A 130,789-nucleotide genomic window follows, 5' to 3' on the forward strand; every position below is an offset into this window, starting at 1 on the left:
AATACAATGAATATCACTTCAGACAATTGATTATATACAAACTTTTTGATATATCTGATTATTTCCTTTGAATATATTCATCTGAAATTATTGAATCAAAAGTTAACATTTACTGCTGATTTTGTCTTGGTAATCTGTTTTAACTACACTCTTACCAGTAGTGTATGAGATTTATTATTTTCCTAAATCCTTGTCATGATAACTTGTTTTTTAAACTTTGTCAATTTGGTAGAAGGAAAATGCTATCATCTTTAACTTGCATTTTCATTACAAGTAGCTTGCAGTATTTTTATATTTCTTGATCATATGTATTTTTTCTTTGATAATTTAGAAGTTTGTGTCATTTGCCCTCTTTTCTGCCTGGCAGTCTGGTTTTTTGGCACTGAATTCTGTATGGATTAGATCCTTTTTGGATTTTGTTAAGTAACACTGCGCTGTTCAGATCTTATGAAGATGTTCCTCATATAGATTTTTTTTCTCTAATTTTGACTCTTGATAAATATAGGGTTATTACATTAAAATTTTCTCCACTAAAAGTATTTCTACAGTCATAAAGTTTGACAATCTAACTTTATATATTTTTTTAAAACAGAAAATCTGAAGGAACTGATGACTAGACACTTGAAGACAGAAATAAAAGAAAATAATGTGGTTCAAATATTTACCCCAGGAGTGTGCCTATCAAATAAATCAGTGGACCAGGAAAACACAGGTATGGCATTTCAGGGGCCATTTTACTGGGTGGATTGTATATATTAGTGAGATTAGTGGTTTTCAGGTTGTGTCCCTAGCTCCTTTGTTTCTTTGTAGGTACTACCTACAAACCTGTGGTAGGTGAGAAGACAAAACACTAGGCATGCGCTACCAGATTCCCTTTACCTGAGTCCATCATAACTGCTCTGCTTCTCTCTGTTAACTTCACATAGTTGGTTCTATAATGAATTTTTTTTTGTAAAAGAAAAAAGAGGGTCCTTCTGATAATTAGTGTTCTGAAATGACTGCTCTAGGAGGTTTTCCTTTCTTTGTGTTAAATTATTTTGTTATATCAAGTTCTACTGTAAATCACCAGAAAAACTTTCTGGAACTAGGAAGAGTTTCAATTCTAAAATAATAGAAATTTTAATCGGCATAATAAAATGTAGGTTCATGTTTATCTAATATAGCTATCTCAGATTATTCAGGCATAGATGATATAGCGAGTTCTGAACATTACCTATGTAACAATTAGCTTACTTTTAGCGTAATTCATATACACAATATATAAATGAAGCAAAAGTTATATACATAGATGTTAAATCTTAAGTTCTACAATGTTACTTGTTTGGGGGTATTTTGTTTCACCGTTAAAATGTCTTAATGGTCTGGAATTCAAGGGTTTGCATATTTCAACAGAATGGAAGGTAGGATTAGTCCATTTGTTATCCCACTAAACGTCTGCTATTTAAAAATGTTCATTACCTTTAAACCAAAGCCTAGATCCAGTAAAACCTAAAATAAAATGTGCCAAATGCTACTATAAATTTATTCCAAAGTACTATAGTTAAGCAATGTTAGATAGCTTCTTCCTTAGAACTTAATAGTCCTTTTGGCCATACTGAAGAGTTTTTGTCACTCACCCCAATTTCTAGGTTTTATATGCTGAGAGGTTTTTTACAGTCATATTTTGAAGCAAGTAAAAAAGTCAAGTGAAATGTGTGTAACCTGAATGTATGATCATTATGTACAAAATGCTGAGAATAGAGTTACATTTATCGTTAGTGTATCATTTACTCATTCGACAAACATTTATGGAATCTTGTCTTAGGACAAGACGTTTTAAGATATTAGAGTGTTAATTGGGGAAATAGTGGATTGAATAAATATATATGAGTGAATACTTTCAAAAATTTTTTACAGGGACTTCTTTTTAGATAGAATAAGATCTTTAGGATAGATGATAATGAAAATTATCATTATGATAAGAATATCTATCACTGATATACACACACACTAGACTTAGATCGACTTGCTAGTTTGTCAACATGAAATTATAGAAATAAACATTTTTATTTAGAAATGAGAAAACCTAGACACAAAAAGTTAATTAACCTGGCCACAAAGTGCTAGTAAGTGACAAATACAAGACACAGCCCAAAATGTCATCTTCAAGTCTATGCAGTGAACCATTACAGAATGGACAGTATTGATTGAAAATAAAATACAATATCTGAAAGGGAATGAACCTAATTTACACATAGAGACCGGTGTCCCAACCTGGCTTCAGATACTTGAAGACAAATTCCCCAAAGAATTTGAACCACTCTCATTGTGTGTGGACACAACTATTGTTCTAAGTCCAGTGACAATGAGGTATGAACTTCTGCTCTGGAGCAAAGAAACAAAGGAAAAACTACAAAAATCAAAAATAAGACAAAACAAAATTGAAGCTGGGCTGAGCATTTTATCTGTTAATTTTCATTGCAGTTAGAGTTGCAGTTACACTTTCCTGATATGATATAGCAGCTACATGGGTTCTGAAGTCCAAAGACAAAGTGAAACTTACGGATCTAAGTGTTCTGTTGAGTATGTTTATTGAATACTTTGTGCCAGACACTGTGCTAGAAAAACATTAACAAAATATTCCAGGAAGCCTCAAGGGATATACAGTTAGTGGTGTAAATTAGGCCTATTAGGAACAAATTTGAAGTCTGCCAAAGCCTGGTGTGGCAGAAATATTTACTGCTCACCAAACAGCTGTGTGCTTCAGAATATTTTCCAGACCCTTTGCAGGTATATTAGGCTTTGTTCTGGCCTACAAGCTGTAAGTAAAAATGACATGTATCACCTTTGCATCAAATTATATAATATAAGACCAGGTGTGTGACCCTCCACTTCCATCTTCCCCTGCTGTGGAGTTTTGTTATGGAGGAACATGTTGAGGTGACTATTTCACAAGGTCAGTATCTACCTGGAGAGCCAACCATCTTGCATCAAAATTTGCAGGAGTAAGAACTAAACCTTTGCCAAGGGAATAAGATGTAGAAGAAGTTAACTCATTGTGGCAGCATTGTGTAGTTCATCATAAATAATACACAGCTCTTTTTTTTTCTGCAAGGGCTATTGCTAAACAAACTCTTTCAAGCATATCAATAGTTAATTAACAGTGATGCTCCTGATGCACAGAGAAATAATTGAATGTCTTCAAATCAGATGTTTTGCCACTCCAGGGATTTCCTGTGTTTCCGTGAGGTCTTGTTCTGGAGATTTCCAGGTGTGGTACCACAGTGTGAAGCTCCTAATCATGGGGTCAAGAGGATCAACTTACAGAGAGATTTCAGGTCTTACATCATTCTGACAGATCTATATGTAATTTGGTACCTATTTGTGAGGGAGAGAATAAAACAGAGAAAAAGTTAAATTACATCCTCTAGATCAGCACTGTCCAAGAGAAATATTATATAAGCCACATTTGTAATTTTAAATATTCTAGTAGCTATATTAAAAAAAGGAAAAAAAATTGATTTTTAATAATGTACTTTATCTAGGCCAGTATATCCGTCAAATATCATTTTAACAGGTAGTCAGTATAAAAGGTTATTAATTTCCCTTGAAGTCTTTGAAATCTGATGTGCATTTTAATCTTAAAGCATATCTTAATTTAGACTGGTCACATTTCAAATGCTCAGTAACCACATGAGGCTGTATTTAACAGCACAGCTCTAGATTTAACTTAAATGTATTCCACGTTTATTAAATTTATGTTAGGCATTGTATTAGGCACACTCACAACATTGTTGAATTTATTCATTGTAATATTCTTTTGAGTTAACAAATGAATGCACTCACAGAGTCAGAAAATGATAGAGCTAAGATTCAAAACCATTCTCCCTCCTGCTTCTGGAGATGGGGTGATGCTCTAGGCAAGTAGATTGCAATGGAGAGTCCCGTGTCATCCAACTAAGAACAGTGAGGCCCCCCAATAAGGTAATGGCATTGGTGATGGAGGGAAGGATGAAGTTAATGAACATTAAAGCGGTATAGTCGGAACTACTCTACCTAATGACTGATTGCATACCGGATGGTGAGAATGGAGGGGCTTGTCGAGGGTGAGTTCCTACTTCTGACTGGAGAAACTGGATTGGCAATGATGCAGTTCAGAGAGAGAATGACATGTGACTTGTTAAGCTGAAGTTGAGATTTAGCAATTTTGGATCACTGGAATTGCTACTACAGTGCAAGGAACCTAACCCATTTTTTGTTTGTTTGTTTTAGCCATGACTAGGTTATATTTGGTCACAAATGCCACATGATAATGATTTAACACCTGCTAACAATTTAAGAAAAATAATATCTGCATAACAGAACTACACGTGGATTGGCAAGTCTTTAGTATTATTACAGAAAGAGGAACACCAACATCTAATTCAACAACCTCAGATTTACAGCACGTGGAAGCTTCTATGTGCTTCTTTATATCTTTTTAAAAGATACCCATTTAGCTTTGTCACCACACATGCAACAGTGACAATTTTTGTGGGGTTTCATAGTTATGTGCTTATCTTTGGACCCGGAAGAACAATTCCAAGTGATGCCACCTGGGCCTGAGCCATCTGCCTTGGCAGGGTCTATCAGATGGTGGTAGGCCATGTACTTTGGAAAATCTGATCTTAATAATGCAAAGCGACTCAGCTTTTTACTCTGATCAAATCACATCATTAACTGCATAATGCAGGTTACAAGAGGTGACTAAAAACAAAACTTGGAGGAATCCAAGCATCTCATAAGCAATTGACAGGGACTACTGGCCCACAGATGGTAACTTGTTATGAAAAAAAAAAAGTAACAGTTATCCTAGAAAGTCATAATTGAACTATTTTTATTTCTCTATATTTACTATAAATATTCTTAAAGCTGTTTGCAGTAAGTGGAGGTGTTATTGTATTCGATAATGGGTAAAATTTATTTAAATTGACTTTGAGTATGTCTTCACAGACACCTACTGAAACCAGCACATGTAGTCATCTTAAATAAGGTATGTGCAGAAATGCTGCTGCAGATTGCTACAGGTGCTCTAGATTAAAGAAAATAACTGTTAGGTTTCCCACTACTCATGCAGCCCGCTTTCGAGATCAGTAGTAAGATTTACTGTATTTTATCGTAAAGTATTCCAAGATTGTTTGGACTTTTTCAATCATGACTGTTTTCCTGTCCATTAGTTACTTATGCCCTCAAGAATTAGTCTTTAGAAATATGAAATTTGACAAAAGTGATAACTGCAATTCTGAGGTAATAAGGCAAGTTTCATGCAGAATGAATTTGCCAAGCAGTGGGTATCTTTTATAGCCACTCTGTGTTGAAGAGGTTTCAACTGGTACTCATACAGTCATGTAGTATGGAGAAAGCTTTACTTTGATCACAGGTCTCCGTGTTAGTAAAAACAAAAACTGTTAGCTGATGGTAGGAGGAATTGCCTCATCCTGAGCCCTTGGGCTCACAGCTGATATTCCTTCTGAGTTCTGGTTAGTGATTTATTCTACTGGGATTCCCTTGTACTTTGAAGTGCTCTAGGATGCAGTTAGCCCAATACTTTTCTTTAATCCCCCTCAGTCACTGAAAGCTGTTGAAAACCAGCTATTCCCTTCCCAAATACTAGTACCCCAACTTAGCAAAAATCATCCTTTAAAAATAAATAAAATTTAGAAAAACAATTGACTACATTGAGTATCAGGTTACAGATTTGTAAGCCAAGAAGGCAACAATTATTCAGAACCTCAAACATTCAGTAGCTTGCACATTTCTAGGCATTGACCACATCTGTACCTACATTTCACATTATGCACATGTGATTACTTGAAACTGTTTCTCAAATAGTATTTTGTTTTTATTACTTTTGTCAAAAATATAAATGCCATATATATGTTTAAACATAAACCTTTCTGATTACTTATTTTTAAAATTCCAGTTAAACTAAAACATGTTTTCTTTTCTTTTACCATTATTATAAGTGTACATGGCTTATGAATTACAAATATAGAATTATTTTCTGCATATTTAAGCTTATCTTATTTCTCTGCCTTTCCCCCTGTTAAATACTTTCTTCTGGTTTTCCCTTGACCTAATCTGTCCTTTGATCATCCTTCTAATTTCTTAGGTCAACTGAGGCATAAGCAGTTATTTGTCATTTAGTCATTTTCATTCTTGTTTTGATCCATTTTCGTATGTCTATTACCTTGTATAAAATTACTCCAGATCGTTTCTCAAAATCTTTTACAAATCTGAGCTGAATCAAAGTACTAATATTAAACTCTTAAAAATATTTTGTTATAAGACATCTTGAATTTGGCCTTCACTTTCCATTTTATTTGGTAAGCAAAAAATTTTCCCTTTATTCCTATAAACAAAGATGTTGATATCAAAGGCAGCTGGTCTTTCTTTGCCGAGTCTGAATTATATAAATTGTAGTGTGCAGTTAAATATTTTGGGGAAGCTATACCAACACAACTAAAACACAGAGGTTTTTAGTGATACAAATCATAAACCCAGGCTCACAATGAAAGAGATACTTTAAGAATAAAACATGCTACAAATTGATGAAGCATGAAAAATAAAAACACATAAGAAAAACCTACCATAGTGTCAAAATTACATTAGTCATGTTAAACTCTTCAAGTTGGAAAACTTAAAACAGAAGACTAAGGTTTTACCTAAAATTCCCCTCTTTAGTTTTGATTGAATTTTTCTTCCCCAAGATTTATGAACTTGTTCTAAATTCAATCTGCTTAAAAGTATAACATTGCTTTTTATGACATGGGAGAAGTGGTTTATTTCCCATAAAATATGGATAGAAATTTAATGCTTATGTGTTTGATGGTATAGAATATATAATGTAATAAATAGCATTTCATTATGGAACTGTCTTGCTTTAGTGTGCCTCTACATCTTATAGTTAGATATATAAAGGAGGCAATTTTCAACTATAAAAATTTAAGATTCATACTTTATCAATAAAAATAACATACAAGTTGAGTGCAAATGAAGATGTAGGAATTGAATGTAATTATTCCTCATATGCATCATTTTAAAGTAACTTTGTTGAATAATTCTGGATTTAAGACATGTGGACAAAAGGAAGTTCAGTTAGAAGTTTTTGAAATTTGAGAGGTAGTCATTGTCTTCCTAATTTGAACACCCCCGCAAAAAAAAAATATAATTAGAACTTCATGACATGTATGTGGAAAGCAACTGGAATTAGGGAAGATTGCATATATTTTGAATTTTTATTAAATCATAAATTTAATATTATCAGTCATAATCTATATTTCATGCTAGTTTTCAGCACATTATTTACTATATGGCACTTGAAGAAAACCACTAATTTCTAAAAGAAATCATAAATCTAAATGTAGGAAGAGATAGAAATTAGAAAAACAAAATATGCTGAATATTATTTTATACTTTTCAGAGTAATGAATAGGTATTCATATCTTCTAGTATATGTAGAAGGATAACAGATTTTATTGTGAAAGCACCAATTATTATGTAAAAATAGTAATTTATTTAAAAAATCAGTAAAATATATAGAATCACTAAATAACATGCAATAGCCAAATTTTTCCTTAAATTTTATAGTTCATAATTCCTGGAGAAAGGCAATTCTTAAGTTTTGTAAAATGGAGTGCATCATAAATCACATAAATTACCATTGAGTATTTAGCATCTTTTAATATATTTTCAATATTCTTTATTTCAAAAGAACTGACTTTATTTCTTGGAGAAGTGTAGCAGAAATAATATTTATATTCTCAACAAAACTTTCAGAGACAAATTCTGGTTTCAACATAATCTTCTGTACTTAAATTCATATATCATGACTATATGTTACCAAGGCAATTTTATCTAGCAGGTAAAATTCAAAATAAAGTTGTATAATATCTGTAGCTAAAGATCATTTTAATTTAAAATATTTTTATTCCCATCATATCTCATGTCACAAACTTACAGAAGAATGGCAACAAGAGAATCGTCATGAGTCTTAGAATTTAAACATAAATTTTTCAGGTTGCTTAATTTAAGTTCTTTTCCCCTTAAAATATTCTTAATTTAAAAATACCTCTGCCTTTACTATTGAATATCATTTCATTAAGCAGAAGGAATCATAGATATACACATTTATCAAGTTTAAAGAGCTTAGCGCATGTTTAAAATAATTTTGATCATGTTTTCTACAAAAGATGAGCAGCTTACATTTTTCATATATTCAGCCTCTTGTTATAATGTGCTACTTGATATCAAAATCTTGCATAAAATATTATTAATGAAACATTTTTCACAGAAATTCAAGTATATTGTAAATATGCGGTAAATACTATGCTATATATAGTTTAAAATGAATGCTATAGAAATTCTCTAATAAATTTGGTAATTTTTACCATTCTCCATGAAATTAGCCATTTGAGGTAAAAAGGCATCTTTCATCATTGGGTTTTATAGATGTAGACATTGATGTAGCTATTATAGAAAATGCTAGGGATTTTTCCTGTTATTATTGCATTTAAAAAAATTCTCTATGGCCTAGAAAATAAAAGTTAATATTTTATGTTTTTCCAAATATTCTAAGAAATGAAACTTTTGAAAAAAACTTTATGGAATAATTAGTATATATTTAGAAATTCAGAGAAAACAAACCAGTCATATTTAATTCTGGAATGCATCAAGACCTCCTTTTTTTACATTTTTTCCCTTTGAATCACACTTTTTCTCTTCCAAGTAACATTTTCCTTATATTATACTTTCTATTAGACATCAAGTTTCCTGATATATGTTTTGGGTCTACATTTAAAAAGACCTTTTCTGCTAGCTTTCTTTTAACTGTGTGCCTTTCAAAGAGACTCCTTTCTTTTCTAATCTTTTCTAATTTTTCTTTACCAGACTTTTAGCCCCACACTCAGCTGACTGACTGAGACAGGTTGTAGAGAAATTTCTGGACATGTTGTTAACATCTGACACAGTGAGAAAAAAAGCCAGCACAGTCACAAGGCAGGTTCAAGGAGAAGTGGCAGCTCCCGGAGAGGAAAACTTCTATGTGTTTGCTAGTTGCTGGTTACCTGCAACACACTGGTTAAATTCAAATCCATTCATTTCTCGTGTCTCTCCCTCTAAACCACTGTAATGCAAACCAAAAGGACCTTTATGGATGTTTTTTTATTGATGTGTGCAAATCAAGTGTATCTTTAATTAGTCTTGACTGACATTTTCCACAATACTTTTAGTAGACAGTATTATATAAATATTTCTGGTGACTTTATGGAGGTGGTTGCCTAAGTTTTCTTTGGATAAAGCCTTTAATGCTTTCACCCAGGATCCATAGAGGAGCTACCCGAGTTTGGGAAGTTTAGTGCTGCTCTTTGTACTTTAACTTTTAATATCAGAGCACATATTGAAACCATAAACACAATGAAAATTCAAAAAATATTCCGACTATATTAGAAGAATATATCGCCTCCTTTTTTATCCTTAAAGAGCCAAGGGCGTGGGGAGTGGCAGGAAGAAACATTCTTAAGATCTAAGCCCTGGACGCCATCCTGCGAGCGCTTAAAACCCTTAGAAGCGTGCAACGTGAAGAACACCCCCTTTCGAAATCTAAAACAATATTAGATTCCCAAAACATATCGGCAAAGAAAGCCTTACCGTCAAACGCTTGCAGCAGGTTCCAGCTCAGACCCAGACTGAAAAGTTGAGCAGCTGGTGAACAAAAGTTTTAGCTTTTTTTTTTTTTTTTTAAACGAAGTCTGCAAAACTAATTTCCCTCAAAATAGGGCTCAATTTCCGTTAAAGAAAGCAGCGCTTACAAATCTCAGAATTCCTGATCACCCCCACCCTACCCCACCTCTGAGCACTGGAAAACAATTCGAACTTTCACACGGATGTAAAGGTTTATTGCAAAGCCACTATTCTACAGGACAACTTAAAAGAAAAGGGAGATGGTCAGGCTGAAGCCTGAGGGACGGGGCTAGGGAAAAGGTTCTGCCTTGGTGACATTTCTCAAAGATTAATCAATACTTTTTCCTAATTCAAACCAGATGTCTGGCCCAGTTTGCTGTACCCATTAATCCCATTAACAACTTCAAAGACCTGGTCCCCGTCCTCTGGACACCTGAGACAATGAAAATAACAGGGCGACGCTGCTGGTGGCACATTTGGGGTCCCGGGCGGGATAGGTGAGCGCCGATATTCTCCTGATGCGACACGTCCCAGGAAGGACGCGACTGTTCCTGCAGCTCATTATGAGCGGGCGGCGTGCTTACCTTGTGTAAACGACTTGGCCCTCAGCAGACGGTGTCGTCCCTCAAACGTGTGACGGTATCAAAGCCCAGCCGCCGCTCGCATTAATTTACTGGTGGCAAGTTTTCTAATTCATTTTCTATGATGCAAGATTGTAACCAGGGAGACCCGAACTTTAAGGGATACCGAAGTGCAGTATTTTTTCAGTAAATGGAACCATGGCGGGGGGGCGGGAGGGGTGCGATTAGCTGATTTATCTTTGAGCAGAAGAGAGATGGGTTTCTGGAGGAAAACAAGGGGACATGGGCTGGCTCCTGAGGGAAAAGACTGGAAATGTGCGTGCAATATACACTTCACTTGTGACCGGGACGTAATCGCTTCGGAATACTCCCGATCCAGGAAAAGTTCTTGGTGGACAAGTGGCTAGGAAATGGAGTGGGACTAGGAAATCGGGAGGGAGGACGTTTGCGGAAAGCAGAGGAAAAGACCCCACCTGGCACCGCAGGTGAGGCTGCCAGACTCAGGACATCTGCAACTGTCACCGCCCCATGCTTTCTACCACCCCACCAGGTCTCGTTCCTTGCAGCACCGAAAATGGCCCTTTCTTTGCTCGTGGGTCACTTCCCTGCATCCTCGGATCTGACGTCCCAGCCCATTAACAACCCACCCACAGACACCGGCTGTAAAAAGCTAGGAGTGCCGCTGCGCCCAGGGCACGAGTTGATGTGAAGTTTGAGAAACTTATCTGAGCGCGCGCCAAACTAGCTCTGGTCTTTTCCCTTAATCTTAGTTCTCCTTTCGTGCTCCTCCACAGTTAGGCTCAGCCCAAGCTTTCCTGCAGGTGACAGTGCCCAAGGGGCACGGACAAGACACCTTTCATGAGAGCAGTGAGCAGGTCGGACCCTGGGTGCGGGGTTGGGGCTGGCGGGCGCTGCGGCGCGGCCTGGCCGACGGAGTGGGAAGGGGAGCCGCTGCCCGCCGGGGCTCGGGTTTAGGCGCCAGGCGCGCCGCTTGCAGTCCCGGCTGCTGGCAGGGGCGGGCGGGCGTGGGCGCGCTGCGTGCGTCCAGCCGGCGATAGGAAGTGGAACTGCGAGCGCATGGCGCGGACTGAGCCGGAGTTTTGGAGGGAGTTCGCATGTGGTCAGCACTGGGCTCCTAAGCCAGCCCCCAGCTCACGTTACACTCTATTTATAACCTCTCAGAACCGTTTCCCCTTGAAAGCAGTTCTCTGGGACCACCTTCTTTTGGCTTCAACCTCTCCTACTCTTAACATCTGAGTAGCTCGGAGGGAAGCTCCTCCAGGTCCGAGTGTTTATATGTAAAGGAGACTGGCCGCTAGGGCTCAGGACCGGGATTATCCGAGCTCTGCTGAAACGCGGGCGGCTATTGCTTTGGGAGGGGGAAAAGTCACACGGTTTCCAGGGAAAAGTAACAGAGGGTGGTGGCGTTTGGAACCGTCGTGAAGTCTTCTGCCTGGAACCCGAGACTTGCATGCTATGGAACACCCGCTCTTTGGCTGCCTGCGCAGCCCTCACGCCACCGCGCAAGGCTTGCACCCGTTCTCCCAGTCCTCTCTCGCCCTCCATGGAAGATCTGACCATATGTCCTATCCCGAGCTCTCCACTTCTTCCTCGTCTTGCATAATCGCGGGATACCCCAACGAGGAGGGCATGTTTGCCAGCCAGCATCACAGGGGGCACCACCACCACCACCACCATCACCACCACCACCACCAGCAGCAGCAGCACCAGGCTCTGCAAACCAACTGGCACCTCCCGCAGATGTCCTCCCCGCCAAGCGCGGCTCGGCACAGCCTCTGCCTCCAGCCGGACTCGGGAGGGCCCCCGGAGCTGGGAAGCAGCCCGCCGGTCCTGTGTTCCAACTCTTCCAGCTTGGGCTCCAGCACCCCGACCGGGGCCGCGTGCCCGCCAGGGGACTACGGCCGCCAGGCGCTGTCACCCGCGGAGGCGGAGAAGAGAAGTGGCGGCAAGAGAAAAAGCGATAGCTCAGGTAAGGGCGCGCCGGGCACCCTCGGCGAAAGGGGGCGGAGAGATGACTGGGAAGATTCTCGCACTAGAGTGAGGCGGCGGGCGTTATGGTACAGGTCTTTCCTCCCTGGCTCCTCGCCGCCAAGTTCGGCGAGGCTGCTTTGGTCCTTTTATTTTGGGGGCACGTGTTTCTCCAAGCGCAACACTCAGCCAACTGCGTTAAGCTCTCCAAGATTCAAACTAGTTTACCAGAGCGCTGAGAAAAAAGGACAAGTGACAAGTATGTGAAATCGATTGCGAAGCGTGACCTTCCATCTGAGCGATGGGGAGAGGATTGCACCCTGGGATGCAGCGTCCGCTGGCCGTGCGTGCGGGTGCCGTTCCTTGACTTTTCCATTGCAAGTTCCCGACTGAGTGGCTAGATTTTTCCCATCGTTAACTGGATTTCCAAATTATTGCACAATAGTTGGAACTTGCAATGGAACTTGGCAGAGCATATGAGAAAAAAGTTTTCGGTTTTTTTTTTTTTAAATTCTGATTTCAGAGTTCTTTAAATAGCACCCTATTCCAAATGGTAAAAATTTCCCTTTCTTGGGGAAGAAGGCAGTCTAGGAATTCAGAGGATTTTAAGGAATGTCAGAGAATTGTAACTAAATACATGCTCAGACCCTTGAAGAAAGACGATTCTTAACAGTAGTTGTATTTATGTGATGCTAACCAAAAAGAAAATCTAAGTTTTTAAAGTGGAAAGTAAAATTCTCCTCCAGGTGAGTATTATCGGAAACAAGTACTGGGAAACAAACAGCAACCCGGGTAGCGCTGGTACTGGAGGGTGTGCGCAGGAGGCGCAGACCTACGTGGGGATAACTTGAGCCGCCACGCAAAAGGGGAACCTTACTGAATGCGGATGCCTGAAGGCACAGGCTGCCAACTAAATTTTAGCAATCCAGAGAAACAAGTTTTTCAGGCAACTCATCAAAGCCCTGACCTATCTGTATCTTTATGAAATTGTTAAAAGATGCTTTATAATTAAGGAGGTTGTGAGTTTTCTTCTGTAGCTGTAGTGCAGCCTGCGTTCCGTCTTTTCGTAAGCTGTCGTTTGTTTAATATAACATTTACATATTTTCTTTCTTTGCGGAATTGGTTTAACAGTCCTGGAAGATAATTCCAGATATTGGTTTGAAAGATTGAAAAGTGTCTATCCTTTATAATGCTTTAGGTAAGATCCCACATGAATGACAATGAATGAGCCGCATATTTCATGTTCTTTTGCAGCAATGGTATCAGTTATTCTTAAGCGTTAGTATGGGATGGATTCTTCTATCACAAACTTAAAATCTGACTTTTACATTCCAAGGTCGGGTGAACTTCTAATGCCCCATCACAAATTAGTTTATATCCAAGAAAGTTGCCAGCAGTATCACTCATTTTAATGGTTTTTACTAACCATAAGTGAAACACTCTTCAGACAGAGAGTTAAAAGGTTAATCATAGCAAGGTTTCCATCTTCATTAGAAAAAAAAAAGTCAATCTTAAAATGAGATCATTTTATAGAGTTAGCATTTTATATCAATGTAACTTTTCTGGGATAAGAGGATCCGAGGTCAGTTTGGTCAACGGCACTTTAGCAATTACCAGAAGCTCTTACTGTTCATTTTACTTTCTGCAGTGAGAAACCTATGTGATGGATTGTTTCATATGCTTCTTCAACTGAACCAATGCACCTAAGTTTCATAGGGCAAATTGAATTTTCATATAGGCATGTGTTATTTTGGTTGAGGAGAAATAAGAGAAGTGGGATCTAAGAACTGGTTCCCTTCAATTATTTTAATAACAACTTTCTTAAGAATATTGGTTACATTAACAGTGCTACCCTCCTTTGGTGGGAAATAACCATATAGCCAAATACGTTTATTTTTTCATGTTGAAGCTGGTAATTAAAGTCCTGGAATAACAAACAAAAGTTTTCATCAGCTACATAAAGTATTAATAGATTACATCTTGAGTGGGAAATACAATTAGCCATCACCAAGGGTAGAATCACTGGGGAGTTAGAATGAACATTTTCTTTCATGGGATATTTTGAAAGAACTCTTGGCTATCTAAAAAGAAATATAACAATAGTTTCTGGTTAAATATCTGTATACTCTTTGAAAATAAAATTTAATTAGCCAAAGTCAATATTTTAGTTAATTAATATTTGTTAGGTCTTTAGCTAGATTTAAATTCAAGGTAGCTTTTTCCTGAAATGATATTGTATTTGGTCTTCTACAATTTATGTTCACAGTTATTTCATTTCATATTATTATAAAGGCATCTTAAGCTAGCAGAAACTAAAGCAAAGTACAAAGTCAGTGTAATTTTGGTATATTGTTAACACTTATATCTCTCATTACTTATAGCATAGTTTTAATGTTTCAGTATTTCCAAAAAATTATATTAAAGTAATTTCTGCACTCTTGAAATTTTAAAATTGTGTTAGACAAAACTCACATCATGTGTTATAGAGACCATTTATATTTTGTTAGGCAGTTTATAATTTCTGTGTATTTCTAGTTGAGAGTAAATATAATACATAAACCCAGGGCAAAGTTGGAACCAAAATTCTGTATCCTTGCATCTCATACCCAGATTGTATGAATATGTGTATGTGTGTATGACTGTGTGAAATTCTAATGGAATTTTAAGCCCTGGAAAATACTGGAAAACAACCCCAATATTTATCCATGGTACTGATGCTAAAACTATAATATGTAACATTTTCCAGTGTGCATTTACATGTGTTCCCCTTCCCAAACACACATGAACACACACATATACAAACTCAAGAAGTTTAAGGGTCTAGAAGCAAATATTTATGGACTTTAGGCTTCCACTATAGTTTACTGACAATTGAAAACAACGAAGTTTAATAGAAAATCACACTATTTTTTAATATGTGTTAAGCATATTTGTAACTTTGAAGCTGCTGTGCTTTCCAGCATTATTAGCAAAACCAACATCTGCCATGCCTTCAAAGGAACTCTTAAAAATCAAAACTTTACAACTGTACTTAAAACAATCTATACAAAACAGGTGATTCTGAAAAAATGTCTATAAATAGTGTGAATTACTTAGCTTCAGTTACTTTTGATTGTTCACCAAGCAATGTAGTAATAAGTAAGTAATAAGTATAATACTGCCTACTTTCAGTTAATATCACCAAAATAGATTAATCCATCTAACTTTAGTTTTTATGCAGGTAATATACAGTATAAATATGTAAGTATTTTATATTCAAAGTAACTAATTTTATAAAAAATCAAAATTGTATCAGAAAGGAAGGGAGTGATTCGGGGGTAGTGATTTTACAAGGTTTTGAATCATATTAGATTCTTGTAAAATAGTAAATATTTTATTATAGCTACAAGATCATAAAATACCTGTTGTCAAATTATGTCTGTCTGTATGTCTGGCTCTGCAGAATAATACACAAGTATTATGTTAATATGCTAGAAATTAAAATACAGAGTAATGTCGTACCTACCCTAACTCTAGAATTATATTACACTTTTTTCTTGATATTTCTATCGTCATGTTTTCTGAAAGAAAAAAAGTTACTTTATTATTCATCTCTGTGTTGCTGGATGATGACTTTTTAGCATTTGCTTTAGAATTTAAAATACAGTCTTTTGGATGTAGATGATTATAGGACAGTACTGAAGAAATTAAGGGCCTCGAATCTATGGAATTTAAAAAGTACCATTTTCAGTCTTTTTCTTGGAATGGTAGATTAATTTTAGGTGTGAACATTTTTAAATGATGACCTGAGATAAACTGCTAAGTACCATTGACCTACATGAGTGTTCTCAAATGATTACGCTCAAAAGTCAAGAGCAGCAACTCATTTAGAATCAAGGCACTTTATTGTGGAAAGTCAGCAATGGATGGAAGGAAGAATGCAAATAAATACTGAAATAGTTTCCATTTCTCCGTAAATATCTTTATTTATAGTTGATTTGAAAAGGAAAAGCATCAAATGTAATACATGACACTGCTAAAACTTTCATTTGGGTTAAAAAGCCTTTACCAAGTATTTAAAATTTTAATCTTTTTTACAGTAATTATCAATGGAAACCATTATGTTGGCACACAGTAAGCTGATCGCCACTAATAAACTGAAAAACATATTTTAAACATTACCTTGTTTGTCTGTGTTTGAAAACATAGACCCTTCATCACAGCGTTGGAATTTATAATAACATAATTTTTATTATAAGACCTAAACAGTCTTAAGAAATTAATTTTAAACAAAAATAAAATAACAGTAGGGACAACCCATCCCCTTAGAATCAGAGAAACTTGAGAGACTAATTCTATATTTAGTAGAAGAATTAACTTTTTTTTTAAAGAAATAACCTATGTGTGAATTAATAGCTGATTTATGTAAAAAGAAATCCCCACATATAAACCTATTACATGTATTTAGCCTAGTAATGGTGCCAGTTTTATCCATTTACTATATTAAAATATATATATATGCTGGGAAATTTCATTATTTACTGTATTAAAAATGGCAGCCAGAAACACACAAAAAATGTGATGGCTTTTTAGATTTTCATTTCAAATGAAAATAAACAATATAATACAATAATATATTTTAGTTTAAGGCTGTGTTATAATATATTTTAGTTTTAGACTGTGTTCACTTCAGTAACTTATTTTTAAAATTTCAGAGTGAGGTTTTTTTTCCCAAGAATTGCTATAATTATTACAAACATTTACGAGTGATAAATGATAAGGGTGAAAAGATATTAGCAAATAAAATACACACAGGAATTCCTTAACTAGTATTTGTTGACTTAAGAGTTGCGGATGATTTATCTCTCATTCTTTTTGTATTTTTGCCATGTTGTTTTTTATAATAATAAAAAATTTTGTGAGGAAAATATATTAGTGCGTGAAGTAAGACTATCAGGAGTAGAATTCTTTCCCACTTAATTGTAATCATAAAATAAGAAGGATTAATTATTGAGTGGCCAGCTAAATTACATTTCCTGGATTATTGTATTGGTGACTGATTTCAATGGTTTCATTAAAAAAAAAAAGATAAAACACTCACAACTTATTTCTCTCATGTGTTTTAGTCATTAATATGGTTTAGTTATCAATAATAAGCTTTTTGTAAAGTTTATAAAGAAAATCAAACACTAACATTTTTCCTATTTTTGTTATGATACCTTTATGATTATTTATTGGAATAGCTGTATCAAACTGAAACCCCCAAGTAGAGATGGAGTAACACAATAAAGAAAAATGAGTTACAACACTCTCTCATTCTCCACACTACTTCTAAATCATAGTCATCAGTGAGGTTCAAAATTCAACTGGAGGAAACCTTGTAGAATATTTTATTACTCTCGTGAAGTAAAACTTAAAATAGTAAAGGTCATTTTACATCCCAGGCTTCAATTTGCATTACCTATGTAGAGGCAGAAGTAACTTAACTTGGATCCCCTTTTCTCAAATGATTTTCTACTTACATTACAAAAATGTAAGGAATTTATTTTCCCTTTAAGGAATTGTGTTAGATAGTATTTTATGATACAAAGTAATAAATAATATATCTATTAATCCATTTGTATAAATTTCAGATGTTTTTTCATACTTCAGAGTAATATTTCTTTTTAAAACCTTTTGAAATACTTCTCACTAAATTAACTGAGAATTACTTGGTAAAAATTTACCTTCATTTGGAATTGATTGGGTCAATTATTAATATTCCTTTATATTTGGAATTTTAAATATACAATTAAAGTCCCCTTATCCATGAAACCTTTATTTATAATGTCACATTTTCCACAGCAATATAATATTTCTGAATTTAACGTGTTACTGCCTGCAAATTTGGTACTTTTTTGGTACCAAATTTGGTACTTTGGGTACTTTTTGGTACAAATTTGGAATATTGATTTTCATAGGGCTCTGAAATTATTTTATGATATGCTTTTTGATCTCTTCCATGTGCATATGAATAAGAAAAATCAGGTGAAATCTATATTAATAAGTACACATTTTTGGAAGGGGTTTGTATGGGGAAAATTCTTTCAAAAATAATTACTTTGCTCTCTATACTATATAGATTTAAAAATTAATAAATTTAATCTTCAGTTTATCTGATATTATACCTATGTTACTTTTCAAAGTTAGCATTTCCTTAAAAGTTTAATACTTCTAAAATATTTGTGTATTTTGGTGACTTAATTCTTACATCCTTGGAGTTTTTAGTTCTATTACAAATATAAGTTTAGTAGGTAATAACTCGTAGTAGCGAAAATGTTAGGGTTTTGTTTAAAGATTTAAATTCAGAAATCGTTGCTCTTCAAAATTTCATAGAATCAATTCGATTAGAATGTTTCAAATGTATTGGGCTGGGCAAAAAGTTCGTTTGGGTTTTTCCGTAAGATGTTACAGAAAAACCCAAATGAACTTTTTGGCCAAGCCAACATTTAAATATCCTAGTGTTTGTTTTCATAAGCCTTCTTTCTAAGATGTTATAGGTATGTTTCTTGAAGCTAGATAGGCTGTATTGGTTGAAATTGTGAATATAAGGTGTTTATTTTTTATAGTTTTTAATCCCTACTGTATTTTAATAGAAAGGTTAATGGTATAAAAAAACAGTGAAGGTGCTGAAGTAACTAGGACATGGCAGCTACACTTAAAGCACACTGTATACATATAGCTGATTCACTTTGTTATGCAGTAGAAACTAACACAACATTGTAAAGCAATGATACTCCAATAAAGGTATTAAAAAAATAAAATACAATAAACATTAAAAAATAATTATTTATATAAATGTATATATACACTAATAGAATTTCAAATTTAATTTCTTCATAACAGATCATCTGAACTAAATTATCCACATTAGAGACGATAATATGATGTTAAATGTTCTAGTTACAAAATAAAATATTAAGTTTGAAGCATATACGGCTGTGTGGAGAGTCCAACAGGCTGAAGCTGATAATCAGTGCTAGTCATAAAATCAAATCTGCCAACTCCCTGCAGTTTCTGTTTTCTTTTGTTTTTCTCTCCACACATTTCAAGAGATTTTATAATGCTGCAAGAAAAAAAATCCCAGTTATCTTACATGACTGTGGGCAAGAAAATGATTAAGATGAAGTCATCTCTCTCTCAGGCTCTGTGGAAACCTAGAGGAGAGTCCAGCTTGGTTGGTGGATGCCAGTAGAATTTTAAAGGCCTAGAGTTTTGCTCTTTGAAAATATAGCCTTAAAGCTTTGCCAGAAATAACACCCAAATAAAAACTTATTTTTGCAAATGATAGTTATTTGCAAGTGTAGTGGTGAAATATATTCGGTGTCTGTATAGGCGGCTTCTTACAACTTTCTGGACTGCACAGGAAACTTTTGGATGAGTATTCTTAGCCTCCTGAAAAACTAACAAACTAAACTGAGGTGTATGCTTATTAGTTTTAAAAAAATGTATAAAATGGCCAATGACTCTTATCAAATAAACAATGAATACCAAGTAAATTTCACAAAAGATTGATTTTATTTTGTTAGTTAAAATACACAGCTCAGGAAAATAGAATTGTGCCGTCAAAAACTTACTGGGAACTAAATTGATAAATAGTAGCTTCGATTTTGTAGGATGCCAGTAATTTAGCAAATGGCTTTCACATTTTAAGAACCATCCAAAGAGAGCTTTACTCCCAACTGGATACATTGACTTTTAAGTGATATCTCTCTTATTTAATATTTTCAAACGTAAAATGAGTTTTCAGTATTTTTAATGTCTTTAACAATGAAAATCTCCCCAACTACAGGCTACATTTACTTTGGGTTTTTTTTTTTCCTTATTTGTAGTATAAATGGGTCTGGATGCATTAAACTAGAGAATATCTACATGTAAACTACTAAGAAAGACTGAAATGACAGGAAAACCAGAGGTTAGGCACCCAAATTTAGGGGCCTGCTGCCACACACATTTCCAGGATTACTATCTTTTGAACATTTACCTTTAAAATACAGGGACTTGTGGAGGCCTTTTCTTCCAGAACTATTCTTTGTTCCTAGAAGTAGAGCACCCCATTTTTTCTTGGATACCCAGATGTTTGGGAAAATAAGAAGAAACAGCAATGCTATTTTTTAAATTTTTTGCGTTTTTAGTCAGTAGTTCATAGATCACAAAGGATTTATCTTATTTCTTTGTTATCCTATTAGACAAGAAAATAGGTGGCACACCCATAGCGATAACTGAAGAGAGGTTGATGGTGACTATTTAATGGTGGGCAGTGTGTCGGGAAGCAACAGGATGGGGCATCACTCAGGGTCTGCCCACAATTGGAAGACATTAGTGCCTGTAAACCTGACAAAATAGAGGGAGCTTTTACACGAATCTGGAATCCAGTAAGAGCAACAGGACAGAAGCCTTCCAGCAAAGTTGGGACTTCAGGTGGAAGATTGCAGCTAATCTCAAATATCATGCAGTAGCCTCTCTTCATGCCTTCCCATCTCCTTCTGTTGCCTCCCACTGCCCAGATATAATCAGAATATAGGGAAGCAGATCGCAGAGGTCTCGGTAGATAAAATCCATAGAAGTCAACCTAAGGGAATGCAGGCCATAGAAGAGAAATGTCAAGAGTTGATCTGGGAGAACACAACAGATCCTCTGTCTCTTCTAACTATGATTTAACTTCTCTGTAGTGTAGTTTCCTAAAAATTAAAGTGAGTCAGTAAACATAAAGTACTTAAAACAATGTCTGGCTCAGTAAGTGTTGTTATTTTTATCTTCTATCAATGTAGGTGCAATTATGTTGTGGGTATACACCATCTGGAAACAATCTCTGTCTTATGTTGCCTGTTTATTTGTATTTTACTGCTAATATTACTGTAGGAAATGTTGCTTGCCTGAGATTGCTATTTAAAATAATCTGCAACTGTCCCTAGAATTATGTCGCATGCCATTTTCCTGAAATGTAGGATGAGTTTTAGACCAAGCTGTGTAAGAGACTCAAGTTTCCTTCACTTAATAACCCTTAAGATTCCCATTCTTTACCCTTTTTGTTTGGACATCTCCTAACCTTTCTCAAATGTCTCCTACCACTTCTTCATCAAACACCTGTTTTCAAGAGGAATATACAAAGGGGTATTTAGTCAAGAGGGAACAGAACTTAAACCAAAGGGTTTTAAATATGATAATAAAATATCAGGTCTCTCTTGCCGTTGCTAACTAGGAAGTTGGACTTGACATTTTTCTGCTGTATTATAAAGTTCATTGCTGAGAGAATTTACATATTATAGCCCTTTGTTATTTTTGATGGTTCCATTTGGAGACCTCCATGAATGGTAAATATGCAAATGCTACAAAAAACTAAAAATGTATTATATCTCACATAAAATGCATAAAAACAGTTTTATAATGGTGATAAGTTGTTTTTTCAAAGGAAATGATTATTTATTTGTTTGTGTATTTATTTATATTTAATAAATTCCTGAAAATTATTGCTTAGGTCGAGGCAATAGAGAACAAAACCCACCCAAGTTGTAAGTCCTGGGTGATTGGCTAGTTTCATTCTATTCAGCTTACTCACCTCTCCTATGCCCACAGTTTAATGTGGTGAATTCAGAAATGTATTTCAGAGAATTTTTAGATTATTATATGTGATAGTCTGTGGCAGTTGCTTTTGAATAAATAGTAGAATCAAATACTATATTAAAATTCTAAATGTCAAGAGCTAACTCTTTCAAAGCTCTTAGACTGACAGCAATTTAATCCCTAAAATGAGAGAGTTTTAAAGGACTATTGATTACTTCTCTGCTAGATAATGGGAGGGCTGAGAGGTGGTAGGGACAGGGGTACAGGAAGAAAACAAAACATTACATGTTCAGTAATACACAGAAGTGACAAGAAAGAGCCAACTTCATCAACTATTTCGTTCCTCTTGGGTTTCAAGGGTAGGCTTCATTTGTCAGTTTTCTAAATGATTTATAATCGATAATGTTTCAACAGATGATTAGAATCAGAATTATCAAGACACTAGAAGAGACCCAAGGCATCACGCAGTTCAATTAATGTATTTTCTAGATGAGAGACTGCACCCAGAGAAGTTGAGTAATGTCTGTGCACTCAGCCAAGTAGTACCAACTGAACTTCCCTATCTTAACTTCAGCCTAGTGCCCTTAAAAGGAAAATCTCATATCATATTTTGAAACTTTAAGTTTTTAGTCTTCCCAATGAAAGTAAATTTCAGCTCATTTAAAATGTTGGCTACTGCTTTTGAGTGAATAAAAATTTGGCAAAATGCTTTACCTGAGTTTAAACTACTTCTCTCTAAATCTGAATTTATGATGACCTCGGTCATTTTTCATTCTTGTTTTATAAATATGAACACTGTTATTCTCTCTCAGCTTCAGTTTTCTGATGACGTAGTTCTTGCTATGGGTTACCATTGTGCCTGCATATTTTTGACACCTTGTACAATAAACCATAGCATTTTAAAGTTTAATATATGGTAATGTGCAGATGGACTTTGCTATATGATATCTATAAGTAATAGGTATTTATATAAAGGGTATCATATTTTGGGTAGCCATTTGTGAACTGAAGAATCTGTCTCCTGTTTTAAAATGTTTAATGCAATACTAGTAGATTTTATTTAATTGGGCTTTACCTATAACATATTTGCATTTTGAGTGCAATGTAATAAATAGCTACAAGTAGACACCAAGCAACTTCCCCTTGTCTCAAGTCTTTAACTCCATTTTAAAATAATTATTGATCTTATTTTTTAATTGAATACAATCTTTTTTTTGCCCAGAAGATACTAAAAAATGTTAATGATTGACCATTTTTTGCCTTTGCTAACCAGATGTGCCTTCCTTGTTTCTCCTCCTGTTCTGCTGACACCCATCTTCCCCATCATCTGTAAACACCAGACCCATGTGCTTCTCCCCAATACAGTGAACCACATAACCTCTGGAACACTCTAACACCTACCTCTCATGGTAATTCCAGGTCCTTAGTTCTTACTAGACCCTCAAAAACAAAATTGAACATAAAATATACAGTTGGTTTTTCCAAGAATTTTTTTCCTCTTTTGTCTTAACACAACTCTATTTCCAAAGTGATAAAAAATAATTCCTCTTCTACCTAGTTCATTTTAATTTACAGTCAAAATCCTTTCATGTTAATGGTCTCAATTGATGATTTTCCACTAGACTTAAATTCAAAGTCAGTCATGCCGCCTTTTCCTACACAGCTCAGGCCAAATCTATTCTATTGCGTATGATTCTATATTATTTTTCGTATTCCTACTTTGATGTTTCTTGCACTTAATTTTGTTCTCTCTCCAGGATTTCTGATGTAGCTCTCTCTTCCAAATATCTTTACTTCTGCTCATTCTTCCCTAATGAAATCCTACATTCTACATACAGTAATATTTCGACTTTGTCATTCCTCTTCTTGGAATTCTGCATTAAACTGAAAGTATTCTACACTGACAATATGAATGTTTAATTATAGGCTTTGATGCATATGCATGGAGTGGCTAATGGTCGTCAATGATATACCACTAGGTTTTACTTGTGCTGCTTTTTGTGTGCAATTACTTTTTGTTTAATATCATTTATATCTAATTGTATGTTATATATTACATATAATTAAATATATAATATAATCTCATACATATTACATATATAATCTGATAGATATATTTAGAGCAGTTTTTTTCTGGCAAAGTCATCTTTCATTTAGTCTTTGGAGTACAATGTGAAATGTTACTTTAAAACTGTGTTCTGATAATTCCTAATGTGGGTACCTAAATATATATAGTCATAATTGCATTCAAGAATTTTTCCCACAAGATTTTCTGCATCTTCCATTTGACAAGACATGCTACATATTACTTACTATCCAATTTCTTTTGCTAAAATTTAGGGATATATATTAATGGGATTCCATCTACAATATCCCAACTCAGTCATTAAAGGCTTTGTTGACCAGCTGGGCCAGTTTTGTTGATATTGATTTTGCTTTTTTTTTTTAACCAATATTTCCTCAATAAACTTGTTTATGTCTACCCCTTTTTAAAAAGTGTATTATTTTGAGAAAATTGTATAATCACATATAGTTGTAAGAAATAATACAGAGGGATCTCGATACCCTTTATTTAGTTTTCCCCAGTGTTAATAGTGTAATACAGTTATATAACCAGGAACTGACATTGATAAAATCCATTAATCTTATTCAGATTTCACTAGCTCTATTGCACTCTTGTGTGTATGTGTGTATGTGTGTGTGTATTTAGCTCTATGCTGCCTGCCAGATTTATTTTGGATTTTGATTCTGAAGCCTGTAATATCTTTTTCCAATATGTATTTATTATTTTCATTTATATACAGCTTGTGACACCTTCTCAGGTCAATACCACCCTAAGCTAATGACTGCATTTCTCTTACCACATTGATGTCTGTATTCTGCATAACAACACAGTTAAATTTGCTGTTTTATTTCACATCTCTAGTCTTTGATTTGAATTACATGTATTTCCAAAGAAAAAGTCTATCTTCTTTTTCTTTTAATGTGGTATCCAGCATTAGGATAGGTGCATAGAAGTGCTTGGTAAATCCCATTTGTAGCATAGAAAATGCTTCCCTAATGTTGAATGAATTGTTTGTATCAGGGGTTTTCTGAGACTCTTGGTTCCAGGATTCTAGTAGTTGGGCAAATTCAGAAGATTGTTGGTCAATCCATAAGGGAGTTTAATGAATATTGACTTAAGTAATTATCTGTATTTGTTTCTGAATGATTTTTATGGATGCTTTCTAAAGTGAAATTCCTTTGATTACATGGCATATATTTACCATTTGTGAATTAATTGAGACAAAAATAAATACTCATTTATTAGAAACTTTATTATAAATCAGCGAAAATCATCTACATTTTAAAAGGTAAGGTGCATATACTTTCAACAGTTTAGTGATTAAGTCCAGTTTCCCATTCACTAACATATAGAAATGTCTCATTCCATTATTTTGGGGTGAGGCGAGATTCTATGAAAATTCTGTGCAGTTATGCTGTGAATTGTTGAGCTTTTGCACATTACATACAACCAAGTAATCATAGTACTTAAAATGTCTGTCTAACAAAGCCAAAAAATTAAATTAAACTTGAAATTATCAGGCATTTGGGGAAAATGTGGAGTATTGATCAATCAGTATTGTAGTGTTGGATAGTGGCACAAATGGTGATTTGAAAAAGAAGATAGATAATTTTCAAATTTTTCAAGTAAGCTGAATTTTAAAAAAGAAATGAAAAATCCCTTTTCTGAGTGCCTTGATACAGTGATGCTGATTCAATCCATGATGCCTCAGCCTGTACCATTCTGCTTTAAATATGACTGGTTAACCAGATTCAAACAATGGTATGTGATTAGAGAATGTGGATCCAAGACACTGACAAGTGACCACATGTGAGGTGGTCTGGATAGTAAGGAAAGAGCAATGACAGTGAGAAGTGGGCAGGCTAAAAAAAGTCATCTCACTTGTGGTTTTGAGCTTAGTCACATATCACATGAACTGTCTCATGAAAAGAAAGTTTGTAGTAAGTCTACTTATGCAAGTAAGTTAGCATTTATTTCTGTAAAAGAGGTAAAATTAATCCGTATTGTAAAACATTTTGACAATTTTTAAAGAAACCTGTTGTCCATGACTCTGATACTGATTCTATTTTAACAATTCCTTCAGCTCATAAAGAAAAGTAACTTTCAGATTTTCCATGCTTCTGGACCTTTTCATTAACATGGTATCATGAGATTACTTTATTTAGACCAGTAACTCTGAACACTGATGTTACCTTGGAATGATTTGGGCACTCTTACAAAATTCTCGTGCCTCATAGAGTATGCTTAAGTTAATCTAGAGCAGAGCTGGAACTTTTTAAATTTTATAATGGAAAATTACATCATTAAAAGAATAGAGATAATAGTATAATGAACCCTCAGGTGCCCATGATGTTCAATATAGATCAACACGTGGCAAATCTTAACTCATTTATACCATTCCATTCCTCCCTTACCTTGTCCCAATTACTTTGAAACAAATCTCAGATTTCTTGTTATTTCATCTGAACACTGATACTTTTAAAAAGCTCTCAAGTGATTCTAATGTATAGCCAAGACAGAGAACTACCAATGGAATACTCTTGTTTCTAGGTTAAAAAGCTATGAGGGGCAGGGACTCTGTATTCTAAATCTTACCCTTTTCTGCCCATGGAGAGCAATGGTAGACATGGTCGCTCAATAAAATATTACACACTTCCTAGAAATGGCCATTTGTATATCTCTGTTTATCACCAATAATCATAATACTCTCCTATGCCGTGTAGTGTGGTAGCCGCTAGCCATATATGACTATTTAAATTTTAATTAATTAAAGTTAATTAAATTTAAAAACCAGTTCCTTTGTATCAGTAAACACATTCCGAATACTCACTAGCCACGTGTGGCTTATTGGCTAATGTATTGAACAGTGCAGATATAGAACATTTCAATCTGTTAGAAAGTCCACTTGAACAAGTGCTTCTAGACAAAAAGACAAACTTTCTGACTCTTTGGCTATTGAAAGAGTCATCAAGGATGGGAACCTTCTCAAGTAGAGAAAGAGATAATGAGAATTCAAATACCACACAAAGCCAAATTCAGTTAAAAGTATAGCTGTAAAAGTTGAAAAATATCTGAAATGAAAATGCAAGGAGCATTACTTTGCTAAAGGATTTCTTGGATAAATGCTTGCTTTACTCAACCACATGTTTACTAAAATAAAATACATTCATGGTTTTGAAAAGGCCAAAGTGTACCTTAAAATAATGGTTAATTAAACATAATGTGTAATGTGGGATTTGGGCACTTACCAAAATAAAAGCAAAATGAGAGATGTTAAATTGTTGAATTATAAATGCAGAATTAAAATGAAGTAAATCACAGCATAATGATGAATGTGAATGTAAAAAATAATAGAATTTTGGAAGTGGGAAGGCAAACAATGAAAGCATATTCAAAAATGTAAGGTCAACTAGGGAGATTCTTCCAGGCCTCTTGAGGAATAGGGAGGAGAACATTTTTCTGGGAACGGGTGGGGAACATGCCAGGAATTAAGCTAGATTTTCCAGGGGGAAAATATGAAAACTTAATAGAATCAGACAGTGGCAATTAATGACAAAGAATTATTAACTTTTAAAGCCTCTCAAAAGAGTTGGTCTTTTATAGTCCCTGGTATGAATTCCAGAATTGCAAGTCAGGTAGTTGACAAACAGAAGAGTGTATTAGAGAAGATTTTTAACTTTGGGGGAAGAAAATGAGGATAAAATATTCATCTTGGCATTAGCAAAGAGCAAATGCAAGGAAAAGTGAAGTATAGGGAGTCTCACATCTGTCCTGTGAACCATCTGGGCCTGTTTGGCCGCAGCCATACATTACACAATTAAGCTGCCAACCGCAGAGTTTTGAATATGTGGGAAGCAGGACTATTCATCAGTGGATTCATCTTTAATAGAGATTAATTGGTAACTAACTGATGATTGAACTGCTGGCGATTTATGGGAGAAAAGGCAATATTAATACTACATATTAAGCAACGAACTCACTGGATACTTTCATGTTAGAATTTATGAGTTGAGAGTGTATATTCATGTAGGAAAATGTAGGGAAAATGTTAATGATTGCGTTCAGACTATCTTAGGAACACACAAATAAAACAAACATATATATTATAGCACTGGGCCAAGCATACGTAAGTGTCCAGGCAACTCTCACTGTTTTTTGAGAGGTTTTGGAATAGAATCAGGGCAGACCAAATGTAATTTGTAATAAAGTGTTATTGGCAGTGTAGAAGAAGAGTAAAGAAAACATTTTAGTAGTTTTCAGTGAGCGAAATTTTGTATTGAAAATTTGCTCATAAGAGGTTGGTGGCCATTGGTGTGTAAATGTGTGAATGTGGTCATCTCTGTTACTAATGGCAATTGGATTTTTCCTTTAGATGAATAAATCTTAGTTTTTCCCAGTTAAAAAAATAGATGCTTTTTCCATGGACCCAGTAATAGAGATAAGGGGTTATATTTTTATGAAAACCAGATAGAAGAAAGAGTCTGCATTGGCAAAGCATCTCTATTTTAAAAAGAGCATTGCTAATTAAAGAAAGTTAGCTAAATGCAATAGAGTTGAATGGATGTTAGTACACAGTAGAAATAGGTGACTTCCAGATTGAATGGTTTTACCTTGACAACTCAGGTTGTGAAAAAGCCAAACTAAACCAATAGGAAATTTAAATATGTTATTCAAAGTGGGTGGAATAAAGAGGTTCCACAATTTAACTGTGTCCTGAAGAGGTGCTGAATGAGGGAGGGGCTGCTTCACACAAGAGTCACAAGCAGAACTATTATTAAGGGATGTTCTTCATGAGGTAGTTGTGCTATTCTCAGTTCAGCTATAAATACCCTCACATTTTCTCTACCCTTCTCCTAATATTAGAAACAAAAACTGAAACACAGAAAGTTCTCATTTTACATTTTCTGATAGAATTATACTTCTTTTTGAACCACATGTTAACCTTAGGAAGCAGCATTAGTATTTTAGATAAAGCTGAAATCTTACAAACAAGTAACTCAGAGAAAGACTATCTAGATAAATGGTAATTAGTATCAAATTGTAGCCTATCCTCCCCCTGCCCCCAGAAACACACAGGACACACACACCAATGCCATAGGTATTTCAGTAGCCTCACAATTCACAAACTCAGACATAACTCATTAAATGAGTACTCTGCGCGAGGGACTTGGTTCCATGATGTGGGTACACTGATACGAATAGAACACGTTGAGGTTTCTGGAGGGGTCCATAGCATAGTAGGGAAGGCAAAGATGGAAACAACTAAATGCAGCAATATAATAGAAGAAATAATAATGTAGCAAAGGTGATGAAAACATCCTGAGAAATCCAGGAAGGTTTCAGAAAGTGCATGACACCTCCCTCAATTCCTCTCATTTCTTACTTCTCCCTTCTGAAGCCATGAGTACCTAAAAATCTATTAAACTGTGGCCTGGATCAGATCACCCTTGGAGAAAAATATGAGTATCCTAGTTGAATATTGTAGATATGAAATGCAGAGTAGGTCTTGGGCTCCTGCGCTCCTGCACAAAATCATGCACAGGAGTCCCTCGGACACTCAAATCCATATCTTTAATCGTTATGATTTAAGCATTCATTTGTCTTATGCACCAAGGTTTGTGGGGCGGTAATTGATTGTACATAGCTAAACTTTGTAATTCAAAAATTTTATCCCCAGGTTATTATTTGCTAAAATCACAACGGAAGGTAAAAGATGCTAGCTGGTTAAATATATATGCTGTATTATACTTGGCATGATATTGATGTTATTTTTTTATTTTTATTTTTTTGCGGTACGCGGGCCTCTCACTGTTGTGGCCTCTCCCGTTGCGGAGCACAGGCTCCGCCGGACGTGCAGTCTCAGCGGCCATGGCTCACGGGCCCAGCCGCTCCGCAGCATGTGGGATCTTCCTGGACCGGGGCACGAACCCACGTCCCCTGCATCGGCAGGCAGACTCCCAACCACTGCGTCACCAGGGAAGCCCCTTGATGTTATCTTGATAAAGCAGGAGAGGATTAGGCCCATGGAGGACGTTGTGGAGTACATTTATAGGCATGACTGTGATGTTATTAGCTCTCCCATATTTCAAGGGCTGACTTTACTAGAATATTGTAAAACAAGTGAAATGACTTTTAGTCCTTCCTAGGTTTCCCTTCTTTAGTCTTCTTGGCATTTCTCTCCATCTTTATCTTGAGAGCTGTTAAGACTTTCCTGCAGACTATATTTAAGCACCTTCACAGAATGTTAGAACTGGAAGGGATTCTAGAATTTATCAAAACCACCCTGTCAGTCTTAAAGATGAGAAAATTGAGGCTCAGAGAGTGGCATCCCTAAAATAATGTATGCAGAGATGGGGCTAATAACTTCCAATTCAGTAACTTTCTCTTATTTCTGTAATCTGCTGTTTGAAAATTTCACCCCATTTATTTAATATTAAGATGTCAAATAGCTACACTCTTTCTTGCTCAACTGTTCACTTTCTACAGTAAGGGTATTGAAAGCATATAAATCTACTTTCCTAGACTAGCAATATTATCATTTCATTACCACTGTCCACTTGGTTTGAATGAATACTGAGTGTTAGTTAGCTGATTTCTTTTACTTGAATCTGGGAGGGATAGAATTTCCTTTGATGGGATCTCAGTGTCTGCCTTGCTTAACATTTACTTCCTGGTAAAACTGGTCATTCATTGAGGAATAATTTGGGCCATTCTGGAGTTGATGTCTATTCTTCATATTTACTCTGAAAATTTAAACATTAACATATATTTTATCAGTGATTAATATAAAAATTAAATCTATAGTGTTGTTGTACTTGAAATTACTTCATGATCTGGCATTTGAGGGTTCCCCAATATTGCAAGTGCTCTTTCTCAATTCCAGACATCTTACTTGAATTTTTTTGTTTCATCACTTTTTGCTTTTAATATTCCTTCAGTTATCTTCCAAAACATATTCAGTGTTACCAGTTCATCAGGGTACTTTTTTTTCCTCTTAGTTTAGGGTAGTAGTAGCTTTCTTTGCTCATTTTCTTTTCTCTAAGTTATTCTGGAAATGTATGTGGAAGAAGTTGTATCAGTTCACACATTTGACTATATTGAATCACATGGGTTTGATTTGCCAAAATGTATAACATTGTCTTGAACATTTAGAGTGTGCTTAGAAGAAAGTCTGAACTGTAAGAAAAGGTTTTTTTGTGGGTGATGTCCACTTAACTAATAAATCTGTCATCACTGACTGGTCTCCATTTCCTCGGAAATAAACAAATCACTATTAAGTTCTTTGAAGCAGGAGACTGCCAGGAAACACGAAAGTCACTTTTGCTTCATCCTCCAAGATAAAGTATTTAATAAGTGGAAATGAGATGCAACAGAAGGAGCCATGGGGTCTTCACACCTGCTAGAAAGTCCAGCAGATCTCCACAGAGCAGGAATTCAAACAAACCTCAGACCTTGACGTTCAGCAAAAGTGCAGAGACGAAGCCAAGAATAAACTTTGGAAGGCCCTTGGAAACTTCTTAAGTTGAAAGCCTGAATTATGGAAACCTAGGAAATTTGAAGAGGAAAGGCCAGGAATCTGGAGGCCTGTGGCCCCCAACTGAATGAGGCATATAGTTGTTTTATCTTTAGGGTATTTCATTTTCTACTTTAAATCAAATGGCAATTGATCCTTATATAAGAACATTTATTAGAAAAGCAGGGTCTTGGTTAAGGAGTAAACGTCAAGCATCCTTCACTGAGGGCTTTTTGTTTGTTTGTTTGCTTGCTTATTTAATTTCAGAGAATTCCAGACCTACCTATGTTTTATTTTTGTTTATCTCAGTCAAAATAAATGGGTTTCTTTAAAGTAAATGCACATGTATTCTAGCCAGAAATTCACTAGGGAAATACAAAGTCAAGTAAGAAGTAGAACAAAAAAAGAAGCCAAATGTTAAAGCTCCTAGAAAGACCAAAAAGCAAATAAGATACAAAGGAAATAAAAAAGAAAACTCAAGTGTATCTCCAAATTAAATTTAAAAGGGTGATACATTGCTATTTTCTTTAAATTTTGTGTTCATCCTTTATTTTTAATTAAGGAATTTATTTGTCTCAGTAACAGAGCAAATTTCTCTTCACCCATTTCCTTTACATGTAGTTCTTAGGTCTGTGAGCACAAGTTACTGTGACTGATATTTGTTTTAACATCATAATGCTGAAAAAAAAACAAAAGCAAAAGCAAAACACACGATCCAAATTACAATTTTTGTTTGAACTAAAAACTTTTTTCATCTCAAGGTTGATAAACCCCTTAACTCATGTGATAGACCGATACGTACATACATACATACATAGATTTCAAATAGATGATGTAGAAAGGACCAAGAGTGTAACTGGGGAGATCAAGACAGTAAGTTGTTTTGTGTCTGCCAATAGCCCAGTGACTGGAATAATGCCATTACTGTACTCAGGCTTCTCACTGCCTGCCTTATACTAATCTGTCACTACTTTAAGGATGCCTGCACTGTGCAATTATTTATAATGGTTCTGCCTTCAAGAAACTTGCACATTTACTTTTTCTTTTAAAAATAAATTTTAAAAATAAATCTGATGCTATGCCAGCAGATATTTTTTAAATGATTATAGAAATTTCTCTTGCTTGACATGAACAGATTTGGTGCCAAGATGAGAGTTCTTATTTCATTCCATCATTTTAAAATGGAATCTGGGGCTTCCCTGGTGGCGCAGTGGTTGAGTGTCCCCCTGCCAATGCAGGGGACGCGGGTTCGTGCCCCGGTCGGGGAGGATCCCACATGCCGCAAAGCGGCTGGGCCTGTGAGCCATGGCCGCTGAGCCTGCGCGTCCGGAGCCTGTGCCTCCGCAACGGGAGAGGCCACAACAGTGAGAGGCCCACCTACCGCAAAAAAAAAAAAAAATGGAATCTGTTTATCACCTTATCATCAATAAATTTATAATTATATTGGTTTTCAGAGATTCCTGGTACTTTTAAACAAAATACAGTTTGTAGCTACGAAAGAGTGTCATACCAGTATGCTCTGTGCAGCCTCAGTCATTGGGAACTGCAATAAGAAAGTTGATTTTCTATCCACAGATTTGGCTTTGGTTATTTACAGATGTGGAAATGACCACTGTGTTAGTATATTTGAGTCTTGAGTAATTTACATCTCTCAATTATTTGATAAAAAGGTATAGAGGCCTTTTAATTCTAGGGCAGTATTGATAATACCTTAGACTTTAACCTCCAGAACATGAAGAATTTATTGTCTGTTAGGCTATTACTTTCTAATTATGGGAAACATAGATTGGTTTAATGGAACTGTGTTTTTACATTTTCATATGTAGGGCATTAAATCATAAATCTCTTAGAATAGTTTCATTCTTTATAAATCTCAGGATGAAATACAAATAAATTACCAAAAATACTCAGTCACTGCACTGTGTGGATATTAAAGAGGATGTGGAAAAATGTTGAAGGAATGGGGGCCTGCTCCATTGTTCTAAGCCAAAAATATCAAAATTTGGCTTATAAGACTATGGAAACTAAAAGTCTGCTTATTCCTATAGGGGATTAATGCGTTACTCAACCTTGAAAATTTATATTGCCTGGCAACTACAAAATATGTTTAATTTCCAATCCTATCTTTATTCCTTTATTTTGAATCCAGTATCATTCTCAAGTTCGATCTGCTGACAGTTAAAATCTCTTCGGAATATTGTACAGCTGATATTCTCCTCACGCTACAGGAGCCATTTGATATATCCACTTTATTGATTATAGAGTTGGTTCAAGATTTCTTTCTATATCTGCTTAATTGCTTTTAGTTTAAGAAAATGGAGAACTGAAAAACACTAAAAGTCAAACCTTTCCCTAAAGAACAAGTATTATGTATTTCATTAATATGGCACCGTTCCTTGTAGACCTCAAAGTTGATAAATACAGAATTCTCTAAATAATAGTCTTTGGTTGATTTTATTTTTCATTTTCAAAGATAATCCAGAAGGCAAATAGCAGTAGTGGTGTTGATTTTCCACAACAGATTTCCTTAGTCAACACCAGGAAAGAGAATAAAGTTTAGTGGGGGGGGAGCAGTGAGTGGTCTTGTCCTTTTTAATTCCAGGGTGTAAGGATGGTCTTGCCTAAAATAAATATGAAATGGTTAACTGCGCAAAGTTCTAACTACCAAATTATGTTCTTTTACCCTATTGAACTTGACTCTTCCCATTGCATAATGCTATCTCGTATTATGTGATTAAATATAATTATGGTGGTAGTAGCACCTATATCTGCTACCCCAGCCAGTCATTATCTTTTACTGGAAAATTTGTCAATTAGCTCAAGTGGATAGAGTGCTAATAATGCCAAAACCACAAGCTCAGGTTTTGTGACATTAGCTTCTTTTAGAGAATGACTTTCTTTCGTGGCTATAGAGCACTGCCCTAATCATCACCAGCCATATAATAAATGCGTTCTCTGTTACACAGGGAACTGTGTGTGTTTGCTCAGCCATAAGTGGAAAACCCATTCAAGAAGGCCACTTGGAAACGGTTGATCATATTTTTAGGATGATTGATTTATCACCCCAACTTGTTCAGCCATTCAGTCATTTATAATATGCATATTGAGTGCCTCCTATTGGCAAAGTACTGTACTTCTAAAAAAAAAAAAATGTGTTATTGATTTAAAAAGCAAAAAGTGTCTAAAACTCAGGCCCCATACATTATGTAGATGCTATTTGACCAAGTCAATTTAATGAATGTGTTAATGTACTCATCAATTAAGAGCAGAATTGAAATAATTTGCATATTCTCTCAAATCATGCTAATTTGCTTGGCTCTAAGATCTCAGCTGTAAGTTTGATAAGGAAAGAAAATAAACCACTTACCAATAGGAAAGTTATTTATGTATTTAGCTATCAAAGGCTATCAATTTTACATTCTGAACAACTGTTTAATATTTCCCTTAATCTAATTTCTTAGTTTAGAAATGCTATTTTTCACCTGTGTCATTACAAGAATACCTCTCCAGTTTATCCCAATGCTTCCTTCCTCATTTTTTAAATACAAGTATGAACATTGATTTAAACATCCTTCAGTGACCACTGACTATGTGTCAGCACAGTGCTAGAACTTTAAAATGGGTTTGGTTGTTTTCGAGCTAGGGTGATTTAATCTCCAAGGTGACAGTTGGCAATATATAGAGACAGATACTTGTCACAACTTGAATGTAGCTGAAATGCTATTGGAGTCTACTGGTTGGTGGCCAAGGATCCTACTAAGCATCTTCCAATGCACAGGAGAGTGCCCACAACAAAGAATTATCTGGTCCAAAGGTCAGTAGTGCCTAAAATGAGAAATCCTTGGGGTGAGGGTGGGGAGGGAGGGATGGAGAGACTGTAAAGAATAAGGTCAGTTTCTTGCTCTGAAGGCACAACCATCTAATCCTACCCCAATTAAAGCCCTCAGATTAATAATATACTCTGTGTTGTTCACAGCCCACACTTTCTTACCCATGTTTTTTTCACCAATACTCTAGCATTCTTCATATGGGATCTTCAATCCCAGGAGAGCATTACTGTCCAAAGGCAAGGGCAGTTTGTGCTAATTTGTGTTTGTAAAACTTTGTTCTTGCTATTTCCTTTGTATGGAATACTCTTATTTCTACATCTACAGAAATTCCTCCCATTCTTTAAGCCCCACCCCAGACGTCACTTCCTCCTTAAAGTCATCCTTAACTCACCCTGGAAAAGGTATTTACTCCCTCCCTCTCAATAGTTTTGTAGCTTATTGTGCATACTTTATTTTTGAATGAGTCATCTGCATTAAAATTTTGTATTAACCTGTATCTCCTAACCTTGATAGCAGAGATTGAGCCTTTACCTCCAAGTTCATAGGACAGTGTCTGACACAGAGTTGCTATCTTAAGTATTTGATAAAAGAATAAAATAAATACCTGAATCAACTGTAGAAAGAGAATGAGGGACCTAAATTGCACAAAACTTTTAAATATAAATACACTTGATTCGCTTTACTCTCAAGTTTTAAAAATTCTGAGTTTAGACATTAGTCATCCTTTGACATCTAACAGACATAAATGTGAAATTTGCATTCCACACAGGAGAGTAAAAGCTCATTTCCTTTTCTTTTACTACTAATCCCTATACTTGAAAATAAGCACATGGAAATTGCTTGCAAAAAAGATGTAACTTAATGTTTTCTACACCACTCATATTTTAAAATAACATTGCATAGTTTATAAGTTTATACATTAAAAGTAAATTTGGGGGCTTCTTTTTCCAGAAAGATAGAATAAATGTACTTTTGTGGATTCCTTCCATTAAGTACCACTGAAAATACTGGACACTGTAGTAAGACAAACCTAAGATGATTCTGAAAGGTAGAGAAGGGAAGGCAGAATGGCTAGGGAATTTGACACGAGAAATGACATGGTGGTCAGGTCCCTGAGTTGGCTTTTGCCTTCTGTGTCCCAGACTTGGAGCTGAGGAAGACAGCAACCTCAAAACTCCAACAAACACAAAAAAAGCTCTGACAAAGGTCTGCTGTCTTTGGTCCAAAAAAGGGGTAGCCTCACAGAGCAAAATACTTCATTCAAGACAACAACTGCTCTACTCAAGCAAAACAACTTTTGCTCTATGAAAGCCCCTATTCAGAGGGTCAGGAATTAAAGAGGAGTTAACTATTGATGAATCTCACCAAGTTGGATAATCTCCAGAGAGTGATGGTGAGAAAAAAGTCAATCCCAAAGGTTATAAATATGTTGTATTATTCCATTTATATAACATACTTGAAAGGAAAATTTACAGAAATAGAACAGATTAGCAGTTGCTAGAAATAAAGGGATGGAGCCCAGGGAGCACTGGCCTATAAAACAGTAGTATGAGGGATCTTTATGGTGATGGAAATGTTCTGAATCTTGACTGTTTCAATGCCAACATCCTGACTGTGATATTGTGCTCTACTTTTGCAAGATTACCATTGGGTAAAACTCGTCAAAGAGTACTTGGAATTTCCCTGTGTTATTTATGGCTGCATGTGAATCAACAATCATCTCAAAATTTAAAAGTTAATTTAATAAAAAAATTATGATGGCTTAGTAGTTCTTTAGCATATCTTTATATAAAATAATATATATTTATTTAACTTTTTATATGGGCCATTATATAGTTTATACTCATAGTGTATATTTTCTCTTCCAAAGAGAAGGTGTTAGTGCTGCCTTTCAAATAGGAACTACTTCTTTTGGCTGAGAATAGAAGATCTGCTTACATGACTGATGTTTACAGAAGATGTCACAACATATGTTCCATGCTTTTATGCCACATACATTTTGTTGAAAATATTGTAAATTACTTAGAGTATTCAGGGAACATGAGTAATTACAAAGGAGTTTTACACTTAGTGAAAAGCTTCTATAGGGGTATCCTAAGAATACCCTGTTACAGCTAGTTCACCTACCATAGTTTCTTTTGAGCAGTAAAAAAAAAAAAGCATAACTGAATTTGAAAATGAATTTTCAGAAAAAGTCAAAAGAAAATGAATTAAATGCTGAGATGCCTCTATGTTCAAAGCAGTCGAAGAATAACACCCTATCATTATACCTAATAGTAAGTATCACACTATTAAACATGGTATTTTGCAAGCTGTTTAGATCCCTTTTTGGAAGAATATAAGGCTGAGAAGCCAATGAGTTTATCATTGAATGGGTTCTAGATCATTCCTTCTTCCCAGGATGTGTTTGTTAAGGTCCAGTGGCCTTATGTTGGTGCAGCAAAATTAGCTAGTAATCATGTCAGTTTATTAATAATGTGGTCCCCTACATAATTAAAGACCTTGAGAATTTTGAAACGATATGGCTTTGAAGTTTTCATATTGGGAAGGTTCAAGCCATTAAATGTTGCTCATGTGGTTTTTTCTCCTTATTTTGCATTTCTTTCATTCTTTGCATTTCTTTTGATATGGGTTCAAAATGAAGTACTTGGACAAGATTGTTGTGTTCAATGGCTAAATGCACAGACTCTGGAGGAAGAATCCTCAGGATTAAACCCTAGTTTTGGCCTTGCTGGCCACATGACCTTGCATGTGTTATTGGACCTCTCTGTGCCTCAGTTTCCTTATTCCTGAAATGAGGGATTGAGTCAATAAATGTAGGTTCTTAGAATACAGCCTGGTACATAATAAGCACAACTTAGGTGGTAGCCATTGCTATTATGTGAACATCAAGAACGCTGTAAAATTCAACTATATTCTTAAAGAATTTCTCTTTTTTAGTGATTAGAAATGGTATTGTATTGGAATTTTACCAGAGGCAATAGCTTACCATCTTTGACCATCAAGCTTATGCTAGAATTAATTGATTAGTTTTTGTTCAGTGCCTACCATGCACTACTGTTAGTGATGATACATTAAATCATCCCTGCTTTTATTTACTCTGGACAGGAGAATGAAGATTTCCATAGCAGTATAGAGGAAGTATATATCATATTTCATTTATAAATACCAAAATTAGACATTCAGAACGAATCTTTTATTTCCCCTGTTTTAAAACCATCAAAGGCTTTTTTAAAATATTTATTTATTTATTTATTTATTTATTTATTTATTTATCTTTTATTTTAGGCTGCATTGGGTCTTTGTTGCTGTGTGCAGGCTTTCTCTAGTTGCGGCGAGCCGGGGCTACTGTTGGTTGCTGTGCACGGGCTTCTCATTGGCGTGGCTTCTCTTGTTGCGGAGCATGGGCTCTAGGTGCGTGGGCTTCAGTAGTTGTGGCACTCGGGCTCAGTAGTCGTGGCTCACGGGCTTTAGAGTGCAGGCTCAGTAGTTGTGGCACACGGGCTTAGTTGCTCTGCAGCATGTGGGATCTTCCCAGAACAGAGATCGAACCTGTGTCCCCTGCATTGGCAGGCAGATTCTTAACCACTGCGCCACCAGGGAAGTCCCCATCAATGGCTTTTATTACGAGAAATCACTCAGCATGGAAATTAAAGGCTCTCACAGGCTGGCCCTGGTCTTAAACCACCTCTTTCCCCACATCCTCATTTCTAGCACTTTGAGGTAGTTAGTGTTCCTGGCATATTCAAGGTGCTCCATCTCAGTCCTCTGTTCACTCTGATTCTAATGCAATTCTGGGTTCCTCTTTTAGGCAAACTCTTCTCCATTTCCAAATTCTGGCTCACATTTGCCTTCTATGGGTTCTATCTTAACTAAAATCAAGCAAACTGAGTGCTTCTCTCTCTTTTCAAACCACTATGGAAATACCTCTACCCTACCCCCTTCATTGTATTGACTTATTTCTTTTCAGTCTAATTGATTTTATATTTCAAAATTTATAACTACAGGAAGGTACAATGAAGAGTATAATTGGCATCCATGGTTTTTTTTTCCCTCACTCTTTCCTTCTCTCCCTGCCTCTCTCTCTCTCTCTCTTTTTCTCCCTCTCTTTCTGCCCCCCACTCTCTCCTCTCTAATACTGTGAGCTCCTCAGGGGCAGGAAGAATTTTTTGCTCACCTCGTGTCCTCTGCTGTGCCCAGCACAATTATTGGCCCATAGGAAGCATTCAGTAATGCGATTCATTTTATGAATAATTGCACCCACAGGAGATGGAATTAGTTTAAAATGTTCTTGGGATAGAGTACTGAGACCAGCGTCATTTGAACATATGATACCTACCTTGATAAAATAAGAACATAGTTTCTTAGGCAGAGTAAAAGCAAATTCAAATGTCTAGTGTGAATCGGGCTGGTTATTGTGGTAATCTTAGCACGAAATGCTGAACCTGACTCAGGTGTTGTTTACCTTCGCAAAGGAAAATTACACAAAACATTGCGACTAATAGGTGGTGGGGGGATGAGAAAAAGTGGAAGGAATCAAAATGCTTTAAGGATTTTGAGCCTGGAATTGGGAAAACTGTTACGCCACTGATAGGGAGTTTGGAAAAGGTAGCTAGTTTAGTTTTGAGGAGGAAGACCCGAAATCTGTTGACTTGTAGGGGGTGGCAAGACAACCAAGAGGGAATGCCAGGAGGCAGTCAGAAGTGGGACTGAGAGAGCTCTCCTGACATCCACCCTACTTAGTTGTTGATCCCCAAAACCTTTGATCTGTAGTCCTGTCTGGTCACCAACTTTGAGAGTTTAGAATAAATTGTTTTGCAACACACACAAGTCCATCTTAGGCTTAATCTCTATAGTGTTGTCTAAATCTGAAAGTGTTCTGTTTTACTTTTCCGTGAGGTGTCAGGCTCTCTGCTGAACTAGAACCCTGCGCTGAATTTCAGATGGTTTGTCAGCAGCATGGTGTCCTGATCTACCCTTCCTTGTTCCGCGAGCCTGTACGCTGGGCACCTGTACCTTTGCCATATCCCCTTCCTTACCACTGTAATAGAACATTTTTTTTTCCCTTTGGTCAGAAATGTGTTACTTCCTTAGCCTGTCACTCAAGGCACCAGATGGCCTCAGCCTATTTTCTGGGGTGATTCTGTCATCTATTCCATGTGTACTGTATAATCTAGGTACTTGCTATTTTCTGCACTCACTAATTGGTTTCTAACCTTACTTTTTTTTTTTTTTTTGCGGTACGCGGGCCTCTCACCGTCGTGGCCTCTCCCGCTGCGGAGCACAGGCTCCGGACACGCAGGCTCAGCGGCCATGGCTCACGGGCCCAGCCGCTCTGCGGCATGTGGAATCTTCCCGGACCGGGGCACGAACCCGTGTCCCCTGCATCGGCAGGCGGACTCTCAGCCACTGCGCCACCAGGGAAGCCCCTCTAACCTTACTTTTTACTCTTACTTTCCCTGTTACCTGGAAAGGTATCTCTGCCATCTCCCATTGTAGAAGCACTGCCTTTTTTTAAGTACCATTATAAATGTAATTTTTTCATGAAACTTTTCATGATTCGTCAACTTCATGTGATTTTTTTTCTTCTTCTTTGATTATCCATGGGCGTTTGTATCTCTATTCCGGCACCAAGCCTGTTCTTCGAAGTTTTGAATTATTTTTGAACTTAAAAAATATCCCTTTTCCTGATATCTCCACCCAACACACACACACACACACACACACACACACACACACACACACACCACTCCTTCCCCCCCCACACTTTTTTTTAACTTAATGAAGTTACATGATATACGACTTACCAGTTTGTACGTATTCAATAAATATTAGTTGAGCAGAATTCATATGGTAATTGACACCTTGAAGATGGAGAACTGTTAAGATATGACAATTTGTAATGGAAGATAGTAGATTAAGATTAAGCATAGCCCTTTGGAGAATTCCCCATTTTGAGAGAAAAGAATATGGGGAACAGAGATGAGGAAGCCCAGACAGGGTGACTTGCTTTGGTTATTCAGGGAGTTGTGGAAGGCTCTCCCTAGAACGCAGGTCAACTGCGGCTTAGCTAGAGAACAACTCAATTTCATGGAAATAAGATATTATTAATCCTTTACAGAGTGAGACATTTCTGCTCCTATTTAATAGTTGTACTAGGAAGTGGGTGCCAGAGGAAAAGTGCATTCCCTGGCTAACTGGACTGCAACCTCATACCTCTTTACGTCCTCTGAATGATCAATTATGTTGCAAGGTTCTTAACAAAGGACCCTTGATTCAGATCCTGAAGCGCTAGGGTATTAATACTGCAGCACTTTCTTTGCATACTAGTTCAGTTAAATTTTTCTCAAAGCTGGTTCCTATTTCTGGCAGTAACTCTTCAGTTCTGGAACTTTAGTTCCAGCCAAAATAAACTGTTGTCTCAGGTCTGTACTTTTCCTGAAGCACCATGGCATTTTTATGGAATGCGGAGACAGTTTTATGTATGACTTTAATGGTAACAATAAAGGACCCAGATCCGCTTCTCTGGCCCACTATCCTTACCTCTCTAGTCCAGCAATGATTATACAGACTCCAGAAAGAGGGCCATCTTAAAACTTCCAAACGAAATCTATCATTTATTTACTGTGTGATGAGATATTCACTTTCCTGGTTTTATTTTTTTCCTCATCCACAGCAGCATCAAATTTTTTTTTATGTGTAGTTGGTTACATTTTTAAAGAGAAAAAAGAAGTCCCCTGCTACATGATTGTATGGTTCGAAATTGTCTTGTTATTCAATTAACTAATGCTATTTAAGTCAACTTTTAAAGTAGCTGTGCTTTATCTGTAAATCTTTATTATTCATGCTGTTAATGACAATTCAGAGAAGAAAATATTACATTAAATCTTGAAGACTTTTTAAATATGAAAGAGACAAAGCTTGCCTATTCTTGATATTTCTTCCAATATGTATTAATTTAATTAAAAAACACATGTCATAGGGATGAATTTGAATACTTTGGGAATATCTCTAGCATGATAGGATATTCAGCATTTTGAAGACCAGATTTTCCCACTTTAATGAGTGGATAAAGGAAGTCCTTCTGAGATTATTATGTTTCCATTATTTGAGTTTGTCTTGTGAACCCTCCAAAACATTGTTTGTAAATTGAGGCATTTAAAAATAAAAAGAGTTCTGAAGTCAAGTCTTTGTAAGAAGATGAGCTAATGCATACATGCTAATCCTAGAAAAAGCGATTGTTCTTTTCAAAGTTAATTAAATTTTAAAAGTCCTATTGTTTTGTTAATGGTCATCTTTTAAAATGAGAAATTATGTTCTACCAATTTCAGGAAAATTGCAATAATAAACATTCCAGGATTCGTAGTTGTTATTGGCTATTAAAAGCAATTATAAAGTTTAAATCTTGTAGCTTTGCCACTAGAATGTAATAACTGTTCACAGCAGCTTTAGTTTCATGTTCCATAAAATTGAGCTTCCTGTCTTTACATTTTAGAACCTAGATCATGATCCTTGAGATTTTGCTATGTTAATGCATACAATTGTTAAGGAAAGGAAATAGTGTAATATGAGAAGACAAAGAAATTGAACCATCAAAGTAGACTTTTGCATAATAAGCAGAATCTTGGTGCTTGTTGAACTTAGCTATAGAATTTACTAAAACATATCTTTGAGCCATATGTCTGAAAATGTCTTATCATTTTAATGTGGAAAGCACAGATACCTCGCCGAGATACTGTTATGATGAGTTCATGAGGCAAACCTGGATTATTGGTAAAAATGAGCAATGAAACTATTCTTCCAACATTCATTTTATGTATATTCAAGTATCACAGGTTTGTGGGAATTGCATGATGGTTTATTTTTCTCAACAGAAACCTTAATTCATATTTTTAGAGCATAATCATTATCAGAAAAGACCTTACTTAAGCTAATAAAAACTTTCTTCCTAGAGAACTATTGAAATACCTAAAATAAGAACTTTTTCTACTACTAGTCTTATTTGTGAACATTAGATAAATTTTAGCTTTAGCTGTGGGTTGTTTAACATAATAAATATATTTGTTATATTTTTTTCTTGGTGTGTATACCATTCTCTATAACACGGAGAATGTGTGGATAATACTGTATATAAATTGCATTTAGTGTGGCAAATATATTTTGAAATATACACATCACGTTCAATATAGTTCCTTGAGGATAATGAGCTATCATTAAAGAGAAAATACTTGTTAAAATCAATTATTATCTTAGAGAGGAAGAGTTAATACAGGTTCACTAAAGCATTACCAAACCACTAATCTGGATATTAATTTTATGTCAGTGTGATTTATTTAAGTGAAAAATGCTGGAGCTCTTCTCAAATTCGTGATGAAATATAATTATGAATTATGGAGCTTTCTCTTTTCATTATAAAAAACTTCTTAGGTTCCATGGAGTACTTTCTTTTAATAAGTCATTGCTTTATAGCTAACTAAATGCATGAAGAGCTCTGTTTGTAATATAATGAGCAATTAAATTATAATCACTTGAGTACAGTATTTCCAATATCCTAGATCTTTAATACCATGGATTTTACTGAGTTTGACATACTTCAAACTCAAGTTCAAAACTTTTCTATGTTGCAAAGATATTCTCTTCTTCAGTTGAGAAATAGTATATTCCAGAGTTGAAGGAAGGAAATGTATAGGTATTTGAAGGAGACAATAATAGAAAACCAGTATCACTTTATTTGATGTCTGGGGAGAAAAAAAATACAATTACATTGTAAAAATATATTTTCAAAGTGCTATAGAAACTTTGTCCCAGGTAAAATGTTCTATTTATATATGGGGACGTTTATAAAGTACTTTCATGTATATTATCTCATTTGTTCATTTAAGAAACCTGAGGCTGGCAGTAAACTGAGAACAAAAGGATTACAACTATTAAATAAATGAACAAGGTTTCACACCACTGAGGTTTTTACAAGCATGTTGCCATTTTCATTTCCATAGCTGTTGCCAGAAAACTTGGTGTTTTAGTGTAGATTAATTGACATTTCTTGTGTGGCTACTAACATGGAGCTTAATTATAAACACATTCTTTTTAATTTCCAATATTTCATAGTAAGTGCTCATTATGGAAGATTCCCTTTGATGCTGTAATTAAATATAAGCTTAAAAATAGGAAAATTTTCCCTTAGTACTGCCACAAGTACATACCCGTAAGCACACACTTAAATGTGTGTGAAACAAAATGCACATGCCACAAAAATACTCATACACATTTCTCAGAATGCTACGAGGCTTATGTATGTAGTAGTTTTCCATTTGTTTACTATTTGAAAGCCAACTCTTTCTATAGACTAGGTACTTTGTATAGTTTACTTACATTGTCTGGTACTTAAAATAGCATGATAACCAAGAGAGCATCTAAGAAATACTTTTATCTTTGTTGACAGTCCTGATAATTCAGGTACTCTGTTGTCTTCCAAACAATTATTCATCTTTTTCTTTGTTTCAATTTGCTAGTTCCTTAAGTAATTTCAACGTGGAAACATCTTCAAGAGAAAATAACACCAGTATCCATCTTAAGAGAAAAATATTATTGTAATGGTGGGAAATTTGGAGGTTTTTTCCACTCTTATTCGACTGTGTCTGTGCTTTTAGTTTCCAATACTTGGATATTAAAGGGTGATCTTTTTCTTCTTGACATTTTATTCTATGCTTTAGGTTTGCACAGCTATTATTTCATTTAAACAACAAAACACTCAGATGCAGTGATCATTGCTGGATACCCCAATAATCTATGATTAGCAACAGCTCCCTGTGTGTTGAACAGAATTAAAAAGAAATATTTTTCACTTACTTATAGAAACTTCTAACCTTTTCTTTGTTCACAGTGACATGAGCATAGCCTCTGTGATTTACCCATTTTGATGAATTGATTGTCAGATCAGCACAGCAGGAAGGGTTTTTAATGAATCATAGATAAATGTCATCAATTCTATAGATAAACTTTAGAATACTGCTCTGAATACTATTGTCTAATCATTGAGATCATTCCCAGGTTAGCTAATCATACCCTCTTAGCCTAATCTATCTTTCTTTTCTAGAAGGTTCTAACTATAGATTGTTATCCATGATGTTATGATAGTTTCTGAATCCCAGTATTCAGCTTTGTGAAATAGTAAGGTGTTACAGCAGTGTGCTAGGGCCAGTTAGTAGTGGCTCTAGAGAGCATTTCCCCCCACCTTCCAGCACAGAACTGGATAAAATTCATTTGTAGTCATTCAAAAAGAGGATTCAAATATTGCATGTGATTGAAAGTGTAAAAATCTAGAAGTGCTTTATATATGTACCAAAATTGCCTGAATTTGACTAAATGCCTATGTGACCAATGATGACTAAATAAAACAAAATATTTTAAATATTCAGAGTATAAATATATATGTACTCACACACATACAAACATATATACACTTTTTATTTTGGCTTACTTTGAAAATAAAAGACAATGACATTTAATTACACTCAGAAAAAATGTATGCTTTAATTTTGGCTACACTTTTTAGTAGCAAAGCTGTAAAAAGAAAGTATGAAAGAAATAAAATCATACAGACTTGCAACACCCATTTATTTTTTAAAAGGAAACATAATTAAACCTTGCTGATTGGCCAAAGAAATTATGAGCACAGCTGGGTCTTTTAACATGTGTGTTGGTAGAAAGAGCTAGAAAATATAATCACCTCCTTTTGAAATCAATATCATCTTTAAAAAAACAAATCAACATGTATTTAACTCAATGCTAGGTGAGAAATGACAACTAAGCAATTCAAATAAAATTAAAAGACTAATAAATGTGATTCAGTAACAATTTCAGTTAGTTAAATCTTACTCATGATACATTTTAAGTTTAATAATATTATTAATAATAGGTGTATATTATTGGATTCATAATACATCTTGGATATACACACTGTAAATTTGCTCATTTTCCCCTGTATAGCAATCATGTGTGGATTCTGTACATGCGGAATCTGAATTTCAAAAGACTTAAGACCACACAGGTTGTAAGTAACTACAGTGGACTTCTAACTGAGATTGGCTGGCTTCAAAGCTCCTGCTACTTTCTCTAAGTCATTCTTCCCTTCTAAATACATAAAAGTTGTAAATAATATGTAAAGCTGTAAAATGTATATAGCTTTAATTGTAACCACAATTCTGTTTAATCAAGGCAAAACTTTTTAAAATGTATACTATTCAGATTTTTTACCACCTATTGAAAATTATTGCAAGAGAGCAGAGGATACACTTTGCGTGCGTGCGCGTGTGTGTGTGTGTGTGTGTGTGTGTGTGTGTTGGAAAATTACATTTTAGAAATAAATTTTGTACTCCTTTTGTACAACACAGGTGTTGACCCACAGGTGTTAAGTAAAACATAATGTTGATACTTCAAGCCCCTTTCCCTCCACAGTGAAGTGGAATACTGAATGCTATTCAATACCTAACCTTCATTTCAAAAGGTACAGGCTGTGATCTGTGACATGTGAAAAAATTATTAAACTGTGAGTTTTGATGGAATGTCTTAGTTTGATGTAAAATTACAAGCCATGAATTGTCAGGAGGACCTAGATGAAAGCTTTACTTTGTCATAGACTTAACTCTGTACCATTTATATGTTATCTTGGTAGAGATTCAAAATAAGTGTAGATTTTTCAAATCTAATATAAAAGTAATTATGATCATTTTTATTTTTTACACTTCAGTGAAGAGCGAATTTCCTAGTGAAATTCTTACAGTGCTACATTCAAGTTAGTCTCAAAAATATTGTGAAGGCATAGATAATAATTGCATTTAAGTTCTTAAGTTTCTATGTAAGGGCAATTGCATTTAAGACTTCCAAAAAGTATTTTAGAAGCTCCCTATATAGTTAGCAATTCTTAAGGCTTTGCAGAACATTTTATGCTATATGTGGGATTAAAGGAAGGCTTCATGGTTAGCGTATGTTATATATGCAAATATACACATGTATCTTTCTAAAATTGCTCCCCCCCATGAAATGGACTAATAATGATATTATCCAAGTATTTCCCATAAAGTGCTCTTAACAAAAACACAGGTTATGCATGCCAAAACATCAAATTTTGACAATTAGACATCAGACTGTCAAGATAGTATACCCAAAATGATTATTTGTAATTATTTGTGGATTTATCTTAAGCGGCTTCCATCCCCAACTTGATTGTAAGCTACCTTAAGATAGGCACTATGTCATATTGATCCATTTCCTAGCACTTTACACAATAAATTATTCATGTTTGTGTCTAACACACAACACTCTCAACATAGAGTATTAGGCTATGGATGCCTGATTCAAAGATGGATTATAGCATAAACTGCTATGCAAATGCCACTTTATTATTGAGCCTCAGAGTTCAACAAGATTGTCAGATCACAACCTTTCTCCACAAACAGGCAGATCCCAGACTCAACCATCGTTCCTACCTTCTTTTGTCCAAGAAGTGTAACTCTAGAATCAGTCTTTCTGATCTCAACCTCTTCCCTCATCTCTCAGAATAATATATATGTACTAAATGGAGGCTTATCTTTTCCTCTTATTCATTGCAACCATTCTGGCTTCACTGGTCTCTGTCATCAACCACCTTTGCTTCCGTATTCTTTATCGCATAGCCCGGTAGTTCTTAACATTTTACCGTCAAAAATTCTTTTAAGTTATCATTTCATCTCTTCAGTCAGATCTTATGTTTCAGGTGTTTTTCAAAGTAAATTTCACTGCAGTTTTTCCCAACTCAAAATATATATAAGTAGTAAGTAGTAGTAATAATTATGAGGAGAAAGAGGATGGTATGACTTGTACAGTTTGAGAACCATCATCAACACTTTTGTCATTTTAATATTATTATGCTCAAACATTTACATCAGACTTTTTTATTTTGTAAAATTATTAAATCACAAGTTGATTTAATCATAGAGCACTGATTTTATTTTTATTGGTTTTTATTTTTTATAAAGCATGTACTGCTTAGTGAATGTAAACAGAATTCTATTTGTGGAGAGTACCTAAGTAATGTTCCATGAATGTAAGTCATAAATTTTTAGACTTCTCCCAATTGCAAAAAATGTCATGAAGAACCTAGGGGTAAGACGGGAATAAATACACAGACCTACTAGAGAATGGACTTGAGGATATGGGGAGGGGGAAGGGTAAGCTGGGACAAAGTGAGAGAGTGGCATGGACATATATATACTACCAAATGTAAAATAGATAGCTAGTGGGCAGCAGCCACATAGCACAGGGAGATCAGCTCGGTGCTTTGTGACCACCTATAGGGGTGGGATAGGGAGGTTGGGAGGGAGGGAGACGCAAGAGGGAAGAGATATGGGAACAGATGTATATGTATAACTGATTCACTTTGTTATAAAGCAGAAACACACTATTGTAAAGCAATTATACTCCAATAAAGATGTTAAAAAAAAAAAAAGCAGCTAAGAGCTCAAAAAAAAAAAAATCCCTTTTAGAAAACAATCACAAATTGACTTAATGCAGATTGGTCACCCTGAGCCTGTTCTCCTTCTTGCCAGTACAGCTGCAGCAGAGAAATGGATCACAAAGCATTGAATTCTACCAGCAGCAGTCAAAACGAAACCAGTTGCTGCTTGGTGCATGGGCCAGAATCCCGAGTTGGCTGGGATTTTCCAATTATTTTTATTGTATTACTTTTATCTATTAATTATGTTTATAACTTATCTTTTATTAGTGTGAAATTAAAGAAAAATCAATTTATGAGTCATTTGCTATTAATCTTCCCGTATAGTTATTTCTGACGTTAAAAAATACCTATGTGATTAACTTCTCAAACCCTCTATGTGAAGAAAGTTGTAAGTAGACTATATATGGGTTCATAATGCTGTTTAGTAAATACTTCTGATTTTATTTTTTTATCAATTTAAGAATGTTAGTTAAACATTTTGTATACTCTAATATCAAGGCAGAATATGACTCTTCTCTACCTAAAACCATATACCTGGCTGCTAGGATTCTTTGCAGGAGAATAAACACATGCAGGTAGGCACATACACACACACAAGCACACTATCTGACTCCAGGTTTGGTTAAATTTCATCAAATATCCCAATAAAACTTTCAGAGGAAACAAGAATTCATACATTGATCCCACTGGGCCTTGTAAAATGTCACCTCAACAGTTTCATTGGAAAAATCATAATTAAACCTTAAGCTTCATTTGTAGACTAGCCAAAAATAATACACAGATCCTTTTAGAGATTTGTGCATTTTTCAATGTAAAATAAAGCTCTGCTAGTTACTGTGTAAATTCTAAACTTCCTAGATTTTAGGTTGACTTCTGTTTTCAGAACAAAATTTTCATATGCTTAAAAAAAAAACTTTCTAACTCCCGATTCTATCAAATCTATCATTTTCAATTACTGAGGTCCTTAGAGCCTAGTCCTCCCCTAATAATGGCTAGAGCTTTCAGTTGATTACTAAGTGCCCACAGTATGCAAGTACTATGCTAAATAATTTACTTAATTTTATCTCCTTCACTTTAATTCTATGTTAAATATGCAGAAAAGGAAGTTTAATGGTTGAATATTCAGATAAGTGGCAGAGACTGTGGTCTTAAAATCTGCTCATTTGGCATTTTGGATAATAAAGATTCTGTTTGTGTAGCTTTCATAGCCATATTTAGTATCACAATTAAATAGTGATGTTTCTGAAATCCTTGTTCTTGAGAAGACACCATGCAATAGGTAAGGATATTTAAGGAGTTGGAAAAATGCTTTTATGTCTCTTTCTATAACTGAATGACACTTGAGGCCTATAAACATGACCTGATAGTATGTGATCTCTGATGAGCACTTTAGTCACTCTGAGTCTCTTTATTTCTTATCTATAAATGTAGCAGGTGGAACTAGATGATTTGTAAGAATCTGTTCAAGTTCTAAAATTCATGCATATTAAATCAAGATTTATTAATTAAACCAAGATTTACTAATTAAATGATATATATTTAATAAAATAATGGATTTATTATAGCTCTTACGTGATTTGACATATTGTAGAAACATAGCATTGACAAAAAAACTTCATGAGCAATTTTAATCTTCAGACAATCTAGTCATTGACTTGGAGGAGGTAAGGCTTGGCTGTGGAATAAAAGTGGTGGTATTTGCACATAAGACATTTACTTCTGAATCAAGTTGGTCATTCCTAGAAAGAGTTGTGTAACTTGGAGTTATTGATTTTTTTTTTTTAAAGAAGATGTTGGGGGTAGGAGTTTATTAATTAATTTATTTATTTTTGCTGTGTTGGGTCTTCATTTCTGTGTGAGGGCGTTCTCTAGTTGTGGCAAGCAGGGGCCACTCTTCATCGCGGTGCGCGGGCCTCCCACTATCATGGCCTCTGGTTGCGGAGCACAGGCTCCAGACGCACAGGCTCAGTAGTTGTGGCTCACAGGCCTAGTTGCTCCGTGGCATCTGGGGTCCTCCCAGACCAGAGCTCGAACCCATATCCCCTGCATTAGCAGGCAGATTCTCAACCACTGTGCCACCAGGGAAGCCCTGATGTTTTGTCTCAAATATTATCTGTACTCAGTGGTTCTCAACTGGGAGTAATTTTGCCCCTTGGGGGCACTGAAAACAATTGGAGACATTTTGAGTGTCACGACTGGGGTAGGGTTGCCAGATTTCACCAATATAAATACACAATTCCAAGTTAAATTTGAATTTTTGATCAAAGATCAATTTTTTTTTTTTTTTTTTTTTTTTTTGCTGTACGCAGACCTCTCACTGTTGTGGCCTCTCCGGTTGCGGAGCACAGGCTCCGGACGCACAGGCTCAGCGGCCATGGCTTATGGCCCCAGGGATCTTCCCAGACCGGGGCACGAACCCGTGTCCCCTGCATAGGCAGGTGGACTCTCAACCACTGCGCCACCAGGGAAGCCCCAAAGGTCAATATTTTTAATATAAGTATGTCCCAAGCAATATTTGGGGTATACTTAACTAAAATGCTGTTCATTGTCTATCTGGATTTTAAATTGAACTGGAAGTCCTGTGTAGTATCTGACAACACTGAAGTGGAGATGGGAGTTGCTGCAGGCATCTAGGGAGTAGAAGCCAGGGATGCTGCTAAATCTCTTACAATGCCCAGGACAGCCATCACCCATTTATCTTGAATATGCTCATATTTCACTGCATATAAATGTAATAAGAATTATCCAGTCCAAAATGTCAATAGTGCTGAGGGTGGGAATTATGAACTATGTGTAATCAGTTCCTTCACTTGGTATAACATTTAATCTCTTGGGTTTTAAATTTTATAATCGTGACACTGCTTTGGCACTTTTCTATCTGAATATGTCTGCATATTCAGATAGACTATGGACCTGTCTCCATCTGCCATCAATTATATGAAAGATGTGTGCTTTGAAAAGTTAATACAAAGCAATATTGAGTGATGCTTTCTCTTTTTTTAAGTTGAAGGTCATTCAAATTTTTATAACAGAAGAAAGCCCCTTAGGATTGTCACTGAAATCATAACTCATGACCACAGCATGGAAATCAAAGATCCAGAACAGATTCAGAATTAGGTGCTTAGCATTGGGAATATGAACATGAATAAGGCAAATTTCTTAATATTAAATTACCTAAAGTCTAGAATCCAGAGAAACAAAGCAGACATGAAGAAAAATGAAAAGCTCAGTAATTTATAAGAGTTACTGCTATAAAAATATATTAAAGTCACTTGCCAAAAAATATGTATGGTGAATTGCCAAAAAAGGCTGAGAACAATGGCATAAATGCAAGCCCTCACACTCTTAGAAGACGTAGACTTGTCTTCCAGTATATAAAAGAAAACTATGGAAGCTCTGCTCTTCCATGTCCAAGGGATTTATCAAGCTGTTAGCAGAATTGGTGCTGAATTTTCTAAGACCTCACTGCAAAAGCTATATGGTGCTGTCTGACGTCAAAAGGGATCTCAGTCCCTTTTGACCTGTTGACAGATGTAAATTAGAAATGTCACAATTCTTCTGGCCACTGCCAAGTGACGTAGATCCCTGACTTCTGAAAGAGTTTCTTTCCCTCCTCATTTCTCTCAGGGACACTGTAACACCATGTAACCCCATGCCGTTTGCTGACATAGAGCTGAATAGAAGATGAATGAGAAATGGATTGGAGGTTTTCATCCTCTTCATGTCCTTGACTATTGCTTATGTGTGTATTAAAATGTAAATATGAATGCCCGTATTCATCCCCAATTACTGAATAAATGAGAACAATAGTTGACATCAAATATTTATGTTCTAGTAGGGGAAGTAAAGGATCCATACTGTGGCAGAATGTGGTAAGCATTGTAAAAAGGAAACACGACCATTTCATGGGATCCCAGAGGAGGGGTGCACTTTTAAACTAATATAATCAGGGAAAATATAATGGAATGCTGTGTGTCAAAAGCTCTTCACTAGGGGTTCCTCGTCCCATTGGAGGTGGAAATGGTGATCCTTGTGAAAGCCTTCGCTATCAGGCACAATCCAAGCAGGTACATGTGCCTTGTTCTGTTGCATCCCCTTGTCCTGGGGATATAGCTAGAGGCACAAAGTCAATTCTGGGCTTCTGTAATGAGTTTCTGAGCCTAGAAGTGTGTAGCAAGATTGGAGACGTTGGGCCTCCCTGGTGGTGCAGTGGTTGAGAGTCCGCCTGCCGATGCAGGGGACATGGGTTCGTGCCCCGGTCCAGGAAGATCCCACATGCCGCGGAGCGGCTAGGCACGTGAGCCATGGCCGCTGAGCCTGCGCGTCCAGACCCTGTGCTCCGCAACAGGAGAGGCCGCAACAGTGAGAGGCCCACGTAACGCAAAAAAAAAAAAAAAGAATATTAGCAAACCAAATCTAAGGATACATTAATGTATTAACAATACATTAATATGATCAAGTGGAATTTTTCAAGGATGGTTTAACATTTGCACATCAATCAACGTGATAGGCCACATTGTCAAAATGAAAGATAAAAATCATATGTTCTCAATAGATGCAAAAAAAGCATTTGACAAAATTCAACTTCCATTTATGGTTAAAAAATAACCTCTCAGCAAAGTGGTATAAAGGAAATGCATCTCAGCATAATAAAGGCCATGTATGACAAAGCTACAGCTAATATTATACTCAATGGTAAAAGGCTGAAAACTTTTCCTCTAAGATCAGGAACAAGACAGGGATGTCCATTATTGCCACTTTTATTCAACATAGTATTGGAAGTCTAAGCCACAGCAATTAGGAAAGAAAAAGCAGTAAAAGACATAAATTGGAAAGAAAGAAGTAAAACCCGTCACTATTTGCAGATGACATAACACTATATATAGAAAACCCTAAATACGCCACCAAAAAAACTGTTAGAACTAATAAATGAATTCAGTAAAGTTGCAGGACACAAAATTAATATACAAAAATCTGTTGCATTTCTATACACTAGAAATGAACTATCAGAAAGATAACTCAAGAAAACAATCTCATTTACAATCACATCAAAAAGAAGAAAATATCAATACCTAGGAGTAAATTTAACCAAAGAGGTGAAAGACCTATACATTAAAAAATATAAGACATTGATGAAAGAAAGTGAAGAAGACACAAAAAATGGAAAGATATCCTGTACTCCTGGATTGGAAGAATTAATATTGTTAAAATGCCTGTATCTACTTTAAATTGGCTAAAATTCCTATAACTGCTATCATCTTAAAATTATAGAGAAGGGAGGAAGCAAAGAGAAGGACTTTGTTATAATATTTGGCAGTTTATCCTAGGAATGCAATGCAATGCCAAGGTAAGATTATTACCTACTGTGGGGAAACATCTATGTATAAGGTGTGGGTGACTTTAAGAGACCCAAATATTTTATTTTTATGTATATTCTGAGGTATTTGTTTTCAAATTATTTATATCCAGATTCATAGCAAGTTATTAAATTGGTACGAGTTTAAGAACAATCTTGTGCTATTATGTCTCTCTCTTTCGCTCTCATTTTAAAATGTGACCTAAAAATACATAGATTTTATAAAGTATCTCAAGTCTTCATACTCTTTTCCCCTGTGTAATTACATCATGTGGTATGATTCTGTAATGTTACCAATTATAATATTTGCTTATGTAGGTAGCTACTACTAAGTACTGACACAGTCATGTACACTGAATTTTGATTTTTCTCACTTTAAGAATTAGTTGTATAAAATTATGCCCAAGTGTATTGGGAAAAAGTCAAATCTAAAAAAGTCAAAATCTAAAAAGTCAAAACTAAAATTTACTCTGACATAATAGTAACTATTCTATTACATATAAGTTTTAGCTATACACAGTTAATCTTTCAATATCTCCCACCAAGTAAGAACCTAAATGCCTTTAGCAGAAGTAAATAGGGTATCCTTTATAAATTATTTGTTCAAAACATACAATTGGCAACACAAATGTAATAAAAATAAATATATCTTCAGTTTCACTAATGTGAGATTTATCCGACTTATTTCATTCCTGAAAGCATACTAGACAATCCCATGAGTAATCAAGGAGACAGTGAAGAGGGAGGCTGGATGGTAAAAGAGTACATTCACCAATTGATAATCACTGGTCCAGCCCATAGAATGACTTTTGCATGTTGAATACAACTGTTACTATTACTACACTGTTACTAAAAATAGAAATTTCTTTTTTTTTTGTTCTTTGAAATTTGGGTTTGCTTTATAAGAGAAACTGTTATAGTAGCTCTACATTTTTCACATCAATGGTATAAGAAACAGTGGATATTTTCAATGCTAATTTCTATTCTAGATTTAGCATAGTAGTTTTCAATCCTTTTTTTCCCTTATATACCTCAGTGTATAATAGCCACATTCATTAGTAATAGTAGCTCACTATGATTGTGGTTCTCAAATCTGGAGAGTGGATCACCTAGAGGAGTTAAGAACCCCTGGGGAAGATTATTTACTCTGAAAAAAAAAAAATCTGGAAAGGCTGAAATGCCCACTCATTAAGAAGCTGGAGTAGCAAGTTGGATAAGTTTCCCATAAGGAAGGCAATTTCCCGTTTAAATGTGAAAATTACTAGCATCAATAGGATTATTCTATAAATTACCCTACATCTATCCACAATCTCTATGCCTATATAAATATAATTATTAGCTTCCTATATCTACTATTTGCAGAGCTTTGTTAATAATAACAGAATATCTCTCATTTTGAATAGCTTACAAAACGTTAATACAAGAAGTTGCAAAGCACTAGAATAGACTGTGGCTTAGTATTCATTTTTTTCTTCAGAATATGAAATAAGTATTCATTTTAGTCTAAGCTATGGAGACCTTCCTTTACATTTTGATATTTTACAGACATTGGTAAATTATGTTCTTCATTTAAACAAGTTAATAAGTTTACTCAGGGTAGCCAAAAATATACTCAATCATACTTTATTATTTCTCTTTTGCTAAAAGGTATTCTGTGCCACTAGTGAACAGACCAAGCCCTCACATTACTTTTTGTCAGTAAAACATTATTATCTTTTGGCATCCTCTTGCACTAGGGGAAATAAAAAGTCACATGTGGAGAAGTTCTAAATGCTAGACAGAAACGATCCTTAGAGGGCAATTTTTATCCTCCACGGAAGTATTGCAGACTTCTTCCATTAGCATAGTCCCAGGGAGCAAAAGGTTAGGGAACTGGGACTGCCAACTATACCTGAACACATAAGTCAACATTTCCTCCAAGCGGTGAGGGAGAGTGAGAGCGCACCCACATGTGCATTAAAGTATCTGAGACGAGAAACAACAATTGTACTATTTTACATTGCAATGTACTGTACAGATGGTGACATTTTGTTTGCGGTTGTAGGCAAGAAAGGAGGGCAGTTTCCAGACTCCCTCCTCAACACCTACCATTTGGCATAGGATATGGGAGGTTGAAGAAAACGGAGGGAGTTTTGCCTCAGTTGAAACAGCTGGGAAACAGATGGAAGCTAATGTGCAGTTTGCCAAAAGCCTCGTCCAAGGCTGTCACCCGTTTTCCACCAAAGAAAAGCTAGTCAGGTGATAGTAGTAGAAGCTTCAGGGTCAGCAAACGATGGACTTTGCAAAATACAGGGGAAGAAAGTCAAAAACTGTTTAAAATCCAAGATTATAGAAAATATAAGTCCAGAAATGCAATCCCAAGGAGCATGTTTTTCACAGGAAAGAAAAAGTGGGAGCATCATGGGTGGAAACCACAACAGAATCACAGACCCAAGGATAAAAGTGTCCACATAATTAATTGACATTGGTGCCACCTCAGCTACATTGACATTCTCTTTTAGGTAATGAAATCAAGAAGCACATACCCACTCTTTGTCACGTTAATTCCAATATAACTATTCCATTTGTGCTTATTGTAAGTGTGCACAATTCACATCATTTTAGTCACTGGGTTTCACTTTGTGAGCTACTTTGGTTTGGAATTCAGGCGCTTGGTAAGTTGCTTTTGGATATAAATGTTGAATTATAGCCAGACTTTTGTTCCAATTCAGTCACTGGATGTATAAACCTTCTCTTGTATATTTCTAGTTTCATTGGGCATGCGTATAGATCCACTGCATGTAACCCTTCTTCCAAGGACTGGCCCAAGTTTTGTATGTTTGTGTGTGTCTGTGGCATTTTTGAAGTACTGCTGAACACTGCGAAAGTTCAAAGAAATCGGTTTCAAAAATAAATACAACTTAATAGGACTTTCCTCAATGTGAATTTGTTCATTCATGCTTATATAAGGGAATGTGTTAACCATGAATCATTCCAATTGAATTGCTTATGAGAAAAAATGCCCTGGCTTTGCTTTCAGTTTCCAGAGTTGCATTACTGAAGGGAAAAGAGCATTGTCCCCACATAAAGAATAATCAGCCACAGATTTCAGACTAAACATGGCTCCAAACTGGCAAAAATATACTTTTGATTCACGTGAGAACATGAGTCCTTGTGAGAGGGACTTATCTGAATATTCTGGGCTGTGACTGAGTTTGCCTCTGCCAGTACAGCTGATGGAAAAGTTAAAAAAAAAAAAAAAAAAGAAAGAAATCAATCATTGGAAAGTTTTGTTCACATAATACCAGAATAGCAAAATGCACCAAAGATGTGGAGGTCGGCAAATCTGTGGCTTAAAAAAGTGGATAATGCACGTTCCGCTTAGAGCCAGGTAAGTTCACATGGTGTAAACACAGCCTAGCTGAGAACTCACACATCTAATCCGTAACTCATCTGGTCCCAGTGGCTTACAATTAGATACAGTCATCCTGTGTCTAACATATCACAAACCACTTTTTGCACTGGATAAAGCCCTGACTGCCCTGTCAAGGTGGGGAGGCAGTCAACATGGGGCTATGTGTCAAGCCCAGAAATGTGGTCTGTGAATTCTAAAGAATTTATGACAGTGCCAGTGCGCCAGTCAGTGAAACATGCCCTGTGATCCCTCACAGGAAATTAATGGCCAAGTATGCCAAAATTTTGATGCAAACCTATTGCCACTGCTGCTACTAGACCTAGAAAACTTTACATTTGGCCAGCGTAGATTCTGGTAAGAGTCAAATCAAAACTGTTTACATTAGAGCACCTTGTCTAGAGGATTTCCATTATGTAGACCCCTCTTGACTTTAGTTAGACTTCCCACAGCCAGAAAGGAAAAGAACACTAAAAAAACAACAATATTTTGTACATAGCATATTTAAGCATCATTGGATGAAGAAACAAATACTGCTTTAAAAGGTCCTTCATAAAGCTGTACCATACTATATTTGTCAATTAAAAAAATGTCACACTTCGTAATCTGATTGACCGTCATTTTTCCTATATCATTTCTCTCATTTGGCTTCATAGAAGAGTTCATTGTATCACTACCTGGTAAAAGCATCACTGCTTGTGTGTACAGGCTCAAAATTAATTAGAAAACTGAAATAATTTTTGAGAGAGTACAGACATGCCACTTTATCTTGATTATGTTGATATTTCACTGAGGTAAATTTGACATGAATTGTTAGATCTGGTATGATTATCTATTACTTTGTATATGTAGAATTTTTTTCCATTATAGGCACACGTTCTGTTCTTCAGTATGTTAAGAATGTCTTCTAACCTACGTCTCAGGGATATTATGAAGATAAGTTAAATAACTCTATGTTAATTATGTCTTGAACTCTTAGAAGAAAAGATGGCATGATATGCTTGCTGTAAATTATGATTTTTTCTACAGGACATTATAAGATTTGGTGTTTGGGTACCTAATTTTAGGTGTTGTGCATCTTATGTTTATCTCATATGTAGGGAAAAGACATTTAAAACTCTGTTCATATTTTGAGTTAAATGAACAAAATTGTATTTATAGATTACACATTGCGCTAAGTATTATTCAAAATAAAAAGAGAGCATTGCTATTGCCTTCAAGGAGACTGCACTTAAATTGAAATTAAAAAACCAATAAATACACACACACACACACACACACACACACACACACAGACTTACGTATGCTTACTCTGAGCTTGAACTGACTTTTATGGTCCAGTTGCTAGATATTTGAATTGCTCAGATAGTCACATACTGAGTCACCACTGTTTCTTAGGATCACTCTGTTTAGTCATACTTAGACCTCAAGAATTTATGTTGAGAAACTTATTAGAAGAAATTTTATATCTGAATAGTTTCAGATATAAAATTGTTTTCTAGAGGGGCTTTGTTTTTATCTTGTTATTATAACAGCATGTTAAGAGCAGTTAAGTTTTTTGTTCCTATTTCAAAAGAAGAAAACTAGGCACTTCCCCAATTAGGCTGTGAGTCACTTGGGGGCACACTGGGAAAAAAAAGAAATTTATCTCACCCTGTTGAGATAAGTCTTACTGTCTTTGGTCTCTGTCTATTTTTACCATGTCTAATGCTACCTGGAAAAGTAGTTACTCAGTAAATGTTTCTGGTATGAATGATATGATTGAACATGTTTAAATGAATGAACTAAATCTAATTCTCTCTTTTATTTTCAGACTCCCAGGAAGGAAATTACAAGTCAGAAGTCAATAGCAAACCCAGGAAGGAAAGGACAGCTTTTACCAAAGAGCAAATCAGAGAACTTGAAGCAGAATTTGCCCATCATAATTATCTGACCAGACTGAGGCGATATGAGATAGCAGTGAATCTGGATCTCACTGAAAGACAGGTAATGTCGGATATTGAGATTATATGATATTTTTAATTGCTTTGGGTCAACAATCTTCTCCCGCCATTTTTGAAATATCTAGATCTGTGGTTCTTAAATATCATTGGGAAGACAGATTTTCTCTTTCACGATGAAGTTTTTGCCCAGCAAAATGACAAAATTAAGAAAGAATAAGATAGTCATGTTTTATAGAAAACTGCATTTATTCAGTTTAAGGAATCATCCTTTGTTCTGTGATTGTACCTTTCTTATATTTTTTTATTTTAAAATATTATTTATTTTATATAATGATGGCATATGGAGAGGAATTTTATTTGCTTATATTTTAAAATCTCCTTATTTTGAATAATAGAAAGTTGGCAATCCCATGTTAGTTTCCTCTCTTGCTCAGGATAGGGTTTATGTTGCACATTAACCCCCAAACCTCAGTGACATAAGAAAAAAGTTCATTGTTTGTTCACTCTCCATACTAACTTTACAAGTCCAGCACTCCAAATAATCACTCAGGGACCCAATCTGACCCTCTGGCATCCTGACATGTGGTGTCCTTGGTAACCACAGGAGGTAAGAAAGAGTTGGAGGTTCATGCATTGACCTTTAAATGTTTTCACCTGGAAATGACCCATGTCACTTCCATTTACACTCTAATGTCCGGAAATAGTCAATAGTACCACTTAAATTCAAGGGAGCTGGGAAATTATGGGAGCAAGGCTACATAGATCATTGGTAAACATTTCTACCCCATTACTTCAAATATTTTTGAAATTGTATTGGTCTCAGAAATTCAAAATTCTGGTACCCACTCATTTAGAGAACACTTTGAAATTATTAGTGACCTGTGGGCACCAGTTAATAAGACCTAAATAATATTTTTAATTAATTACTTTTTAGATCCTTTCTTGTATTTTAATTGAATGGCAAATGATTTGCTCCAGTAGTGTTCCCAGAGCACTCCTTATATGGATTCTGATTTTCCCTAGGAGAATCTACCCTACTGATGGTTAATAGTTGCTAATCTTTAGGAAAACATTCCTGAAAGGCAAATGCAAACATCTTTATGGACAGTGCAGTTTTGATTGGCACTCTTAGGAGTAGAGTCTCATTTCCTCTTCCACTGTATGCACCTCCTCCAGGGATCCCACTGGAAGCAAAGAAATATCAACATGGTGTGGACAGATGAATACTGTCTTAGGAAAGCAAGTTATTTTATCCAACTTCTTCAATCATCTGCTTTCCTTCTGTTAATTTCTGTATTTCAGTTTTTAGTAGGATAATTCTGGGTAGTGAAAATATACAGAGGAACACTTTTATGTGGTTTTATTTATTGGCAGTTTATATTTTATTAAATATTACGACTAGTACCGAAGTTATGGAGCACAACATTTTCCTTCCCTTGAATTTCACATACAAAGTTCTCTCCATAAGTGTACAACATTTGGCATGCTGGAAAGCAGGATCCAAAATCTACATTGTCAGACATCTGTTTTTTTGCTTTTTTTTTTTTTTAACTGGAAACAGAAAAAAAGGAGGGTGGAATTATACATTAATGTTTTTGTATAGAGACAGTGAATTCTAGGAAATGAAAGTATATTTTAAATGATACATAAAGGAAATAAGAAACTAGGGTTTTCTTGTAATCTACAGAAATATGGGATGCATTACTGTGTTTAGTCTAGAGAAAAGTCAAGATCCGTGCTTTCTTTTCTGGGAATGTCCTATGGTTACCTGTCATTATCTGATCATAGAGCAGAGGTCTCACTTTTGGCTAAGAATAATGTCTTTTTAGGAGAAATTCTGTAAATTTGGTTTGGGAATTTTGAAGGTATTTTGGGTATTTCTTCTTTTTTCCTAACTGACTTGCCATTCTTGGAAAAGAATCAGAAGCCATTATGTGAAAAACTTATGTACATATATATACATACCCACACACACACTGTATACACACACATGCACAATTTTAATCTTTGTTTTTTAAAAAGGGTCCCTTTAAAATTTGTATCACGTAGCCTTTGCTGTGTAACAAGCCACTGAAAAGTCTTAATGGCTTTAAATAATAACCAACATTTAATTTGTTCAAAATTTTGAGGATCAAAGATTTTGACTGGGCTCAGTTGGCCTACTTCTGGCCTTACCTAGAGCCCTCATGGAACTGTAGTCAGCTGGTGGGTAACTAAGAATTGGTTGGTGTAGGCAGCCTCACCTGGGACATCTTGTCCCTGTTGCATATGTGGTTTCATCTTCTAATAGGCTCCCTGGGATTCACAAAGCATTCCCAGGAGTATTTAGAGGAAAAACGCCAATGTACAAGGGCTTTCAAAGCCTCTGCTTGCATCATATTTACTAATGTCCCATTGTCTAAAGTGAATCATATGACCAAGTTCGGTGTCATTGTAAGAGGGGACCGCCTATGGGAGTAGACCCATGGAAGGAAGGCAAAATTTTTTGGAGGTCATTAGGGAAACAATCTAACTATAGCTCCATAAAGGGAAAAAATAACAACAACAACAAACACTAAGAGTTAATTAGGTTTTCAAAGAATTGAAAATTTGGTATTGTGTAGAAGAGTTTTTTTATCCTATAAATCTCTATTAACGGTTTTGCAAGTTAATAAGAAAATATGATGGATGCATGTGGAACCTAAATTCCCAATCAAAATTATGTTTTTAGTTTTTGCTAGTCAGAAAAAAAATTTAATTGTTATGAGAAAAATCTGAACAAAAATCCTAGATTTGCCAATTGGAATTGGGTATTCTTAGGCAAGTAACAATCTCCCCAAGGCATAAAATGGAAATTAAAACTACCTTCTCTTTCTTCTACTCAGATTTATATGTCACAATGAATGTCAAAGAAATTTTAGCATAAACTATAAAACAAATCTATCACCCAGAGGGGGAAAACTTCTTTGCTATGCAAGGCATAGTGAGTTAATCCTTTTGTAACACAAATATTTGTTGAGCTAGACGATAGAAATAAAATCTTATTAAAATAAGCTGGACAAGTCTGGTAGAACTCATGGAAGAAGCAAAAATTGAACAAGTGTTCACTATTGTGATGAGTGTTGAATATCAAAAGAGAGGAATGACAGGGTCATCTGAGAGAATGTTTCTGGTTATGCCAAATGTTTATGTCTTTTTCCTCTATTTCAGTGCACATTCATTATCTTAAATTAAGAATCCGAAGGCTTTTTTTCTGGGCTGAATTTTACTATGCTAAATTCATCAGAAAAATATTGTATGCTGTCAATCAGTTTTGCTATTCTTAAAGGTCTGAAAGCATATTCCTCCAAGATGCCAGAGTGCTCATCCCAGTGAGATATTTTCAGTTTATTTTCTCATGGTTGGGCTTTAAAAATTATAAACATAGAGTTATAAACTGAACCCTTTGCACTCATCTTCTTTTAATTGAGATACAGCTATTCCATTACTTTGATTTTGCATTAATGTCATACATACTTACCTATGTAATCTATATCTTGACATATAAAATCTTAAATAACTCCCCTTTTATAGGATTTCCAAATGTAAAATATTCTAATTATAAGTGTACAGTTTTCCAGTTCCATTCTGCTGCAAGATTTTTTCCATACTTTAAAATAACATGAGATTTATTAAAGTAACTTAAATGTATACACCAAAGAATATTATATCTAACTCCATTTTGTTCAGTGTTTTCCTTAACTTTAATAGAATAATCTCCTAAAATTTTTTTTATTGATTTTTTAAAAGCCTTTCAAGATTCAAATATAGAAAAAGAACTTGTATGTTCTAACAATGTAAAGGGAAAAAACAAACAAATATTGAATCATTTCCATTAATAGCAGAATTGTTTCACAAGAAATAACTTTCTCCTAAATGAAAACTTACTTTATAACCGGAAACAGTTTTTAGATGTAATTTTATTTAGAAAATTTACATAATTGCCTTTAAAATATGTATATGTATAATTGATATGTTATTTGTAGATACTGCTCCCTTGTTTATATCACCCAATCAATATACTTGCCACAATGCTCTGATGGGCCACATACATGTGATTATAAATATTTGCAATAATGATTAGTTTTCCTTTTAGAGAAAAGTAAGGTACACTAAATCCTTAAATATCACTCGGGACTCAAATTTTCAAATCTGAAGAATAGTTCTGAAATCTCCAAAGAAATAGGACTTTTATGTTTGTGTCTCCCATAATGCAGTGCCTATACAGGTAGGGGAAGTCTGTAATCCCCTTTGAACTCCATCTGGCCAAAGAGGAAAAAGAAAGAAGGAGAAAAAGAGGCTTATCCTGCAAAGGAATTCCATGTTAGCACTTAGGTGTTAAAGAAAATTGATTTATGTTAAATAAAAATGAATACACTGGAACAAAGTTGAGCTTTAAATATTTTAATTATATAGTGTTTTTTTGTGGAATAGTTACCACTCTAGTAACCTTCCAGTTTCTAATTTACAGCCTCAAGTGTACAACATATTCTCATATACCCTTCTCAGTCAACATCTAATAATCCTCAGTTGGCAGAGCCACTTGGAATACTTTGAAGAGCCAGTCAGTCTAAAGACCCTCCTGTCCCAAGATTTTTTTTAAGTTTGACAAGCTTATTCTGGCTTTTTCATCCATCCAGATACACTTGGAAAAAGCTCATGCCAAATTTTTAATGTCTCACAATGGGAAGAAGAGGGAAGGCAGCTGCATAAAACTATGAGTGACAAAATGGACATATTTATAGAGTTAAGGCTGCCAAATATAGAAAGAATGGGAGATCCTTCCTTTTCACAAAATCATTTCACAGAGCTAATCAAAGGTGCAATGTTGCAGATTTGTAAGCTAAGATTACCAGGATAAACAGCCTGAATTCATGATACCTCTGCCAAGATAAATGGAAAATCCCACCTAGTTGTATCATATTACATTAGTGGGAATGAGAGGGATTATGTTTTGTTTGTTACTCATAAATCATTAAATGGCTCAATGCCAAGTATTTTCCAAATAGATGTCCATTTTTTGGATGACTGTGAAGGAGAATTTTTCCTGTGCCAAATAAACAGTGGTTTTGTGTTTTACTCAGAATTTTGCATAATCCCTCCCCTTTGCAGGTTTATTTCTATACATATCTATGAATACTTTCAGTTACTTAGGTAATAAATTATGTCTCCAAGATCAGACATATTGTCTATTCAAGGTAATCCAAGAATACCTGTGTAGCCAGTGATTTTAGATATTTCCTCATTTCTTTAGAGTAGTATTTAACAGTCACGTAGAGTAACGGTTAGATATTTCTTTTGCTTAAATCATGGTGTGCCTGCTAATTTGAGAGATTAAATATAATTTGACTCTGATGGGAAAAATGGGGTAGGATAGGGTGCACAATTTGATGGTGGAATATACAATGGAATCTTAGTTCAAAATAAAAAGAGATATTTCCTGAATAATGTTGTTTTTTTGGTTTTTTAAAGAAATGCATATCGACAATGTGTGGTGAGCTCTAAAAGCCACATTCAGAACTGCCTTAGGTTCCACAAAACAAAGGCTATGATGTAAAATTTAAGAATATCAATAATAAAGCAAAATCTATAAAGAGAAGATTAACAATTCCACCCTCCCCTAAATTAATTTTCAGAGATATTAGCTGTATAAAGTAGAAGGCTGAGAAATAAACAGTTGAACCCTAACCTTTTACCAATGTAAATATCCAAGTTTGAAATAATATAGAAAAAAATCAGAAAAATAAGACTCCACCCTTATTGAACCAGCCTTGAGAGTATGTAAGGAATCTATTTTTAAAAACGTTCTTAGGTAGATGAATAGAGAGATAGACATAGAGATATACAGATACATCGCTATCTACCTGTATGTATATACACACACATATAAAATGAGCCTTAATTTTAGGTATTTCCTCAATAAGGAAACAAGTAATTAACTTATATTTAATCAATAAATCGACAGTAACATTCTGAAACATATGCGTTGCAACACAGATCATCATTTAAACTGTAATGTTAAAGAAAAAATCTTCTGTAATGAAAGATTACTCCTTTTCCACAGTATCCTTGCGATCATGTAAGTTTTTTTCATGTAATTTAAAATGAATTCTAAAACTAAGAAGCTTCTGGAAATTTTGAGAAGCCGGTTCAAGTTTTATGTTGATATCTTCAACTTTAAAGAGATGTTCTGTTATCTAAAAATGTATATAGAGCATTGCATATGTTCTATGACATCTATAAAATAGTAAATACAGATCTAATAGTGGACAATTTCTAGAGAATTTGGCTATAAAAGACTTTCTACCAATTAACTCCCTATTTCCATGACTCCTCATGAAAACCTGAGACGTATTTAACTTAGGATGGATTTTAACTTCATTTCTCTTTATCACTTCTAATTCTTATGCTGAACAGTTTTTTTTCAATTTTTTGAAATTTTCCCAGTTATTGAAATTACTGAATACTTTTGTGGTCAGTGTATATTCATATGATAGTAATAATTGCCATTATAAGTTCTTAGAATAATTTTGGAGACAGTCCCAAAATCTAATAAAAGTGTGGTGAAAGTTCACATGTATTCTGATATTGAAATTAGTTGTCAAGAAATAATCTGAATATTTAATTAGATTGAATCATAAGAATTGCCAATATTCTGCTCTTATAAGAATGGTGAGTTTCTGTGTTTCAATCAAATATTTACATTTGATAGATTTCACTTAATTAGACAGTGGCTAGGATAAAGTTCATTTCTTAAAATTGTATATACTGATTGTGATATATTGCTAACTATTGTTAAACATTATCCCAGAGATTAGGCAAGATGTTGCGAGCAAAGGTCATCATTCTAGTTGATCTTAGTAGTTTAAACAAGATAAATACCAGCTGTGGGTCAGAATACACAATTTCCATGTATTCAAGAATTGCTATTCAGGAATTTGTTAACACAGCAATGGAGAAAAATGCCTTATTTAGTTTTGATATTTCCACACAGATTTGCTGAAGTCATTTACTCATGATATACTGAGCTAAACAATATTTCACTTAGAATAACTAAAAGATGTATCTGTTTTTTTTAAATCTTGTATAGAATTAGTGTAGTGAATTTTCACTGTAAATTAATATTAATAAAGTAGGTCATTTGAATTGAATTTCATCAGGTATGACAAAAGGTATAATTGTTAGCATTTACTACTACTATGACATTTCTAAAGGGTCAAATTTAAAAGTGGTCAGTCCTCTAAGAATTTTGCTCGTCATGTGAATGATTCCTCTGGCTGCATTTTTGTTAAGGAGAATATAATACATATGATTGGCTTGTAATTGTACCCATTGCATTACCATTTATAATGGAGAATTTCATTTGTTGCCTAGGAAAGAGTTTATTTCTTGTTCAACATGTTATTTGCCCACGGCTGCCAATGGCTAATGCGTATTCAGTTTGTTCAAAGACATGTGAAACAGTAAATGTTTTATGACTACATTTTTTTTTAGTGAGCCTGGTTCTCAAGCATTCTAAGTACAAAAAGAAAAAAAGAGACTTTGAAAATTATAGAGACCAGAAAATGATTTCCTGGTCTTAAACATTGTGTTAAAATAGAGGAGAAAGGTGAGTGGCAGTCCTCTACGCAGGGATTCAGGCTTTAGTCATGGAATATGTCCTAACCCCCTTCACCCCACAACACACACACACACACACACACACACACACACACACACACACACACACACACACACACACACCCCACATCCCAACCCCATGTTGCACTGCTATAGAAACAGCAGTCAACCGGTAGCTCCCACGTGCTTCTTGGAAATAGCCGAGGGATTCCTTCTGTTAATCAGATATAAATCTATTCAGACAGGAAGAGTAAAGAAGCTTTCTTTTCTTCCATTTTTCATCCTTACCTTATAGAGCATTCTTGGTTCTAATTCTTCAGTTTAACCGCTGACTTTGCCACAGAATTACTTGGGTAAGTCTTACTGGGATCCATTTATTGATACAGTAGGTTTACTAGATCAGCCACCATGATCAAATTTAATCACACCTGTGATAAAATTATGTTCACACAATTACTCCTTTGCATGTTTTCACATGTTAAAGATGTGAATAAATATTTGTTAGTGTTTACAGTATTTCAAGTGTTCACATACAAATAGAAACAGTTGAAATATTAAATCTACAAACTCCAGATGTTTAGAGACATCTAAGTATGTCACTGAAATATTTAGTTTTCATCCAGATGTTATGTGTTATGATTGCTTCTTCAAAAGACACATTTATGGTAGTCTATAAATATGGGTTATAGCATTTTATAGATTCTACTTGCTATCAACCAGTTTGCCTCTGGCCATTTTAGAAAATTGTATGACAATACAACTACATATTTCATTTGTGTTCTCCTGATATATTGTGAACCCTCAAGGACAGGTATTATGAACTTATACATAGAAGGCCATATGTGAATGCCTAAATAAATTAAAGAGATAAAATGAATGTTTAGCATATAGTAACAATGATTCTCAGTTACAGTATTTTTATTAAAGAGAAAAATTAGATTTCTAGATTCTGAAATATCATTTAAACAAATTAACTACAGTAAGATTCTCTTAGCTGCTTTCTTCAGTAACGAGAGTCAAGATGTGAATAAATGTTTTCCTATTTATTTAAATAGTAGTTTGATTATCCAGGCAATGTGAATACTAAATACTTGTAAACTAGGGGATTAAAAAGTGAGGCTTCGTAATAATCAGATGTTCTGAAAAGTAAGGTTTATAACTGAGCACTTTAAATATTTACTACTAATACTGCAGGCTATTATTTCCTTTGTTATTTTTTTATTTTGAAGATTTTGTTGAAAAATACTACCTTCATGCAGAAATATTAAGAGCCTATAAGTTTGGTTCATATTGCTTTGGTTTCATGAACAATGGTATTTTTTTATTACTCAGATTCTTGTGGGAGAAATAATTTATTTTTATCTGAATTATTAATCATACTATGTAACAAAACATACTTCATATGGAATTTTGCCCTAGATCCAATCTTAAAAAAAAGAAATACTAAAAAAAAAAAAAAAAAAAAAAAAAAACCGTTAACCAGCATTTCCAGAGAAATTGCCGATAGGAGATAAATTGACTTTAAGCCCAAATAAAATAATAAAAGTTCACAAAATTTATATATCATACTCCAAGATGGACAGATTTGTTTTAGTTGTAAGCAAAATATTTGATGATCCAATTTCCTAGCACCTAAGGTACCACCCTAGGTTACTAGAACAAAAAATTCAGAGACACACAGGATGCCAGTAACAACAAGAGCATGAGACTCCCAGAGGAAAGAAATCATTTGCTATAATAATTGTGTGGCAGCAAAACAGTGTGGGACATTGAATGTAGGCGTAGAGTTCATGCCATCTCATGGACCATTGAGGGAACCTCTTATTAGGGGATTAGCAATGACACCAACTACAACAACAAGCAGTTTAAGGATATTCTGTAAAAGATGAAGCTAATCTTTACTCACCTCAGTATATGCCAAAGGCCTCATATACAGTCAGTAAACTGCCCTTGAGGGCAGGAACTATTTCTTATTTATTTGTACACATTCCTCAATCTAACCCCTCTTACCTGTTACTAAACATTCAGTAATATTGAGTGTATGAATGAATGACTAGAGATTCCAAGTCACCAAGGAAACACAAGATTAGTTTTACTCTACTTAGTTTATAAGTGCAGATTATTATATGAAACACACTTGCAAATTTTAATCAAAATGATTTGCATATTTTAAAAATTGTCAAGCATTTGAATGATTATTCTTTAGCTATCTTACAAAAGTATTTTTTCAATCCAGCCAACGAAGCTGGATTATTAAGTGATAATAAATTAAACTATAAAGTTTCTTTATTTATAAAACCATGGAGTTATTATTCTAATGGCAATATTGACATAATCCGGAATTACTTTTATAGATTTGTTTTTAATACTGTGATGGTTGTAGAAAAACATATGCTTTTCCCCAAAATCTTCCTCTCCTTATTTCAGTTCATCCCAATATTTTATAGTGTATTTGAAAATACAACTGGACACACTGACTTTTGAAGTTCTCTACTCTTCCTTCCCATTTTTATATGGTGTACTCCTCATGCATCTGTTTCTGTGTTTTGTTCCATTACTAAATTCATGGAGTTCCTGTATCAAATATGTAGCTTGAAATAAGAAAATACCTCAAGGTATTTCAAGAAATACCTCAAGAAGATACCTAAAGGTATTAGAATTTTTAAATTTATTATATAATCATCAAATGCTCTCACATATACATGCATATATCTATATATCCATATATATGTATTGTTACATAGCTACTATTGAAAACTCTGAAGTATTTCATTTGTCTGTTTAAGAAAATGAAATGGCAAAATTTCACATGGTAGACATAGGAAACAACACAAAATAACCTATACTGTTTCTAAAATCAATACCATATTCTTACATTTTTCTCATTTAGAATTGCACATAACAGGTTTTATACTGGTATTATAGAATTAATGCACCCCTCCTCCCAGAAAAGGAAATAAGTATAGATTTAAAGAAATCTATTCCTCCCATTTTCTGCCAAGATTATTTTGGCTGGATATTTCACTCTTTAGTGACAATGATGATGATGTGTTTCTTCCATCTGGAATTGTCCATGGAGAAAATGTCCCTATGGAGAATCTTGAAAGGCTCATTATTCCAATATTACAAATATGAAAATTGAGGCAGAGAGAAGTATAATTTTCTCAAATTCACACAGAAACTCAGAAGTGAAGCCAGGAGTAGAGCTCAACTCATGTGGAAAAGATCTAATGAAACATGCAATGTCAAACTTGCAAAGGTAATTAAATTGAGTAGTATAATTACCCAAATTACAGTACAGGAAAATAGTGTCATATTTACAAACCTAATTATATTGAGTAGGAGAATTACCTGAATGATAGTAATCATATGGATGGAGTTCACATACTTTATATTCTTTACTTTTCTAACCTCAAGGCTTAAAAAGCAGGAGTTTGAAATATAATAGGAACAAAACCAAAAAAAAAAAAAAATCAATTTGGAGCCAAACAAACCGCCAGGTTTAAATTCTGGCACCACATTTTCGCATTTGTGTACTCTTAGACAAGTCACTTAACCTTTGAGTCTCAACTGCCTCATCTATAAAATAGGAATCATATAGAAAAAATTTTGAGTATTTGAAAAATGCATATATAGCACCTATCAGTATAGGGGCTTAGTGCCAAGTAGATATATGATTAAAAATCACAGCTTGTCATTTGGCTATTAAGTAATAATAATATAAGAACACCAGGGCTTCCCTGGTGGCGCAGTGCTTGAGAGTCCACCTGCCGATGCAGGGGACACGGGTTCGTGCCCCGGTCCGGGAAGATCCCACATGCCGCGGAGCAGCTGGGCCCGTGAGCCATGGGCGCTGAGCCTGCGCGTCCGGAGCTTGTGCTCCGCAACGGGAGAGGTCACAACAGTGAGAGGCCCGCGTACCGCAAAAAAAAAAAAAAAAAAAAAAAAACCCACCAATCAGCTTGTTTTTAATCAGTCTATTTTACTACATATTCTGCGTTTCTAAGCAATCTTTTCCTACATTTTCTTATTTTTGATTGTAAATGGATTAATATATGTATGGATAATGTATGATACAAGATTTTAATTATGGTCTGATAGAACAATGAAAATCCAGAGTTGAGAAATGACTTGGTTTAAATATTTTTTGGTGCCAGCAGCTGAGAAAACTGTACAAATTTTGATGGAGTATTGTGATTTGAAGACCACTAAAATAAGTACATCTTTAGAAATGTAATATGTTTCTCTTTACTTTCTCTTTAGCACTCTGCATTTACAGAAATTGAGATTGTTTCTAAAATGAAAATGGAGAATATTCAAAATATTCCTGGAGTAGAATAAAACAGAACTATCTCTGCCAGATATAAAGACTTACTATGAAATTATGATAAGACTGCGGTTTTGTCAAAAGGATATAACAAATGAGTGCATCAATAAAGCTATGTGTAAATGGAAACTTGATGTATAACAAAGTTGAAAACAATAATTTCTGGAAAAAGGGTGGACTATTCATTAAATGGTCTTGGAATAACTTATTATACATGTGGAATAAAGTAAATTTAGAAATTTTCTTTGCAGTATATGCTAAAATCAGTACGTCATGGATTGAGCACTTCAATTTGAAATGCAAGCCTTAAAACTTTTAGAAGGCAAAGAAGAATATCTTAATGGTCTCAGAAGAAAGAAGATTTTTAGAGACGACATGAAAAAGATAGCCATAAGAGAAACAATTGATAAATTTGAATATAATAAATTTTAGAGTTTCTGATCATCAAAAGATACTCTAAGGAAAGGAAATGGACACACTATAAATTGAGAGACTATAGTAACAGCCATATAACCACAAAGCATTAAATTAGCATTCAGAACATATTTTAAGAGTCCATAAGGAATGAAATTAAATCCAAAAACAACTCAGTGCAACCCAAAGATGTGGAGGCATTTCACAAAAGAAGAGATACAACTGGGCCATAAACACTTAAAGATGCTGTATTTTATAGTAATCAGGAAATGCAAACTAAGAACATGGTGCGATAACATTTATAGTCATTATATTGGAAAAAACTGACTGATAACTCCAAATATTGACAAAGATGTGGACTGATAAGAACTCTTACACCCCGGACTGCAGGTGGTTAAATTGATGAAGCTTTGGAAAATAATTTATCTGTATTATCATGTTAAATTCAACATTCATACACCCTGTGTATGATGGCAACTCCTGGATGTATACTCAGAGAAGTTCTATCACATGTTTAGCACAACACAAATGCAAGAATATTTATAACAGCATCATTTATAATGGAAAAAAACAAGTTTTTCAAGTGTCCATGAACAGGAGAATGGGTACACTGTGATATATTCACACAATGAAATCGTATACAGTCATGAAAAATGAATGAATGCAGTCCCTTGAATCAACATGGATAAGGCAAGAAGGCTATAGTTAAAAACATTCCATTTTGATAAATCTAAAAGACAGACGAAATTAGTACTCTTTAGGGTCACATGTAGTGAAAAAAGCTGTTGTCTCTGTTTATATCTTTGTTTCAAATAAGGGCTTGGGAATGATAAACACAAAAGTCAGGCTTGTGGTAACTTTGAGTGGGGTAGACAGAGAAATGCAATGTAAAAGGAATAGTTAGCCTAATAAGAATATACAGTGATGAGAAGTGCAGCAGGAAAGGAAGTGAGTTCCTCCTAAACAAGAAAATGAAATGATGCCATTGTTATTATGGTTGTGGTCATGGATGGTCATTTAATGCATGTCTCTACAAAGCTGATGAGACTACCATAATATACAATCTCAGTATTAGCAATTAACAAGTATCAGTGAAAATTTCGGATCTCGATCTTGTTTTGAGGAAATCATTGGAATCACATACATGTAAAGTAAAATAAAAGTACTAAGGGCAGAAAAAAAAGCATAGTTCAAAAGAAGATGGACTCACTCTGAGGTGGAATGGTCAAGTAAAGCTTTGGGAACGCAGCCGTGGACTGCAGTGGCACAGAATGACCTTCCAGATGTAGCTTCATCAGTAGCTCCCTGAGCATTTTTTAAATGGGCTCAGGAATTGACAGCCCGGGGCGGGAGGAGGGCTGTTGTTTGACCCAGACAATTATTAAATGTTAGTTCTAATTCACAGAAACTCTTTATAAAGCTAAATACCTTTGAACAGCCTAAAATGATAGAGTATTTTCCCATCTATTTTTTATACTGTATGTCATAAAATGTGAAATATAGTACTTGGTACCTTCTGAAAGTTTTAAAATTATTCTCATGAACATGGGACATGATTACATTCAATGTTGATTTATTTTCATATTCACTCTTTCATAGTGTGTATAAGTCTTTGAAAAGCTATTTTTTTCACTGATGACCAAAAAGGACGAAAAAAATGGTCCATTTAACTTTCTTTCGTGCTTTCTTTTGTTTGCTCCCTTTCTTCGTTAAAGGTGAAAGTCTGGTTCCAGAACAGGCGAATGAAGTGGAAGAGAGTAAAAGGAGGACAGCAAGGAGCTGCTGCTCGAGAAAAGGAACTGGTGAATGTGAAAAAAGGAACACTTCTCCCTTCAGAGCTTTCGGGAATCGGTGCAGCCACTCTCCAACAAACAGGGGACTCTCTAGCGAATGAAGACAGCCACGACAGTGACCACAGCTCAGAGCATGCACACTTATGATATACACGGAGGGGATCAGCTCCATTCTCAGGAAAGAAATGTTGTGATGGCAAGCCTTCTTCAAACATCGTTTACACAGAGAGATGACTAGGACCATGATTTTTAATATTATTAAATTCAGGCATCTCGAGTCTGTTTCTCATGATATATAGAGGGTTTACACTAAGTACCACTTATTAAAGATTCTTCTACAGTGAAGATGGAGGTGAACTTGCTTTGAATATTACAGATGTGTTGGTCGTGTGTATGACAGTGAGCAGCTTTGTGTTTGCTTTTGCTTGCACTGAAAATTAAATTGCTATCAAGAGCAAACTATGAGACATGTGCATTGAAGGTGCCTCCAGAGTGAAGATGCAGAAGGTGAATTTGCTCTGAACATTCCAGATGTCCGAGGTCATGTGTGTGACAGTGGGCAGGTATTTGCTCTTGCTTGCACTGACAGTTACACTACTATCAAGAATAAACCATGAGACATTTTATCCTGAACAGCCACAGTGCCTGAAATCACTCTTAAGTGGATTAAAAAATGTATTTTAACTCTGTATATATTACCCTTAAGTCATTTTACTGTCTTCACTAAGTTTAGCAATGCATTCGTATTAGCTGATGAAAATAGGCACTCACGATGACAACCAGAACCAGCTTCTTGTCTTTTTATACATTTTGTCATCCCAGAAACAATCAGCACATGCTTACTTATTTTTGAGTAGAGAAAAATACATTAGAGTCTGATAGGACATATTCTTGTACCACAGACAAAACAAATCTTATGTTGCATTTTCTATCAACTGCTGCTAATACATTATTGTAAAACTTACCTAGCTCCTCAATTCTTCCTATCTTCTAGCTTGGAAAAAAATTTAGGATCATAGGCAAATCAGTTACTTGCAGAAAGAGCTTTGTATGACAGACATTGTCTGATTTTATTTCTATAAAATGTTAGCTGTTGTGAATATGATTTAATTAACAAGAAAAAGGGTTCCCCTCCTGATTGGCCATGGTGTTAGACAAGTTGCAAAACAAAATTGATTCCTCAAGTTGGTAGAATGTAAAATTCTGAATGTTTTCAAATTAAATTCAGTAAAAACACATTATTTTTTCATATGTGATGTATTCATGCAGAACAACAATCTTTGTATTTTGTTTAAAAAGTGTTTAATAAATGATCCTTTGTAAATAATTTTGGTCTCCCTACAGTGATTTCCTAAATGTTTACAGGTTTTCATGATAATGCTGAAGTGCCAATTCGTCTGCACTTGTGTAAATCCAGATGATCATAATTAGTGAATCATCTACATTTTTTTTATTTCTGAACTTTTTTATTACTGAAAAAATCCTTGTGTAATAAAAAACCATCTGAGAATAGGCATGTGGTAAGCCATTTCCCTGATTTGAAGAATATGCCAAATAGATTTCTTTGTATGTTTTATGAAATCAAAGACAAAAGTAATATTATTCACCACAATGTGAGAAACAACACAGTCATACGTTTTTAAGGTTATGTATAAATAGAGATGAATTATCCAATGATTGTTTCTAAGTAAAAATATCCAGAGTTGTTGATGTGAAAATAAGCTAAATAAGCTAATCAGAATTCTTAGTCCTAGTGGACATTACCAATATAAGAAGTCAATCATTATGTTAATGTACTTTGTATCATGCATGATCGCACATACATTGGATATCTACATCCTACTTAATAACTTTATAACACTGTTTTTCTTGTGTCCCATATTTTAACCAAAAATATTTTGAAATATCCAGCAGTTCCCCCATCCCCTAATTAATTAGAAATAAAAATAAAGAACACTAATCCATAAGAATTTCCAAAAACCTCATTATTGGATTTCATTTGCTTTAGAATGGTGAGACTGACAAAAAAATAGATTTGGTTAATTTTAATTTGCTTAGTCTAGCATGATATATACAGAATATTCAAGAAATAGAATATTTAGATTGTTCATATCACATTTTTCCCTTTGTGTAATAAATTTTATCACGGCAGTTAGCAATATTTCAAATTAACTTTTGGGGGGAGGCAATTCAGATTAACATCTTCCAGGCATAAAACAGATACTCTTCTATCAATTACTTGAATGAATACAAAGTATATTTGTACTGATGACATCTACTTGGGTAGACTGACTTTCTGACTTTGGATTTCAATTCAAAACATCTTGACCGATTAGAGAAGTGGGAAGATAAAAATCCAATTGAGTTCTATAGGGACAAAGTGGAGAATATTTCATTTCAGCAGGAAAATAATCTCCAGTAATAAGAGGAAAGGACAGCTGAAAAGCAGCTAAAATGAGAGCTAAGGGCTGTGGCCAAATAGAAAGATATGAGAATTACCACTAAGCATGATAAATGAAGTAGGAAAAAGTGATTCTGAATAGATATGACATTTAGGAAATGTGAAGCATTTGTATTGTGGACCATCCCTTTATTAGAGAATCATAAGCTATTCTAAAATGATGTAATGAAATTTGACTCTGCAGAACGTTAAGAATCACTAGGCAGAATAGGTCACTGGCTGACCAAAAGGAGGCATCATTTTATTCACAGTGGATTAAAGTGATCCACCATATAAGATGCTGGAACACATTAGCAAAATGATGACACACTGACAGGTAAATAAGCAGGCTAGGTTAATTTTAATTGGAAGAACTTACTGTCTTTTTGGAGTATTTTTGTATTCTCTTATCTTAAAAGTGGTGCTTAAGTTTGCTAGACAGTGACTCAACATCCTTCTAGAATTAAAATCCCATAAGGAAACTTCAGATATTCTCACGTACTATAGGGTTTAATTTACTCCAGAAATGACAAAATCTAAAAGAACTTTATTTGTTTTGATTCTACACTGGGATCCTGGCTTGCCATGGTATCTTTTCATATTTAGTACACATGTTAACTTTAAAAATATATCATTACTTGCTCAGTTTGATGAAATGTTAGACCCACACTATACGTTTAAAGACAGACTACTAATCCTAGGTAAATTATTTGCTTGGCTTTCACTTTCTTTAGGGCAAAGTTCAATTTTCTTTGGATTTGCCAACACTGGGATATAGTCATTTTTCATGACATCAAGCCTGTAAAGTGTAAGAGAATGTTTTAGTGTTTAAAAACATTGAAAAAGTGGACAGAGAACATTTTATCTAAAATGATAAAAATGAAAAAGACTTCTTCAATTGTTCAATAGAAAAAGATAAAGTAACTCATGACGTTAGAAATTTGATAAAAGTAGCATCAAATCAACTTCTTTTAGAAGAATTCATTAGATATTCTTTTTGAATTTTCCTCTCGGACCACCACAAGTTTTGGCAAATTTTGACTCTGTGGAAAGATGCAATTTTAGCTGATGTCAAAGAATGATGATGGACAAGATCTATCAATTGTATCTAAAATGAAATACTTACTGAATGTCATACCACTCATGAGGTTAGAGTCAGAACATTTATAAGGAGACTTTGTCTTATTAGAATGTTCAATCTGACAACAGACCACAAGTCAGATTGATTAAATGAAAAGGTGCTTAATCGTGACTATACTCTTATCTGGTAGCCTCGTGAAGACTCTATCAGCATCTTTACTGTTACCCTGATTACTAAAATGTACTATTGACACAGAAATTGTGCAAGCCTCTTTAATTAGATTTAGGCTTACTCGTTGGCAATATTCAAATTATGTGTAGATGTTTTCTTAGGAGAGATGCTGTCTGTGTGTTCTTGGAATATATATGGGTAACAGGAACTTTTTATTTACATTACACAAAATTTTAGAAAATATTTTTCAGTAAAAATGTATATTTTGAGTAATAGTTGAAACATAGCATACATGCTGCTCTGTAAGCTGTTTGTTTTGTTTTGTTTTGGTTTTAATAATATAAGCATATTTAATACCTAAATAGTATTCCCTTATGTGGATGTAGTATGCAATACTGAATAAATCCTTTATTAGTGAATATTTACTCCCCCTCCCCCAAATTTTCCCTAAACAATATTGAAATGAACGTCTTTTTACATTCCTCTTTGCAAAATCTAATTTTTCCCATGAAGGGATTTTTATAGGAAGTAGATTATTTGGGACAAGGAGCTTTGCTCATTGCTAGGAATGTTTGCACACATTGCCGATTTCCCGCCTAAAAATACCAATTTACACACCTACCTATGCTTATGAAACAGTTACTCTTTTCCAAACAGCATTTGAAATTCTAGGTGGTTCTCTGGGCAGAAGGACAGAAGAATGCAGTGGTCCTATGCTAAAGCCACTTACAAACTACTTAGGGAAATCTAACACATGAAAATAGTTGTCCTCCTCATTTCCATTCCTCTTCTGCTATAATCAGTTCTCCACACTGCAGCCAGAGTGGTCCCTTTAAAATGCAAACCAGATTAATAAGTGGTTCATGGTGTCTCTTGCAAATGTAAAATTTCAAGTGAAAGCTGTAGTCCATAATGTAACATTTGTAGATGTTTTTAAAAGGCAAATCAGATCATGTCCCTCCTTTGCGTACAATACTCCAGTGGCTCAGAATAAAAACCAAAACCTTCACCTGGGCCTCAAGACAGTCAAATCTGGCCACAAACTGCTGACTTGTCTGCCAGTACTTTTTCTGCACGGCCTCAGCTCCAACCACTCTTGGCTTCCTGCCTACCCTTGACCACGCTGAGTTCATGCCTCTCTCATTCAGGCCTCGCATTCCCCAACCCCTCTGCCTGGAATGTTCTTCCACCACATAAGTCTCGGACTTACTCCCTCGTTTCCTTTAGGCTTCCACTTTCTTATATAGGCAATCCCTGATCTTAAATAAAACGGCACCACCTGTCACATTCTACCCCTTTAAGTAGTATTGTTTTTTCCTTTTTAGCTGTTAGGTAGGTATCTACTGATGTTTTTCCCCTTATTGATTGCAGACTTTCTGGGAGCAAGGACTTTGTGTATTGGGCTCATTACTCTGTCTCTAGTACGTTGAACCGTCCTTGGAAGCCCGACCACCAGCCCATATCCTGAATTTGTGGGAATTAGAAAAGGGCACTCCTGCCTCAAAATATCAGAATGCCAATGCTCAGTGAGCAGAGTGTGCGTTGTAAAACTGCACGGTAATTGTGAAGTAAATGACATGCCCTGGCGGTGAACAACGCATGATTTGCGCAATTATAAACATCGATCCTGTGCTTGAAAGGTTATATTACTGAACCAAGTTCCTTTGCCCTGTGAGCGGCGAGCCAAACGCTGAGAAGCTAAGGTTTGCAACCAAGAAAGAGTTTATTCACAAGGCAGCCAAGCAAGGAAACAGAGAACAAGTCTTATATCCACCTCAGCGGAGGCAAGGGGGCTGGGTTATTTATGGGCTGCGCCTGGTGGTCCTAAGCTGGCGAAAGGTGATTGGAAGCGGGAAAAGGTGAGGTAATCTGCGCAGGCGTTTTCCGTATCTGCGTAATTGCAGCTGCATATTCAAAATGGAGGCGCTTAGAACACGGGTCCCCAACCCGGAGGCCGCTGAGCGCTACCGGTCCACGGCCTTTGAGGAACCGGCTGCACAGCAGGAGGTGGGCAGCAGGTGAGCCAGGGAAGCTTCATCTGCAGCTCCCCAGCGCTCCCCAGCGCTCCCATTACCGCCTGACCACCCCTCCCCCACCCGTCTGTGGAAAAATTTTCTTCCACGAAACCGGTCCCTGGTGCCAAAAAGGTTGGGGACCGCTGGCTTAGAAGGATCTGAGGGTGGAATTTTCCAGTCTTCTGACTTCAAAAGGCCATTCATCTGCACAGGTCCAGTTTTAGGGTCGGTGGTCCCAACCGGCCTTAGCCGGCTTGCACTGGACAAGAGCTGACTCCAAGTTCCTGTAAAACAACTGGGCTACTTGAAGCTGGGAAGGTAGGCAATGAAAGAGAGGAAAAGGAAAAGGAAAAATATCGACAACTTAATCAGTGAAGGCCCTTTACAAGCAGAGGGGTTTTGACAAGCTGTTCCCATATCTGTTGCTCTTCAGGACAAGCTCAAGAGTTCCCGTTAGCCGTCAGCTTCTGTTAAGTCCGTGGGGCATGGTTTCAGTTGTAGCAAGCAATAAATATTTGTTGAATTAATTCATGAGTGAAATGACATGACATCCATTCAAAGATATACCTGTAGATCCAAATTCGTTGTAAAATGTAGCTCTGGAACGTTTTCTTAATGGGCAGTACATGGGTGTCACAAGCCAAAGCAAAAGTTTGGTTATAGTCTTTGAAATTGTACTAATAATATACCAAGTCGGATGGGAATAAATAGAAAGAAAAGTTAAGGAGAATAGGCTTTAACAGATGTTCATTTATAGTTGGAGAGAAAAGGGAAAATTTTCCTTCTGCTCAGGTGCCTGTCTTGAAATTCTCACAATTTTTTTTGCAGACAGTTTGGCTGGTTTCCAAACATACATCATTGCTTGTCTGGTATGAGGAATGCCATCTGTGCAGTATGGAAATCCTTCTTTAAAAATGGACTACTGCTAATTGTACTCTGGGCAGGTGCTGTTAAAGTGAAATCAGGTGCCAAGCTTACAGTGGTCTAAAATGACTATGCTATGCTGAAAAAGAATGGCATTACCATATTGTAAAATGGAATTTAAGCATGGCATGTAAGCATTCCATTTTTGGGGTGTTGTAAAGGTCAGATTGCATAGCAAAGCTGTAAAACTTTCAAACTACTTCCACCATCAACAATGGAATAAAGCTTTACTTTAAATCAAGGATATAGGCTACATCAAAGTTATGTATTTCCTCACTAAAATATCTTTCCAATTATAGTTTTTTCTGAAAATTACATGAAGGAGGAACTGAAAAGTATGACTACCGATTACAAAATAAATTAATTAATTTTGTAAAATTAGTCAGAATTAGTTTTTCATAGTTATTAAATGGAACCCATTTTATTATTGGAATAAATAGACTCAATGGAGTCTTTTTTAGCCCTCTGCAGGGCAAAATAACCAATTTATTTTCCTTAAAATTATTAATTAAATAGAATTATTATAGGCTATCACAGTTATTATACTACAGATTCTTGATGACACACTCACCTGCTACTGTGCTAATTCGTATAATGCAAGATAGAAAAACCTCTCAAATTTTAAAGTATGAATATAAATGTGTCTTCTCCAGTAAAAAGTCATCATCATTATAAACTCTAACTTCGTTAATGCTTATGGTGTGTGACCTTTCCTATCCGCGATATGGTTAACGCGTTATACCGTTTAATCCTTACAGCAGCTCTATAAGAGTCCAGTATTGTTCTAGGCTACAAATGAGATAATTGAAGCTTAGCAAGTTAAAGCATCTTACCTAAACCCACACACCACTAAGTGGGGCTTATAGTCAAATTTGTTGAACCCCAAAGCCTGTGTTTTGACCACTCCAAAAATAGTCTCTTCATAAAACAAGCATATTAGGTAGAAGGATTTCCCTTATTAGCCCATCTAATCGCAAAGGAAATGTCACCATCATAGCAAAATATTGTAACTTACATACCACTTGATCTCAGCTAAAATTTCAGCCACTGTAGCCAAGGCAAACAGACCTACAAGCAGGAAGTTTAAAAGGCCCCTCCTTTACCATGAATCTAGTGGGTCTGTTAAAGCCAAGAGACTTAAAGCAGGAAGCTTATTCTTATATCCAATTCCAGTTAGCTCTGTTACCTTGTTTTGTTACCGAGTCCAAGCTCGTACTGCTTGCCACAGGACAGGCCACTAAATAGACTAGTTGGTGGGGCAAGGAACAGCAACTTTATTCAGAAAGCCAGCAGACCAAGACGATGGTGGATAAATGTCCCAAAGAACCATCTACCCGAGTCAAAATTCAGGCTTCTTTTATACAAAAAGGCAGTGCAGGAGCACCGTGACTGGTTGTTAACAAATTTCTTGGTGCAGGAATCCTTTGTTCTGGCAGCTGTCCATGTAGGTCTGCTCACAATGTTCCTGTAAACCTCCAACAAGACAATTGTTATTTTCTGTTCTGCAACTTTTTATAAAGGTCAGAGCCTTGAGAATGGGCTATCTTGCATATTTCTGGCAATAGGCAATACTCTTAGAAAGGTGCAGAGCCAGCGTGACCAAGCACAGGCAACAGAGCACAAGGGTTAGAGCTAAAGGAATAGATCCAATACGGAGTCAGATTTATTCTTCTCTGTCACTGTTTCTCATCTTGCAATGGATTCGAATTATCAAATAAGACTTGGAAAGTTGTTACTGCCAGACACTGGGTTTTGAACAGAACTGGAAGCTTAAGTATCAAAGGAGAATCCAGAAAAATGATAAAAAGTCATTTGGAGCTGTTAAAACATAAACTGAGGTATATTAAAACTTTTAAGAGTTTGAGCAAAAAGTGATTCAGATTGGGCAGCAGCAAACCAGAAGTGGTTAGGAGCACTCTGCTGACAGGAGCTTGAGGAGAGACTTACGTAGATAAAGTTTGGAAGCAAAGTAAGAAAAATATTGATTGGCTATAGCTTAAATCCTAGTTGGCTGTTTGTAATCGGTTGTCCTTAGCATTTTAATTTCATGTCCTTGAGGCACTTACAGGCTTAGATTTTGGTTTCCTTACATTGGCTGCCACGCATTAGAGCCACCTCAGTCTAATTAATGAAACTAATTAGCTTTACATGATAAATCTCTGCATTACAGCAGGATTTAGTTCATTAAGGTGTGTTAAAAACAAGACAACAGGCCCCAAATTGAGTTGCTTATGCTAAATCCCATGTCATCAAACCAAGACTTAATTAACGTTTTGGCTCTCCCAGAAAATGAATCTTAAGTCATTCAAGGATCACCTGATCAGCACTAGTTAAGTAATCTGTCGATTAGGTAACAGATCTTTGCCATCACCTAAAGGAAAGTAACTTTGTAATAACCAACTCACTTCTTTGTCAGTATAACTTTCTTGTTCCTGCTCCCTTCTGCCTATAAAGGTTTTTCATTTCCCACATGTCCTCAGAGCTCAGATTGGAATTGATTTTTGCTCAAATAAACGCTTAAATTTAATATGCCTCAGTTTATCTTTTAACAGTCCTGGAGTTGGAAGAGGGAACTGAAGAGACCCCCCCAACGGCCCCAGGAGCAATGAGCCAGCAGGTGAAGGTACCTGTCGAGCCCCTTCAGTTCACTTTTCTTGCTGTCTTTGGAGGTGGGGAGTAAGTCCCTCTCCGATCGTAGCACTGCAGCTTTTGCATCATGAGCTTTCAGACTTTGAGCATTTCTGGGTCTGGGATAGGGCTGGGTCTGCCTGGGTCCGGTGTGAGGTTTCAGGTGGGTAAAATTTTGCTTTAAAACTGCACGGGGCTTCCCTGGTGGCGCAGTGGTTGAGAGTCCGCCTGCCGATGCAGGGGACGCAGGTTCGTGCCCCGGTCCGGGAGGATCCCGCATGCTGCGGAGTGGCTGGTCCGTGGGCCATGGCTGCTGGGCCTGCGCATCCGGAGCCTGTGCTCCGCAGTAGGAGAGGCCACGGCAGTGAGAGGCCCGTCTACCGCAACAAAACAAAACAAACAAAAAAAAACTGCCCGAGTGGGTTAACTTTACCAAAGATCATCTTGAATTACAGTGGCCACAGTGGAGAACTTTTAACCTAGATTAGCTTATCCATTTACCAGGTGCTCTAAAGAAAAAGGGGCCTCAGCCAAACGTTCACCATAAAGGATAGAGGGAAATTATTTTTCTTCCTCCACAGTTTCTGGTGACCAGGGAGAGATTTGCTGGGACACCCCACTTGCTCTAGAGCCTGTAGAAAGGATTTTGGGAAAACTGACAGAAGCCGGCAAAGGGTAAGAATTTTTATCAATGCTCTCCCAGATGTCTATTTTTGTTCCCTGGGTAAGAGAGGAAGGTGAAATTTCATATTGCCCCTTTCTTTCACATTGGCAGGAAAAAACATGTGTAAGAGTTAGATCTCTGAATTGTGACTTGTAAATTTGCTTTCAGGTACTCTTTGGTTGTTGATCCATCCTCTCCAGGGACAGCTATTGCCTTCTTGTTTGGCTTCTTGTTCTGTGTCCTAAGAACTTGGCTTTCTGCCTGACTGGGGCACACAAGTTCTTGTGTGTCCAGGCAGCTTAACCGTCAGGTTGGGGGCCCCAAAAGTATGGCTTAACAGAAATGTGGGTTTCACTCCATTTATGGCTAGGGTCCCACCAATTGTTGCCAGCTCTCAGGGAAATTGTCTTTCTTTCTTTTGGTTTTCCTTGGGTGCAGCTCTGGATCTTAGGAGGGTAGTATCTTCTTTACTTGCTTTGGGGATGCTTCTTACATCCATGGGATTGTTCAGTACTTCCAGGAATATTGACTATTTGTCCCAGCTGAAACCTGATAAGATTTTCCAAAAAATCTCTATGGTGAGATGTTGGTGAAATTGAAAGCTGATATTCAAAGCCTGATAGGAACTTTTTTTTTTTTTTTTTTTTTTTTTTTTTAGGCTTTCTTCCCTAAGCTAAGATTCTGAGGCCTTTGTGGAAGGATTTGCCTCAACATTCCAAAGATATGTTACAAATGTAGAACATAGGAATTTTTTATTTCCACCTTAGTTGAAAATCTTCTCCTTGATATAAAGAAGCAAATTAAAGATAATGTAGTTGGATGGCTGGGTCAGCCTCTTGATATCATTCTGGTTGCAACCCAATTCTTTGAGGAGTGAAAAAACAACTGTACTCGTTTTACAAATCCAGTCTCTACAAGAACAGAAATGCAGCTCTAGAAATAATTCAAAGGCCACCTATCCTTTTGACCAGTCCCCAAACCTCCTCTATTCATCTTAAAAGGCTTGCCGATACTGCAAAAGATCTGGACTTAGAAAAAAAAAAGTCTTCCTAGAGAAACTGATATCTTTTCTTCGTGCTTTTGAGAAGTAAATGTTCTACCCAGTCAGTCTCCTCTATGAACCCAGAGCTGTAAGATCTCTGTTTACATCTCTCTATATGTTTATGTATATCTATGTATGTATGTTATATAGATGAGTGATTTTCTTTCTACCTCCAATGGAATTTCCAAAATTAATTTGTAAAGACCTCAATTTAACTGGCTTAAAGAAAACTAAGCATTTATATAAATCAAGCATACTCTCAGAAATATAGAAACTAACCCAAACATTTTTCAAGTTCAAGTGATCTAGGATAGTCTTCAGTAAATAAAAGCTAGTTTAAGCTTGTTGGTTTAATTAAAACAGGCATATCTTTAGAGCTATTAATAGTAAATATAACGCAGGCATGTAACTTTTATTCTACCTAGGTTTACTAAAAGTCAAATAAGCTCATGTTATCTCTGTTACAGAATTTGTCAGTAAGAGAACTTAAGGTGATGATTAGCTGTTCAATGTCTCATGAAATTTTCACAAGTAATCTAAATATATTGTTAAGAACAAATAAGTTAAATAGAAATATGTAAGATAAAAATTTATAAATGAGCTTTTCAACAATAACTATGCTTTATGGTATGTCTACTTAAAAATAGTTTCCAAAATCTTCTTGGTAACTTGAATCCTTACAGTTATGCTGAGAAAATTAAATGATGAATATTCATTGAATATTTAGACCGTTTTGGAATAAGATAAAATACTGAAAAATTAATTACTGAACACAGGTTTATTCATTTTGGGCTTTCTTTTACCAAGGAGCTAGAGGTATTTGGGTCTACTAGTAAACATGGCTTGCCACACTGGAAAATTTACTATGAGGAGGAATACATCAGTACTTCTAGAAATTCAGAAATGTATTTATAAATTTGCCAACATACAGAATGCTAGCATAACAGACAGTCCACAATTGCTTACTTCTTAGTTTTCACTAGGAATTAAGGATTCTAAGGGCTAAGAATTCTAATAAATATATGTAATTAAAACTACTTAGAGGGTGAAAAGAAACAACTGTGTACAAAAAATAGGTAAGGAAAGTAAAGTGACTGGTTGTTCCAGAATGAGTAAAAGGAAAAAAACATAGGACAAAAACTGAATGGATGTAAGAAAGTTTAGAAGGTTTGTGGAAAAGGAATCCTGGGAAAGAAATTTTATATGTGTTCAAGCTTGCTAAGATTCAAAGGGATTTATTTAAATTTTTTTAAAAATGAGTTTTAATATTAAAAGTATGCTGGTGCAAAATTAGAATTTGATTTTCTTTCTGTTAGAAGGACAAAGTTTGTTTAGATGTTGGTCTTCTCTTATAAGAAATTGTAAACAAAGATTTTGCTTTACATTTAAGTAATCTGCCTGAACGGCAAAGATTTTCCGTCTTAAAATAATTTACTGTGCTTCACATTGTCTTTATCAGGTCTTTGATTACTTAAGAAAACCCAGTCTTTTCAATATTAACAACTATACAACCTTCTGTTTTTGCCTTTAACATCTTCTACTGTCACTTTGGTTAAATAGAAAATTAAATGGTATTTCATAATGATTTTGAATTCCTCTCATGTAATCTAAATTTTAATTGAAAAATTAATCTACCATGTATATTTGTAGTGAGTGACTCACTAGCCAAAACCTATAATACATTTTTAGCTCACATAACCATAAAATATGCAATGTAACAAAACTATGTAGGATAAGCAATGTTAGATTTTACCAACATTGATTAATGAGTGATTACTTTTATGATGGCATAGGACTATTCTGTTACTTAGACCTTATTATGTGATTGTCTGTCTGAAGAGTTCAGTGGCTTGTTGTGTGTGTTGCTTGGCTTATAATTGAATATTGCTATTAATTTATATTATCTGTCTTTGCTTGATGATAAATAAAAGTTGTTTTTTTTTAATTTTTTTCTAGAGGTCTAGGTCAGATACAATACCCCAGGGTCCTGCTTTTACAGGTTCAGTTCTTTCCAAATGCCAGTGGATTTATCCAGTCTTCCATCTGAGGGGATGATTCAGGAGTATCTCTGCCTATGACATTATAGCAAGTAGTTGGCAGGGACTACTTTCAATAATCAGGGACTTTTAATGTCTTGGATTAGCTTGAAATGAGCTCTGCAATAGGGAACTCTCTGTGAGAAGGACATGAGTATGAGCTGAAATCTAAGTAGATGAACTGAGATTCTGGATCAGTTGTTATAGACTGGCTCTTAGACACTTTCACCACTTTTCTGAAAATGGATATAGTTCAGTTTTTTGAAATTGCCCAAATCAACCATTTGATCTTTCTACCAAAACAAAGGTATATACTTTTCCTTTCATGAAATGCTTTGTAAACCCCTTTCTTATCCATTCTTCATGTGTATCCAATATAGACATTCTTTTTAGATCTCTGCCACTCTCTCTTTACTATAATAAAGAAAAAAATATATTTATAAGGTATATGTTTATATCGAATATAATAAGTGCATATTTTACTTTATATAATCTGTTTCTAAATGGATTCATCAATTTTCATCAATGGTTTGTTTCCTTATAAAGCTCAGAGCTGATTTAAAAACCACTATTCTCAATGGAAAGAAGTAAAATTCCTTGGAAAGGGATTTTTAGGTAAATATGCTGAGAGAGAAAGAAATTAACATAGAATATCGTGTTAAGGTATATAATATAAATTAGATAAAGGCTTGCAAACAATTGAAAATGTAAATCATTTTTTAGTTATATACAGTTTTCAAATATTATTAAAGCTTTCTATATAACCTGGGATTGAGACAGGAATGTCTTCTGTAAAGTTGCAAACTGAGGAGAATATATTTCCAGCATATACTGATATTTCAGTAGCATCAAATTCACAGTTGAATGGAAAAACTATGCTGAGATAAAATTTTTTTAATTGACTATGAGCTTAGGAATTCTACTTCATATATGTAAAGTAATACTTCCATTTCACTTTTATAAATTTATTTTCTTTTATGCACTCAAGAGAGTTCATTACCAACATGACAATCTGTACTTTTTCGACTTTAACCACATAGCTATTTCAGATGAACTTTAACAGGTGGCATTCACATCATGTATATCCAGGCTGCCCAGTGATGGCAAATGCAAAGAATGAGGTCCAAACGTATAAAAAATATTGTTTTTCTAGACACTTTTCCTGTAACAGGACACATCTCCACCTGGAACAAATCCACAGATACTTCAAAGTATAGTAAATCCCCATCCAAGCTTATTTGCTCTTTCATTTCTTAAACCCACTCCTCCTGTATGTCCTACTCAAGTGATACCACTACCATCCTCCTAGATGCTCAAATTTTAATTCTGAGTCTATTCCTTTTGACTCCTTCCCTGCCCTCAAACTCAAATTGATGGTCGATGGTTCAGTTAACTTCATTTTACGTCCATCCCTTACGCTCCATCTTTGCTCTCATTAACTTGACCAAGACACTCATTATTATTAGAGACCTGGATGATTTTACATTCCTGCAGAAGGATTTAAGTTTGCTTCTGGCATTCTTTTGGGTAGGAACGCATAATTCAATTAGGAATGAGGTGGTTTTTAGCTGAGTTTGTCTACTTGAGGCTGGTCTATTTCTAATTCATCCTTATTCTAGTTTGTTTGAGCCTCTCTTCATTATTGGAAACAGAACTGTAATTTTTGTCCCACACTTTACACCCAATCTTAGTCCCATCAAATTACTGAAAGTTTTGCTGAGCTTCTGATTTTATCATTTACTTCTTTCAGCTCAGTTATTTAGCCCCTGAGCTGATGCTTAGAATCAGCAAATGGTTTAATGAAGAAAAAGTACTAAATGTCAGAATCACTAAAATTCGCTTCCTTTCTCCTCAGGACTAGGGCTTATCAAGTCCTGCCTGGATCACTCTCTAATGCCTTCAAATAGAGATGCTTAAAAAAAAATTTTTTTTTGAGGTGAAGTTCACTTCACATAAAATTAACCCTTTCACAGGAGATCAATCCAGTGGCATTGTGTACATTCAGAATGTTGTGCAACCACTATTCCTGTCTACTTCCAAAACATTTTATCAATGTAAAAGAAAAACTCTATACCCGTTAAGCAATTACTTCCCATTAACCCCCTCACCCTCCATCAGTTTTCTGCCTCTAAGGATTTACCTACTCTGGATATTTAATATGAATGAAACCATTCAATATGTGACCTTTTGTGTCTGGCTTCTTTCATTTAATATAATGTTTTCAAGAATCATCTATGTTGTACTATGTATTAGCACATCATTCATTTAAAAATTTTTTTTAATTGAAGTATAGTTGATTTACAGGTTTACAAGTTTCAGGTGTACAGTACATATTCTTTTTTTTTTACAATTTTTTTTTGTGTGTGTGTGGTATGCGGGCCTCTCACTGCCGTGGCCTCTCCCGTCGCGGAGCACAGGCTCCGGACGCGCAGGCTCAGCGGCCATGGCTCACGGGCCCAGCCACTCCGCGGCACGTGGGATCCTCCCGGACCGGGGCACGAACCCGCGTCCCCTGCATCGGCAGGCAGACTCTCAACCACTGCGCCACCAGGGAAGCCCAGTACATATTCTTTTTCAGATTATTTTCCCTTATAGGTTATTACATAATATTGAATATAGCTCCCTGTTCTATACAGTAGGTCCTTGTTGGTTATCTATTTTTTACATAGTACTGTACTGTGTATATGTTAATCTTGCTTCCTAATTTATACCTCACACACCCCCTTTCCCCTTTGGTAACCATAAAGTTGTTTTCTGTGTCTGTGAGTCCCCCTCTCTTTTGGAAATAAGTTCATTTGTGTCTTTTTTTAATTTTAGATTCCACATATTAGTGATATCATATGATATTTGTCTTTCTGTTTCTGGCTTGCTTCTCTTAGTGTGATAATCTCTAGGTCCATCCATGTTGCTGCCAATGGCATTCTTTCATTCTTTTTTTATGGCTGAGTAATATTCCATTGTATATGTAGACCACATCTTCTTTATCCATTCATTTGTCAATGGGCGTTTTAGTTGCTTCCACATCTTAGCTATTGTAAATAGTGCTGCAATGAACATTGGGGTGCATATGTCTTTTCCAATTACAGTTTTCTCTAGATATATGCCCATGAGTGGGATTGCTGGATCATATGGTAGCTCTATTGTTAGTTTTTTAAGAAACCTCCATACTGTTCTCCATAGTGGCTAAACCAATTTACATTCCCACCAACAGTGTAGGAGAGTCCCCTTCTTTCCATACCCTCTATAGCATTTATTATGTGTAGACTTTATGATAATGGTCATTCTGACTGGTGTGAGGTGATACCTCATTGCAGTTTTGATTTGCATTTCTCTAATAATTAGCGATTTTCAGGTGCTTCTTGGCCATTCATATGTCTTCTTTGGAGAAATGTCTATTTAGGTCAGCATATCATTGATTTTTATGGCTGAATAATATTCTATTATATGTTTACATCACATTTTGCTTATCTGTTTATCTGTTAATGGACACTTGAACTGTTCCCACCTTTTGGCTATTTCAAATAGTGCTGCCGTAAGCACACATATCCAAGTATTTGTTAAGTACCTGTTTTCAGTTATTTGGTATATATACCTAGAAGTGAAATTGTTGGGTCATATGGTAATTCTTTGTGTGTGTGTTTTTTTTAAATAATAGTAACCATTCTAATGGGTGTGAAGTGGTATCTCACTGTGGTTTTAATTTGCATTTCACTACTGTCTATTCTTGAGCATCTTTTCATGTGCTTGTTGGACATATGTATATCAGGTTTGGAGAAATGCTTATTCAATAATGCTAAGATATCACTTCTTGCCAATGCAATCTATTTAACACAATCCCAATCAAAATCCCAGCAAGTTATATTGATTCTGAAGTTTAAATGAAAAATCAAAAGACCTAGAATAACCAACATAATACAGGAGAAGAAAAACAAAATCAAAGAATTGACACTAACCAACTTCAAGACAATATAAAGCTACCATAATCAAGATGTGTGGTATTGGTTAAAGAATAGAAAACTAGATCAATTGATCACAACAGACAGCCCAGAAATAGACCCACACAAATACAGTCAATTGATCTTTGACACAGGGCAAAGGCAATTCAATGGAGAAAGAATAGTCTTTTCAACAAATGGTGCTGGAACAACTGGACATCCATATACAATTTAAAAAAAAGAATCTAGACATAGACCTATGCCTTTCACAAATATTAACTCAAAATAAATCATTGGCCTAAATATGAAATGCAAAACTGTAAAATTTTTAGAAGATAAGCTAAGAGAATGTCTGATGTTGAGTTTGTCAATGACTTATTAAATGGAACACCAAAAATGTACTCCATGAAGGAAAAATGTGATAGGTTGGTCTTTTTGAAATTAAAAACTTTTGCTCTGTGAAAGACACTAAGACAAAGGAAATACAAGCCAAAGCCTGGGAGAAAATATTTGCAAAACACATATCTGATAAAGACTTTTATCCAAAACATACAAAGAAATCATAAAATTTAACAGTAAGAAAGCAAACAACTGAATAAAAAATGGATAAAATATATGAAAAGACCCTTAACCAACAGATGACAAATAAGCACACGAAAAGATGTGCAACATCATAAATCATTAGGAAATTCAAAATTAAAACAATGAGATACTACTACACACCTATTTAGACCAAGATTAGAAAAATAACAACACCAAATTTCGGCAAGACTGCAGAGCAACAGGAACTGTCATTTATTGCTGCTCAGAATGCAAAAGTATAACCATTTTGAAAGATATTTTGGTCAATTTTTATGAATCTAAATATAATGTTACCATATGATCCAAACACTCAATATGTACCCAACTGAGTTGAAAACTTATGTCTACATAAAAACCTGCACATAAATGTTTACAGCAACTTTATTCATAGTTGCCAAAACTTAGAGGTAAAAAAAGTATACTTCAATAGGTAAATGGATAAACCGACTGTGGTACATCCATACGATGAAATATTATTCAGTGATAAGAATAAATGAGCTATCAAGCCACAAAAAGAAATGAAAGGACTTTAAATTCATATTGGCAAGTTAAAGAAGTTGATCTGAAAAGGCTATATAATGTATGATTCCAACTGTTTGACATTCTGAAAAAGACAAAACAATAGAGACAGTAAAATGAACAGTGGTTGTCAAAAGGAGGGCAGAAGGGGAGAGGTGAATAGGTGAAGAACAAGAAATGGATTTTTAGGTGTACAAAATACTAATCTGTATGATTCTGTAATAGTAATAGATCTATGACATTACACATTTTAAAGAATGCATAGAACTCTACAACACAAAATGAATTTTAATATAAATTATAGATATCAGTGGATTAAAAAATAGAAAATTGATAAAATAAAGCCAGGTATAATATTTGCATTAGCAATAATCCATATTCAAATAATTTTATTTTCAGTTGTTTTGAATTATTTATGCATTTAATTAGGCCCTAGTTTGCAAACTAACATTTTGTAACTTTCTCTGGTATTTATTTATTGATGTCCTACTAATCACTAATTTAATGGCTTACATCAAGTTTGATTTTCCTTTGGCATTCTGTAACTGTATACAATGGAAAAATTTGGGTATCATTATTTGCTTTACATTATATTGAAGTGCCTAATTTTTCAATCATCTAACTGACTTATTCCTCATGGTCTCTTCTACCCCTCCCCCCCACTTAAATGTGGTTCTGCACTTATCTCACATTTCTTTTTCCTCTCTATCTATCCTACTTTTGTGAATTTATTTCCCAGTTCTATGCAGTTGAATGTTTATCATTGCCATATTTAAATTTCTAACTTGGATATTCAAAAATTTGCTATAGATGTCTTATTTGACCTTTCACCTCAAAACTCAACATATCTAAAACTGAATTTATCATCATTTTCCAAAATGCACATCTTCTCATTCCCATGAAATGTGCCCTCATGCTTATAAGAACTCAACCTTGAATAGTTGGAATAATTATTTCAAATATCCTCTTTCCCCAGAGCCAGGCTTCCATTTTAATGGCTCTCTTATCCATATCTTTTATCTGATTCCCGTCATCACTACCAGGTTCTGACCACATCATATCTGAAGCCATTTCTGAAGCCTGCTAATTATCCCTCTACTCTACCTTCTAGGTCTTCCAATTCTTTTTATCAAATTCTGCAGGTTTGATTTTCTGTTAACACCATTTTCACACACTAACTTCAGAAACGCAGGGTTCAATTGTCATAGACTGGCATTCATCGTCTTCCATAATTTGACTCTTGGATACCTCTTCATATTTCACTCTCACTACAGGAATACACCAGCCCTAGCAAAAAAAAAAAAAAAAAACCCACAAAAAACACACACACACAAAAAGCAAAACAAAACCAAAACAAACAAACAAAAAACTATTGATTTGTTCACAGAATTTGCCTCCAGGCATACATTCCCAATTAATGTATTTTATTTCCTTCTCACTCTCACCCAAATATCAACATCCTACTCATCTCCCACCTTCTCTGTCCTCACTCTTTTCAGTTTCTGTAGCTCTTATTGATTTTACTATTACATTTTACTGTAACTTATCTTTTTATGTCCTGTTTCCACAACATCATTGCAAGTTCTTGTTGGGGCGAGGGGAGTTTCCTATCCCCAGCCCAGATAATGGCCATAATTTATACCCTGAAGTACAGTGTTTCCTACAATGAATGACCTTGCAGTCAGAAAAAGTCCATAAGAGAAAATACCACAGAAGACTTTTCTCTTCTGAAGGAGAGGTGGCATGTTTTGACATTTATTGATTCAAAAATGCTTACTGAGATCTTACTTTTTGTAAGAACCTGGACTGGGCCGTAGGATACCAGCAATGAAGAAAACACTAGCATTTTTATTAATTATTTTTCTAAGCATATTGCATTTTGCCTTCTTAACTTTCTAGGGCCTGTACCTTTTTTAAAAAAAGAGTTAACAGGCATATGCTGTATAAATATTTGCAAAGTTAAGGAGAAAAATTCTAGTACTCAAAGCAGCAAGGAAATTCTTTGAGGAAAAAACTATTTAAACTAGAGCCATATGCATCCTTTTCTATGTGGCCATACTATGCCAAGGAGACAGGCCCTTAACTCTGCTTTATACATTAGCACAATGGAGTTTTTCCAGGCGGGCCAGGGTCTATGCCAAATTTGCCTTGGTGAAATCTACAGAACAGGCTTTCCTATTTTAAGAACTCATAAGCTATGAAGACAGAAGACATCCAAGTATCTCCATTTTCAGAATTCATAATGGCAGTATTTCTTTCAGCTTCCTCAAACTTGCTTTGAAATAGGTTTGCATTTTGTGGTGATTCTTAAAAACTAGGAAGTTCTGTAAAAGTCATGCTCTGTTGGATCTTGGTTCATCCAACATTTCTCAGGATATTTATATTTTTATATCAACAAGAAACCTGTTATGTAATACTTGTTTGCAGCAGGAATTATTAAAAGCATGCCCTTTAGATTTTTGTTGGAAATCAGAAATGAGTTCATTTCAGATTTTTTCATATCAATATCTGTACTCTGCTAATTTAATAAGGATTGCAAAAAATTTAGAATGAATTAACTGGCACCCTTCATAATGACATGGGGTGATTAAATATCTTCACAAGGATGGTAACAGCAACCTCTGCTAATAATCGCTAGAACCATAATTATGTCAAAAAATTTTATTTCCTTTTGAGACTGTGTTTACAGTAAGAATTCTCCAGCAATACAGAACTGGGAGAAAAAGAAGAAAAATAACTCAAAGAATAAATAGAACATAAACATATGGCAAAATCACAGACTTAAATAACAATATCAATAATTACATTAAACGTAAACATTCTATGTACCACAATTGTCAGGAAGTATTTGTCAGAATGAATATAAAAGCAAGACCAAACTATATAATGTCTACAGAAAATACTCTTAAATATAAAGATCCAAATAAATTAAAAGTAAAAAAAAAAAAAGAGAGATATCCAATGCTAGCACTAACCAAAAGAAAGCTGAAAGGGCCATATTATTATTAGACAAACTAGATTTCAGAGAAAAAATATAAATACTGCTGAAGAAATGTATTTCAAAAAAAGTGTATTTCATAATGATAAGAAGCCTACTGATTAAGACGATATAGCAATCCTAAATATTTACCACTTAATAACAGAGCTCTAAAATACATGAGGAAAAAGCTTATAAATCTAGAAGGAAAATAAAGAAATCCAAAATTATAGTCAATTTTAATACCACCCTCTCAAAAATAAATTGAACAAGTAGAAATCTGTAAGGACATAAAAACTTAAACACTAACAACTTGGTGTATTTGATATTTATATAACACTTCAGACAACAGCAAACTATACATTTTTTTCCCCAGTGCATAAGAAACATTAAGATAAACCATCTTCTGGGCCATAAAACAAGGCTCAATAAATGTGAAAAGTTTCAAGTCTTAAAAAATACATCCTTTGGGGCCTCCCTGGTGGCGCAGTGGTTGAGAGTCCGCCTGCCGATGCAGGGGATACGGGTTCGTGCCCCGGTCTGGGAGGATCCCATATGCCGCGGAGCGGCTGGGCCCGTGAGCCATGGCTGCTGGGCCTGCGCATCCGGAGCCTGTGCTCCGCAACGGGAGAGGCCACAACAGTGAGAGGCCCGCATACCGCAAAAAGAAAAAAAAAAAAAAAAAAAAATACATCCTTTAAATACAAAATGAAACTAAATTAGAAATCAATATCAGAAAGATCTCTAGAAACATTGAAATATTTGCAACATATATAACACACAGCAATAACCATATATAAAAGAGTAAATCATAAAGGGAATTAAAAATATGGAAAACTAAAAACAAAAAATAACATATCAAAGCTTGTCTTATTCTCAGATGACATTTTAATATGTATATAGAATATCTGTATCTACAAGATACCTACTAGAACTAATTAGTGAGTTTAGCAATTTGTAGTATGTAAAATATAAGATTAATTGTACTTCCATATATTAGTAAGGAATAATTAGAAATTGAAAGTAAAGGATGAATACCATTTACAGTAGCATCAAAAATTATGAGATAGGGATAAATATGACAAAATTTAGTCAACAACTGTATACAGAAAGCTATAATACACAGTGAGATAAAAAGAAGTCCTAAGTAAGTGGAAAGATGTATCAAATTCATTGATTGGAAGACTCAAGATGGTTAAGATGTTAATTCTATCCAAGTTGATCTATAGAGTCCATGTAATGCCAATTAAAATCCTATCCGTTTTTTGGTAGAAATTGACTACAAATTCTAAAATTCATATTCATAATTCATATTTTGACCTAGAATAGTCAAAATAGGTTTGAATAAGAAGAACAAAGATTGAGAACTAATACTACTAATAAGTGATTTCAATACTTATTACAAAGCTCCAATAATCAAGAAAATGTATTGATGTAAAGATAGACAAGTACATTAATGGAACAGAATACAGGGTCCAGAAAGAGGCCTGCACATATATGAACAACTGGTTTTCAACAAAGAAACAGTATAGTTCAGTGGCGAGAATATAATCTTTTCAATACATGTTGCTGGGACAATTGGCTATCCAAATGCAAAAAAAAAAAAAGTTATGAATTTTGGTCCATACCTTGCACCATATACAAAAATTAACCGAAAACATTTCATATACCTAATATAAAACCTAAAACTATAAATCTTGTAGAATACAGGAGAAAACATTTGTTTTCATGGGTTAGACAAAGATTTTTTAAGTATAAAGCAAAAGCAAAATACATAAAATAAAAACTTAAGTTGGACTTTATCAAAATAAAAAAACTTCTGTGTTTCCAGAGACAGTGTTAAGAGAATGGAGACAAGCCTAAGGCTGATAGAAAATAAATTCAAATCATAACTAATAAAAGACTTATATCAAAATATATAAAGAATGCTCAAAACTCAATAAAAAGCAAAACAAAAGTGACAATGAAAAACACAATGAAAAGATGGGCAAAAGATTTGGACAGACAGTTCACCAAATGAGTTATAGAGCTGGCAAATAAGCACATGAAAAGATACTCAACATTAATATTCATCACCTATTTGAAAAGCTACAGTTAAAAGGATTCACTATGTTGAGTATTGCAAAGGATAGGAACTGGAACTCTCATACTCTCACTCTTGGTAGAATTGTAAAATTTTATGACAACTTTGGACAGCAGTTTGGCAGTTCTTAAAATGTTAAACATACACTTACTCTATGATCCAGCCATTCCACTTCCAGGTATTTCCCCAAGAGAAATTAAAGCATTTGGTCATACAAAGATGTGTATGTGAATGTTCACAGCAGTCTTATTAGTTACAGTAAAAAACTGGAAAGAACTTAATGTTCATTAACAGATGAATGAATAAACAAATTATGGTAAGTCCATGTAATGGACACTATTCAACAATAAAAATGAATAAACTATTGATATACACAAGTTGCATGACTTACAAATGCTGGGTGAAAGAAGCCAGCAGAAAAGAAATATAGTACCTACAATATTATTCCATTCAAGGAACATTTTAAAAATGTAAACTAATTTGTAGTGACAGAAAGTAGTTCTGTGGTTGGCTGGGGCTGGGGATAGAATTAGGGGGTGGTTTATGGGGACAGAAGTAGAAGGATATACTGATCTTCCTTCATTTACGATGGGGTTACATCCTGATAAACCCATCATAAGTTGAAAATGTTATAAGTTGAAATGCATTTAATACACCTAACGTACAGAACATCATAGCTTAGCCTAGGCTGCCTTCAACATGCTCAGAACATTTACATTAACCTACAGTGAGACAAAATCATTTAACACAAAGCCTATTTTATAATAAAGTATAGAATATCTCATGTAATTTATTGAATACTCTATCAAAAGAGAAAAACACATTGTTGCCTGGATACAGAATGGTTGAAAGTGTATAGGTTGTTTACCCTTGTGATCAAGTGGTTCATTGGGAGTATCATACAACATATTGCTACTGAACCAAACTTGGGTCTGCTCGTCCACACGCAGTAAATCCAATCTACTGACACCAGGTTGTGGTAAAGGAAAGTACAGCGTTTATTGCAGGGCGCCAAGCAAGGAGAACAGGCAGCTCATGCTCAAAAGATCCGAACTCCCTGATGGCTTTCAGGGGAGGGGTTTTAAAGGCAGTGTGAGGGAGAGGGCCACATGGGGCATGATCAGCTCAGGCTCAATTCTCAGATTGGTTGGCATCAAGGTGAAGTTTCAAGTATCATCAGCCTTCTGGTTTCAACCAGTCTAGGGTCTATGTTCTTGCAGTCAGCAGTTTTCAGTCTGCTTCCTGTAAAAACAACTTAGGAATGTGTGTCAGGCCCTTATCTGTAGCTTTCAGGGAACTATGAATTCAGTGATTCTGCTGTGTGGTGGATTTATAGTTGAAATTGTTACCAGTTTTGCAGTGCAACAGCTATTCTTTGTTTCTACATCTTCACATTTCTTAATCATTAACTCTTGAGTCAGCCTTTTGAGACTCAAGAGAGGCCTAGGAGACTAAAGTAAAAGCCTTTTATTCCCAAGGATAGGGACACAGGGGCTTGTATATGGTTTCAGTGCCCCCTTTTCTTTGATACTACTCAATCTTGAGGGGAACAGTTTCAGGGGAAAAAAAGGGAGTAAAGTTTTGGGTTGAGAGTTAATCATAAACTCAGCAGAGGAACTCAGTTTTAGGGGGACTCAGTTTCAATATCGCAAGCATGGGAAAAGACCAAAATCCAAAATTTGAAGTATAGTTTCTACTGAATGCATATCTTTTTCACATCATCGTAAAGCTGAAAAATCGTGAGTTAAATCCTCATTAACTTGGGGACCATCTGTACATATTATAAAGGCTGTGAGGAAATTTTGGATGTGACAAATATTTTCATTATCTTAATTATGGTGATAGTTTCATGGATGTGTACATACATATATGAATAATGGACTTTAAATGTGTATAGCTCATTGTATATCAATTATACCTCAATAAAGCTGTTTAAAAATACTTTTATCCAGGTTTCACTTTGAATGAATCTTTTATCTTTGCATGATTTTGGAAGAACATGCCTTGGTAATTTGGAAAATATCTGTCACCAAATTATGCTGTTAAGCTAATGGTGGCCTCTACAAATTTTCCAAGATGATCGTTTTTCATTCAGAAGCTAGAATTCTTGTCAAATTGGCAGACTGACTGACTTCAGTTTCTTGAAAATGTCTCTAAGTACTAAAGTCAGAATAACCATGGTTTGTCATTATGTCAAAATGGTTTCTATGAAAAAAGTGGAGAGTTAAGCTCACAACTCAATCATAAAAGTGCTTTTTCTTGAGATTTACATTATACTTCAGTGTGCAATAGCAGGGCTTGATGAGCACTCCCATCTTGTCACACAGAATATTACAAAGACATGCACTCAAGGGTTGAGGTTTTAATGTAATTAACAATTTTAACTGCTTCAGCAAGGACACGTTTAAATGTAACTGTTTTTTCCTTTTTGTTTTGCACTGCTACTGTGCAGTGAGTGACGAAGAGTACACTGATTCCTAGTACAGTTTGTTGTCAGCAGTTTTACCCACCATGGCTTTTGTACACAGTGAAAAAGGTATATAATGTCTTAGTGCCATTATAAAAATAGTTTTGACCTTTCAGCCCACGAAAGAAAAGAGTCTTGGGGAACCCTGGGGTTTTGCAGACCACACTTTGAGAACCATTGGAAATGATGACATAATTGCAAGATAGAAAAACAGTTTGAGGCATTGTAAAGGCAAATAGTAGGGGGGAAAAAAGCAATTAAAAACACCTGGGAAAAAAACTAAACAAGTAAATTATGTTCCAAATATAAAGCAAACTAAAATGTGGCAAAATTTTAAACAGTTCAGAGAGTGTCTTAAACATGAATGCTGTTCAATTTTCCTTGCATAGTCCAGGGTTCCTGACATTAGAACATACGAAAAAGAAATATAATCTTTGTCTATTCTTTGGCCAGTAGTGACCAATATTTATATAGTCATGTAATTCAGATCTTGTTTATTTATTTTCAACCTTAAAGTGCACAAACCATGTAAGACCTGCTTAGACTTGCAAAACAAATTCATGTATTATCATTGACTTTGTGAAAGAAGAGCTCACCAAGGATGGGGTTTGGAAGTGGCAACTGGCAGGAAAGGTGCAGGAAAGAGCAAGGCTGCTAAAAAATAGGAAGCAAGAGATACCATTGAACGTTGATTGAACAAGGAACTCAGATTTAAATAAAGTTTTTAAAGTTACAATTGTAATAACTGTATAAATAATCCTACAAATATTGACATTTAAAGGAGAAGATGTGGAGGAGTGTGATGTCATCAGTGAGCGAAATCTTCACTTTCCAGGGCAAAGTGATCAGTGGTTAATAGAGGAAACCGATGAATCCACATTGGAATAGGAGAGTCATAGAAATAGCTTCTGACAGAGTTTAAAGTATAAACAGTAGAATTCTGTCTCTAGGGAATAAAACTGATGTAAGGAGAAAGATGCTTTTCGACATTACATCTTCTGTAGTGTTTTTTAAATGAAAGCAGGTATTGAATACATAATTATGTTAATAACAATGTATAATATTAAATAATATGTATTGTTTATATATTATTAACTGTAAAAATTATTTATATTTTATATTTTTGTTTTTTTAATTTGTTTGTTTGCTTCTTTATTTAAAAGAAATATTCCAATCACCAAAAAATTGGATTACAATAAATACAAAGAACTTTTTTCCTGAATCAATTTTGAGTAGATTGCTGATCTGCTTCTGTTATATTATAATTTAAATATATTTATATATTATATACTGCAAAATATATTAAATAATTATAAAATTATATAATTAATAGCATATAAGTAAACAACTATTTTATATGTTTTATATAAATAAACAACTATTTTATATGAGTTGTGGTTTAACTCATATGCATTGCTCTCATGATAATGATACCTTGAGTCTGTAAAGCTTGATCCCCTTGACTTTATAGGCTTTGTTTATTCTTTATATTCTAATGTTTAGTACAAGGTCTAGCATATGGTAGGTGCTCAATAACTATTAAGTAAATGTATAGGTGACATGATATTCTTGTGGGTCCAGGGAATACTGTGATATCCTTTAAATAATTTCATCTGATACAACTTCACTTTTCTCCACCTGTTCTATTGTAAAACAGAATTACAGTCTGGTAGTAAGTGCCCTTTTCAAGAAAGGGAAGGAAGGAAATTAATGTTTTTTGAGTGCCTACTTTTTGCCTCACGTATCATTTGATTTAATCTTTATAATAATACTAGGTATGAGTTATGATAACAAGACCATTGCAGTCATCCTGCATGCTCTGCTTGTAGAGGGCCAGGCAAATGGAAGAGCCTCAATAAAGAGTCGTGAAGAAATAAATATCATTTAAATAAAATTATTTTAGTTGAGAAACAGAGGAAGCAAAGCATCAGAAACTTTAAGCAACTTTTTGAGTTGTGTTAGAATCACTAAATGGTTTGATATGTACATCTGGCCGAGCCCAAAGCCTGGGAATTCACATCATGCCCTAGTGTGGCACTAGGAAACAGCCTGTCAACTCTGTGTGACAGCTCAGCGTTATGAGTTTTGTTTTCTAAATTAGTCTGGTTTTATTTGACTTCAAGGAAAGGACTTTATGTCTGACCCTTGAACAATCTTCCAGAATAATAATGGCAGTGTCCATTTCATCCCCGATTAACAGGCTGATTCTTTACAGCTCCTTTCCTAGAGGACCCTACAGCTCTGTGAGTAACATGCTATTGATTTTCAGGGCCCAATTTTCCTCTAAAAAAACTTGCAGGAAATTGATACCAGTGATGGTAGCTATTATGTTTCACATTCTTACAGCCTCCAAGAATCTGGCTGCCTGAGTTTTATCATGTAGTATGTTAGAGAGTGAGATTCAACCAGGCCTTGATTTAGCATCGCCTTTGAAGCTCCACCAAGCAACCTGGCTCCATCATGATGGCCTAATCCAAACATATTCCATTTTCTGTTAAATATGTCAGTGCCATATATATAAATTTTTAAGTATAATACACACACACCCCTAACCTATAGGTGCTGGCCAAAATGCAGCTTTCGGTTTGGCATTCTCTGTACTGAGTCTGTGCTACACTTGGTAGCCAGACTAATAATAAATGTCATATAAATCTCTAAAAATAGACCACTGCCAATTTTGATATAGTCTGCAAATAGTTGGAAAAACAGTATAAGAGTCACTTTTTCAAGGATGGTCTCTTTTTTGTTAGCTTATTTAATATTACAAGATAATGTTCAATGACAAATAAATTGCATTGGCTCAGCTCTGAATAGGATTTCAAACGTAATAAGTGGCTGCTTATTTCACATTTTTCTGTCTATAGCTTCTCTCCAGTTTGCATTTCATGAGTTGTGTTTAGTTGAGGTCCAGCACTCAGAAACTCAAGCAGGAAGCATGTGGGGATTCTCTGCTTTGAAATGTGGATGGGTTAGAAATAACCTAGAGAAGTGAGAACATTTCCTGCTTTCCAAGTGGGCTAAATTTCTGATCCCACTCAAGTTGGATGGATATCATTATGTCTTCTAGATATTTACATATCTAAATGGATTTAATGTGAAGCATTCTGAATTTAGTAGGTGGGAAAATTCTACGTTTTTTTTTTAATTTTTAGTTTTTAATTTATATTGTTTTTTAAAATATGGCTGTTTGAATCAGACTTCATTGTTTCAGTTTTCACCTCCCAGGAGGGTCAATATGACTATATTCTACCTCCTTCTTGTTGCCCCCTTTACAGTCCTTTCTGCTAAGGCACTGAGCACATTATATCCCAAGGGTGGGCTCACATGGTTGTCAGTAACAAAACTGCAAGCTCCTCAAAGTTAGGTTCTTTATCTTTGCCACCGTTAATTCATAGTGATGGTCAAAAAAATGTTGTATTTACCTTCATCATAGTTCTCTTCGACTTTGGTCACGTTTTAAGTTATAAATATGACCTTGAATAATTTAAGTACGCCTTCTGACCCCCAGCTTCCTCATCTGTAAAATGGGATAAAAATATACACCTTGGGAGACAAGGATTAAATAAGATAATACAATATTAGTTAAATTTTAGTCATGTGAGTATCAAATTTGAAAATTCTGCCAGGCCAGTCATTTATTAAGTGTCTTTAAGTTAATTGCATTTAAAAAATAATACAACTGGAACTTCCCTGACAGTCCAGGGGTTAAGACTTCACCTTCTAATGCAGGGCGTGCGTGTTCAATCCCTAGTCGGGGAGCTAATATCCCACATGCCTTGCGGCCAGAAAAAAACAAAAACAAAAAAAACCCAAAGACATAAAACAGAAGTGGCATTGTAACAAATGCAATAAAGACTTGAAAAATGGTCCACATCAAAAAAAAAATCTTAAAAAAAGTAATACAACTATTTAAAGAAGAAACTTTGTATTACAAACATGAATGCATACTAAAGAATATTTTCTATAGATGGCAATTTAAAAAATAACTTAACAAAAATTAAATGTCATTAAATATTTAACATACAATAAAAATAACTTAAATACAAATAATAAAAATTCAATTTACAAAGTGCTTATAACTGAAGAAAGTTACTGAATGAATAAAGGAAACTATTAAAAATTAGTTGGCAACGAACTCAGCATTGGACTCTGTATTGCTTTCTTTAAGATGAAGATGAGGTTCTTCATCTGTAAGACATCTCAATGTTTTTCCTTTGGTATCAATTAGCATAGGAATGCCAAATGATATGTGTGCAGCGGGAATTAATATTGTATCATTAATTGGATTGTCATTTAAAATTTTAATAGAGGTGGGCAGCCTTACTGTCTGTACAGGAGGGGTACAAATGATTATTAATTTACCTCAAGATATGTTGAGTTATCAAAGAGACACTACATGTTTGAAGACTCAGGAATATTCAGTGTTTCATAGGTAAAGTATTAAGTACATGAACGGGCAAATTTGCTTTCTTAGAGAACTTCTAAGAAAAATTTGTAATTTTTTCAAGGAATATTACAAATAAATTTAACAAAAAAATATTTAAATTGGCTGATAGTATAAACAGAGCTGCCAAACATTTACCTTAAAAGAATATTGAAAAAGTTAAAGATAAAAGCAAGATAAAGACTAGTACAAATCATGTAGTAATGGTTTTAAAAGAGGGAAAGCCCATCATTGCTGCCTAGTTGTAGGAGGCTCTAATGTAGGTTGGAGCTAGCATGGAGCTGGAACTTGCCAGATTGCTCCTTTTGCTGTTGGGCTTAGAGGCCTCTGCCCTAAAGCAGGCATGACCTAGTCTCTAAACCCGCTACCCAAGCCATGGATCACACAGTAGGGCATTGTATAGTCCTACAGATAGCATGGATATTTGCATATTAGGTCATAGTATAATAATAATACCAATGAAGTTGGAAAATCCGGAGAAATTGTGTGCTTCAAACATTCTCTGTCTCTCTCTCTGTCCCCGTCTCTCTGTCTCTGTTTTTGTCATGCATGAAAAGCTGACGTACTAAGCTCTTTGGTTGACAACATCTACCTGGCTAGTGTCAGGAGAAGTAGAATTGACAAGACTTGGAGATAGAATGGATGTGAGAGTGGGAATACTCAGGATGTATCTACACTGGAGAAATATCTGTACTTAAAAAGTGGCAGTATTCACAGGGGTAGGACATAGGAAAGATACACAGCCTTGATGATAGTGATGTGAGGAGAGGATCAGGGATAAACAATGATGAGCTCAGTATTGATGTGTTAAGTTCTAAATATGTCTGTAGTATCTGAGTAGGGATATACAGGAGTCAGTGTGTATTCAAAGAAGACCAGTTGAAGCTTGGCCTATTTACACTATTCATGAAGAATGAGAAGGATCAGGCTTCCCTGGTGGTGCAGTGGTTGAGAATCTGCCTGCCAACGCAGGGGACATGGGCTCGAGCCCTGGTCCAGGAGGATCCCACATGCCACAGAGCAGCTGGGCCCGTGCGCCACAACTGCCGAGCCTGCACTCCGGAGCCCGCAAGCCACAACTCCTGAAGCCCGCGTGCCTACAGCCTGTGCTCTTCAAAAAGAGAAGCCACCGCAATGAGAAGCCCGTGCACCGCAATGAAGATCCAATGCAGCCAAAAATAAATTAATTAATTAATTTAAAAAAAAAGAGGAATGAGAAGGATCCAAGGATTTTAAGAGGCTGAGGAAAGTATTCAAGGTAGAGGCAAAAATAAGCCTCAAGGGGGCTGAGGTGTATTTGAGATACTGACGGAAAATCACAAGGAGTGAAGTGAAGGGGGTGGGGCACTCAGGGAGGTTGTTGCTGGGACAGGCTTGGGTCAGTTCATGTTCCACACTCAAATCCAGGTAACGTGGGCATGGGAATGTGTTCTCATTTTGTTCCAAAAGCAATGAAAGGGAATGTAAAAAAATTTTTTTAACATCATTATTGGAGTATAATTTGTTTATAATGGTGTGTTAGTTTCTGCTGTATAACAAAGTGAATCAGCTATACATATACATATATCCCCATATCTCCTCCCTCTTGCCTCTCCCTCCCACCCTCCCTATCCCATCCCTCTAGGTGGACACAAAGCACCAAGCTCATCTCCCCATGCTATGCATCTGCTTCACACGAGCTATCTCTTTTACATTTGGTAGTGTATATATGTCCATGCCACTCTCTCACTTCGTCCCAGCTTACCCTTTCTCCTCCCCGTGTGCTCGAGTCCATTCTCTGTGTCTGCATCTTTATTCCTGTCCTGCCCCTAGGTTCTTCAGCACTTTTTTTTTAAGACTGCATATATATGTGTTAGCATACGGTATTTGTTTTTCTCTTTCTGACTTACTTCACTCTGTATGACAGAGTCTAGGTCCACCTACCTCACTACAAATAGCTCAATTTCATTTCTTTTTATGGCTGAGTAATATTCCATTGTATATATGTGCCACATCTTTATCCATTCATCTGTTGATGGACACTTAGGTTGCTTCCATGTCCTGGCTATTGTTAATAGAGCTGCAGTGAACATTGTGGTGCATGACTCTTTTCGAATTATGGTTTTCTCAGGGTCTGTGCCTAGTAGTGGGATTGCCGGTCATATGGTAGTTCTATTTTTCGTATCTTAAGGAACCAACATACTGTTCTCCATAGTGGCTGATTCAGTTTACATTCCCACCAACAGTGCAAGAGGGTTCACTTTTCTCCACACCCTCTCCAGCATTTATTGTTTGTAGACTTTTCGATGATGGCCATTCTGACAGGTGTGAGGTGATACCTCATTGTAGTTTTAATTTGCATTTCTCTGATGATCACTGATATTGAGCATCTTTTCAAATGTTTGTTGGCAATCTGTATATCTTCTTTGGAGAAATGTCTCTTTAGATCTTCTGCCCATTTTTGAATTGGGTTGTTTGTTTTTTTGATATTGAGCTGCATGAGATGCTTGTATATTTTGGAGATTATTCCTTTGTCAGTTGCTTCATTTGCAAATATTTTCTCCCATTCTGAGAGTTGTCTTTTCGTCTTTTTTATGGTTCCTTTGCTGTGCAAAAGCTTTTAAGTTTCATTAGGTCCCATGTGTTTATTTTTGTTTTTATTTCCATTTCTTTAGGAGGTGGGTCAAAAAGGATCTTGCTGTGATTTATATCATAGAGTGATCTGCCTGTGTTTTCCTCTAAGAGTTTTAGAGTGTCTGGCCTTACATTTAGGTCTTTAATCCATTTTGGGTTTATTTTTGTGTATGTTGTTAGGGAGTGTTCTAAATTTCATTCTTTTACATGTAGCTGTCCCGTTTTCCCAGCACCACTTATTGAAGAGGCTGACTTTTCTCCATTGTATATTCTTGCCTCCTTTATCAAAACTAAGGTGACCATATGTGTGTGGGTTTATCTCTGGGCTTTCTATCCTGTTCCATTGATCTATATTTCTGTTTTGGTGCCAGTACCATACTGTCTTGATTACTGTAACTTTGTAGTGTAGTTTGAAGTCCGGGATCCTGATTACTCCAGCTCCATTTTACTTTCTCAAGATTGTTTTTGCTCTGCGGGGTCTTTTGTGTTTCCATACAAATTTTGAAACTTTTTGTTTTAGTTCTGTGAAAAATTCCATTGGTAGTTTGAGAGGGATTGCATTGGATCTGTAGATTGCTTTGGGTAGTATAGTCATTTTCACAATGTTGATTCTTCCAATCCAGCAACATGGTATATCTCTCCATCTGTTAGTATCATCTTTAATTTCTTTCATCAGTGTCTTATAGTTTTCTGCATACAGGTCTTTTGTCTCCTTAGGTAGGTTTATTCCTAGGTATTATATTCTTTTTGTTGCAGTGGTAAATGGGAGTGTTTCCTGAATTTCTCTCTCAGATTGTTCATCATTAGTGTATAGGAATGCAAGAGATTTCTGTGCATTAATTTTGTACCCTGCTACTTTACCAAATTCATTGATTAGCTCTAGTAGTTTTCTGGTAGCCTCTTTAGAATTCTGTATATACAGTATCATGTCATCTGCAAACAGTGACAGCTTTACTTCTTCTTTTCCGATTTGGATTCCTTTTATTTCTTTTTCTTCTCTGATTGCTGTGGCTAGAACTTCCACAACTATGTGGAATAATAGTGGTGAGAGTGGGCAACCTTGTCTTGTTCCTGATCTTAGTGGAAATGGTTTCAGTTTTTCACCATTGAGAACAATGTTGGCTGTGGGTTTGTCATATACAGCCTTTATTATGTTGAGGTAAGTTCCCTCTCTGCCCACCTTCTGGGGAGTTTTTATCATAAATGCATGTTAAAATTTCTCGAAAGCTTTTTCTGCATCTATTAAGATGATCACATGGTTTTTCTTCAATTTGTTAACATGGTTTATCACATTGATTGATTTGCGTATATTGAAAAGTCCTTGCATTCCTGGGATAAACCCCACTTGATCATGGTGTATGATCCTTTTAATGTGTTGCTGGATTCTGTTTGCTAGTATTTTGTTGAGGATTTTTGCACTATGTTCATCAGTGATATTGGCCTGTAGTTTTCTTTTTTTGTGACATCTTTGTCTGGTTTTGGTATCAGGGTGATGGTGGCTTCGTAGAATGAGTTTGGGAATGTTCCTCCCTCTGCTACATTTTGGAAGAGTTTGAGAAGGATAGGTGTTACCTCTTTTCTAAATGTTTGATAGAATTTGTCTGTGAAGCCATCTGGTCCTGGGCTTTTGTTTCTTGGAAGATATTTAGTCACAGTTTCAATTTCAGTGCTTGTGATTGTTCTGTTTATATTTTCTATTTCTTCCTGGTTCAGTCTCAGAAGGTTGTGCATTTCTAAGAATTTGTCCATTTCTTCCAGGTTGTCCATTTTATTGGCATATAATTGCTTGTAGTAATCTCTCATGATCCATTGTATTTCTGCACTGTCAGTTGTCACTTTTCCTTTTTCATTTCAAATTCTGTTGATTTGAGTCTTCTCCCTTTTTTTCTTGATGAGTCTGGCTAGTGGTTTATCAATTTTGTTTATCTTCTGAAAGAACCAGCTTTTAGTTTTATTGATCTTTGCTACTGTTTCCTTCATTTCTATTTCATTTATTTCTGATCTGATCTTTATGATGTCTTTCCTCCTGCTAACTTTGTGTTTTTTCGTTCTTCTTTCTCCAATTGCTTTAGGTGTAAGGTTAGGTTGTTTATTTGAGATGTTTCTTGTTTCTTGAGGTAGGATTGTATTGCTATAAACTTCCCTCTTAGAACTGATTTTGCTGCATCCCATAGGTTTTGGCTCATCGTGTTTTCATTGTCATTTGTTTCTAGGTATTTTTTGATTTCCTCTTTGATTTCTTCAGTGATCTCTTGGTTATTAAGTAGTGTATTGTTTAGCCTCCATGTGTTTGTATTTTTTACAGTTTTTTTTTTCTGTAATTGATATCTAGTCTTATAGCATTGTGGTCGGAAAAAATACTTGATACGATTTCAATTTTCTTAAATTTACCAAGGCCTGATTTGTGCCCCAATATATGATCTAGCCTGGAGAATGTTCCATGAGCACTTGAGAAGAAAGTGTATTGTGTTGTTTTTGGATGGAATGTCCTATAAATATCAATTAAGTCCATCTTGTTTAATGTATCATTTAAAGCTTGTGTTTCCTTATTTATTTTCACTTAGGATGATCTGTCCATTGGTGAAAGTAGAGTGTTAAAGTCCCCTAGTCTTATTGTGTTACTGTTGATTTCCCCTTTTATGGCTGTTAGCATTTGCCTTATGTATTGAGGTGCTCCTATGTTGGGTGCCTAAATATTTACAATTGTTATATCTTCTTCTTGGATTGATCCCTTGATCATTATGTAGTGTCCTTCTTTGTCTCTTATAATAATCTTTATTTTAAAGTGTATTTTGTCTGATATGAGAATTACTTCTCTAGGCTTCTTTTGATTTCCATTTGCATGGAATATTTTTCCATCCCCTCACTTTTAGTCTGTACATGTCCCTAGGTTTGAAATGGGTCTCTTGTAGGCAGCATATATATGGGTCTTGTTTTTGTATCCATTCAACCAGTCTGTCTTTTGGTTGGAGTATTCAATCCATTTACATTTAAGGTTATTATCAATATGTATGTTCTTATGACCATTTTCTTAATTGTGTTGGGTTTGTTTTTGTAGGTCCTTTTCTTCTCTTGTGTTTCCCACTTAGAGAATTTCCTTTAGCATTTGTTGTAAAGCTGGTTTGGTGGTGCTGAATTCTCTTAGCTTTTGTTTGTCTGTAAAAGTTTTAATTTCTCTGTTGAATGTGAATGAGATCCTTGCTGGGTAGAGTAATCTTAGTTGTAGGTTTTTCCCTCTCATCACTTTAAATATGTCCTGCGACACCCTTCTGGCTTGCAGAGTTTCTGATGAAAGATCAGCTGTTAACCTTATGGTGACCCCCTAATATGTTATTTTTCTTCTCCGTTGCTGCTTTTAATATTTTTCTTTGTATTTAATTTCTGATAGTTTGATTAATATGTGTCTTGGCATGTTTCTCCTTGGGTTTATCCTGTATGGGACTCTCTGTGCTTCCTGGACTTGATTGACTATTTCGTTTCCCATATTATGGAAGTTTTCAACTATAATCTCTTCAAATATTTTCTCAGTCCCTTTCTTTTTCTCTTCTTCTTCTCGGACCCCATAATTCAAATGTTGGTGTGTTTAATGTTGTGCCACAGGTCTCTGAGGCTGTCCTCAAGTCTTTTCATTCTTTTTTCTTTATTCTGCTCTGCAGTAGTTATTTCCACTATTTTGTCTTCCAGGTCACTTCTCCTTTCTTCTGCCTCAGTTATTCTGCTATTGTTCCCTTTTTGTGTGTTTTTAATTTCATTTATTGTGTTGTTCATCATTGTTTGTTTGCTCTTTATTTCTTCTAAGTCCTTGTTAAATGTTTCTTGTATTTTCTCCATTCTGTTTCCAAGATTTTGGATCATCTTTACTATCATTACTCTGAATTGTTTTTCAGGTAGACTGCCTATTTCCTCTTCATTTGTTTGGTCTGGTGGGTTTTTACGTTGTTCTGTCATCTGCTGTGTGTTTCTCTGTCTTCTCATTTTGCTTAACTTGCTGTGTTTGTGGTCTCCTTTTCACAGGCTGTGGGTTCGTAGTTCCCGTTGTTTCTGGTGTCTGCTCCCAGTGGGTAAGCTTGTTTCAGTGGGTTGTGTAGGCTTCCTGGTGAAGGGGACTGGTGCCTCTGTTCTGATGGGTGAGGCTGGATCTTGTCTTTTTGGTGGGCATGACCGCGTCCAGTGTTGTGTTTTGAGGTGTCTGTGACCTCATTATGATTTTAGGCAGCCTCTCTGCTAATGGGTGGGTTTGTTTTCCTGTCTTTCTAGTTGTTTGGCAGGGAGTATCCAGCAGTGGAGTTTGCTGGTAATTGAGTGGAGCTGGGTCTTAGTATTGAGATTCAGATCTCTGGGAGAGTTCTCGCTGATTGATATTATGAGGGGCCAGGCAGTCTCTGGTGAACCAGTGTCCTGAAGTCGGCTCTCCCACCTCAGAGGTTCAGGCCTGACACCTGGCTGGAGCATCAAGACCCTGCTAGTGTTGGAGGGTCTCCTGCCGAGGTGAGGGGTGGCTGTGTCTCACTGCAGGGACAAGGATGCTGGCAGCAGAAGTTCTTGGAAGTATTCCTTGGCATGAGCCCTCCCAGAGTCTGCCATTAGCCCCACCAAAAAGAGGGAATGTAAAATGTTAAGGGGGAGAAAGGATTGATATGATTGACGTACTAAAAAGATTTTTGTAGTTGCTGTGTGAGCAGTGGATTCAAGCTTGTTGGAGAGGAATGGAAAGAAGGAGTCAGAATTGGATCAATTTTTTTTTTTTTTACTGCAATTTACACTTAGATGTAAATTTTCAACCTGTGAGATGTTAATGTCTGTGAGCGGTGTGTATGTGACTGAAAAAAAAATTCATGAAATGGTGCTTGATTTTATCACCGGTCAGGAATGATGACATTTTGAAATAATTTTATTATCTTTTTTTGGTTCTGTTTTGTTTTCTAAATTCTACTCATGTCCTACCATATTGATTTCACAGCCCACTAGTAGGTTGTGATTCTACCCTGGTTTGCCGGTAGAACTTACAGGAGTTGATGTTAAACTAGACATGGGAAGTAAGAAAAATGGAAGCATCAAGGTAGATCCCCAGATGTATGCTCTGCAGTGAAATTTGACAGAATAGCTGAATATTCCCCATAAAGCCACTGTGAAAATGGGAACATCCTGCATATTGTAAGATGAATCTATGGATTAGTGCATTTTATCTGTTATAAATACCAACAAATGTGCTATTAATGTGTGTGCAACTATTTGCATGGATATGTGGTTTCCTTTTTTCTGTACATTTCTAGGAGTTAAATGGGTACGTCATAAGGTAAGTCTATGTTTAATTTTTTAAGAATCTGTGAAACAGCCTTCCATAGTGATTTGTACCATTTTCCATGCCCACCAGTAGTATACAATGGCCACAGTTCCTCCACCTCCTCACAAATGCTCATTATCATCAGTCTTGTAAAATCCATTTTAATTGGTACTTAATGATTTAATTTGCATTTCTGTAATGACTAATGACATTGAGCATTATTTAAGTACTGATTAGCCATTTGAATGATCTTTGGCGAAGTGTCTCTTTAAATCTCTTGCCCACTTTTTTAAAAATTAGGTTGCTTTTAAGTTTTGTTTTTAGAGTTATTTGTTTATTCTGGGTCCAGTTCTCATAATAAATACAGGATTTGTAAACACTTTTCCACAGTCTGGGGTCATCTTTTGATTCTCTTAACAGTGACTTTTGAAGAGTGGAAATTTTAAATTTTGATGTAGTTCTTGAGGGAGTGGGAAAGGTGCAGAAGGTATGTGGCTTTGGATATATTTGTGTGAGGTATCTTCTTTTACTTTAAAGAACTCCTATGACTCCAGAGTTTTCTTCATGAGTGAAGAAAGCAGCAAGCAGAGCATAGGCATCAAATTCATTGCTTTGCACAGGGCAGGTGACAGTGATGTGCAGTAGTGTTCCAGAGGCATCAGCGAAAATGAACCAAAGATATCTTTGAGAAATTTCTGATTTCAGTTGGCAGAGAAGAATTCTTGACCAGGTGATGGCAACAACAGCACAGTGATTAATTATAAGGCAAACAAGTTCTGGTAGTGTTGTGGAGTCATCCAGATCAAGGGCAGAGATTTACGTTTAGGTTACATAAGCAAGGTGGGACTGTCCTTTTCCAGCAAGGAACCCTGACCCCCAAGTAAGATTCCTGAACTTCCTGCAGAAGGAGGACATGGGGAAGTGTTGCAGAAGCATGTGTTATTGAGAATTGTTTGTTCTGATGCTACTGTATAGCCTTATTGCTCTTCATTTGCCCCAAATGAAGATCCAGACATCCCAGTTACATGTTTGAAGTATAGAGCAGTATAGTTCCTTATACAAAATATTGAATAAATTTAATCCCTTTCTCCCAAGAAAAAGTCTGAAGTGAAAGTCAACTATGATTCAAAAAGTAGTGATCTCTTTATTTTGGGAGATGATGCTTGAAACAAAAATTAAAAATAAATGAAAAACATATCAGTTTGCTGGGATCACATATTGCTGCCCTAAAACTCTTCAGTTTTTTCCATTGGCGTCACCAGCATCCCATTCAATGCTGGCTCTTCTTAATTGCAATCTGTGCTTTTGTGAGGATAATAAAAATTTACAAGTGTCTCCTGAGGATGCCTATCAAAATGGGGCACTACTAGAGAATTGTTTTTTTCACTCATTAAATAATCTATTAGCATTATAAATTCTTTACCTTGTGACAAGAAGAAATAAAAACATCTTACACCAATACACTCAATAAAGCTTAATGAAGTAGAATGAAATAGGTGATAAAAATTAAGCAAGAAAAATGTGGGTAGAATCAACGTGGATCCAGGGGTGAGTTTTGTATGCCACCAGTTGGATCCTACACACTTGCTAGATTTATGTCATAGATTTGGCAGTAAGCTACATATTAAACCATCTGAAGTGGGAAACATGATTAGGTAGGTGATTCATAGCATCCATAAAGTTAAATAATGTGAATGCTATTCAGGAGAAACACATTATTCTTGGTACTGAAACTAGAGAGAAATTCTTAACCATATGTCCTAGAGAATGATAAGAACTGGATTTATGTCTACGATGAATTGCTTCAACTCTGTTTTATAAAAGAAGGTTCACAGGTCCTTTCATCAGCAGACAGCAGTTCCTGTGATGGATATTTAGGTAAAGGACTTTGTCTTATCTGCTGGTGTTATTAGAAACACACTTTTGTATGTGGTGTAGAACACTAATCTACCCTTTTTACTTATTTTCAGAAATATGCAAGTCTTTTATCATGCTTTTTCTCTCAAATCAGTGGGTGTTAATTACTATTACCAAAGATAGGTTTCCATTCTTCCTCCCCCTCATCCCCCAGAGAACAGCCCTAAAGAGACCCTAAGTAAGATAGCAATCCCCAAATCATGCACCGTGTCATACACATTCTCAGAGCTGTTTGCAACTGTTAGATTAACAGGAATTCTCTAGTAAATTACAACTGGGAAACTGCAAGTTGAACAAATTAAAATAAATTTCTTTGTTGCTGGACTTGTCAGAACCTTTAAAATATTTATTACACACAAAATTTACCTTTAAGTGTTATGTGTATTATTTTATTTTCCAAACTTATTTTCCAAAAAAAAGCCTCTCTTTGCAGAGACTCTCATGAGCTCTTTCAAGAAATACTCTTGAGATCTTCCACATTCTTTTATTCTGTACTGTGCATTTGGATTAATTCCAACATTGACTCAAAATCAATCCTATAAAGAGCAAGTTACATACATTCTGACACTGATATGAGTGCAGAACTTTGAGTTGCTCTTTTGGCACTGACTACTGTTAAAATAACAATGAGATGTATTAGCTTGATGGGATTTTAAAGAAATAACTTCTGAAATACTATTTGTTTTTTATACTCTGAACTGAAGTGCATGCCATAAATTTCTTTAAAGATCATGTTGTACCTGATCTTTGCCTTCTAAGTCGTGAAAAGGACTTTGGCCAAAAGTAATAAAATCTGATCTAAGAAAATAGAGAGATTAAGTTTCATACATTGCCATTTTCTAATGAAAAGTATTAATACAAAGGATTCAAAGACTCTTAGAGACAATATTAAAAATTCGGCAACACATGCTATGTTCTAAAAAAAATTGCCCTCCAAATACATAGGAATAAAATAGGAATGAAGATAATAAACTTGCATTATGACAACTTACATATTCTACACAAATTATGCAGCCGTATAGATCTGAAAAAGAGAATAAAAAATAAAAATAATCCTGGATATACCAAGTGCTATAAAGCATGCAGAGCAATTGGAACTGCCATACTGATGAGACTGCTAAATGATGCATACATTTGGGAAAACAGTTTGGCAGTTTCTTACTATTAAAAGATACGCTTGACATTGGAGGGGCAAAATCAAGATGGCGGCATGGGAAGATGCAGAGTTTGCATCTCCCCACAACTAGGGCACCTGCCGGAAGCTGGTGAGGGACCTCAATGCCAAAGGAGTTGGGAGGAACCCTCAAGGAACCGTCTAAAACGTTGGGGGACTGAGAGGGGTGGAGAAGTGGAGGCTGGACAGGACTGGCACCCCTTAGGGGTGGCTGGGAGGGGAGAGGGGTTCTCACACCTGGAGGGACCCTCAGGGGCTAGGATCAGGGGGGAGCATGCCTAGCATTTCCCCTGCCCAATCAGCCCAGGAAGCCTGCCTGGCTCTCAGGCCGGGTTCTGTGCCCTCAGAGGCCCCCTCAAAGCCACATGGGTCTTGGGGACATAGGAGGGAGTCTGGGGGAGAACAGGAGAGGCATGCAGGAGGGACCCTCTAGGCCCAGAGGAGCAGGAGAGGCACAGAGGGCATTAGACCTGACCACTCGCGCCGGGAAGCCTGCTGGGCTCCCAGGCTGGGTCCTCCCGCATCTGAGATCAGAGGCAAGCCTGGGCCGGTTCTGTTACCTTGAGCCCAAGCCCTAACCCCCCACCCCACCCAGGGCCTTTTCCAGCCCTGTGGGTCCTAAGCATAGGCCACACCAACTGCCTAAACCCCACCCTCCCTAAGCCCCGCCCCCCACAACCAAGGCATTTTCCACCATTTTTTTCCCTCCTCCTTTTTAATATTGTGGTTCTGTTTTACCTTCTGATTGTTGTTTCATCTATATTTTTATTTTTATATTCTTTCTAACATATCTGTTAGTTTTCTACTCTATTTTTTACTCTTTGTTATTGTTCTGCTCCTTTTTTTCTTTTCTTTTTTTTTTTTTTTTTGCCACCCATGCGGCTTGTTGGATCTTGGTTCACAAGTCAGGGGTTGGGCCAAAGCTCCTGCAATGGAAGCTCCAAGTCTGAACCACTTAACTAACAGAGAACCTCAGAACCCAGGGAATATTTGTCACAGTGAGTTCAACTGTAGATCCTAATCTCAAAACCAAAACCCAGCTCCACCTAACAGCCTACAAACTCCAGTGCTGGAAGCTACGGGCCAAACAACCAGTAAGTCAGGAACACAATCACACCCATCAAAAAAAAAAAAAAAAAAAGAATGAGACGGCAAAAAAATATGTGACAGATGAAGTAGCAAGGTAAAAACCTACAAGACCAAATAAATGAAGAGAAAATACGCAATCTACCTGAAAAAGAATTCAGAGTAATGATAGTAAAGATAATCCAGTATCTCCGAAATAGAATGGAGGTACGAATTCAGAAAATACAAGAAATGTTAAACAAAGATCTAGAAGAACAAACAGAGGTGAACAACACAATAACTGAAATGAAAAATACACTAGAGGGAATCAATAACATAATAACTGAGGCAGAAGAATGAATAAGTGAGCTGAAAGACAGAATGGTGGAAATAACTGCTGAGGAGCAGAATAAAGAAAAAAGAATGAAAATAATTGAAGACAATCTCAGAGACCTCTGGGACACACTAAATGCACCAACATTCAAATTATAGGGACTCCAGAAGATGAAGAGAAAAAGAAAGGGTCTGAGAGAATATATGAAGAGATTATAGTGGAAAACTTCCCTGACATGGGAAAGGAAATAGCCACCCAAGTCCAGGAACCACAGAGAGTCCCATACAGGATAAGCCCTAGGAAAAACACACCAAGACACATATTAATCAAATTAACAAAAATTAAGTTCAAAGAAAAAATATTAAAAGCAGCAAGGGAAAGGCAAAAAATAACATACAAAGGAATCCCCATAAGGTTATCAGCTGATTTTTGAGTGGAAACTCTGCAGGCCAGAAGGGAGTGGCAGCATATACTTAAAGTGATGAAAGAGAAAAACCTACAACCAAGATTACTTTACCCAGCAAGGATCTCATTCAGATTCAAAGGAGAAATCAAAAGCTTTTCAGAAAAGCAAAAGCTAAGAGAATTCAGCACCACCAAACCAGCTTAGCAACAAATGCTAAAGGAACTTCTCTAGGCAGGAAACACAAGAGAAGGAAAAGACCCACTAAACCAAACCCAGAACAATTAAGAAAATTGTAAAAGGAACATACATATTGATAATAACCTTGAATGAAAATGGATTAAATGCCCCAACCAAAAGACACAGACTGGCTGAATGGATACAAAAATAAGACCCGTATATATGCTGTCTACAAGGGACCCACTTCAGACCTAGGGACACATACAGATTGAAAGTGAAGAGATGGAAAAAATATATTCCATGCAAATGGATATCAAAAGAAAGCTGGAGTAGCAATATTCATATCAGATAAAATAGACTTTAAAATAATGCTGTTACAAGAGATAAGGAAGAACACTACATAATGATCAAGGAATCAATCCAAGAAGATATAACACTTATAAATGTTTATGCACCCAACATAGAAGCACCTCAATACATAAGGCAAATGCTAACAACCATGACAGGGGAAATCAACAGTAACACAATAATAGTAGGGGACTTTAACACCCCAGTTACACCAACAGACAGGTCATCCAAACAGAAAATAAATAAGGAAACACAAGCTTTAAATGACACAATAGACCAGATAGATTTAATTGATATTTATAGAACACTCCACCCAAAAGTGGCAGAATACACTTTCTTCTCAAGTGCATACAGAACATTGTCCAGGATAGATCACATCTTGGGTCACAAATCAAGCCTCGGAAAATTTTTAAAAATTGAAATCATATCAAGCATCTTTTCTGACCACAACGCTATGAGATTGGAAATCAATTACAGGAAAAAAAATAACTGTAAAAAAACACAGAAACATGGAGGCTAAACAGTGTCCTACTAAATAACCAAGAGATCAATGAAGAAATCAAAGAAGAAATAAAAAAATACATAGAAACAAATGACAATGAAATCTTGGTGACCCAAAACCTATGGGATGCAGCAAAAGCAGTTCTAAGAGAGAAGTTTATAGCAATTCAATCTCACCTCAAAAAACAAGAAAAATCTCAAATAAACAATCTAACACTACACCTAAGCAACTAGAGAAATAAGAACAAAGAAAACCCAAAATCAGTAGAAGGAAATAAATCATAAAGATCAGTGCAGAAATAAATGAAATAGAAATGAAGAAACAATAGCGAAGATCAGTAAAACTAAAAGTTAGTTCTTTGAGAAGATAAACAAAATTGATAAACCCTTTGACCCATCAAGAAAAAAAGGGAGAGGATGCAAATCAATAAAATTAGAAATGAAAAAGAAGCAATCACAACCGACACCGCAGAAATACAAAGGGTTATAAGAGACTACTATAAACAACTATATGCCAATAAAATGGACAACCACGAAGAAATGGACAGATTCTTGGAAAGGTACAATTTTCCAAGACTGAACCAGGAAGAATTAGAAAATACAAGCAGACCTAACACAAGTAATGAAATAGAAACAGTAATTAAAACTCTTCCAACAAACAAAAGTCCTGGACGATGGTGTCACAGGCAAATTCTATCAAACATTTAGAGCAGAACTAACACCAGTCCTTCTCAAAATCTCCCATAAAACTGCAGAAGGAGGAACACTCCCAAATTCGTTCTACAAAGCCATCATCACCCTGATACCAAAACCAGAAAAAGATATCACAAAAGAAGAAAATTATTGACTGATATCACTGATGAACATAGATAAAAAATCATTGACAAAATACTAGCAAACAGAATCCAACAATATATTAAAAGAATCATACACCAGATCAAGTGGGACTTATCCCAGGAATGTGAGGATTCTTCAATATATGCAAATCAATCAATGTGATACATCATATTAACAAATTAAGGAATAAAGACCATATGATCATCTCAATAGATGCAGAAAAAGCATCTGACAATATTCAACACCGATTTATGATAAAAATTTTCCAGAAAATGGGCATAGAGGGAAGCTACCTCAATATAATAAAGGCCGTACATGACAAAGCCCCAGCAAACATCATACTCAGTGGTGAAAAACTGAAAGCACTTCCACTAAGATCAGGAACAAGACAAGGATGTCCACTCTTGCCACTCTTACACAACATAGTTTTGGAAGTCCTAGCCACGGCAATCAGAGAAGAAATAGAAACAGAAGGAATACAAATTGGAAAAGAAGAAGTAAAACTGTCACTGTTTGCAGATAACATGATACTATACATAGAAAATCCTAAAGATGCCACCAGAAAATTACTAGAACTAATCAATGAATTTGGTAAGATTGCAGGATACAAAGTTAATGCACAGAAATTTCTGGCATTCCTATACACTAACAATGAAAAGTCAGAGCAATTAAGAAAATTATCCCATTTACCATCGCAGCAAAAAGAATAAAATACCTAGGAATAAACCTACCTAAGGAGGTGAAAGACTTGTACTCGGAAAACTATAAAACACTGATGAAAGAAATCAAAGGTGACATAAACAGATGGAGAAATATACCATATTCTTGGATTGGAAGAACTAATATTGTGAAAATGACGATACTACCCGAAGTAATCTACAGATTCAGTGCAATCCCTATCAAATTTCCAATGCCATTCTTCAAAGAATTAGAACAAAAAATTTTTACAATTTGTATGGAGACACAAAAGACTCCGAATAGCCAAAGCAATCTTGAGAAAGAAAAATGGAGCTGGAGGAATCAGGCTCCCTGACTTCAAACTATACTACAAAGCTACAGTAATCAAGACAGTACGGTACTGGCACAAAAACAGAAATATAGATCAATGGAAGAGGATAGAAAGCCCAGAGATATACTCACGCATATATGGTCACCTAATTTATGACAAAGGAGACAAGAACATACAGTGGAGAAAAGACAGCCTCTTCAATAAACAGTGTTAGGAAAACTGGATAGCTACACGTGAAAGAATGAAATTAGAACACTCCCTAGCACCATACACAAAAATAAGCTCCAAATGAATTAAAGACCTAAATGTAAGACCAAACACTATAAAACTCTTAGAGGAAAACATAGGAAAAAAACTCTTTGACATGAACCACTGCAAGATCTTTTTTGACCCTCCTCCTAGAGTAATGAAAATAAAACCAAAAATAAACAAATGGGACTTAATTAAACATAATAGCTTTTGTACAGCAAAGGAAACCATAAACAAGATGAAAAGACAACCTTCCGAATGGAAGAAAATGTTTGCAAATGAAATAACGGACAAAGGATTAATCTCCAAAATATACAAACAGCTCATGGAGCTCAATATCAAAAAAACAAACAACCCAATTTAAAAATGGGTGGAAGACCTAAATAGACATTTCACCAAAGAAGACATACAGATGGCCAAGAGGCACCTGAAAAGATGCTCAACATCACTAATTATTAGAGAAATGCAAATCAACACTACAATGAGGTATCAGCTCACACTGGTCAGAATGGCCATTATCAAAAAATCTAGAAACAATAAATGCTGGAGAGTGTGTGGTGAAAAGGGAATAAACACTCTTGCACTGTTAGTTGGAGTGTAAGTTGATATAACCACTATGGAGAACAGTATGGAGGTTCCTTAAAAAACTAAAAATAGAACTACCATATGACCCAGCAATCCCACTACTGGGCATATGCCCTGAGAAAACCACAATTCAAAGAGACATGTACCAAAATGTTCATCGCAGCACTATGTACAATAGCCAGGACATGGAAGCAACCTAAGTTTCCATTGACAGATGAATGGATAAAGAAGATGTGGCACATATATACAATGGAATATTACTCAGCCATAAAAAATTGAAATGGAGTTATTTGTAGTGAGGTGGATGGACCTAGAGTCTGTGATACACAGTAAAGTAAGAAAGAGAAAAACAAATACCATATGCTAATGCATATATATGGAATCTAAAAATAAATGGTACTGATGGACCTAGTGGCAGGGCAGGAATAAAGATGCAGACATAGAGAATGGACTTGAGGACACGGGGGGAAAGGGAGGGGAAGATGTGGCGAAGTGAGAGAGTGGCATGGACATATATACACTACCAAATGTAAAATAGATAGCTAATGGGAAGGAGCAGCATAGCACAGAGCGGTCAGCTCAGTGCTTTGCACCGACCTAGAGGGATGGGATAGGGAGGGTAGGAGGGAGGCTCAAGAGGGAGGGGATATGGGGATGTATGTATGCATTTGGCTGATTCACTTTGTTGTACAACAGAAACTAGCACAGCATTGTGAAGCAATTATACTCCAGTAAAGATGTATTAAAAAAAAAAACTGAATTATCCCGGTAGACTCAGTATAATCACAAGAGTCCATAAACTAAAAAGAGGAGGACAGAGTAGGGCAATATGAGAAGCATTTAAGCCCCTGTCATTTAAAGATGGAGGAAGGAGGAATGACTTTCAAAGTCCATGCTGGTACTGATATGCTACTGTAGGTTCTGCATAGCAAGAAAGAGTTATGATCACCTTGGTCTCCAAGGCCATAAGATATATGTGAGAGTTTGACCAAGATGGCGGAGTAAAAGGACATGCTCTCACTCCCTCTTGCGAGAAGGCCAGAATCACAACTAACTGCTGAACAATCATCGACAGGAAGACACTGGAACTCACCAAAAAAGATATCCTGCATCCAAAGACAAAGGAGAAGCCACAATGAGACAGTAGGAGGGGCTCAATCACAATAAAATCAAATCCCATAACTGATGGGTGGGTGACTCACAAACTGGAGAACACTTATACCACAGAAGTCCACCCACTGGAGTGAAGGTTCTGAGCCCCATGTCAGGCTTCCCAACCCTGGGGTCTGGCAACGGGAGGAGGAATTCCTAGAGAATCAGACTTTGAAGGTTAGCGTGATTTGATTGCAGGACTCTTGACAGGACTGGGGGAAACAGAGACTCCACTCTTGGAGGGCACACACAAAGTAGTGTGCACATCCAGGCCCAGGGGAAAGAGCAGTGACCCCATAGGAGACTGAACCAGACCTACCTGCTAGTGTTGGAGGGTCTCCTGCAGAGGTGGGGGGGTGGCTGTGGCTCACCATGAGGACAAGGACACTGGCAGCACAAGTTCTGGGAAGTACTCCTTAGCGTGAGTCCTCCCAGAGTCCACCATTAGACCCTCCAAAGAGCCCTGGTAGGTTCCAGTGTTGGGTCACCTCAGGCCAAACAACCAACAGGGAGGGAGCCCAGCCCCACCTATCAGCAGTCAAGTGGATTAAAGTTTTACTGAGCTCTGCCCACCAGATCAACACCCAGCTCTATCCACCTCCAGTCCCTCCCATCAGGAAACTTGCACAAGCCTCTTAGATAGCCTCATCCACCAGAGGGCAGAGAGCAGAAGCAAGAAGAACTACAGTCCTGCAGCCTGTGGAACAAAAACCACATTCACAGAAAGATAGACAAGATGAAAAGGTAGAGGGCTATGTACCAGATGAAGGAACAAGATAAAACCCCAGAAAAACAACTAAATGAAGTGGAGATAGGCAACCTTCCAGAAAAAGAATTCAGAATAATGATAGTGAAGATGATCCAGGACCTCGGAAAAAGAATGGAGGCAAAGATCGAGAAGTTGCAAGAAATGTTTAACAAAGACCTAGAAGAATTAAAGAACAAACAAACAGAGATGAACAATACAATCACTGACATGAAAACTACACTAGAAGGAATCAATAGCTGAACAACTGAGTCAGAAGAACGGATAACTGACCTGGAAGACAGAATGGTGGAATTTACTGCTGTGGAACAGAATAAAGAAAAAAGAATGAAAAGAAATGAAGACAGCCTAAGAGACCTCTGGGACAACATGAAACACAACAACATTCGCATTGTAGGGGTCCCAGAAGGAGAAGAGGAGAGAAAGGACCCAAGAAAATATTGGAAGAGATTATAGTCGAAAACTTCCCTAACATGGGAAAGGAAATAGCCACCCAAGTCCAGGAACCACAGAGAGTCCCATACAGGATAAACCCAAGGAGGAACATACCGTGACACATAGTAATCAAATTGGCAAAAATTAAAGACAAAGAAAAATTATTGAAAGCAGCGAGGGAAAAATGACAAATAACATATAAGGGAACTCCCATAAGGTTAACAGGTGATTTCTCAGCAGAAACTCTACAAGCCAGAAGGGAGTGGCATGATATACTTAAAGTGTTGAAAGGGAAGAGCCTACAACTAAGATTACCCTACCTGGCAAGGATCTCATTCAGATTCAGTGGAGAAATCAAAAGCTTTACAGATAAGCCAAAGCAAGGAGAGTTCAGCACCACCAAACCAGCTCTACAACAAATGCTAAATGAACTTCTCTAAGTGGGAAATACAAGAGAAGGAAAGGACCTACAAAAAGAAACCCAAAACAATTAAGAAAATGGTTATAGGAACATACATATAGATAATTACCTTAAATGTGAATGGATTAAATGCTCCAACCAAAAGACACAGGCTTGCTGAATGGATACAAAAACAAGACCCATCTATATGCTGTCTACAAGAGACCCACTTCAGACCTAGGGACACATACAGACTGAAAGTGAGGGGTTGGAAAAAGATATTCCATGCACATGGAAATCAAAAGAAAGCTGGAGTAGCAATACTCCTATCAGATAAAATAGACTTTAAAATAAAGAATGTTACAAGAGACAAGGAAGGACATTACATAATGATCAAGGGATCAATCCGATAAGAAGATATAACAATTATAAATATGTATGCACCCAACATAGGAGCACCTCAATAGATAAGGCAACTGCTAACCGCTATAAAAGAGGAAATCGGCAGTAACACAATAGTGGGGGACTTTAACACCTCACTTACACCAATGGACAGATCATCCAAAATGAAAATAAATAAGGAAACAAGCTTTAAATGACACAATAGACCAGATTTAATTGATATTTACAGGACATTCCATCCAAAAACAGATTACACTTTCTTCTCAAGTATGCACGGAACGTTCTCCAGGATAGATCACATCTTGGATCACAAATCAAGCCTCAGTAAATTTAAGAAAATTGAAATCATATCAAGCATCTTTTCTTACCACAACGCTATGAGATTAGAAATGAATTACAGGGGAAAAAAACGTAAAAAACACAAACACTTGGAGGCTAAACAATACATTACTAAATAACCAAGAGATCACTGAAGAAATCAAAGAGGAAATCAAAAATTCCTAGAGACAAGTGACAATGAAAACACGGTGATCCACTAATTATTAGAGAAATGCAAATCAAAACCACAGTGAGGTATCACCTCACACCAGTTAGAATGGGCATCATCAGAAAATCTACAAACAACGAATGCTGGAGAGGGTGTGGAGTAAAGGGAACCCTCTTGCACTGTTGGTGGGAATGTAAATTGACACAGCCACTATGGAGAACAATATGGAGGTTCCTTAGAAAACTTAAAATAGAATTACCATATGATCCAGCAATCTCACTACTGGGCATATACCCAGAGAAAACCCGAATTCAAAAAGACACATGCACCCAATGTTCATTGCTGCACTATTTACAATAGCCAGGTCATGGAAGAACCTAAATGCCCATCGACAGACGAATGGGTAAAGAAGTTGTGGTACATATATACAATGGAATATTACTCAGCCATAAAAAGGAACAAAATTGGGTCATTTGTTGAGATGTGGATGGATCTAGAGATTGTCATACAGAGTGAAGAAGTCAGAAAGAGGAAAACAAATATCGTATATTAACACATATATATGGAACCTTGAAAAATGGTACAGATGAACCAGTTTGCAGGGCAGAAATTGATACACAGTTGTAGAGAACAAACGTATGGAAACAAAGGGGGGAAAGCGGTGGGGTGGTTAGGGTGGGGGTGTGATGACTTGGGTGATTGAGATTGACATGTATACACTGATGTGTATAAAATTGATGAGTAATAAGAATCTGCTGTATAAAAAAATAAATAAAATTCAAAAATTAAAAAGAAAAATACACTGGACATTATAGCAGCTGAAAATGAGACTGTTAGTACTTGAAAAACAAAAAAAAGATATGCCTACTAATATTTAACATAGGAACATGATATAGCCTTTCAGTTACTTCCATAATGAGATTATTCATAATAATGTGCAAATTATAATATTTTATGTTTTCTCTATTTGAACTATAAAATTTTTGTCATGCAAATAAAATAAATATACTAGACATGATTTTCAAATTAAAAATGAGTATTTTTTATGCATATGAACATGGTTGAAAAATCTATATATGGAAATGATTCTTATGTTCGGCTTGTAGCTATTCTATTCTTGTCAGTACTTTTTCCTTTCCATTCATAACTAATTCTCCTATTTTGAGCTTTGTACTTCAGATTTATATATCCAATTGCTATAACCATCTCCATTTAGATGTCTGTAGCCATCTCATACCATGATTAAAGCCAAATCCCCCAGTTTGTCCATTGTAGTTAATAACCACTCCATTCTTTCATCTACTTAAACCAAATTTTTGAAACTATGCCTGTTCACTTATCCAGTCTGTTAGTAAACCTTGTCAGCCTTTTTTAAAAATTAATTAATTAATTTTTATTTTTGGCTGCATTGGGTCTTTGTTAGAGCACATGGGCTTTCTCTATTTGTGGAGAGTGGGGGCTATTCTTCGTTGCAGTGTGCAGGCTTCTCATTGTGGTGGCTTCTCTTGTTGCGGAGCATGGGCTCTAGGCACGTGGGCTTCAGTAGTTGTGGCATGTGGGCTCTAGAGAGCAGAATCAGTAGTTGTGGCACACGGGCTTAGTTGCTCCACGGCATGTGGGATCTTCCCAGACCGGGGCTTGAACCTGTGTCCCCTGTGCTGGCAGGAGGATTCGTAACCACTGTGCCACCAGGGAAGTCCTTGTCAGCTTTATAATCAAAATGTATCCAGAATCTTTCCACTTCTCACTACTTCCACTGAAACCTTCCTAGTGTAATCACCTGCATGTAGTTCCTGGACTGTATCAATCACTTCTGAACACTCCCTTGCTTTCATTCTCTTCCTCTAAAGCCTATTCCTCACATAGAAACCAGACTGATGTCAGATTATGTGATTCTTCTGATCAAAACCCTCCAATGCCTTTTGTCTATATTGGTTAGGCCACCATTAGCCTCAAATAATAACAAATGAAACACAAAACACATTATAATTATAAATTTTGCTTACAGAATGTTCTGATTGATGGATAGCTCTCCTCCAAGTAGCAACTCAAAGACCAAGACATCTTCCATTTTGAGACTTTGTTATTCATCATGTGACTTCCAGATTTTAAAAAGGTGGACCTAAAATTATGCATAGTGTGAACTCATTTATGTGAAGTAATGTCCCTGAAAAAAACTTAAACATAAGATGTATTGATATGTTAAAATGTTAATGAGTCTCTAATTTGATTAGTGGGATTATGACGGTTTACTTTTTTTCTTAAGCATGTTCTGCATTTTTTTATATTTCTACAGTGAACTTATCTTGCTTTTATGACCTTAGAAAAATAAACTTTTAAAGAGGGTGATATAAGAGCATGTTTCCAGTCTAATTCCCAGAAATTCACTCAAAGGACTAAAAGGAAGGATATATGAAGAGGTATTTTCGACTGAATTGTGACTCCTCAAAATTCATATGTTGAAGTCTTTCCTCCCAATATGACTGTATTTGGATATAGGGCCTTTACAGCAGTAACTAAGGTTAAATGATGTCTTATGGGTGGAGCCCTAATTCGATAGGACTGGTGGTCTTATAAGAGTAAGAGAAACAACAAGTATGTGTGTACACAAAGGAAAGGCCATATGAGGACATGGTGAAAAGACATCCATCTACAAGCCAAGGAGAGAGGCATCAGAAAAAAACAAGCCTGCCAACACATTGATCTTGGACTTCCAGCCTCCAGAACTGTGAGAAAATAAATTTGTGTTGATTAAGCCACTAAGTCTATGACATTTTGTTAAGGCAGCTTTAGCAAATTAATATAGGAGACAAAGGACTTCATCAGTTCTAGAGTAAATGGCAAACTAATTTTATCCCTTATTCAGAGGGATAAAATTGTGGTAGCACCAAGAAAAAAATGAGGGTCTCCTTTCTTGCATCCACACTGAAGTTCAACTTAATGTGTGATTTTTAACACTTAATAGAAAGATGACTACACAATAAGCTACTTCTCTAACCCCGTTTTGCAAAAGCAGAGATTGATCTCTCTATTGTGGTGGATGAACCCTGTAATCTGCATGCGGTCAGGACTGGTGGTGAGAACTACGGCTAAGATTGACTCAGTCTCATTGGAGTCATTTTGGCCTTTGGTGCCAAAGACAGCAGAGGAGGATGGGATCATCTAGGGTGGAGGGGAGTATAGAATTTCTCACAAAAGAGAGAACCCAAATGCTGAGAAACTTTTCCATAAACAAATTCTTATTTTTCCCAGTTGTCAAATTGTCCAAAATCAAAAGACAAGGTTTCTGACTGGAAGCCCTTCATGATGGGCCATGGACACTCCAGCCTCAATAAAGAGAAATTACAGGAAAAATACCTTAAATGGTCTTTTTGTATGACAAGTAATATAGGTCAAGAAGACAGTCAAGATGAGGAAAGCTGGCCACCACTACAGCAGTTCCAACTGGCTGAAAAAACAAGCAGAGACTGGTGGAGACTTGTCATATTCAGAGCTCCTCCTCCCCCCCTCAGGTTGAATTAATAAGATAAACCTAATCTCCAAAATGCCACATAGGCCTGAAGATATAGTACCAAGGAAAAATCATCCACATGTGTTTTTTGGGGGGAAAAAAGCACAAAAAGACCTGTACCCATTCAAAGATAAACAAATTGGGGATGAGGCCACAGAAAGAGATTGCCAAAAGTAGATGAAGGGCATCCTTTTGAGTATCCTGAGTATTACCATCCCCAGGTAATTAAGAAGAATTTTAGGCAGCACTGTTTTATGCACATGAAGAAATTAAATAGGAAATAAATCTGAAGAAAAAAGAGATTATATGATAAGAAATAGACATAGTAGAAATACTAAGAGAGTTAAAGAAAGGATTTAAGAAAACAAATAATGTTACTGTAGAATTTAAAGTAGAACCAGAAGGAAAAAAGAAAGTGAAGAAACATACACCTAAAGCATAACCTTGAGCAAATCAGAGCGCATTAGAAAATAAAAGATGAAAGTGGTCAGAGACAATATATGTATGTGAAAGACAAATGTGATCTGCTAAACAGATAAATCACATTTGTGAATAAGTATAAAAAAATGGAATAGAAATAATAGCCAAAAATACAATTACAGAAAATTTCCTTAAAGGAAAGGAAGATTAGAATCTGAGGTTTAAGGAGGTTTACCTCTTTAAAATATTCCTATCTAAGAAACAACACACCAAAATGACTTAATTTCAAGGGCATAAAAGTATTCTATGAACATCCAAGAGGCAGAAATGGCTAACCTAGGGAAAAAAAAAAAGTCAAGTTGAACTCAGACTTCATATTAATCTGAAATGTTAAATACTGAAAGAAAATGCAGAGCTCTACATAGAAACTCTCCCCCTCCCCTTCTCTTACAATGAACACCTCTTAGAAAATTGTTTTTACATGATTTATAATTTCATGAACATTGAAACTGTCACATGCATAAGAGGCTATGATGAGGAAGACTTTTATAATTACTAAAGAGTGTTATGTTTAGTGTTAGTTATAAGGTATTGCTTCTCATATCCAAGTTCACACTTTATTGCCTGATCTGCAAAAATGGATCTGAGTCCTTAAATATTGGTCGTGTGCTAGCTGACATAACGTTCGGCTTTGCCAGGAGTGGGCCCTGCACAGTCATTGTTGAAGGAAAAGGTTTTCCTCTCTGGTTTCTTGTGCTCACTTGGCAGTACCACACAGCACCGTGCAGCATTGGGATTCTCCAGTGCCCAGTTCCTGCAGTGCTTGGAAGCCAGCGCCTTTACCCCCTCAGGTGGTTTCGTAGGGAAGTGCCTTGGTGAGATACCCATGGTAAAGAGCTTTCTTAGTCATCCTAGAGGGCAGATTTGTTGGTTTGAATCCTTGGAAACTTCCCAGGTGAAATCTGAAACTGTACATGGAGGGCAAGGGGAGACCAAAGAAAGAGGCCACTCCAGATTGGGAGGTGGCAGGTTTAACAGGCAAGAAAACTTACATACAAGGCTTGTCTGCAGCAGCCACAGAACAAATAGATCTCTGCACCCATCTGCCAGAATCTTAAAAGTTTATATGAGGTCTTGACTGGTTCAGTCACTAGTCAGTCCAGACGTTTCAACAACACATTGCTCTCTCAAGACTGTGTCCTTGAAAATGGCTCCAGCTGTGGGAACGGTGGGCAGAAGGTATATGTATTCCAAGGACAGGGGAGGAGGTGAGAAGCCTCTGAGTGCCTCCAGCTGGGTCAAAGCTAGTGGGGTCAACCAGCAGTCTTGTCCTCCTCCAATACAATTTCTGGCAAGTTCCTTAGTCCAGCCCTAGAGGTACTGCCTGCCCCTTTCATCTGCTATTTCTATGCTCTTTCTAGTTCCCTTAAATTTTATTGGTCACTCTGTCATTATTCCAATTCCCAATTATAGCTGACAATTCTTTATAATTTCCCTGTTTAAATTACTGTGATTTCTCTTTGTTATCAGTATCACTAGAGGTTCCTAATATCAATAGGAATGGACAGTTATCAATATCACTAGAGGTTCCTAATCAGTTTTTTAAATGATTTTTCTTTACAAAAAGTTTCTGATGGCTTTTTGTGCTGAGTTATTTGCAAATGTGGGCACTAAGAGTAGCAGGTTTTCATGTCTTGCATTCTCATGAGATGCTTGTTACTCATATCAGGCTCTTCCCAGGCATTTCCACTTTAACTGGATTAAAGAAGGGACTGCCAGCAAGGCCCCATTGACTAGGAAGTTCTGACTGAGATATTTGGGCAGAAAGGCACCTGGAACTATCTTGGGCTTCCTCTTTCTAGTTCAGGTAAAGGCTTAACATCTTCTGTTCTACATACCTTGGCTTCACCTGACAGATTTCCAGTGAAAGTGTTTGTCTCTGTTGAATTTTTTTTGTGGGGGGACACATTTTTGACCTAGAGATTTATATTTAGCTAAGTTACTCCTCACATATATAGGTAAGAAAATATTATAGTATAACGTGTGATCATATATGTAAACTTCTGGAAAAAAGAAAGAAAACTTTGTAATCTAAGCCAGTACAAAAAAAAAAGAATGGAGAAAATAAGGAAAACAAGGATTGGTAGTGAGCATTAGCATCATTTAAATACAGAGTTAAGTTTAAATGATTGTAGTATATAGATTCATTTGTTCCAGACAAGTTTATTGAATGCCTGTGATGTCAGTCCTTCCAAATCAATCATGAATTTAGTGAAGTTCCAGTAAAATACCAAAAGAATTCCTTCAAGTTTAGTCTTAATAGATTCATGAGAGCAAATGTGAAAAAAAAGTTTACAATTTCTGAAAAACAATATTCATAAATGAGCAATTGTTCTACAAGTTACCAGAACTTATTACGATAATACAGTAATTAAGACAGCATGGTACCAGCACAAGAATAGACACACACATCAGTAGACCTGAGTGGAGAGCCTGGAAATAGTCCAGTTAAGTAGAAGAATAGTGTGAAAAGTATTGACTCTAACTAATGGTATGGGAAGAAGATCCATCAAAGGGAGTTAGGAAGGATATAACATGAAATAATGACTTCATAACATTTACAAAACTAAATTCCAGTTGATGAAAGGAATGATGCCTAAAAATCCTAGAAGAAAGCATTCTAGAAGAAAATATAAAACATCTTTTTTACAGAATTCTGGTGAAAAAACATTTATAAGCAAGACCCAAAGTCAGAAATAATAAAATAAAAGATAATAGCACACACACAGTTACAATCACTGTATGACAACATATTTATAGCAAAGTTAAAATAAAAAATGAGAGCACATTTACCACATAGATGAGAGAAATATATGCATATATAGAATAGAAATAGCCCATAAATCAATACAAAAAGACAATATAATAAAATCATGTGCAACATGTATTAAAAAGTAAATCACACACAAAGAAAAACAAATGGCTAATAAATGTATTGAAAAGATTTTCAAAGTCACTGGGGAAATGCGAATTAAAACAAGATGTCATTTTTCACCAATCAATTGGCTAAAAACTGTAAAAGATTGATAGTAG

General features: G+C 35.7%; 1 protein-coding gene across 1 annotated transcript; it reads left to right on the forward strand.

The window, feature by feature from the left end:
* The first annotated feature begins 11,162 nt into the window (after positions 1–11,162).
* Positions 11,163–74,945, forward strand: MEOX2 (mesenchyme homeobox 2). Its single transcript, XM_082631599.1, has 3 exons — positions 11,163–12,270; positions 59,315–59,487; positions 73,539–74,945. The coding sequence occupies exons 1-3, from the start codon at positions 11,757–11,759 to the stop codon at positions 73,761–73,763; spliced, it is 912 nt and encodes a 303-aa protein (XP_082487725.1). The 5' UTR covers positions 11,163–11,756; the 3' UTR covers positions 73,764–74,945.
* Positions 74,946–130,789: the final 55,844 nt, after the last annotated feature.

Source organism: Mesoplodon mirus (genome assembly GCF_964341445.2).
Source record: "Mesoplodon mirus genome assembly, chromosome: 9".
Classification (NCBI taxonomy): Eukaryota; Metazoa; Chordata; class Mammalia; order Artiodactyla; family Ziphiidae; genus Mesoplodon; species Mesoplodon mirus.

Excerpts from the sequence above, each read along its gene's own strand:
- MEOX2 (XM_082631599.1), top strand. The coding sequence starts at position 11,757 with ATGGAACACCCGCTCTTTGGCTGCCTGCGCAGCCCTCACGCCACCGCG. Across the intron at positions 12,271-59,314 it reads GAGAAAAAGCGATAGCTCAG|ACTCCCAGGAAGGAAATTAC; the intron begins GTAAGGGCGCGC and ends TTTTATTTTCAG. Across the intron at positions 59,488-73,538 it reads TGGATCTCACTGAAAGACAG|GTGAAAGTCTGGTTCCAGAA; the intron begins GTAATGTCGGAT and ends TCTTCGTTAAAG.